Genomic DNA, 121764 nt, shown 5'->3' with positions numbered 1-121764 from the left:
TAGGCTTAATGGACAATATAAAAACTGACAAATCACCGGGCCCGGATGGCATCCACCCGAGAGTTCTCAAAGAACTCAAAGGTGAAATTGCTGATCTGCTAACTAAAATATGTAACTTGTTCCTTGGGTCCTCCTCCGTGCCTGAGGACTGGAAAGTGGCAAATGTAACGCCAATCTTCAAAAAGGGATCCAGAGGGGATCCCGGAAATTACAGGCCAGTTTGCTTGACTTCTGTCCCTGGAAAACTAGTAGAAAGTATTATTAAAGCTAGATTAACTAAGCACATAGAAGAACAAGCCTTGCTGAAGCAGAGCCAGCATGGCTTCTGCAAGGGAAAGTCCTGTCTCAGTAACCTATTAGAATTCTTTGAGAGTGTCAACAAGCATATAGATAGAGGTGATCCAGTGGACATAGTGTACTTAGACTTTCAAAAAGCGTTTGACAAGGTACCTCACCAAAGACTTCTGAGGAAGCTTAGCAGTCATGGAATAAGAGTCCTCTTGTGGATAAGGAATTGGTTAAGAAGTAGAAAGCAGAGAGTAGGAATAAACGGACAGTTCTCCCAATGGAGGGCTGTAGAAAGTGGAGTCCCTCAAGGATCGGTATTGGGACCTGTACTTTTCAACTTGTTCATTAATCACCTAGAATTAGGAGTGAGCAGTGAAGTGGCCAAGTTTGCTGATGACACTAAATTGTTCAGGGTTGTTAAAACAAAAAGGGATTGCGAAGAGCTCCAAAAAGACCTCTCCAAACTGAGTGAATGGGCGGAAAAATGGCAAATGCAATTCAATATAAACAAGTGTAAAATTATGCATATTGGAGCAAAAAATCTTAATTTCACATATACGCTCATGGGGTCTGAACTGGCGGTGGCCGACCAGGAGAGAGACCTCGGGGTTGTAGTGGACAGCACGATGAAAATGTCGACCCAGTGTGCGGCAGCTGTGAAAAAGGCAAATTCCATGCTAGGGATAATTAGGAAAGGTATTGAAAATAAAACAGCCGATATCATAATGCCGTTGTATAAATCTATGGTGCGGCCGCATTTGGAATACTGTGTACAGTTTTGGTCGCCTCATCTCAAAAAGGATATTATAGAGTTGGAAAAGGTTCAGAAGAGGGCAACCAGAATGATCAAGGGGATGGAGCGACTCCCTTACGAGGAAAGGTTGCAGCATTTGGGGCTTTTTAGTTAAGAGAAAAGGCGGGTCAGAGGAGACATGATAGAAGTGTATAAAATTATGCATGGCATTGAGAAAGTGGATAGAGAAAAGTTCTTCTCCCTCTCTCATAATACTAGAACTCGTGGACATTCAAAGAAGCTGAATGTTGGAAGATTCAGGACAGACAAAAGGAAGTACTTCTTTACTCAGCGCATAATTAAACTATGGAATTTGCTCCCACAAGATGCAGTAATGGCCACCAGCTTGGATGGCTTTAAAAGAAGATTAGACAAATTCATGGAGGACAGGGCTATCAATGGCTACTAGCCATGATGGCTGTGCTCTGCCACCCTAGTCAGAGGCAGCATGCTTCTGAAAACCAGTTGCCGGAAGCCTCAGGAGGGGAGAGTGTTCTTGCACTCGGGTCCTGCTTGCGGGCTTCCCCCAGGCACCTGGTTGGCCACTGTGAGAACAGGATGATGGACTAGATGGGCCACTGGCCTGATCCAGCAGGCTCTTCTTATGTTCTTATGTTCTTATGTTCTTATGTTCACAACTTGCCATTGTTGTTGTTGTTGTTGTTATTCCTTAATCATCAATGAGGACTCTCTGGAATTGGGGAAGGGAGCACTGTTCGGCTGCAATATCTTCTGCCTTCTTTTCTCTCCCATTCATCCATCAAACAGGAAAAGAGTTTTGATTAGGCTCAATTTATTGAAGATTTTCAAGCAGAGAAGCCCTCAAGGTAAGTTTGCTGCCTACCCACAGACACATTTAAAAAAATGTTTCCTCATTCATATACAAATAAGGCCATTCTCTTCCACCTTGTGGGGCACAAATGCTTGCATAAATGAAGCAGCAGCTCAGTTTTGATTGTAGAGAGGAATCTGTTTCATCAAAGGGGAAACTAAGAGGATACTGGAACTCATTCAGAATCATGGAACTTAAAGGCTGCAGCCTCGTGTCCACTGTGAGAGGTCTTTGCCTTTGCAATTGTTCTTCCAAGCAACCCTAAAAATGAGAATGAGAGCAACAAATGAAGAAGAAAAAAAGGGTCACATAGCTGTTGCATGGATTGCTAAGGTTAATATTATCTCCTTTAAAAGCTTCAGAAAATGTCCAGGTGAGCATCAGCACCAGCTGCCCACTCATCCTTTGTGTTCATTGTGTGTGTCCTTGACTGGGCCAGACTACTAAACATAGAATCAAATCCTGTCTTGCTCCTGGTGTCTCCTCCTCTGCAATCTATTTAAAACAAGAGGTGGTGATCTTCACCTGTTTTTCTGCTGATGATTAATGTTGGTAGTCAATGTTTCTTCCTAGTCAGCAAGAAAACTCAGACTGTCTCCTCCTTTCCCACATTCCAATTTATTTACCTATTACATTTATATCCCACCTTTTCTTCTAGGAGCTCAAGGTGGCCTACATGGTTATCTCCTTCTTTGCTTTATCCACAGCAGGCTGACAGACAACTCAGTGAGCTTCATGGCTAAGTTGGGATATGATCTCTGGCCTCTCAGATCCTACGCCAGCACTCTGCTCCTCTGATCCACATTTACTCAGTTGTCAAACTGTTTCTTTAAATCTCCACCTAGAGAGATATTAACCACTCCTAGTAGCCACCAGCCATCAAACGTTATTGCTGCACATTTAAGGAAGCATTTTTAGCCGCCATCAGTGCCTACTGAGGAAGCATCTTTACCTGCCAGCTATACAAAGCCTAGTAAAAGTCACCTTTCTCTGTACAGCCACAACAATTGAAGGCTCAGCTATTATTGAATCTTAAAAGAAGTGAGATGTTAGCAAGAAATGGACGCACCAGGCACTCATCCCTTGGGGGTCACAGACAACTCTCTTAGCACACTCAATATCATCCGAGACGTCGTCATTTGTGAAAGCTGTTGAAAAGTTTGTCAGAAAGCAAAGGAGATTATTTATGGGATTCCTAAAAAGGTTCTTTTCAACCTCCTAAAGCAAGCACTCCCCATTGCACAAAACACCACGTGTCAGAAAAAGAACATTAGACAGACAGCCACAGTGGCTGCCTCAGTATTGTGGGGGTAGTACCCAATGCCAGTCGTATTCAAAACAGACCTATTCAAAGTTACTAGGTATGGCAAACTTGGGGTCATTAATTTAAATGGTTCTACTTTGAGTAGGAAATAGTTGACCATGCCCCTGGACCTCCTTTCCCTAGAGGTCTATCAGACGCCACGCTTGAATACTTTGGGGGAGCATTTGAAGATTGTCCTGTCTGAGGTGGCCTTCAAGTGTTAGGGTGAGGGTAGAGAACCATTTTCAGCCTGATGGCTGCATTTCCTCACGGGCAACCTTCTGAGACTGCAGGCCAGGGACAGTTAGGGCCAGAGGCAAAAGTGGGTGGAGCAGAGGATGTGACTCTTTTCTACAGTCAGGTACTTTCCAGCCAGCCAGAAGCCAGAGGTTTCTCCCCACCCCCATATCATCCTCCATCCAGGCAAGTTCAAGGGCACATTAGCCAGGCAAAAGCACTCGGGGGGGGGCACAGAGCAGGGATAGTAAGACAAGGCATGGGCTCTTGAGGGAGAAACCCTGAGAGCTGGATTGATACTTATGGAGAGCCACGTGTGGCCCAAGATTCCCCACCCCTGTGGAAGGTTTGTGTGTGTGTGGTAGGGATGGAAAGATCTGTCAGTTTCAGTTCTCTCAGTTTCTCACTTTTCCAAACTTAAATTCAGTTCTCCCCATTTCTGCAGCAATTTGCTTTTTTTTTAATCCTCATGAAAATTCTCCAACCTTTTAGTGTGAATTTCTCCTAATAAACACATTTTTGTAAGCAGTTTTAACAAAGGTACACATTTTTTGCAAGCCATTTCTCGTTATCTAACACATTTTTGCACATTATTTTCACTCATATATTCATTTTTATGCACACTTTCCCCTCACATATGCATTTTAGTAAATATTGTTTAGTTGGCGAACTTCATCAGAAAATTCTTGTAAGTGCGAATTTTGAAAGATGGCTGTGTTTTGGTTCTCATACTGATTCAGAAAGTGTGAAGTTGATAAATTCTACTTAAAATGCAAACTGTATTGAAATTCTCACCCATCCTTAGTGTGTGGTAATTATAGTGAAAACAAGTGCAGAAGAAATATTATGGTTGTTTTTTCAAGACGTTTGAACCATGACCAGATATAGAAGAAATTATTTTTAAATGCACTACACATATAGTGTATAGTCTGTACAAGTGACTCATTATCAGTTGTGGTAAACATAACAGCACTAGTTATTTGAGCAATTAATTCACATCAGTCAAAGCATTCTGCCTCCCATCATGGATGGGTGAAAGCCTGAAAATTGTTGTTTTCTTGTGGTAATCAATCATGAAGGGCTAAAGAGCTTGCCTGAGAACCCATTTTCCTTAAGTGGGGAGGGGAAAAGAAATGCACTGCCTCCCCTCCTTTCCTTGGCCCAATCTTGGAGAAAGGGGAGAGGAAGAGGGAAGTGCATTGATGATTCTCTCCCATCTCAGTTCAAGACACAGATTTGGGACTTATCCACATGGGAGAATTACTTTGTATTAAAGATGTCATTTTTACCTCCATTTTCTATCTTCACTGTCTGCAGTAAGGGATCAATGCCAGCTGCAAACAGGGTGTTTTCAATTCACACTGAGGGGGAAGGATCAAGCTCGCAGTTTCCTGATGACCATGCCATCTAATTTAACATTTCTACTCTCTGATTACCTGGCAACTCATGCATGCTCAGTTTGTTCTACCGGTTAGTTTCATTTTAAAAAACAGCAACCCAGAAGTGCGATTATTTGTATTTTCACTGGTACAATACAGGTGAAGTACAAATCTTTGTTTGAGCAGTGTTATGCGTTTGCATGCAAGTTAGGGGGGGGAAAGAAAATAAAGGCACCGTTTGCAGCAACTAACAATGCCACCACAATGGGAGGGAGCAGCTGCAAGTTACTCTTCAGCCCTCAGGAAATGAAATGAAAGAAGGGAGGAGGGGAACAATTGACACACCCACCTAAAAGCATCGGAGCACAATGTCTGCAAGCACTAGAGATACGGAGTGAAGACATTTTTTCCTGCCCTTTTCGCATTATCAGAGGATTGGATTAGTAAGGATTTACAGGGGGAAAACTGTGTGATAGCTTCTGTTTGACAGTAATGTCATGTGAACCATGCAATTTAACAGGGGATGTAAGTAGCACCAGACACACAGTAAACTCCTGTGTAGACAAAGCCCTTAGAGACAAAGAGTAAGAAGCAATTATTCAGAATGACTTAACTGAGGACAGATAATTTTCCTTGCTTGCCTCTCCAGAGAGAGACAGTTGTTGCTAGGGATGGGGGAGAAATTCAGTTCGGTTCACATTTAATGTGAAATTACTTAATTCTCCCTTCCTGAAACAATATGAGAATTGAAACACAGCTGTCCTTCAGAATTCACACTTCTAATTTTGTGATGCAATTCTCCAAACAAATGAATACATTATGGGATAGTGTGCATGAAAAATACATATATTCATGAAAATAACATCCAAAAATGCATTATAAAATTGCATGCAAATCTATGTGTATTAGGGGAAATGTGCATTAAAAAGCTCATTCTCTTCTTTAAAAAAATCACAAGTTTGGGTAGAAATGTGGAGAATTGAATTAAGACCGGAAAAAGAGAAACTGAAATTGATAGTTTTGTCCATCCCTAGTTGTTGCTTCGGTGAACTTGTGACAAGCTGGGTCCACCAAGCAGGCTGGCCTTACCTTCTGCACTTCCAGCAGCAATGCCCTCCATGCTAGATGGTGAGTCAGGGAAGCAAGAGAGAAGCCTGAGGATGTTGGGTTGGACAAAGTGAGGCTCAACCTGTTCCTGCCCTATGCCCAGTAGAACGGAGAAATGACTGTGGTGTGTCATATGGGGCCACAATTTGGGATGTATCAGAGGGGGGACAAAATAAGAATGTAGTGAGGGAGGGGGGAATGAGAATCCTAAGTGAGTTTCTGGATTAGGGATGAGCGAACATATCAGTTTTGGTTTCTCTCAGTTTCTCATTTTTCCAATCCTAAATTCAGTTCTCCACATTTCCAGAATTCACTTTAAAAAACAACCTACAAGTCCTCATGAAAGTCCATCAGCATTTTAGGGTGAACTTCTTCTAATATACAAAAGTTTGTATGCATTTTTGCCTAATATACACATTTTTGCAAAGCAGTCCCTTAATATAATGCATTTTTCTGTTAATTTCACTAATATATGCATATATATGCATACTTTACCCTGCTATATGATTTTGTTTAGTATATTTATATTATTATTTTGAAAAACACAAAGTACTTGACAAATAGAAACAATCAGTGAGTCAAAAAAGAAATGACACAAACCCTCCCAACCCCAAACCCCATGAGACCACTGGAAATAATAGACAATAACAGCAAGAGTGACTATAGGAATCCACCTAAAAATTCAAATTGAAAAAAAGAATGAAAAACACAAACATAATAAAATAGCGTGAGAACACCTTTTGAATGTCAGAAAAGAGTCTCAACCCCTATCCCATTATTGAAGAAAAGCATGAGGTGCCTCCAACATGTATTGCCTTGTTTTTATGTAAGTCCCTGCTATATGCATTTTGTGGACATTACTTGGCCGGAGAACTGAATTTCAAAATTTGGAAAACGGAGAATTACAAAGGAGGGCTGTATTTCAGCTCATTGTTTTGGGTAGTATAAATGTTTTTAAATGTGAACTGAATCAAATTTGTTGGACTGTGCACCAGAGTTGGCCAAAGCCCAAAGTGAACTGGTCAGATGTGGCACAGCCAGGCTGAGACAGCCCTAGATGTCTGCAGGTAGGAATGGGCCACCCAGAGTGATCAGGGCTGCCAGAGGGGGGTGTCAGGCAGGAAGGCAGTAGAGGTTTGCTTCGCCATTTGGTGAGCACAGAATTCAATCCTGTTGAGCTGTGGGAGCTGCTCTGCAAGCCCCTTCCCCACAGGATTGAACCCTCATTGTGGACAGAAGGGGGGAAGGAGATGCCCCCTCCTGACTGCATGTGTAATTAGGATTTGGCCCTTAAGTTGATTCTCGGGTGGTCCCCAGGTTGGCCTAGGTTGGGAGGGGCAGGTGTGCACAGCTTTAGAGAATGCTAAGTGGAGGGAAAAGAACTGAAAACTTCCTTGAAAAAACGTAATCCATCCTATATCCTGATTGAACTGTGGAATACAGAAATGACCTGGGCAGTTGACATGATTGCTCCTGAGCACCCTCTCCTGTGTAGAGCTCATATGGCTCCATGGTATACCCCAGAGTTGAGAATGATGAAATAATATAGGAGACGGCTTGAGTGCAGATGGAGATGAACTTCTGGTGGATGCAATTACACACTGGTAAGTGCCTATGGTAAGCTGTATTTAGGGGTAGTGAGAGCAGCATAAAACCAATATTTTGCTGCCACTATCAAATCATCAGGCTGCCGCCCAGCGGAGCAATTCAGAATTGTCCGGGGGCTATTACACTCTGGCCCCAAGGACATGGTAGAACCATCTGAGGTCCACTCTAATGAATTTGCTAGGCACTTCCAGGATAAAATCTTTAGCATCCACCAGGACTTAGACTCCAGTGTTATAGCAGGTGAATCAAGCGAAGTATCCAGAGCACAGCCTTGTCCCGATTTCTTGGATGAGTTTCAGTTGGTACAGCTTGAGGACGTTGACAAGGTGCTTGGACAGGTTCCTGCAACCACTTCTGTGCTGGATCCTTGCCCTTCTTGGCTAATAAAAGCTAGCAGGGATGGAACAACCGGCTGGGTCAGGGAAGTGTTTAATGCCTCTTTGCGAGAGGGGGTGGTCCCTGGCTGCCTGAAACAGGCCGTAGTGAGACCACTTCTGAAGAGACCCTCCCTGGACCCAGAAAATCTTGATAACTATAGGCCGGTAGCAAATGTTCCATTCCTGGGCAAGGTCCTTGAATGAGTGGTGGCAGGTCAGCTCCAGACCCTCTTGGATGAGACCAATTATCTGGATCCATTTCAGTTGGGTTTTAGGCCTGGTTTCAGCATGGAAACAGCCTTGGTCGCCCTGTATGATGACCTTTGTCGGGAGAGAGACAGGGGGAGTGTGACTCTGTTGATTCTCCTTGATCTCTCAGTGGCTTTCAATACCATCGACCATGGTATCCTTCTGGGAAGACTGGCTGACTTGGGAGTGGGAGGTACTGCATGGTGGTGGTTCCGCTCCTACTTGGTGGGTCGGCTCCAGAAGGTGGTGCTTGGGGAACATTGCTCGGCACCCTGGACTCTCCAGTATGGGGTCTCACAGAGGTCAGTTCTGTCCCCCATGCTGTTCAACATCTACATGAAACCATTGGGTGCAGTCATCCGGAGCTTTGGAGTGCATTGCCATCAGTATGCTGATGACACACAGCTCTATTTCTCCTTTTCATCTTCTTCAGATGAGGCTGCCAATGTGCTGAACCGGTGCCTGGCTTCGACAATGGACTGGATGAGGGCTAATAAACTGAGGCTCAATCCATAGAAGACTGAGATGCTGCTAGTGGGTGGTTCTTCTGACCAGATGGTGGATGTGCAACCTGTCCTGGATGGGGTTGCACTCCCCATGAAGGAGCAGATTCAAAGTTTGGGGGTTCTTCTAGAACCATCTCTGTCACTTGAGGCTCAGGTAGCCTCGGTGGCATGGAGTGCCTTCTACCAACTTCGGTTGGTGGCCCAGCTATGCCCCTATCTGGACAGGGATAACGTGGCTTCAGTTGTTCATGCTCTGGTAAACTCCAAGTTAGATTACTGCAATGTGCTCTATGTGGGGCTGCGTTTGAAGATGGTTTGGAAGCTGCAGCTTGTGCAAAATGCAGCGGCCAGATTGGTAACAGGGACCAGACGGTTTGAACATATAAAACCAATTCTGGCCCGCTTGCATTGGCTGCCTGTATGTTTCTGAGCTCGATTCAAGGTGCTGGTTTTAACCTATAAAGCCTTACACGGCTTGGGACCACAATACCTGATGGAACGCCTCGCCCGACATGAACCCACCCATACACTACGTTCAACATCTAAGGTCCTCCTCTGGGTGCCTATTCCGAGGGAAGCTGGGAGTCTGGCAACAAGGGAGAGGGCCTTCTCAGTGGTGGCCCCCAGATTATGGAACAATCTCCCTGATGAGGTGCACCTGGCACGAACACTGCTATCTTTTTGGTGCCAGGTCAAGACTTTCCTCTTCTCTCAGACATTTTAGCATGTGTTTTTAAATTGCTTTTTAAAAATGTGTTTTTAGATTTGTATATTTGTTTTAAATGTTTTTAATTGTTGTAAACCGCCCAGAGAGCTTCGGCTATGGGGCTGTATACAAATGGAGTGAGTGAGTGAGTGAGTGAGTGAGTGAAGTGGACAATTGCAGAGGTCTTTTGCTAGTTATCCATATAGTATCAAGTTGCTTACCACTACAGGAGGTTCCGCAGCCATTAGATGTTGTGCCCTGTCCATTGTTGCACCACCAGCAGCTGTTTATTTGAAAAATCCCATAGTCACGGCTGCCATCCCAGTTGGCTGGCCCCATGGCTCTGCTGTTGTATCTACTTTCATGATATGCTGTACAGATCCCTGGAGCAAAGTGGACATGGAAAAGTCTGCAGTGTGGTTACACTGTGTACATTTTATTTAAAGGGCTGCAACATTTTAAAGCAGAATAATTTGAAGACATTCTTCCAACATTAATTGTAGCAAATGTGCCTAACTTCTTATTCTTTTCTTTTTAAAAGCCCCCCCTACTAAATAGAACTTTTAAAAAAAACCCACTGAATAGAACTTCCTAGTTTAGGGGTTTCCTGGCACTCCACATGGCCCAGACTTTTCATTGTTGCAATCTCACATTACTAGGGATTGGGAGAGAACCTTGGTTTGGTTTGCCCCTGCATAGAACTGCAGGAAAATGAAGATATTTATCCCTGTTTCTCTCCCTCTCTCCAAAGACCAATGAGAGTTGGAGCCTTTTACTGGTGTGTGTGTGTGTGTGTGTGTGTGTATGTGAGAGAGAGAGAGAGAGAGAGAGAGAGAGAGAGAGAGAAAGTGAATTGTTTCTTGTAAAGGTATGAAATGGCAGAGATGAAGAGAAAGGAATTGCAAACTCACAGTTGGCCAGGCTGTAGCCATGGTATCATCCAGCCCACACTGCTTAAAAGTCTGAGCCAGTTCACATTGCTGAAACACTTTGGCTTCATTCACTGCAAAGAGGAGGCAGAGGAGGGTGAGGGCCAGGACCTTCATCGCTGCGACTCCTTGGAGACCGTGGGGTACAATGCTCAGGTTCGCAGTGGCTTTTATAGCCAAAGTTCTGGGAGAAGTCCAGATGGTAAACATTGATTGTGTGTGTGTGTGTGTATGTGTGTGTGTGTGTGTAATAGTATAGTAATAGCAAAAAAAGAGTAATTCTTGGTTGACTAGTCATATAACAGCTTGCTGGGGTTTTTTCAAGACAAAAACTACACAGTACAACTTACAGAATAAGATTAAAATAGGAAGCAGATCAAAACATATACACATATAAAAAGAAAACAGTTTTAAAAATTTAATAATAAATGATTACCTAATAGGAAAGAGCATTACTCTTGCAGCAAGAAAAATCAGAGAGTCGTGTGACACTTTAAAGACTAAAGTGGAGCAGGGCCTTGGATTCTATTAGTGATCAGGTCGACTCAAGGGAGAGAGCACCCTTGACATTATCCTGGTCCCAGGCCATTGCTAAGGGCCTTCAGGTTAAAATCAGCACTGTGAATTGGGCTAAGAGAACAACTGGCGTGCCAGGGAAGTGGCTGTGTTCCTTGCACATGGCCAAGTTTGCACTTGCTACACTGTTTTGAATCAAACGAGCTAAGCGGAAGGCATGTCAAGCAAATCCTCATCATGACCATCTTCCATCTGGAAACCTATGTCCTCGCTGTAGGAGGCTGTGTGGATCCAGGATTGGCCTCCACAGTCACTTACGGACCCACTGTTAAAGACCTTATCTTGGAAGACAATCTTACTCGGCCATGAGTGATTGCCAATGATGAAAATGATGAATTTCAACTAAACATTCGTATGAAGGGAGCCCTGCAAAGGGGGGATATTTCAATAGTCTAATCTGGATGTTGTCAAGGCATGAGTGATACTGTGTCTATACCCTTTTCATCGCATGGATTCCTCCATGTTTTGTGTTCTGTTCAGATATTATTCACTAATAGGCAAAAAACCTTTGGTTTAAGAATGTACCTATAGCCAACAGATATTTCTATCAAACTTTGAAAAGCAGGGAAATTGGGCAGCTATAGTGAATTCACCAGGGGAGCAGGAGACCTGACTTCCTCTCTGAGATATTGTACTGCCCTACAAATTTGTCAAAATGCAAACACAATTTGGGTTGCTCTTTCACAGTCCAATCCACTTCCTGTGTGACTTGGAAGAATTTGGTAACATGTGCGTCTGAGCATATGGTGTTCAGTGGGATTTACTCCTGTGTAATTTATTTATTTATTTATTTAATTTAATTTATATACCGCCCTAAGCCAAAAAGGCTCTCTGGGCGGTGTACATAAGAGATAAAACAAGCACAATATATAAATACAATAAGTATAACAAAATCAAAAATCAAAACAAACAATAGCAAAGAACCAACAACATCAAAATACAACAATAATGAAAATACTGATAAAATACACTATAAAATACAATTTAAAATACACTTTAAAATGCCTGGGAGTATAAAAAGGTTTTCACCTGGCACCGAAAGGATAGCAGCATCGGCGCCAGGCATACCTCATCGGGGAGACTATTCCACAGTTCGGGGGCCACTACCGAAAAGGCCCTAGTTCTAGTCACAACCCTCCGGGCTTCTCGATGGGATGGCACCCGGAGGAGGGCCTTAGATGTTGAGCGCAGTGTACGGGTAGGTTCATATTGGAAGAGGCGTTCCACCAGGTATTGCGGTCCCATGCCATGTAGGGCTTTATAGGTCAAAACCAGCACTTTGAATTTAGCCCGGAAACAAATAGGAAGCCAGTGCAGACGAGCCAGAACAGGTGTTATATGAGCAGACCTTCTGGTCCACGTCAGTAATCTGGCCGCTGCATTCTGGACTAGCTGTAGTTTCTGAACTATCTTCAAGGGCAGCCCAACGTAGAGCGCATTGCAGTAGTCCAGCCTAGAAGTTACCAGAGCGTGAACAACTGAGGCGAGATCATCACTGTCCAGATAGGGACATAGCTGGGCTACCAGTCGAAGATGGTAGAAAGCATTCCATGCCACCGAGGCCACCTGGGTCTCGAGAGACAAGGAAGGATCGAAAAGAACTCCCAAGCTACGAACCTGTTCCTTCAAGGGGAGTGTAACCCCATCAAGAACAGGATGAACATCCTCCATCTGGGCAGTGAAGGCACTCACCAACAGCGTCTCGGTCTTGTCAGGATTGAGCTTCAGTTTGTTAGCCCCCATCCAGTCCATTATTGCGGCCAGGCAACGGTTTAGCACGTTAACAGCCTCACCTGAAGAGGATGAAAAGGAGAAATAGAGTGGCGTGTAATCAGCATACTGATGACAACGCACCCCAAAACCCCTGATGACCGCACCCAGCGGCTGCATGTAGATGTTAAAAAGCATGGGGGACAGTACCGATCCCTGTGGGACTCCACAATGGAGAGTCCAGGGTGTCAAGCAATGTTCCCCAAGCACTACCTTCTGGTGGCGACCCACCAAGTAGGAGCGGAGCCACTGCCAAGCAGTACCCCCAACTCCCAACCCCGTGAGTCTTCCCAGAAGGATACCATGGTCGATAGTATCAAAAGCAGCTGAGAGATCAAGGAGAATCAACAGAGTCACACTCCCCCTGTCCCTCTCCCGACAGAGGTCATCATACAGGGCGACCAAGGCTGTTTCAGTGCCGAAACTGGGCCTAAAACCAGATTGAAATGGATCAAGATAATCAGTGTCATCCAAGAGCCCCTGGAGCTGGCCGGCAACCACCCGCTCCAGGATCTTTCCCAGGAACGGAACATTCGCCACAGGTCTATAGTTGTTCAAGTTGTCTGGATCCAAGGAGGGTTTCTTCAGGAGTGGTCTCACCACCGCCTCTTTTAGGCAGTCAGGGACCACTCCCTCTCTTAAAGAGGCATTTATTACCTCCTTGGCCCAGCCGGCGGTTCCGGTCCTGCTAGCTTTCACCAGCCAAGAGGGGCAAGATCCAGTACAGACGTTGTCACCCGCACCAGTCCAAGGATCCTGTCAACATCCTCAAGCTGCACAGACTGAAACTCATCCAATAAATGAGGACAAGACCGTGATCTGGATACTTCATTATGTCCAACTGCTATAATATTGGAGTCTAAGTCCCGGCGAATGCATGCGATCTTATCTTGGAAGTGCTCGGCGAACTCATCACAGCGGGCTACAGATGAATCTATAATATCCCGAGGGCCAGAATGTAAAAGCCCTCGCACAATTTTAAAGAGCTCCGCTGGGCGGGAGAGTGATGACTTAATAGTATCAGCAAAATATCTCTTTTTTGCTGCCCTCACCGCTACTATATACTGCTTAGAACAAGCACTTACCAAGGTGTAATTGCATTCATCGGGAGTTCGCCTCCATCTGCACTCAAGCCTCCTCCTCTCTTGCTTCATCGCTCTCAGCTCCAAGGTATACCATGGAGCTGTATGAGCTCTGCATAGGAGGGGGCGCATGGGAGTGATCGTGTCAACCGCCCGGGTCATTTCCGTATTCCACAGTTCAACCAGGGCTTCGACAGGAGCGCCAGTCTTCTCAGTCGGAAACTTGGGATAGGTGAACCTGACCTGGGGGAGGGGCAAGGAGGGAAGGAGGGGGACAGGAATGGGAGGGGGAGGGGAGGTAATTGGGTGGGCACTGGGCAGAGGGGAAGCCCCTTTCCTTTCCAAAAGGAAAACATGGTGAACAGTATTTTTTTTCAGGGTTTCCCCCACATTTTTAATTCTACAGCAGGCACATGTAGCCTCCTACCCAAATTTAAACTAAAGCTGTCCCTGGCCACATCCACACCAGTCCTTTATTTCACTTTAGACAGTCATGGCTTCTCCCAAAGAATCATGGGAAGGGTAGTTAGTGAAGGGTGCTGAGAGTTGCTAGGAGATGCCCTTTTCCCCTCACAGAGCTTCAATTAGAGCAGCTGACTGTTAAACCACTCTGGCCACTGGAGCTCTGTCAGGGGAATAGGAGTCTCCTCTCAGCACCATTCACAAACTATACTTCCCAGGATTCTTTGGGGGAAGTGATGACTGTCTTAAGTGAAATCTGGGTGTGGTGTGGGTGTGGCTACCTGATTAGCCAACCCAAGCAGCTGTGAGTCTGGCTTTTAGAACACTGACAGTTGGTTCTTACTGAGCATGCCCGACATTATCATTGAGTTCAAGCCACAATTTCCTAAATTAATTAAAAATCAGCCAGGCATTTTTTTTAACTTTGAAACTGCAGAAGATGAAGGTCAGAGTACGGGGCAAGGTCAGTAATAGGATTACAGGTATTCTATGAACATGGCTGATTTTTAATTAATTTCAACAGATTACAGGAACTTTGACAGAAAAAAGTCCAAAAAGGGTCTGGTTTCTCTCTTTCTCTCTTTTTACAGTTTGAACTCTCTATTCTCTCTGGCTGTTTTGTGTATCGCCATGAAAATTTAGAGGGTTGTTAAGCAAGCTATACCATCTAGCCGTGAATGAGTTTTATAAACTGATGAGAAAAAAGTGTGCCTATGATCAGTCGGGTATAATTCTGACCACACTTCTTTCAAATTATAACATTGTAAGATGTATAAAAGTTGTGTTTTGGTTTGGTTCATTGTTTGAGCATTGCTTGATTTCAATCCAGTTTTAATTTTTTTAAATTATTTTGCTGAATTAGTGGCTTTCAAGTTAATATTGAAATTGCCACCCAAAATTATATTTCCTAATTTGAATTTGAAGAGCTTTTTGAAAAGACTTGCAAAAGAAATTTCTTGTCCTTTATTAGGGGCGTATATACAGCCAAAAGTGCATAGCTCCTTTCCATCTAGTAACCCAGCTACAAATATAAATCTACCTTCAGGGTCTCTTAGGATCTTTTTAACTTTAAAAGGAAAATTAGACGTAAAAATTATTGCCACACCTCATGCTTTGGATATTCCTCTGGCTAAATATTGATTTCCAAAATAGGCATGTTTTAATAGAGTCTCTGATTTTTTGGGATTATGAATTTCTTGTAGAAATAGAACAGAAGGATGCATTTGCTTAACATATGAAAGTATGCTCCTTAACATTTAGGGTCACTACTTTTGACAATGACCAATCCTTCAGAAGTGGCACTCCCATCAAAGACAGAATTAGAGCAATTTGCAGGGGTTTCTGGCCTACAAGTTAATCTAACAAAATTGGAAGCAATGTGCTTCCACTTATCTCCAGAGACTCAGCGCCAATTCTGAGCTGCTCTGGGCATTCGTTTGTGCCCAAAGCAGCTACAATACCTGGGAGTGCAAGTGCATAGAAGCCTTAACAAACTATTTATGGTTAATTACAAAACAATTTGGTATGCATTGAAAGCTGATATGAATAAGTGGGCTAAATTACAACTTTCACTATCAGCAAGGATCTCTGTAATAAAAATGACATTTTTACCTAAGTTAACCTTTTTATTTCATGCACTCCCTGTTCACATCTCAGAAAAACAATTAAAGATTTGGCAAAAAGAAATTGAACAATTTATTTTTAATAAACAATTACCTAGAATTAAAAAAAATTATTATACTGACAATCCAAACAAGGGGGTGGGGAATTCCACACTTAAAACACTATTTTGATGCCAACCAATTATATCATCTTATTTTTATAATATTGGATAATAAAACAAAAAGACGGGTTCACTAGAAAATATTTTAGTGAAAGGTATTCCATTAGGGGTAATACTCTTCAGAAAACCCTCAAAAACTTTGTTACAACAATTAAAAGAAAATCCATTCACTAATACTTTACTACAAAGCTGGCAAAGATAGGGAAATTATCTTTTATCTAAGACATCATCTATGACACCTCTCTTTTTTCACCCAAAATTTTATAATACCAATAGATACTTACCTTGGCAGCAATGGAGAGGGAAGGAGTGTTATTGTCTTTGTGATTTTTATGTTAATGGTTCCCCAATAACACTGCAGGCCTTTACAACAGCACTGGAAGGACAAAAACTTCAGTGGCTACACTGGAGACAGTTAGTAGTCTTTATACACCGTCCTAACATTAAAGAAGCAGGAAGAACAAGTTTATCCCCCTTTGAAAATATTATATTGGCAGCAGGAGACAGGGATAGGGGTATTGTGTCAAAAATTATCAACTTTTATTAGATAAAGAAGGAGAGAACTTATCTGGATTAAAGAGAGTATGGGAAGGTGACTGGCGAGTAGAAGGTGAGGAGGAAGAATGGAAAAAGTTTTGGAATAAACCTCTGGTGAAAACCTCTTCCAACCAAATAAAAGAAACCATGTTAAAAATAGCTCACAGATGGTATTTGACACCAATACATCTGTCTCGAATTAATCGGATACACTCCCCCAGATGTTGGAGAGGATGTATAATGGCTGGAACTTATCACCACATGTGGTGGGAATGTGCCTCAGTGCACACATTTTGGACTTTAATCTTTAATGAAATTGAAATAATCATCTCTAAACAAATAGACAGAACACCACAATTGGCAATGCTGAATCTATTTGAAGGAGCAAACAAAGGTATAATCTACAAAACTCTATTAGGCCATTTACTGATGGCCGCCAGAATTACTATAGCTACACATTGGAAAACATTACAAGGAGCTACAGTAGATTACTGGCATAGGAAAACATGGTACCTTGCTTTCATGGAAAAATTAATGATCAAATTGAGAGCATCCCAAGGTATCACCAAGAAAGACAATTTCTATGAAACTTGGTATCAAACCCCTCAGTGAGTCGGGGTGTGTGGAGCGCGCCAGTTCATCCAACACTTCTGGACTCAGTCCATTTCTGTAGAAGTACATCAAGGCTGGGTCATTGTACTCCGTCTCCTGAGACAAAACACGAAAAGCATTCGTGTATTGCCCTGCAGACCCCCTTCCCTGTCTCAGGGTCCCTAACTGGCGGGCAACCGTCTCCTTCCTCTGGGGGTCTCAGAACATGTCCCCCATCGCATTCTTGAAGGCGTCAAACTGGCGAATCAAATATGGGGTGGCCCATTTTGCCACTTCCCCTTCCAATAAACTGATGATGAACGCCACCTTCGCGTCATCAGTTGGGAACTCAGCTCTGCGCACTTGAATGTACAACTCACATTGGGCTAGAAACGTGGCAAACTGTTCACTCTGCCCCCCATATCGCACGGGGAGCCCCACTGGAGACTTCACAGGGGCTGCCGCCCCGGGAGGCGCAGCCTGGACTTGGGCGACCAAGGCATGGAGATTCTGGTTATCCACTTGCAAGGCTTGCGTTGCGGCTCTGAGGTTTTGGTTCTTGGCTTGTAGGGCTTGCGTAGTCACTTGGAGGTTCTGGATCTCGGCATACAAAGCTTCCATGGTGATAGGTACTCCCCCTCTTGCTCCGTTCTGGTCCATGTCATCCGCCATGGGAACAGGTTCGAGTAGGGATGGTGGTTGAGTCAATCTGTCCTGTCCAGAGCCAAAAGAATGAGGCTGGAGTGTGTGCGCAAGTAAATCTCATTTTATTAGAGTAATGGATACATCAAACGCATTGCGCTTCATAGGAAACCCTACGCTCACTCACTAGAGTCTCTAACTATAGTCTAGACATGCTCTGCAGCGTGTGAAGGAAGTTGACTCAATGACCCCCCACTGGGAGCGGCAGGCTTATATAGGAAATGTTTTCGAACGTAATCTCTGACTCCTTCGTAATTCCTGTCTTTGCCCTGTCCGTTTCTCGCAGTGACAGGAACGAGGAGACAGGGGACGTACATCCAACAGCTCATCTGAAGACACCTGCTCCCGAGCAACAGGCTTGAGGTCAAGGGGCGGTGCCACACTGGAATCCTCCTGGGAACTGCTTGGTAAAGGAGGAGCTGGCACTGTCTCTGAAGCTTCCCCCCACAAGTCCTCTGCATCAACTGGGGGTGGTGCGCTCGGCTCCTTGGATAGGGCATTACTCGTGGGAACTGGCTGGAGAGCAGGCTGCCCCCCCCCCCGCATGATCCTGCTCAGACACAACAATCCCCAACTCTGCTTGTTCTGGCTGCGGAGGTGCCTGAAACTCATGCCTCCCCCCTTCCTGTCCCTTCTGAGTTGGCTGCAGCACAACAACCCTTCCCTCTCCCCTCCCCCCTCCCCGCCACTCCTGCAAAGACCTGCTTGCTCTCCCTGTGTGTGTTTAAAAACAATAAACTCCAGTGTGTGTTTCAGGAAAAGGGAGAGGAGCGGTCACTTTTGCATAAAGGTAGAAAAGCATACCGTCGGTTTTGCGAGATATCAAGCCAACTAAAATGCAGTAATTATTGACATATAGGCACCTGGAGACACCCCCCCCCTCTGCCGGCCCTGCTCCATAGTGGTGAGCAGCAAGGAGCTCCATTACAGTCACTGGAAATTCAAACTTTCTTAATTACTAAAATAATTAATTGAATATGTCAGCAATAATAATAATAATAAATTTTATTTGTTAGTTGCCTATCTGTCTGAATTAACAGACACTCTAGGCGACTTACACAGCATAATAATAAAATACAATATACAATCTAAAAACACAATCATCAATTAATCTAACATCAGAACATCAATTAATATATCAAAAAGCTAATCCACCCCAAAATTCTTGTAGGCCTGCCTGAATAGCCAGGTCTTTAGAGCTCGGCGGAAACCCATCAGGGAGGAGGCATGTCGAAGATCATAAGAGAGGTCATATGGGGGCCACAACCGAGAACGCCCTCTCCCTGGTCCGCACCAGCCTCGCTGTTTTGACTGGTGGGACCGAGAGAAGGTCCTGTGTGGCTGATCTTGTGAGGCGGCCTAATTGGTGATACTGGAGGCGGTCCTTCAGATAAACTGGGCCGAAACCGTATAGGGTTTTAAAGGTCAACACCAACACCTTGAATTGGGCTCGGTAAACCACTGGTAGCCAGTGTAGATCTATTAACACTGGGGTGATATGATCCCGGTGACGGCTATGCTTAATTAAGCGTGCCGCCGCATTCTGTACCAGCTGCAGTTTCCGGACCGTTTTCAAGGGTAACCCCACATAGAGCGCATTACAGTAGTCTAAACGAGACGAGACCAGGGCATGTATCACCTATGGGAGTAGATGTACAGGAAGGTAGGGTCGCAGCCTCTGTATCAGATGTAATTGATACCAAGCCACCCGGCTCACTGCCGAAACCTGAGCCTCCATGGACAGCTGGGAGTCGAGAATGACCCCCAGGCTGCGGACCTGGTCCTTCAGGGGTAATTTCACCCCATTAAGCACCAAGTCTATGTCTCCCAACCTTCTTTTATCACCCACAAGCAACACCTCGGTCTTGTCGGGGTTTAGCTTCAGCCTGTTCTCGCCCATCCATCCACTCACGGACTCCAGGCACTTGGACATGGTCTGCACAGCCAACTCTGGTGAGGATTTAAAAGAGAGATAAAGCTGAGTGTCATCTGCATATTGGTGACACTGCAGCCCAAAACTCCTGATGATGGCTCCCAGCGGCTTCACATAGATGTTAAAAAGCATGGGGGAGAGGATAGAACCCTGTGGCACTCCACAGTTAAGAGGCCAAGGGTCTGAAGCCTCATCCCGCAATGCCACCCGTTGGTATCTGCCTGAGAGATAGGAATGGAACCACCATAAAACAGTGCCCCCCATTCCCAATCCCTTTAGGCGATTTAACAAGATACCGTGGTCAACGGTATCGAAGGCTGCTGAGAGGTCCAGGAGGACGAGGAAGGTATATTCTCCCCTATCCAACGCCCTCCTCATATCATCCACCAGAGCGACCAAGGCTGTTTCAGTTCCATGTCCAGTCCTGAAGCCCGATTGGAATGGATCTAAATAATCTGCTTCATCCAAGTGAGCCTGTAACTGTTTGGCCACCACCCGCTCTATCACCTTGCCCAAGAATGGTAAATTGGAGACTGGGAGAAAGTTGTTCAACTCTTGGGGATCCAAGGAGGACTTTTTCAAGATCGGCTTTATCACTGCCTCCTTGAGGGCTGATGGCATTGCACCCTCTTCCAAGGATGTATTTACCACCGCCTTGATCCCTTCGCCCAGTCTTTCTTTACAGCTCATAATGAGCCATGAAGGGCAAGGATCCAGCAGACAAGTGGTTGGTAATACAGTACAGAGCACCTTGTCCACTTTCTCAGCGAGGAGAGGCTGAAACCGATCCCACTGGACCAGTATGCAACTGGCTGACTCTGGTCCACTTCCTGTCTCCACGGCGTACGGAATCATGCTCTTCAGGCACTCGATTTTATCGGCAAAGTGTTTAGCAAATGTGTCACAGGAGGCTTTAGAATGCTCCATGGGTTCCTGAGCAACTGGACCAACCTGGCTTCGGACCACCTGGAACAACCTCCTGGGACAGCACTCTGCCGATGCAATAGAGGCAGCAAAGAAGTTCCTTTTCGTTGCCTTTGTTGCCACCTGGTAGGCTGCTATTGCTGCTCTAACCAGTGTCCAATCGTCTTCGGTGCAAGTATTTGCAGGATCAGCTGTATTTGCAAACGCAGTAATTAAGCAGCTGAGCTGATCCGTACTTCCAATATAGATAACAGCAGCATCAGAAACCAGTCCCCGGTGTTTGTTTTGTGGAGCTGGATAAAGAATTTGAACTGCACAGGCAGAGAAAAGGAAACAGATCTCCATTGGTCAGTACAGGGTCATATCTTTGTTGTTTTTTGGGGAGGGCGAGAGAGACATGTTGCAGCTGGCTAACAATAGAATCTGCTCTGTTTGAACTGCTTTACTGAGATGCAAGAGATGCTATTTTTAATGTAATGACAATTTTTTACTACATATGTGAAGTATGTTTTATAGGATGTGGTCTTTAAAAGTGTTTTGCCATATAATTTCTGTAAGTCTCAGACCACGATGTTATCTCCATGCTTATTGATTTTAGTTCATTTTAATATTTGTAGCTCCTGAGGAAGGATTACTCCGAAACGCATTGAGCCTTAAATAACCAACCAAGCACCAGAGCCTGCCTCTCTTTTTTCTGTCCATTACGTGGTGCTTTTCCCTTTTGTTTCTGCTTTTAATATCTAAGGCTGCGATCCAAACCCCACTTACCTGGGAGTAAGCCCCACTGAATCCAATAGGACTTCTGCGTAGACATAATTAGGTTTTGATTATAAGTCATTAATTGAAGTGTGAAGTTGAGTATATCATGCTCATTTGTTTCCTGAGAAATGTCTGTCTCCCGGCCTTTAACTGATTGAGGGAATTTTTGATTTAATTTTAAATCTTTGGTTAGCATTTGAGCTGGATTTTTATTTTTATTGGACGTTGTAGTTTTCCTTCCCATACCTATCTTTATCCAATAATATAGTTTAACTGTAGGTCTTTGTATCCTGGGAGGGCCTTACATAAGAACATAAGAACATAAGAAGAGCCTGCTGGATCAGGCCAGTGGCCCATCTAGTGCAGCATCCTGTTCTCACAGTGGCCAACCAGGTGCCTGGGGGAAGCCCACAAGCAGGACCCGAGTGCAAGAACACTCTCCCCTTGCTTGAGGTCCGCTACCCTTCAAGAATCACCCTTAGCATAATGCCTTTGGCAGCTGGTGCTGGCTATAATAAGAGATCCAAATTTTATTTATTTATTTATTTATTTGTATTAGATTTATATCCCGCCCTTCCTCCCAGTAGGAATAAAAAACATATATCTAACACTACACCTATAGGTTGAGGAACACGTCAAGGATGCCCGCTTTCCTTGTTACTTTCTGATATTTTTGTGAACCTTTGGCAATCTGTTTGAGAACTAATGAGAGGATCAATAGTATTAAATATGGGACTGAAGAAATAAAAATATTACTACCTTTGTCCCAACCAAAGATTCTTTGAGAGAAGTCTTCAGGGTTTTCAAAATATATGGCAAAGCCTCAGGCTACAAAATAAATATCTCTAAGTCTGAAATGTTTGCATACAACATCTCAAATGATTTACAAAATAAATGTTCAGGGCTAACTATACTTAAATGGAAGTCTTCTCCAGTAAGATACCTAGGCTTTTGGTTACACCTAGAATTTAATCAAAGGCATGTCCACAACTGCAATCTAATCTCTTTGCAATTGGAAAAAAACATAGAAGCTTGGGAAAAATGATCACTATTGTTTTATTAGTGCTTTCTTTGCTGAGAGAAGACAGAAACCTGCTTGCTATAACTAAAGCTTTATTAAGAGAATGCTTACAAGATCTACTGTGCTTACTCAGGCTCCTGCCACCTGACCTTTACTCTAGAGCTCAGCCTCCAGATCTCCATGGCAGTCTCCCTGCAGTTCCCCCTGCTGGGTGGAACTGCTACCTATTATAACATCCCCAATGTCATTATACAGCCACAAGAGTGGCTGTATACTATAGTCAGCAGGGATTTTTCACATTCCACAATGTTAAATGGAAAATATCCCCCATGCCATTCTGAGGCTTCCCATAAGCTCATTTCAAAACAAAACCTTACAAAATGTATAGTTCTGAACTCAGAAACGCTTGCTTAACAACCCTGTCAATTTTCATGGCGATACACAAAACAGTCAGAGAGAATCCGAGAGTTCAAAGTCTAAAAAGAGAGAAAAAAACGCAGAGCCCTTTTGGACTTTTTTCTGCAAGTTCTCATAATCTGTTGAAATTCATTAAAAATCAGCCATGTTCTCAGAGTACCTGTAATCCTAATACTGACCCTGCCCCATACTCTGACCTTCATCTACTGCAGTTTAAAAGTTTAAAAAATGCCTGGTTCATTTTTAATTAATTTAAGAAATTTTGGCTGGAAGCCTATTATAATGCGGGGCATGCTCAGTAAGGACCGTCAGTGTTCTAAAAGCCTCACAGCTGCTGGGCTTGGCTAATAAGAGGGCCACACCCACACCAGACTTGATTTCACTTGAGACAGTCATGGCTTCCCTCAAAGAATCCTGGGAAGTGTAGTTTGTGAAGGGTGCTGAGAGGAGACTCCTATTCCCCTGAGAGAATGGTTAACAGTCAGCCACTCTGATTGAAGGCCTGTGAGAGGAACAGGGTGTCTCCTAGCAACTCTCAGCACCCTTCACTAACTACACTTCCCAGGGTTCTTTGAGAGAAGCCATGATTGGCTTTGAGCCATGGCTTTGAGAGAAGCCATGATAAATTGTTTTAAATTGTTTTTAAAAGATGTGTTTTTAAATTTGCATATTTGTTTTTAATGTTTTTTGTTATTGTAAACCGCCCAGAGAGCTTTGGCTATGGGGCGGTATATAAATACACTAAATAAATAGATAAATAAATAATGATTGTCCAAAGTGTAATAGAGGCCTGGTGTGGATGTGGCCAGGGACAGCTTTGTTTTAAATTTGGGTGGGATGTAGGGTTGCCAGGTTCAGGGCCTGAGACTGATCCTGTATCTTTAGGAGAAGAGAAAGTCACCCAAGTGCCGGTGTTCTTGCAACATTGTAATGGGAAAAATCACAATGTAGAATTGTCCCTTCCCCCTGCCCAACTGTGAAAGATACAGAAGACGTCTTGGTTGGCAGGCTCAGCCTGGTCTGTTTTACCTATCCTAATCATGATTGCATAGGAGTATATCCGATTCAACTCAATAATCATACAAATGATCAGACCTGCCTTTTCCCTCCCTCCCCTTTCCTCTCCCTTTCCTCTCACTTTCTCCTCCCCTCTTCCTTCTTCCAGCTTCCCTGCCCACTACAGCCCTCCGTCCCTCCCCCCCAGTCAGTTTTACCTATCCTAAGCATGATTGCACGGGAGTAAATCCCACTGAACTCAATAAACTTGCAAACGACCACAGCTGTCCTTCTTCTCCCCTCCCCCTCCTCCCTTCCCCATCCCTTGTGGTCAGTTTCACCTATCCTAAGCATGATTGCCTGGTGTGTGTGTGTAAATCCCACTGAATTCAATAAGCATGCAAATGATCAATCCATTCTCAGCAAACTTGCACAGGATCCCATTTCTTACCTCCCGGATTAAAAAGCAGGGAAATTCACTAATAGGCAAAAAACCTTGCGGTTTATGTTACCAAATTCTTCCAAGCTACACAGCAAGTGGATTGGACTGTGAAAGACCAACCCAAATTGTGTTTGCATTTTGACAACTTTGTAGGGCAGTACAATATCTCAGAGAGGAGGTCAGGTCTCCTGCTCCCCTGGTGCATTCACTATAGCTGCCCAATTTCCCTGCTTTTTAAAGTTTGGTAGAAATATCTATGGGCTATAGGTACATTCTTAAACCGCAAGGTTTTTTGCGTATTAGTGAATATTTGTTATAAGAACATACAAACAATGTAAATATAACTTCTCAAACTAAACAATTAACTTGAAAGTAGCACTGGTTCTGAATGACTGATAATTAAACTGCCTATCAGTCATCTAATAAAAAAGCTGTGTATTGTGTAGGTGGTTTGATATGATTGCTGGTATGTGTGCTCTTGACAAGGTCACTGTTTGGTGTTGGTGATACAGTTACATGTGTCTCTTTAGTTTGTGGTTCATGGCCTGGAGTATGGTATGCATCTTCATGAGCGCATGGAATGATGGAATTATCCTGTATATACAGTAATCATCCCCCACATCTGCGGTGTCTTTAAGTCCCTGAAGACTCATTAGGCAAATGAACTTACAATTCCATCAATATGAGCGCCCATTGACTTCAACAATACAAGTCCGGGGATTTATTTGTCCCATGCATGTTCCTTTCGTCCAAGGACATGTCTTGAGGAAATAATTGGACATGTACAGAATCTCCAGTGTGCAGAGATGGTAGCTCTTTGAATTCCTGTCATAATAGCTTTTAGTTTCATTGCGTTTGTGTTGCAGCTGATCTGTGACTTTCATTGCAATTTTGGGTTTCAATAATGCAAGAGCTGTAGGTAGAAAGGATCGTGTGCATCTGGACATAAGTCTTTGCACTGGGCTGCTATTCATGCCAACAGTTGGAGTATTTCTCCACTCCAGGATAGCTTGCCATATGTTTTCTTTATTTCTTGCTGTTTTCTTTAATAGAGTTTTTGCAATTTTGATGGCTGATTCAGCTTTGCCATTAGACTGGCTGTTGTAGGAAGATGACATTATGTGGTGAAATTCTGTATCCCCCTGCTGGATGGAACTGCTACCTATTATAACAACTATCATGGCTGGGAAGAATTGCTGCCATAAATATGATCACATTGCCAAAGCTGATTTTTTCTTCTTCTTGACTTTCCCGCTTGAAGTTAACTGAATGACAACATAAAATCTTAAGATTTGTATTTGGGAATAAGCCCCAAAGAACTACAAATGAACATCTATAGCAGAAACCAAGTAAGGGAGGCCTTGGAGTACCAGACATCTATCGCTACTATCAAGCATCAAAACTGGCATTAATAATAGAGTAGTATATGTCTACTATGCAAATAAATATGGAACATCTCTATGAAATACAACTTTGGGAAATGCTCTAGTAGACAATATAGACAATATATCTTGAATCCAAATATTCTGCTCTCTACTAAGACAACATTAAAAGTTTGGAGTAAACTTTCTTCTCATGTAGCCCCTGCTCTCTCATCACTCACCTCTGTCCTTCAAAATGAGTTTGTAGATGAGAAACTACTTGGAACAGTTAATGCTTCTATAGGGAAAAACATAGTGAATATACAAGCATGGACTGAAAATAGACATATAATCTCCTTTTGTCAAGGTCAAGCATGCTTCTTCACACTGCACATAGTTAAAACTATGAAATTCGCTCCCACAAGAGACAGTGATAGTCACCAACTTTATTTAAAAGAAGATTAGACAAATTCATGGAGGATAAGACTATCAATGGATACTAGAAATAAATAAAATAAAAGCCAAGTGGACATATCCAACATGTAAGATCAAGTGGGAGAAAGACTTGACAACACTGAATTCTAATATGCAACAATATGCTGCTCCACGAGCTAGAGGGAGCCCCAGCTGACGAAGCGTCAAGGCGTGTTAAGCAGCAGAGCGAAAAGAGGGTAAGTAGCTCCCATTTATTTCATTCTTGAATTGAATTAAAACAGCTCAGAGCAATAAGTAATATGGGCAGCCTAAGGTCACACTGAGCTAGGAGCCAAATCCTGGAAGAACCTATATCTTAGGAGACAGATCCTAGGAGAAGGAAGCCTATAGAAAGCTAGTTTTCAACACCACCCAAGCAGGAAAGCTTCAGGGGACACTGTAAACAAGGCTAAATTCCAGTCGGAGAGAAGGTGGAAAAGGAAACTCTGGGAACGACTTCATTTTCTTGAGGCCAAGGTGGCTGACCTGGAAAAGCTGAGAGAGGCAGAGAGGTGTGTGGAGGAGGCCTTCAGGGACGTTATAGCTGTGTCCCACTCCAACGATGATAGCTCTCCTGCTATCATGGACAACAATGGTCTCGGGGAAGGAGAGCATCCAGCTGAGGAAGAGGGAAATGATCCCTTAGAAGGGACCCATTCCTTGGGGGATGAGCAGCTATCCTCTCGTGCTGAGGATATATCTCCAGGGGATGGAGGGATCCTTGTAGTGGGTGATTCGATCATTAGGAACATAGACAGTGGGGTGTGTGATGGGCGTGCAGACCGCAAGGTGTTTTGCCTGCCTGATGCGAAGGTTGCGGACATCGTCCATTGTTTAGATAGTTTGGTAGACAGTGCTGGGAAGGAGTCAGTGGTCGTGGTGCACGTTGGCACCAACAACATGGGGAAATGCAGCCGTGAGGTCCTGGAAGCAAAATTTAGGTTGCTAGGTAGGATGCTGAAAGCCAGGACCTCCAAGGTGGCTTTCTCTGAAATGTTACCGGTTCCACGCACAGGACCAGCCAGACAGGCACAGCTTTGCAGTCTCAATGCGTGGATGAAACAATGGTGTCGGGTGGAAGGGTTTGGATTTGTTAGGCACTGGGGAACATTTTGGGACAAGCTGGGCCTGTACAAAAGGGACAGGCTCCACTTGAACCAGAATGGAACCAGACTGCTGGCATTTAAAATTAAAAAGGTGGCAGAGCAGCTTTTAAACTGACTGAGGGGGGAAACCCAACAGGAGCTGAGGAAGGTCTGGTTTGGAGTCATAGAATCATAGAATCATAGAGTTGGAAGGGGCCTTGTAGGCCATCGAGTCCAACCCCCTGCTCACAGCAGGAAATCCACAGCTAGAGCATCTCCTGCAGATAGCTGTCCAGCCTCTGCTTGAAGACATCCAGCGAAGGGGATCCCACCACCTCCCGAGGCAGTCGGTTCCATTGCCGAACTGCCCTTACTGTCAAGAAGTTCCTTCTAATGTCCAGTCTGAATCTACGCTCCTGTAACTTAAAACCATTAGACCTAGTCCTACCCTCTGGGGCAGCAGAGAACAAATCTGTACCCTCCTCTATGTGACAGCCCTTCAGGTACTTAAAGAGTGCAATCATGTCACCCCTCAGCCTTCTCTTCACCAGACTGAACATGCCAAGTTCCTTCAACCTTTCCTCATAAGACTTGTTCTCCATACCGGCTATCATCCTCGTCGCCCTCTTCTGGACCTGCTCTAACTTGTCTATATCTTTCTTAAAATGAGGCACCCAGAACTGAACGCAGTATTCCAGATGAGGCCTGACTAATGCAGAATATAGTGGGACTATTACTTCCCTCGACCTGGAAACTATAGCTCTGTTTATGCAGCCCAAAACTGTGTTTGCCTTTTTTGCCACAGCATCACACTGCTGGGTCATGTTCAACTTGCGATCCACTACAATTCCAAGGTCCTTCTCACACGCACTACTGCTAAGCCGGGTATTTCCCATCCTGTACCCGTGCATTTTGTTTTTGTGGCCTAAATGCAGAATCCTGCATTTGTCTTTATTGAATGTCATTTTATTAATTTCAGCCCAATTTTCTAGTCTATCCAGGTCCCTTTGGATTTTATTCCTGTCTTCCATTGTGTTAGCTATCCCTCCCAGTTTCGTATCATCCGCAAACTTCAAAGTGGTAGGCCTAGAAGTAGGCATTGTGAGAGCAGGGGCACAGGATATAAATTCAGAAGGGCAAAATTACCACAGGCCTAACCACAAGTGCCAAAGACACTTGAAGAGAGACTCTGCTTACAAGTGCCTGTACGCTAATGCTAGGAGCCTCCGAACCAAGATGGGAAAACTGGAGTGCTTGGTCTTAGAGAAGAGCATTGATATAGTGAGCATAAGGGAGACCTGGTGGAATGGAGAAAACCAGTGGGATACGATTATCCCTGGATATAAACTATATCGGAAGGACAGGGAAGGACTTATTGGTGGCGGAGTCGCTCTATACATGAAAGAAGGCATTGAATCCAGCAAGATCAAAAACCCCAAAGACGCGGACTCCTCCACAGAATCGTTGTGGGTGGTGATACCATGCCCCAGGACGGATTTAATACTGGGAACGATCTATCGTCCCCCTGATCAAAATGCTCAGGGAGACCTTGAGATGAGATATGAAATTGAGGAAGCATCCAAACTAGGAAATGTGGTAGTAATGGGTGACTTCAACTACCCAGACATAGACTGGCCGCATATGATTCTGAGGAACTGAGACAAATAGCGGTAACGAGAGAGGAAGTTCTAGGCTTAATGGACAATATAAAAACTGACAAATCACCAGACCCAGATGGCATCCACCCGAAAGTTCTCAAAGAACTGAAATGTGAAATTGCTGATCTGCTAACTAAAATATGTAACTTATCCCTCAGGTCCTCCTCCGGTGCCTGAGGACTGGAAAGTGGCAAATGTAACACCAATATTCAAAACGGGATCCAGAGGGGATCCCGGAAATTACAGGCCAGTTAGCTTAACTTCTGTCCCTGGAAAACTGGTAGAAAGTATGATTAAAGCTAGATTAACTAAGCACATAGAAGAACAAGCCTTGCTGAAGCAGAGCCAGCATGGCTTCTGCAAGGGAAAGTCCTGTCTCAGTAACCTATTAGAATTCTTTGAGAGTGTCAACAAGCATATAGGTAGAGGTGATCCAGCGGACATAGTGTACTTAGACTTTCAAAAAGCGTTTGACAAGGTACCTCACCAAAGACTTCTGAGGAAGCTTAGCAGTCATGGAATAAGATGAGAGGTCCTCTTGTGGATAAGGAATTGGTTAAGAAGCAGAAAGCAGAGAGTAGGAATAAACGGACAGTTCTCCCAATGGAGGGCTGTAGAAAGTGGAGTCCCTCAAGGTTCAGTATTGGGACCTGTACTTTTCAACTTGTTCATTAATGACCTAGAATTAGGAGTGAGCAGTGAAGTGGCCAAGTTTGCTGACGACACTAAATTGTTCAGGGTTGTTAAAACAAAAAGGGATTGCGAAGAGCTCCAAAAAGACCTCTCCAAACTGAGTGAATGGGTGGAAAAATGGCAAATGCAATTCAATATAAACAAGTGTAAAATTATGCATATTGGAGCAAAAAATCTGAATTTCACATATACGCTCATGGGGTCTGAACTGGCAGTGACCGACCAGGAGAGAGACCTCGGGGTTGTAGTGGACAGCACGATGAAAATGTCGACCCAGTGTGCGGCAGCTGTGAAAAAGGCAAATTCCATGCTAGGGATAATTAGGAAAGGTATTGAAAATAAAACAGCTGATATCATAATGCCATTGTATAAATGTATGGTGCGGCCGCATTTGGAATACTGTGTACAGTTCTGGTCCCCTCATCTCAAAAAGGATATTATAGAGTTGGAAAAGGTTCAGAAGAGGGCAACCAGAATGATCAAGGGGATGGAGCGACTCCCTTACGAGGAAAGGTTGCAGCATTTGGGGCTTTTTAGTTAAGAGAAAAGGCGGGTCAGAGGAGATGTGATAGAAGTGTATAAAATTATCCATGGCATTGAGAAAGTGGATAGAGAAAAGTTTTTCTCCCTCTCTCATAATACTAGAACTCGTGGACATTCAAAGAAGCTGAATGTTGGAAGATTCAGGACAGACAAAAGGAAGTACTTCTTTACTCAGTGCATAGTTAAACTATGGAATTTGCTCCCACAAGATGCAGTAATGGCCACCAGCTTGGATGGCTTTAAAAGATGATTAGACAAATTCATGGAGGACAGGGCTATCAATGGCTACTAGCCATGATGGCTGTGCTCTGCCACCCTAGTCAGAGGCAGCATGCTTCTGAAAACCAGTTGCCGGAAGCCTCAGGAGGGGAGAGTGTTCTGCACTCGGGTCCTGCTTGCGGGCTTCCCCCAGGCACCTGGTTGGCCACTGTGAGAACAGGATACTGGACTAGATGGGCCACTGGCCTGATCCAGCAGGCTCTTCTTATGTTCTTATGTTCTTAATGAGAATGGGCTTGGTGATTTAATAATATTCCTAGAGTTCTGACACATTTTAAGCTTAAAAAGAATTTCTTTAAGATTATCTACTAGTGGTATCAAATTAACAAAAATATATAAAACAAATGTTTTCTGCTGGAGATATGGATCTTTAAGAGCAGACTATTTGCATATCTTCTGGCAATGTGATAAACTGCAAGAAGTTTGGAAGGAAGTTCTCAGAGTGATATATGAAAGTACTGGCTGCAGCTTGCCCTGTATTCAAAAAATGGTTGTTCTAAGGTTTGACCAGAAGCCTTTGAAGCAATTGCAACTCTTCTAACAACTATAAGAATATGCATCTCAAAAAGATGGAAGGTTGCAGCTCCTCCACAAGTAAAGGAATAGTTGGAAATGTCATGGCAAGTGATAACATCCAGCAAAATGACATATACAAAAAGAGAAGCTATTAACCAGTGAGATAAAAAGTTTGTAGAATACTGGGCTTTATTCTCACTTCCGGGAAGGGTGACTTCGCTTGTGCCTGCTTTTGAGACGGGCTCCCGCCTCAAAAGAAGCTTATTCAGATATAAATCAGTCAGAACGTTTTTTGTTTTGACTGATGAAATTTCTCCCGGGCAGGGAGAAACGTAGAGATCAACCTCAAAAGCCTGTTTTTGTTGGGAGGACTGGATTTCATTAATTTATGAGAAAAGGTCCAGCCAGCATTGCCGGACGGACTTCCGAACAAGCTCTATCTGTTTAATGCGATACGTTTATCTTTTCTTCAAAGAGAAAACAGACTAACAGGCAAGCACCCTTCTTTCTATTATTTTTTTTACTTGGTTTAAATTGTTGCAGCAAAAAGAGATTTGTCAATTTAATCAGCTTTGAAGAGCTTCTGGGTGAGCTATAACTCTTCTCTGTTATTCACGAAATTAACAGCTTATCTCTGTTTCTATTGCAAAAAGCTGTCCTGGAAGTGCATTCTAAAGATATACACAGAAGAGGGATTTCTATTCCGAGGAACATTATATTGTCTGGGACTATTCTCTTTTTGGTTTATTTTATTTTGACGAATCTGCTTCTTCACGACGCCGCTAACTGTTTTGATGCTGGGAACTAAATTTGTTTTGTATTCTTGAACATAGAGAGATAAGGCAGGCTGCTCTGTTTATACTGTGATGTCATCAAGCCTGGAATATTAACCCAATTGTTGCTGAAATAAGAAGTGGTTCTTCTTTATTTTTGTTTTGCTTTGTTTTCGTGGTTTTAAAAAATGGCAATCAAGAAAGTGGCTGAGAATCTGGAAGTAATTATGTTTCAGAAAATAATGGATGAGATTGAGATAACAAAACAAACCCTGCGACAGGGCAGTAAGGAGCTGAAAATTGAACTGAGCAAAATGACGCAGGAGCTTAAAGAAATAGGGGATCCTGTGAGAGAGGAGAATGAGATCAGAGATGAGAAAAGAAAAAATAAAGGGAAGATACAAGCCCTGGAGATTGGAACAAATGTGGAATTGGAAAAAGATCTGGAGTTTATGGATATTAGAAATAAAATCTACTGTTTGGAATTTAACGTTATCTCTGAAGAAATTAATGAAGATATTAGAGATAAAGTTATCAATGGCTTGGAGAATCTTCTGGACTGGAATGACGTGATGGAGCTTGATATAGAGAAAATCTATGGAATTAACAGCAGCCATGTGACAATGGAAAAACTCTCAAGAGATGAGCCAGTGCATTTTGTAAAAAAGAAGAACAGAGATATGACTTTACAACAATATTTCAGCAACTTATTCAGAATTGATGGCAAGAAAATATTTGGGATAGAGGAAATTCCCATCAGACTCTTATTATATGACTATGGCTACAACAGCAAGATTATTATGGAATACTGATAATGGAAGATTGGACACTGAAATTACTGGACTTAACAGGACTATTGAAGATGGAAGATGGAATTAATATGGATAATGGAATAATGGCTATTGAAATTATTGGACCTAACAGATTTTGATGAGATGGATTAATCGATATGTTTATTTGGACTATGGTTATGACAATAAGATTATTATTATTATTAACGAGATGGATTAATCGACATGTTTATTTGGAGAAAAATTGATAGATATATTTCTTAAAGAATTGAAACCTCTCTTTGACTTTTTGTGGAAAGAATAAAGTAATGTTTATGAGATTTGATGATTAATTAAGATAACTACTGGAGGAAAGTGATTTTATAATATAATTTAAGAGACAGGATTGTTATATATTGTAGACCTATAACTGATTTGATCTGCGACAAATGGGAAGTCAACATTTTATTTTTTTGTTTAATCATTTTTGTTTTGTTTTGTTTTTTGTCTTTGAATGTTTTATGATTTTGTTTTGTATGTTTTATGAAAATTTGAATAAAAATTATTGTAAAAAAAAAAAAAGAATACTGGGCTTTATTCCTGAGCTACTGGAACAAAAAAGTCGAAGTTGATGTTCACCCTTATGATTTATTCACTCCGACCTGATAAAGAAGCCCCTAACTCCTCACTCAATTCTTTCTTTCTTTCTTTCTTTCTTTCTTTCTTTCTTTCTTTCTTTCTTTCTTTCTTTCTTTCTTTCTTTCTTTCTTTCTTTCTTGTTCTTGGAAAAATACAATTGTAATAATATATTTTGATTAACAGTTTGAGATCATTTTCTCTCATTTTTTCCTTCAGTATATTTTTGAGTTTTCTATATAGGGATATCTATGTAAGTCTGATTCCTTGCCCTTTGGATGGAAAACACCAAAGTTACAGACAACAGAGTATTCTCTCTATCTCCACTGAAACCAGTGGAAAATGAATGAAACACTAATGGGATTCAAACAAATGGAAAATGAAGCAATGCCTCTTTAAGACAAAAATGAATGGAAAAATAAAAAGACACAATTCTTCTCCTTTGCTCATCCTTTGAAATTGTGCTCATAAATAGGCATCTCCACTGCTGACATTTATGCTAATGCTAACATCCAAGAGAGGGGCAATCAGCTAATGAGGTCAGCAGCACAGCATCCTAGTCCAATATTTGTGTTTGTCTCCCTTGCATGATGCACACTTGAAGTGGGATTCTGGTTTCACTGTTCACTACTATGGGCAGCTCAATGGGGAATCGGGAAGCAACAATGTAGCTGCAGCCCCTGGTGCCTCCCTCTCCACAATCACTGGCTCTTCTCCTCCCTTCTGGGCGGACCCGGAATCCCTACAGTGGTGGACCCAGAAGGGCTCTGGTGCTTAGCTAGGCAGGGGGTAAAGCCCTGAGGCTCCTCTGCCCTCTTCCTTCCCCCGCCATGGAGGGATGGCAAGGTTGGCTGCAGCTTAGTAGGGAGTTGGGAAGAGGCAATGTAGCTGCCGCCGTCACTGTTTTCCTCCCCAAACTCACCTGCTCTTCTCCCCATAAGTTTAATTAGGGTTTTTTAAACCCTAATTGAGCAGGATCCCCACCCCTGAACTTATTTGTGAGTGGCTCTGAGCTGGGGCGGGTGGTCCCCAGGTTGATCCAGGGTGGGTTAGCCTGATGCCTCCTCCAGATTGGAGCCACGGGGCAGAGGGGTGTGTGTGCCCAGCCCTAGTATCAACGCACACAACTGAATTGAATTGAGTTGAAACTTTATTTTTACCCCGCCCTTTTTCCAAACTGGAACTCAGGGCAGCTTACAAATAAAACTACATGTAGTTAAAAACATAGAAAAACATACAATTAAAATACAATTAAACTATGCACAACCTTAAAACTATAAAATGCACTTAAAAATCTAAAAACAACTTAAAATAATACAGATAATAATATAAAACAATAAAACAAGCCTTGTAAAGCCCAATCCTAAACACCTTCTATCCCAAAAGCCTGTTGGAATAAAAAAAGTCTTTACTTGCCGATGGAAGGATGGCAAGGAGGGGGCCATTTGTGCCTCCCTAGGAAGGGAGTTCCAGAACCTAGGAGCAGCCACCGAGAAGGCCCTATCTCACGTCCCAACCAATCGCACTTGCGAGGGTGTTGGGACTGAGAGAAGGGCCTCTCCTGAAGATCTCAGGGCCCAGGCAGGCTCGTATAGGGAGATACGGTCTGACAGATAGCCTGGACCTGGGCCGTATAGGGCTTTAAAGGTCAAAAACAGCACTTTGAATTGTGACCGGAAACAAACTAGCAGCCAGTGGAGCTGTTGTAACAAGGGAGTTGTATGGTCCCTGTATGGTCCCTATGCATAAAACCAACAAAGGAGGGAGCCCTTGCCCTGCTTTGGCATTGTAGTTTGATAAAATGCTTTGGCATTGTAGTGGCCTAAAATTGCCACTGGAGGAAGCCCTTGCCCCTCTTTGCATTGTAGTTGCATAGAATTGTCACAGGAGGGTGCCCTTGCCCTCATTTGATTGTAGTGGTACAAAATCACCACCAGAGGGGGCCCTTGCCATTCTTTGCATTGTAATTGCATGAAAGGGTAGATCTGGTGTCTGAAAAGACCATGCATTTCAAGGGGTATACCTGGAGTCCCACACGCCCGTAGATTTCAATGGGTAGACCTGGTGGCCAAAGAGCCAGTGATTTCCAATGGGTTGACCTGGAGGCTGGATACTCAATGCATTTCAATGGGTAGACCTCACCCTAACCTGGAAGCTAACCCTAACCCTAACCTGGAACTTAATTCTAACCCTTGACCTAACCCAGGAGTTAACTCTAACCCTAGTCCTAGCCCTAACCCTAACCTGGAAACTAACCCTAGCCCTGACCCTAACCCTAACCTTAACATTTTCCCTAGCCCTTACCTGGAACCTAACCCTACGCCTAACCCTAACCCTAAGTAGCCCTGACCCTTACACTAAGCTTAACCCTAAACCTAGCCCTAAACTGGAAGCTAACCATAGCCGTGACCCTACCCTAACCCTAACTTTAACCCTAACCGTAACCCTAACCATAACCCTAACCATAACCGTAGACCTAACACAGAAATTAACACTAATCCTAACCCTAACCCTAATCCTTGCCCTAACCCTAACCTTAGCCCTAGATTTACCCTAACCCTAGCCCTTACCCTAACCCTAATCCTTACCAAAACCTAAACCTAACGGTAAAGCTAAAGTGGAACCTAACCCTAATCCTAACTCTAGACCTAACTCAGAAATTAACACTAATCCTAATCCTAACCCTAATCCTTGCCCTAACCCTAACCCAAGCCCTATATTTACACGAACCCTAAACCTAACTCTAAACCTAACCTGGAACCTATCCCTAATCCTAACCCTAGACTTAACTCAGAAATTAACAATAATTGTAACCCTAACCTTATCCCTAATCCATGCCCTAACCCTAACTCTAACCCTAACCCAACCCTAAATGTAACCCTAAACCTAACCCAGAACTTAACACTAGCCCTAACCCTAACTCTATTTCAGAGAGGAAGGACGTGTTTTTCCAGAGCTCCTGTGAGATTCTCGGGTGAGCGCTCTGATGTTCCTGTATTAATGTATATATGGTAAGTGCTGTTTGTATAGAAGATACATGGTAAGTGGAATGAAAGAGGAGGGGGGAGTAAATGAGCAGTAGAATGCTGGATGATTGGCTGAGTGTTTGGATGGCTGAGAGTATAAATGGAAGGATGACAGTTGAATCTGGGTGGACGTTAGTGGGTTGTTTGAGAGGTGTTAGGGGGACATGAGTGGAGTTGGTGGAGTTGGTGTATGTCAGGAGAGTGTGGAGAAAGAGGGAGGTGGAGTTCGGATTAGTAATAAGTCAAATATCACAGTAATAGATGAAACCATAAGCTTGTAGATCATTATCAAAGTTATCTTGTTACTAATGTTATTTAATAAATACTATTTTGGTTTACCGAAGGCCTGATCCTTGGCTGGGGTTTCACAGACCAGAAGGGAGGGTAAGGTAATAACCAAGGCTGAAGGGAAACAGTAACAAATGGTGGCAGCGGTAAAGAGGAGAAGATAACATTATAAGTATCCAGAGCAACCCCGAGTTATGAGTTATCTGCATTGATACAAGGGGGTTGGGAACAGCATAGGCACGCAGTCACGAATGTAACCAGATAGAGAGACTCAGGCAAGGTCTCTGGGAACATTGGTTGTAGAACGTGACTGGTGGTGCTGCCTAGCAGGGGGATCTATTGAGATCTGTGCTAGAGCGGAGAGAGAAACCATAAAAAAGGACAGTCTGGACTGGTGGAGTCCCTGGTGGTGCCTAGTGAAAGGCAGTAGCCACGAGCAGGTAGGAACCTGACAGGGAGAGCCAGGGAAGGGCGTCACAAGCGCGTTTATTGCCCCCCTAGGGGGACTGCACTTCTTCAAGAATAACATCTAGGCATTGCTAAGACTGTGGGGATTCTTTTAAGACCACTTGTGTCTCTGGGAGACGCTTGGGGGGAACTATAGGTACCCCCCCAGGGAGGCCTAGCGAAGCCTAATAAGCCTAATAGCCTTTGGCTATAACTAACTATGACTGAATCCAACAAAGCACAGATACTGTCTGATACTATGTCAGCCATAGAAGATAAAGATTATATAGGAGAGACCTCCTATTCCTACTCCTACTCCTATTCCAAAGACTGTGAGAACCCAAGAGAGTGTCCTGCAATTGCCTGGGGATTTAGGACAAAGAGTGGAGGCTGGGGAGAATGAACAAAGAGTAGCAGGGATTTCTACAGGAATTGGGGGACTGAGTGGGGGACCGGCTGGCACCCTGTTTCTGAAACCCTCTGATGATTGCCTTCAGTCCCTTATGAAGGAGGAAAAAGCAAGCCTAATTATGTCAGAACAGTTTGGAAATCCACAACAGCAGCAGGGTGTGGTTGAGGCCTCCATAGCTGCCTGTTGTTTGCCTGCACCAGCTCTATTGGATACAAATGTAACAAATGCTGATTTGAACTGGAGACTACTTACAAAATCTGGCCTGGAGCAAGATGCTCCTACACAAATGTCTATGGAAATAGAAAGAGAGTTAATATCTGCTTGCTGAGGCAGCTGAAGCAAGAATGGTGGTAGGGAGCAGAGGTGCTTTCCTTGTGAGTGGGGAAAAACACCTCCCCTTTTCCCCTTCCCTGGCCTCACAAGTCCTACCCATGTCCCCCCCCCCCTCGACTGCTACAGTAGAGGCTTTTTTTGCTGCCTCCTTTAAATTACAAGGAGAGCAATTTCAGGGAGAAGAGAATAAAAGCAGCCAAAGAGATCCTCCCTCTCCCCTCTGGGACCAAAAGGGATCCTCCCTATTACATCCCCCCTCCCTGAAATCTGTAGAAACTAATCTTGCCAACCCTACCTGGTTAGCACCAGGAGAGAGTGGGAGGAGTGCAAACACCCAACTGGATTTTTCCATGAAACTGATAACTATAGTGCTACAGAGCAGATGGGCGATAGCCTAGTGGGAGGAAACCATGCTCAGATTCCAAAGCAAAAAACTTTAGAGGGGAAAGCGTAGATATCTCCAAGACAGCCAACTGAGCCAGGTTGGATTACCGCAGCGGTCATGAAGGTGATGACAACTTCCCAGAACGAAAGCCTAGCGCCTCCTACACCTCCTGGTCCTGGACTTCCTAATAGTCTAGTCAGTGAGCTCCTGACCACCACCCCTATGTGGTCAGAGGAAATGGAAGAAGAGCAATCGAGAGAGTGCTCTGAAGAACTTTTTCCAGTGCACCCCCTACAATCTGTATCAATTGTTGAGGACACTATAGCTGATTCATGGGTGCAGCCCCCTCCCCCAGAGCCGGCACCTGAATCCAAGTATATAATAGGTAATGAGGGAGATGGTATTACTAAGCAGCGACATACTGACCCTCTGGTCCTCGAGGATGTAAGCAATAACTTAGAGAGCTCACAAGTTTCACTGAATTCCAGTATTGAATGTAGTACAACTGATAGAGCTGAAGGAACTGGAAGTACTGAGAATGACACTGACAATCTAGATTGTGAGATGGAGGATTATGGTCTGGATGGACCACTCCCAGCCATTGGCAGACAAAGAGAAGCTCGTATCCTGGATCGCTGGAAGACTGATCTACAGTGTGACTGGGGGCACTATGACACCTGGCTCCTCGCTGACCCGGGAAACCGCTGGGACATGCTCAAATTATGGGGCTTCCTAACTGCCCATCTTGCAATACTACCTGCACCCACAGGCCCATGCTTAGCAAAACTAAGCCGTGATAAGATCCTTGATTGGCTAGATCGAGCGCACCCTACTGTACTTGCAGCGTTACAGGGTAACATCCAAGGAACGACAGACACATTGGCGATGCACAGATCAGTAACTTTGGGCATGGTGGAATGACTGCTTATCGGACGCCGTGCCCGCATTTCCACTCGAAACTTACCAGACTGGCTAGAACCGGCTGCAATGGAACGGATGGTCCAAGAATTAATCCGCATTTGGGAAGCACCTAACTATGCTTCCCGCTGCCCCCTCATATGGACTGAGACGGGCAGAATGACCTTGACCCCACAGTGACAGGACTATGTAGATTGGCTGTGGCGCCTCGTTGGGCACCTGAAATTTTGGCAGCAGAACGCACGACAGCAGAAGGCCACCACTCCGAGAGTAGGTCAAACGCTGACAACAGATATGACGGCGATGGTGACGGCCCCTCCGGTGAGTCCCTCGATCGACAGGACTACGTCCTTGGTGACCGGCAATCCTGGAATGAGACAACTCGGAGGAGCAGCGTAGGAGTCTGGTGGCAGAGCAGACAGCCGAGAGCGACGGACCGCAGCGACCAAGGTCGGACAGCAGACGGACATGCCCATGGACCTGAACTTGGGAATGATGGTCCAGATCTCTTGCCAGGGGGCGCCTTCGAAAGAAGGGCCCCCGCAAACGGGTGAGGAACGATCAGGGAGCTTTTCCCTTTCTCTCTCTTCACCTCTTTCTTCACCTCTATCCTCACGGCAGCAGCGAGCCCCTAATTCTCAGGGGAATTGTGGGCAGACGGGTGGGAGAGCTGGGGAGAAGCTGATTGATGTAATGCGGGAGGAGGTACAAGGGCCACTGGGAAAGTTGAGGAGACCAGTTGAACGGGTGGCAGAACGGGTGAGGGGGGAACCTCGGACTTCACCACGGCTGCCCTCTCCTGCTCTACCCTCTTCCCCCTTACAGTGTACTGATGCCGGGCATGCAGATATTGCACCCATGATAATATACCCAGACAGCGGATACCAATCTAGAAAATCAAACCAACAGCGCCTACAACAACAGGAGCGCACACAACAAATCCCTTTGGCCGCAGATCCTCACCTTCCTTTGCCATTGCAGCAACGACAACAACAACACTCAGTCGAGGTTGGTACCCGGGAACATCAAAATTCCCAGACTGTATTAAGGGTCGTAGACTCTGCCTCAAGGCCCCTTGGCCCTCCATCATCAATTACAGATGGAGGCGTTGGTACCAATCCGCCCGGAACCTGTACTGAGACCTTATCTAATACTATACAAGGACTGGGACAGAGACAGGATGTGGGAGGAGGACTAGTGGTGACTGATACTAGGAAGGAAGTACATGAAGGTGGCGAGAGATCATCGCCTGGAGTGGAAAATATAGGGGTTCAGGAGGAGATGCCCGGGAGAGGTCCTAGAGTTGTTTCCCAAAACCAACGATGACCTAGCAGAGAGCAGCAAAATGTTGGGGAACCGCAATTGTTATCTGGGAGGGAGGGAGAAGAACCTGCTGTGAGTGAGTTAGTGGGCCCACCCTCGGTAGATAGAACAAGTAATAATAACGCTGGTCAGAGAGCGCTGGAACCCGGTCGCACCTATGCAGCTGTGGCTGGGGGGGAGCTCGAATGGCACCGAGAACTACGCGGGGAGGCTTTGGTAACTCTGCCCACGGCACGGCATCAAACCAAAATTTTGGCTTTGGATTTGATTTGGAGGCGGAGATCCTTGAGGACGCCCGCTTTCTAGATGAATTCTACAGTAGGGTAACACGGCACCCAGATCCCAGGGAGCGCTGTGTAGTTCACTTGTGCTACGGGGGACCTGATCCCGCCTGTCTGACGCGGGACTATGTGATCCAAGAGGTGCTCCTCGGCCGCCTGGGGATGCAAAAAGATCAGTTCCTCGCAGTCATAACCCCCCCTGGACTGACGGAGGTTGACGTCTGTCTCGCTTCCGAATGCGAGTACCAAGCCTTCTGGGATCGCTGCCGAACGGCCCGTCGGCTTGGTGCCCGCTGTTTTGAGGATTTTGATGTCGTCCCTCTCTTTCGAGGTGAAAACAAGGTGGTAAACACTGGGTTTCGTACAACGGGGATCCCACCGGAAGATGTGGCGATCTGGTTACGGAGGCACTGCACGGTCCTCCTCGACCCTGAACGTTGCATGGATGAATATGGGATTTGGACCGGCGAGTACCGAGCAGTAATAGCCCTCCATCGAAGCGTAGAAGGAGGGCAAATACTTCATCTGCCCAAATATTTTTTTATGGGTCCAGACCGCGGAGTGACCCGCTACAGTGGCCAACCCCCGGCCTGTTTCCTCTGTGGCTCCTTCGCTCACTGCCGCCGAGATTGCCAATCGGCCCTCTGTGCGAAATGTGGGGTACGAGGACATGCAACGGCCGCCTGCCAACGGCCGGTCACCTGTAGCCTGTGTCGCAACGAGGGCCATGCGTACAGGTGGTGCCCACAGGCATGGCTCAATCAGCAAGACTCCCTACAGGAAGCGGTAGGGCGTGCCTGGGCGGCCCGGATGGCAGAGCGCCAAGAATCAGCCTCAGCCCCAGCCCCAGGCCCAGCAACCAGTAATGAGATGGGTGGGGAGGGTCGGGTAACACCACCACCACCGAAGGAAACCAGAAGGGGAGAAAGTCAACATGAGGAAGGGGTCGAAGAGCGCCCCTGGGAAACAGCGAGAGGAGTGCAGCGACGTAGTCGCAAGTCACCTCTGGTGGCTCGCCCGGAGTCACAGCTGCATCTGGGCAATCGCTTCCTAGTTCTACAAGGAAGTGTACATAACGAGGAATGGGACACGAGTATTGAGAGTATTCAGGGGGGCCCCCTCCGGAATAGGGGAAACACCAAATGCTCTCCAACCCGAAAGAGGTCAACCATCATTAGGCGCAGGAGTATTGGGCAAAGATGTGGTGCATGGGGAAGTGGCAAACAGTCGTCGCCGAGCTGCCAAGAGGCAGGTTTCGGAAGCGGTCAGACTGGGCACCTTGCTCCCGCGTAGCCCTCCAGGTGGAACCTCGGGAGGTATCCCAGGCAAACGTAGTAAAGGACTATCGGAGGAGGAGAGAGCATGTGTTCCGGTGCGATCCCTCCAAGGGGTATCTGTGGAGGAACTGCGCAGCTCCTTAATGAACGAACGTGTCAAGCTGGATATTCTAGGCCAGCATGAGGAACTCTGCCATCAAGGTTGCCTCGAGCGACCGACCGAAGACCGCCTGGCAGAGCTGATGGCAGTTCAAGCTCATTGCGTGGAACGCCGGTGGCGCATTCAGGCAGTTGAGGATCAGCTTGAGCAGGCAGAGAAAGCGGAAAGGGATCAGGGTAACATTCAGAGTAACGTTCAGCAAGGGGAAGGTGGCATGGATGAGAACATGGATGAGAGCACCCTAGCGGAAACTACGGCTGAGATTATCCAAACGGATACTACCGATAGGCCGGCTGGGGAGAAAGCCACCTTAGGGGCTGTTGGGGCACCGGCGGCACTGGCTGTGCCTCCCCCGGAACCGCCAGATGATCTCTCATCTCGGCGAACGCCGGGGGTGGCTACGGTGGCCGTCGCCGACGTGCCAGCAGCCAAGGCAATCAGTAGGCCTGCACCTACTGCGCTCGGGGCGCAGGAGGGACAGGAAAGCAGAGATTAACCTCTCTCGAGGCTGCTGGCATAGAGCAAGAAAACGGGGGTCCGGAATTGCTCTAATGGAGTTGCTCCGAGTTCTCACCGGGAACGTGCGTGGACTCCGCTCCTGGGAACGCCGCGCAGAGATTCTAGGAACTCTCCAACAGCTTGGGCCACAGCTGATTGTCCTGCAGGAGACGTGGTTCACCTCTGAACGCGAGCGCAGTCACACGCAACGCCTCTGGAGCGTGGGCCAGTCTTTCTGGAGCTACGTGCCGGGAGAACGGTCAGGGGTCGGAGTGCTCTTCAGAGAGCCACCCTCAGGTATGACTTGGCACGTAGATAGGGTCCTGGAGGCAGTTCCCGGGCGGCTGCTGGTTGTGGATTTTGCTCTGCTGCCAGCGGCTGACCGGAGTTTGGAGAGCCCAGGAGGCGCCTTCTGCCTCTGTGGGGTCTATGCACCAACAGGGAGAGAGGGGCGGAGACAAATGTGGCCCTGCCTCTTTCTTCAGAGCCATATGCAACACCAATTGTTGATCGCCGGAGACTTTAATAATCGAGCCCGTCCAGAAGACCGCACAGTACCAGCGGGCAGAGTACTGCCATCTCTAACGGTGGAAGAGAAGAGGCTGTCAGCCGGCCTAGCGGAGCGTGGCCTGCGAGACGCAGCGCTCCAAACCCCCAATGAGCTAGCTTTCTGTTCACCAGGGTGTGGGAGACCCTTTAGCGATGGCGAGCGATACGCAGTAGCTCGGGGAACCGGGGCGCCAGCGCACTTCACGTTCTACCACCCGCGCGTGGCCAGCCGTGTTGACCGCATTTGGGCATCGGCGGCGTGGGGGGTGGAGCGCTGCCGTGTCCTTGCCTCCGACTGGTCCGATCACGCTATGCTAGAAGTGGATTTCAGTCTTGCTGACAAACGGTCAGCTGGAACAAGGAAGCGGGTCGGAACTCGTGGCCGCCCGCTCTGGCGGCTAAATCCTGCCACCCTCGATAAGAGTGAGGAATTACGCCTGCAATTAGAAGGCATGGTAGCTGTCTGGGCCCTCCAGGTCGAGGCCGGAGATCCCCTGAACAGAGACCTTTGGGACAGCTGACAGTGTCTGAAAAGACTGCTGTCGGAACGCTGCCACGATTTTTCACGGCAGACAGCTTGTCGTGAGGTGCGTGGCTATCAAGACGCTATCTTACCCTCCTACGCTGCCACCGGTGGCACGATGAGGGGATTCCTTTTCCACCGGAGGAACTTCTTGAGGCACAGGAAACGATCGCGGCCTATCACCAGGGGGAGTGGAAGCGGACGACGCGACACCGTGTCTGCCGCAGCCGCGGCCCAATGGTCAAAGCCGGAGAGTGGGAACGGTCCCATCTAGCACAGTCGACCACCGCTGCACCGGTGTCTTGCACGGGCCTTCGCGATACACCGGAGGATACTATTCAGAGCACTTCGGAAGGAATGCTGGCAGTGATGGAGCGTCACTGGCGTGAGGTTTTTGCCCAAAAACCCATCCCTGAAGAGGAAGTTCAAACCTTCCTTAACAGAGTAGAGACGCAAGTCGGCTGGGGGCTGGGGCTAACGAATGAACAGAAGACGATGCTAGAAACCCCGGTCACGGCAGAAGAGGTACGGGTGGCAATCGGCCGAGGGCGGGCGCGTTCCGCCCCTGGGCCGGATGGGCTACCCTGGCGCTTTTACCAGTGTTATGTGGCGCTCCTAGCCGGACCGCTTGCAAGGCTGTTTAATTCACTGCTGCTCCGAGATAACGGCCTCAGGGACTTCTCGCAGGTGCTATTAATCTTCTTTCCAAAAAAAGGAGACCTCTCCCACCCTACCAACTGGTGCCCCATCGCAATCGCCAACGTCAACAACTGCATCCTAGCCAGAGTTCTTAACGCCCGCCTCGCAGCTGTTGCCGACTGCCTGGTACGCCCGTGTCAGACCAGCGCGGTCCTGGGCCGGCGGATGACAGACTCGCTGTGCCTCCTGCGGGAAGTGTTTGCGACTGCGGCGAGGGTGCTGGGGCTCGGGAGAGGGGCAGAAGAAGGGGCGAGCTGTGCCGCGAGTCGCGGCAGTGGAAGGGGCCTTTTTCTCCTCCAATTAGATCAGGAGAAAGCTTTTGACAACATCCACCACGACTATCTCTGGGAAACGCTCTACCGAAAAGGGATCCCTGTCCACTTCGTCTCCCATCTACGATGGCTCTACCGGGAGGCAACCGTCATCCCACAATTGAATGGCTGGCAAGGGACGGCGCTGCCAGTATGCTCAGGAGTGCGGCAAGGGTGCCCGCTAAGCGCGCTCCTTTACGTGCTGGCACTTGACCCCGCTCTGGCACTGATTGAGGCGTCGGGGTTGGTAGGCTTCTCGGTATGGCCACCGATACCCCGCTCACTGTCAAGCGTAGCCTGCCAGGGGATGGCGTCGGGATCCACCCAGGAAGGGCCGCGGGAAGGGCCAACAGTAACAACAGGGCCAACAGTAACAATGGAGGTTTGGGCGGGGATGGTAACGCATGCGGACAACGTCACCGTCCTCATTTGGAACCGCACTGAGGTGCATAGCGTCTTAGAGGCCCTCCGTGCCTACGGGCGCAGCTCAGGTGCAAAAGTTAATCTGCACAAGAGCTTTGCCATAGGGTGGATCCGTGAGGAAGCCGGCGAGCTGCCCCAACTGACCACGCAACCTCTCGCAGCCATCCTAGTGGATGAAGCGATTGAGGCAACCGAACGAGCTGCCGGTCAGAGCAGATTCGGTAGTAGAGGATGTCTCCATATTGGGAATTCAATTCTCACTGGCCCAAGGGGGAAGCGGCCCAAGAGAGTTGGAGCGCTGGGTACAGGCCGTCGAGACTCGCTTGGAAGTGTGGCGACTGGGCACTTTTCAAAAAGTCGCCTTCTTAAAGACCTATCTGTACGCTATCGCCATGGCTCAATCCTGACAAGACTGAGATGCTGTTGGTGGATGGTTTCTCTGATCGGATGATGGATATATTCCCTGTCCTGGATGGGGTTACACTCCCCCTAAAGGAGCAGGTTCGTAGCTTGGGAGTCGTTCTAGACTCTTCCCTTTCACTTGAGGCTCAAGTAGCCTCGGTGGCTCGGAATGCGTTCTACCAACTCCGGTTGGTAGCCCAGCTACGCCCGTATCTGAGTACGGAGGACCTTACATCAGTTGTACATGCTCTGGTAACCTCACGTTTGGATTACTGCAATGAGCTCTACGTTGGGCTGCCTCTGAAGACAGTCCGGAAGCTACAGCTAGTGCAAAATGCGGCGGCCAGACTGTTGACAAGGACCAAACGGTCCGAGCATATAACACCTGTTCTGGCCCGCTTGCACTGGCTACCAATATGCTTCCGGGCCAGATTCAAAGTGCTGGTACTAACTTATAAAGCCCTGCATGGCGTGGGACCACGATACTTGTCAGAACGCCTCTCCCGCTATGAACCGGCCCATACACTACGTTCTGCTACGAAGGCCCTCCTCCGGGTTCCAACTCACACTGAGGCCCGGAGGGTTGTGACAAGATCTAGGGCCTTCTCAGTGGTGGCCCCCGAATTGTGGAATAGTGTCCCCGAGGAGGTCCGCTTGGCGCCGACATTGTCATCTTTTCGGCGCCAAGTTAAAACCTTCCTCTTTCCCAAAGCATTTTAACCATACTTTTTAACTTATTATAACTTAATTGGATTTTTGCACTGTATTGTTTTTCTTATTGTATTTATTGTACTTTTTTGCTGTTCACCGCCCAGAGAGCTATCGCTAGTCGGGCGGGATATAAGCCTAATAAATAAATAAATAAATGGCGCTGGCCAGAGTTTACCCTATCCCGGAAGTCATACTCCGGTGAGTAGATCGCTCGGTGCTTCACTTCATCTGGGGGACGGTCCATTTCCCTCAGAGCCGAGCGGTAGCCTCCCGCCCGCGCGAACAAAGTGGCCTGGCGTTACCAGCGCTGGGTCCAGCCTGCCTAGCAGAGTTTCTTGCCCAAAATTTTGGCACCTGGCGGGATTGGGAGGAAGCCACGGGAGCGGCTGCCCGGGTGGGAGGAACGCTGCCGCCACCGCCGCCAGCCTGGGTAGCAGCTTTTGCTTCGGGATGGCGAGACACACCATGGGCGGAGAAGTGGTGGGAAAAAGACCAGCTAGCCTTTCGCATGTTGCCCGCCTGGCGAGCGACCGTGTCGGCCTACCTTATTCCGGTACTCTCAGCAGTGAAGCAATGGGTAGCCCACGCCCCATGGGTCAGGAACAACTTGCTCTCTGGCTGCCATTTGCGCCATCATCTGTACTGGCGCATGGTGGAGGAGAGCCTATTTTGCATTGAGGCAGAACGTTGGGCCGCCCGAACCGACCTGTCCCCGTATCTAAGAGAGAGCCGGTACCCAATCCCCCTTTTTCGGGAACGACGAATTCCAATCCGCATGTGGGATATTCGTTGGCGCTGGTATCATCAGCTGGCGGATGTAGCGGCGGCCCGCCAGTGGCTGTCGGAGGAAGCCCAACTATGCAAATGGCTCAGGTGCGTCGCTGAGTGCCAAGCGGTGGGGATGGCGCCGGTAGGCGGGGAACCTCGAGAGACCATACAACATGTGGTGTCCACCTGCCCCACCTCCCGGTACGTGTGGGAAGGGCTGGCTCAAGTGCTGCGCTGGCCGAGCCTGGCTCGTCAGAACTGGGAAGCGGTGATCTCTGGGGAAGAGCAAGAGGGGCTTCGGGGTCCTGAGTGGCCAAGGGGTGCCTGAGGCCGAGAGTGTTGGCCCATTCCGCTCTCCACCCTCCGCCTCATCAATCTCACTGTTCTGGGGGCCCTAGGGGGGGCGCGCCGCTGGGAGCAGATTACAAAGAAGGAAAGCATGCCGGAAGGCACGGTACGCTATATCATAGCCTCTCTGCAGCGATTGGCAGGCTACAAACGGGGGCGGATGTCATCGGGGTGCTGGAAGCATCTGTGGCCCTGTGACCCCCCACCCATCACTTGAAACGTAGTCTTTAAACCGCTTAGCCTTTCAATCGCCTGGCCCCACTTCTATGTATGGTATGGTATAAATTTGTATATGATTTTGCAATTTCTGTTGTATTTATCTTTGTATTTATCTTTGTATTTATCTTTGTATTTATCTTTGTATTTATCTTTGTATTTATCTTTGTATTTATCTTTGTTCTTGGATTTTAATTGGTTGTTATCCCGGTTCCTGGATTGTGATACTGGACTCTGATACTGGACTTTGGACCCTGATGCGGGATTCTGATACTGATACTGGACTCTGGACTATGGCCTCTAGCCATTGGATTCTGGACTCTGGACTCTGGATGCTTTTGGATTCTGGATTCTTGATATTTTTCCTGTATTTTTGAATTTGTTTTGTTTTGTTTTATATCGCCGAAGTAATGGCTGCGTAATTTCTTTCTTGTAGTATGGTTTCTATTCAATAAAAATATTTCATACCTAAAATATTTCATACCTAACTGTAACCCAGAACTTAAAGTGGAAAGTAACAATAACCCAGAACCTAGCCCTAACCATAATATTAGCCCTAGCCCTAACCCTAATCCTAACATTAAGATATAGCCATAGCCCTAACCATCACCCTAACCTGGAAGCTAACCCTAATCTTAACCTGGAACCTAACTCTAATGCGAGACCTACCCCAGAATTGAACCCTAATCCTAACAAGAATGCTAACCTGGATGTTAACCCTAATCCTAACCTGGAATGTAATTCTAACACTCGGTGTAACCCAAAAATTAACACTGACCCTGACCCTAACTCTAACCCTAAATCTTAACCTAACCTGGAATATCACCCTAACCTGTAACCAAAAGCGAAGCAGAAGCTGGAACCGAACTCTAACCCTAGACCTAACTCAGAAATTAATCCGAAACCTAACCCTAACCCTAACATGGAACCTAACCCTAACTCTACCCTAACGCTAGCACTAACACTAAACCTAACATTAACTCTAGCCCTATACATAACCCACACCCTAACCTGAAAGCTCACCCTAACCCTAACCGTAACCCTAACCCTCACTCAGAAATTAATCCAAACCTTAACTCTAACCCTAACATGGAACCTAACCCTAACTCTAACCTGGAACCAAACTGTAACTCTAGAAATAGCTCAGAAATTAACCCTAACCCTAACTCTACCCTAACGCTAGCCTAACACTAACCCTAAAATTAGCCCTAACCCTACACATAACCCTCACCCTAACCTGGAAGCTAACCCTAATCTTAACCCTAACCCAAACATGGAAGTTAACTTTAACCCTAGCCTAGCCCTAACCCTAATCCTAACCCAAAACCAAAACCAAAGCCGAACCTAGAACCAAACTCTAACCCTGGACCTAACTCAGAAATTAATCCAAACCCTACCCCAAACCCTAACATGGAACCTAACCCTAACTCTAAGCTGGAACCAAACTATAACCCTAGAAATAACTCAGAAATCAACCCTAACCCTAACTCTAACCCTAGCCCTAGCACTAACCCTAACATTAACCCTAGCCCTACACATAACCCTCACCCTAACCTGAAAGCTAACCCTAATCCTAATCAGAAACCTAATTGTAACCCTAGACCTAACCCAGAATTTAACCCTAACCTTAACCCTAACCCTAACCAAATGCAGAATTTAATGTGGAAACTAACAGTAACCCAGAATATAACCCTAATCCTAGCCCTAGCCCTAGCCCTAACCCTAACCCTAACCCCAGCCCTAACCTTACCCAAACCCCAACCTGAAACCTAACCCTAAACCTAACCAGAGACCAATCCCAGTATTTAACCCTATTCCTAATGCTAACCTGGAATTTAACCCTAACCCTAATCTGGAACTTAACCCTCAACCTAACCCAGAATTTAACCCTAATCCTAACCTTAACCCTAGCCATAACCCTAACCCTAACCCTGACTTTAACCCTAGCCCTAACACAAACCCTAACATGGAAGCTAACCCTATCCCTAATCTGGAACCCAATTCTAACTCTTGACCTAACCCAGAATTTAACCCTAACCCTAACCCTAATCCTGACCCTACACTTAACCCTACCCGTACCCTAACCGCAGCGCTTGGAAGATTACTTTTACAAAGTAATAAATTACAGTTACAGTTACATGGCCCAAAAATGTAGTAATTACCGTTACAATTACAATTGCTCTGAAAGTAACTGATTACTTTACTTTTTCTCAAAAGTAATCACTACAGTTACATTGCAGTAACTTTTTTTTAAAAAATGCCTACAAGGTGCTGGCCTTGGCTGCTGCACATCTAAGTAGCCCAAAACAACATTAAAAGTAAACACACACATACAGAGAGTAGAATAATTCATTTTATCCATGATAGCAATGGTGGTCTCTCCGCTGGTAAGGGAGGTGGGGAGGGAGGCAGAGGCCACTACTCAGATCTTTGCACATCAAACGAAGTGCAACCCCCCTCCCCCAGCCAGCAAGCATAATCTCTCTCACTTAATCACCTCCCGGACCCTGCCTTGCCACCAATTTAGGGACACTCACCCAAGCAAACATTTTCCCCTGAGATGCAAAAGAGCTAAAATACTGCAAATGCAGCACAGTAGCCAGAGAGGGTGGTGGAGGCCACTTTGTGTGCCAAGTGCAAACACACACATGTCATCTTTCACCTCCACAGTTCTTTATCTCCATTCTGCTGTTGCCTCCTTCTCCTCCTTTATCCATGTTCTTGCCCTCTGGCTCCTTTTTTCCTCCACTCCATTTTTTTAAACAGTTGTTTTCTCCACTCCACCCTGTCTCACTCTCCATCTTCTTCCTTGTCACCTCCTACCCACCCACAGAACATGATGATAATGAAAGTTAAAGAGGAAAGCACAAAAGCAGGACTACAGCTGAATGTCAAGAAGACTAAAATAATGACAACAGAAGATTTATGTAACTTTAAAGTTGACAATGAGGACATTGAACTTGTCAAGGATTATCAATACCTCGGCACAGTCATTAACCAAAATGGAGACAATAGTCAAGAAATCAGAAGAAGGCTAGGACTGGGGAAGGCAGCTATGAGATAACTAGAAAAGGTCCTCAAATGCAAAGATGTATCACTGAACACCAAAGTCAGGATCATTCAGTCCATGGTATTCCCGATCTCTATGTATGGATGTGAAAGTTGGACAGTGAAAAAAGCTGATAAGAGAAAAATCAACTCATTTGAAATGTGGTGTTGGAGGAGAGTTTTGCGCATACCATGGACTGCGAAAAAGACAAATAACTGAGTGTTAGAACAAATTAAACCAGAACTGTCACTAGAAGCTAAAATGATGAAACTGAGGTTATCATACTTTGGACACATCATGAGAAGACCTGATTCACTAGAAAAGACAATAATGCTGGGAAAAACAGAAGATAGTAGAAAAAGAGGAAGGCCAAACAAGAGATGGATTGATTCCATAAAGGAAGTCACAGACCTAAACTTACAAGATCTGAACAGGGTGGTTCATGACAAATTCTCTTGGAGGTCGCTGATTCATAGGGTTGCCATAAATCATAATCGACTTGAAGGTATATAACAACAACAATTGAAATCAGAACAGAAAGCTTCTGATCACCCCATTGCTGCCTCAGAGGAGGAGAGGGGGAGAATCTAACCTCATTCTTGTCATGATAAACCATAGTTCTTTGTGCCATCTAAACACAGCCACTCACTTCACCATCATACTTCCCACAGTATGAATTCCCAGCAAGCCTTAAACTTTCACTCCCCTCCCTTTATAACAACCTCCATCCCATTCTTTCTGCCAAGTCTGAAGTAGGGGGCAGGAGCAGAGAAGAATCTGGTTTTTAAGTCTGTTGTTTTTTAGGAGGAAAATAATAGCTTTTCTAATGGTAATTTTCTTTAGTTATTTTGGGTTCCAGTTTTATTCCTCTTATGCAACCTGTGCATTCTTGGTGTGTGTTGTTTAATATTTGGGGCACAGGGGCGACTGATTACAAGTGGCAGGGGATTCAGCTGAGCATTAGCCAATGGGGCAGCATCTGCTGGTTCAGCTATTGAATGTTAGGAGACCAGCTGCTGCCACCAAGAATAAAGCAGGAACAGTTTCCCCAGTTGCTTTTAATCTATCTCAGCAGGAACCACACGGACAAATTGTATGTTGCCTTGAATTGGTCAGCATTATTTATAAGGAAATTATTTCCCAAAGTTAGGATTGTTAGGATGGAAATTGTGTGTAAAACAGTATAGTTCTATGAACTGTGCCAATTTGGACAGGACAAAGAGGGAAGCAAATAAGAATGTATGGAGGGAGGGAGAGAGATTTTAGGCTGGAAATCTGTTAAACTGGTAGATTTAAGAGTGGTAGCACTCATCTATTGGAGGAGGTACATGTAAGTGCCCCTTTGCAGACATTTCAGAGAGCATGCAGATATCAGAGGCAGGGCTGGTGTTAAGAACATAAGAGCAGCCCTGCTAGACCAAGCCAAGGACCCATCTAGTTCAGCTTCCTCTTCTCACAGTGGCCAACAAGTTGCCTGTGGGAAGGCAGCAAGCAGAACATGAACACTACAGCATTCTCTCCTCCAACAATTCCCAACAACTAGTATTCAAAGGCATACTGCCTCTGACAGTAGAGGTACAACATTAGCCATCATGGCTACTAGCCACTGATAGTGTTGATGGTGTTGTGTGTAACACTGGGGATGGAATAGGCAGCATTTGTTGTACATGTGAATGATGCCTGAAAAGAGCAGTTGGGTCAGGAGGAAGACAACCAAGCTCAAGGCAGGCTCTTTCCTATAGCAGAAAGATCACTGTAGATGTGGGAAATCACCAGCAGTATGTGAAAGTGTCCAAGAAGGCCATAAGATGGGAAACAGCAGGACATTCCCACTCTTGGAAATGCTGTCTATAACAGGAGTTGCTAACTACCCCCAGTCATGGGCAACACACACGCACACACTGCAGCCACACACATGTGCCACACAGGCATTCACACTGCCAGCAATTAGGTTTGAAAAAAAAGGGAAGGCCTTGGTAGGTGACAATGGAGTGCCCACAGGTGCCACATTGACACCTCCTATTCTATGGTAATAAAGAGATAACAGAATGAATAGGCTGCCATGGAAATTTGGTTTGCACTTACCTCTCCCTGCAGAGGGTGCAATGCAATTTCTTTGGTGCAGCTCCTCAATGGGCAAAGTTGTGTTAGGGAGTCATCTTGGCTGGCTTTAGTTGCTACAACAGAAAGAAGCCCTGTTTGGGTATTCCTTGTTATCATGTTGAACATGGGAGCAAGGAGTGGGGCCATGGCGAATAGTCCATCCCCAATGTTCTGCACTTTCTCCCTCAACATCCACATGTATATCACGAATGTCTGTAATAATCCACAACCCAAATCGTTCATGATTCCAGGGAACCCTTTGTGTGTACAACTGTACATGTGAAGGCCCTCTTGCTACCAATGGTTGCGCTGAATGTGCAGATGTCAGGGGAGAGATGTAATACTGGAGGCACAGCTGCTCTGTGTGGTCATGCTCCTTGCTCCCATGCAGTTCAACACAAGAGGGAAGAACACCTAAACATCACACCATGTTCTAACTAGAAATCAGTCAAGTATATAAAATTGGGAGCTCACTAATATGAACCCTCCCTTGCTTGAATAAAAGAGCGCAATTCACAATTCCCCTTCAAGCTGGCTCTCACTCCAGCTCCACTGTTCCTGTTATCTCTCCCCACATTCTCCAATATGTGCGTTTGAGGAAGGGAGAAGCGAGATTCAATTCAGTTTGAATTTAAAGGCAAATTTACTTAATTTGAACTTTCCCCACAGGCACCAGTTGGCCACTGTTGCAGCAGGATGCTGGATGAGATGGACCTTTGGCCTGATCCAGCATGACTCTTCTGAAGTTCTTATGGGAACCATCCCCCCCACCTGCTGTCCCCTTCCCAGGGCAAGGCTTTTTGTGATTTCTTTTCTTTTGTTTTTAGTTTTGGAAGGTGTAGCAGGGAAAGAAAAATAATGGCTAATTTGGTATTTTGAGTGTCCATGTTAAACACTTGAAAAGTTCCTTGAGTGATTGATATGAATCATTCAAGAAGCACTTGAACACCTGGAAATCCAATCTATTTTCAGGTTGAGAAGGAGGGATTGGCAACATCCCTAATTATGATAGTCCCCTCCATGCTGCTCTTAATAGCTGGCATAATATTGTCCTGTTCCTTTAATAAGTAACTATTTAATTCCATCTGCCTCTTTATTTCCGTCCCACTGCAACGATATGTTTTGGCTGTTACAGCAACCAGTTATTATGCACTCTTGTTCAAGAATACATGAATTTTAAAAAATGGGAAACTTGATTTAAATCCATATTTAACTTTTAACTCATTTTATCTTGTTTGTTTCTTTAAATAATGCTTTTAAATCAGTGATTTAAATCACCTTGGTTGAAAGCAGGCGGAGGGGTGGCAGGACATGCAGGGGGGCAGGACGAGTGGGGGAGGCAATGGGACAAGCAGAGGGGGCAGCGGGATGAGCGGGGGAGGCAGCAGGATGAGCAGAGGGGGTGGCAGGACAAGCAGGGGAGGCAACAGGACGAGTGGGGGAGGCAACGGGACAAGTGGGGGCAGTGGGACGAGCGGAGGAGACAATGGGATGAGCAGAGGGGGTGGGATGAGTGGAGGGGGTGGCGGGATGAGCACTAACGCTAACGCTAACCTGAGCTGCCTTGGTTTCCAACTTTACCTCACAGGGTTGTTGGAAATATTCCATATACGCACATGCTGGAGATGTAAAAGTACATACACCCCATGTAATAGTTCATTGTCAAAACCAGTTGGCCATTGCAGAACTTTTTTTAAAAAAATATCTATTCGTTTCCTGGCAAAAAAAGCAGTGACACCTAAGTAAGCCCTGCCTTGCTGCTTAAAAAAAAAAGGATTGGAGGGGGAAAGAAAGATTTACAACACAATCCTTTTCTATGTTCACTCAAAAGTCCCACTGATTTTTAGCACAATCCTAATCATGTCTACTCAAAAGTAAGTCCTACTTAATTCAATTAGGTTGGCTCCCAGGTATGTGGAATTAGCATTGAAGCTTTACTCTCAGAAAAATTTCATATTGGGAAGGTTTTCAAAACAGGTTATGAATAACACAAATAAGGTGCCCTCTTCCACAGTCCTGTAAAATTTGAACTTTCTTTGAAGCATGTACACTTTTTAAAACCTCTGTTCAAAAATTATTTGAAATATAAAAAGTGTAATATACCATTTTTGCTCATAATTAAAAAAAACTTACATGTACACTTTTATGCCTACCAAGATCCTTCTGTGATCATCTGTTGAAGTGCAATCCTATGTATGTTTACTCAGAAGCAAGTCCCAATCCTGTACAGAGATAGTACTCTTGATGCTGCTGAAAGTTAGATATTTACTGAATTCCTGATGTGAAAGGAAACAGGAAAAGGAAACTGTTCTCAGAACCTGAAATGAGGTTTAGCTCTTACTATTGTCAAGCACAACCCTGACTTCTTATTGGCTAAAAACCTGAAAGGGCAGGGATTAGAGCAGAATTTAGAGCAATGAACAGAAATTGTGGGGGGCGCTGACGTTTTGGTGTATATCTCGGGAACCAAACCACCTAGAAACTAACTTTTTTTAAATGAAAGCTGAAAGTCCGGAGATTAAGGTGAGTCACCCGGAGAGGACCCCTAAAAACCAGAGTCTCTGGCCAAAAGCCTAATGTACACTCAGTCGCCATGTGTCTTGGACCACTTCATTCATAAGAGGAGACAAGAAAGAATCAGCATAAACAAGCAAGTGAAATATATATCCTTGGCTTAATGGGCAAAATGGAATCAGAATAGAACAGCCTGGAAAATAATGAGGGATCAGGAAAGACAACAGAGAGGAGTGGAATGATTTTCAAAAAGAGAAAAAATAGCTTATATAGAATGTTACCAGTTGATAGTTTAATCATACATGTCATTTCATCTCCCTGTCTCCATGATTTCAGCTGAACCCATTCAAAACACTTTATCTCACCATTTCACGTGTTCATGTGCAGCTCATATGGATTGCATTCCTGCCCACAAGGCCCAAAGTGTTTCTGAGTGGGTTGGGGTGGGGAAGGTGTTGTGAAAAATTAACACTCTGAGTTTAGCAGTTATAAGTCTTTATTAACCAGTGCATTGGGGATATTCCAACAGGCCATCATAGGACTGAGGAACTCTCCAAGAAAAAGTTAACACACATATTTATACACATTTTTCAGGCCTTAGACTTGAGCATGTGCACAAAGCATTGCTCTTGTGGAAAGTTACAGAAAGTTACAGAACATCACCCCATTCTTTATCTCCCTTCACTGCCCCCATAGCTGCTGCAGTTTCCCTCCTCCCTGCCTTGAGACTGTCTGTTAAGATAACAGTTTCTAAAAAGGGTCTTGAAAGGGAACTGGGGCCTAGTTTTTTCTTTTTTCTTTATGTTGGTTAACACAAGTTTTATGCTGAACATACATAATTCTAAATTATTTCTAAATCCACATCAAACTGAGCATGGACAAGGGGGAAAGAACAGTGTTGATGTGTAAAGCTTTGTGCTACACCATAATCTCTGTGCCCAAATAGACTGCTGCCTTCATTTGTACGGTGAGGTGAATACCTATGACAACTTGCATTCGTCGGGACTTAGACTCCAATATTATAGCAGTTGGATTCAATGAAGCATCCAGACCACGGTCTTGTCCTCATTTATTGGATGAGTTTCAGTTGGTGCAGCTTGAGGATGTTGACAAGATCCTTGAACTGGTGCGGGCGACCACGTCTGTGCTGGATCCTTGCCCCTCTTGGCTGGTGAAAGCTGGCAGGACCGGAACCGCCGGCTGCGCCAAGGAGGTAATCAATGCCTCTTTGCGAGAGGGTGTGGTCCCTGACTGCCTAAAAGCGGCGGTAGTGAGACCGCTCCTGAAGAAACCCTCCTTGGACCCAGATAACTTGAACAACTATAGACCTGTGGTGAATGTTCTGTTCCTGGGCAAGGTTCTGGAACGGGTGGTGGCCGGCCAGCTCCAGGGACTCTTGGATGACACTGATTATCTTGATCCGTTTCAATCCGGTTTTAGGCCTGGGTTTGGTACCGAAACAGCCTTGGTCGCCCTGTATGATGAACTTTGTCGGGAGAGGGACAGGGGGAGTGTGACCCTGTTGATTCTCCTTGATCTCTCAGCTGCTTTTGATACCATCAACCATGGTATCCTTCTGGGAAGGCTCACGGAGTTGGGAGTTGGGGGTATTGCTTGGCAGTGGATCCGCTCCTACTTGGTGGGTCGTCAACAGAAGGTAGTGCTTGAGGAACACTGCTCGACACCCTGGACTCTCCATTGTGGAGTCCCACAGGGATCGGTACTGTCCCCCATGCTTTTCAACATCTATATGAAGCCGCTGGGTGCGGTCATCAGGAGTTTTGGAGTGCGTTGTCACCAGTACGCTGATGACACGCAACTCTATTTCTCCTTTGCATCTTCCTCAGGTGAGGCTGTTAACGTACTAAACCATTGCCTGGCCGCGATAATGGATTGGATGGGAGCTAACAGACTGAAACTTAATCCAGAGAAGACCGAGACGCTGTTAGTGAGTGCCTTCTCTGCCCAGATGGTGGATGTTCACCCTGTTCTGGATGGGGTTACACTCCCCTTGAAAGAACAGGTTCGTAGCTTGGGAGTTCTTTTCGACCCTTCCTTGTCTCTTGAGGCTCAGGTAGCCTCAGTGGCATGGAATGCTTTCTACCATCTCCGATTGGTAGCCCAGCTACGTCCCTATCTGGACAGTGACGACCTCGCCTCAGTCGTTCATGCTCTGGTAACTTCTAGATTGGACTACTGCAATGCGCTCTACGTTGGGCTGCCCTTGAAGATAGTTCGGAAACTACAGTTAGTCCAGAATGCAGCGGCCAGATTGTTGACGCGGACCAGAAGGTCCGCTCATATAACACCTGTTTTGGCCCGTCTGCACTGGCTTCCTATTTGTTTCCGGGCTAAATTCAAAGTGCTGGTTTTGACCTATAAAGCCTTACACGGCATGGGACCGCAATACCTGGTGGAGCGCCTCTCCCAATATGAAACTACCCGTACACTGCGCTCAACATCTAAGGCCCTCCTCCAAGTACCATCCCATCAAGAAGCTCGGAGGATGGTGACTAGAAATAGGGCCTTTTCGGTTGTGGCTCCCGAACTGTGGAATGGTCTCCCCGATGAGGTGCGCCTGGCGCCGACGCTGCTATCTTTTCGGCGCCAGGTGAAAACCTTTTTATACTCCCAGGCATTTTAAAGTGTATTTTTACAGTATTTTATTACTATGTTGTATTCTGGATGTTGTTTGGTTCTCGTATTGTTTGTGTGTTTTTGTTTTTTTGAGTTATTATATTTATTGTATTTATAGATTGTGCCTGCTTTTACCTTTTATGTACACCACCCAGAGAGCCTTCGGGCTTAGGGCGGTATATAAATTAAATTAAATAAATAAATAAATAAACTGTGGGAAATTACCACAATGCCCATATCACAACAATGGGCCAAGCATTGAATAATTTACCATCACTTGTGTGGATTTTTGATCCAGTCGGATGTGGTGGCGGCAAAATTCTCCTTTTCATTTGGGATACACAAAGCTGCTCCAGGATTTCACCTAAGGCAACATTATGAGGTGGATTCTAAGGATTCCAGCTTAGGCACACCTGAGGTTAGTGAGGTTAGTATTTCCTTCCTTCTGAACAAAATATGCTGCAAGGCTGTTTCAAGGTTATTTGATCCAAGGGGAAGGGAATAGTCAGGGCTGGCTCCAAAGGGTGGCCAGGTGGGGCCTTGGCCGAGGGCCCCTGGGGCTGCAGGGGCCCCTGAGGGGCCCCTCCGCTCCCCTTCCGCAATTCGGGGCAGGATTGCTGCCATAGATTGCAGCACAGGAGCTCCAGAGCCCCCATCTTTCCCTCGCTCAGCCTACCTTTCTCGGCTGTGTTGTGCAGCTGTGGACACAGCATGCACAGCGCTGCCCTTAACCAAGATGGTGGCTGAGGTTTCCCTAAGGGACTGAAGCCTCTGCCGCCATCTTGGCTGATGGCACACTTGCGTGCTATGTGCTCACATCTCTGCCATCAGCGGCAGAGGCTTGAGCTTCTTAGGGAAACCTCAGCCGCCATCTTGGTTAAGGGTAGTACAATACAGCAGAGAAAGGTAGGTTGAGCAAGGGAATGGCAGGGGCTCCGAAGCTCCCACACTGTGATCCACAGCAGCGATCCTGCCGCAAATCACAGAAGGAAAGCGCCAGGGCCCAGGGCAGACTTGTGCCCAATGGCCCCAGCATGCCTGGGGTTGGCCCTGGGAATAGTTCTCCTTACTCATTTCAGCTATCTACTTCATAATCAGATACAGTACCTCATAGTGCAGGGGTTGGTCCAGCCCTCAGGCCTATATTAGGCCCAGCAAAGGTCTCAACATGGCCCACAAAGCTGTTTTCCCCAACCCATGCCCACTTGCCCCACATCTGGGGAAAAATCAAAGGAAAAATCAGGAGCTTAAAGTGGCTCCCAAGTGTCCTAGTTGAGGCACTGGCAGTGCCTATCAGCTGATCAGTTCCAACAGTGAGTTCCACTGGGATTGACTGCTCATAAGGACAGCTCATCTTCAAATGGGCTCACTCACTGGAGGTTACTGCAAGCCCATTTGAAGTGATCCCATGATACGATGACATCACAGTTGGCCAGGGGTGGAGTGGGGGATTTAATGATTCAGCCCACTGACCGGATCCAATTCTCCACCTCTGTAATAGTGGAATGAGTGAAACGGTAGGGGAGACATATTAACCAAACATTCATGATTACTGTTGAGAAAAGATCCTCTTTCGCAAGAGGTGTCTGAGGGCCCCTTTAACATCTTTATTCCTGAGGCTGTAGATGTAAGGGTTAGACATTGGAGTGATGACGGTGTACATGACAGCAAAGACTGCTCCTCTCTGGGCTGAGTAACTGGATGCAGGTTGGAAGTAGACACCAATGATGGCCCCATAGAGGAGAACCACCATGGTGAGATGGGAGCCACAGGTAGAGAAAGCTTTGCGCCTTCCCGAGGAAGAGAACTTCATTACAGCTGCCACAATACGGGCGTAAGTGAGGATGATGAAGACAAAAGGTCCAAGGACGATGAGTCCACCTTCAAAGAAGATGGCTCTTTCATTGATGCTGGTGTCTGAGCAGGAGAGTTGTAGCAAAGGCTCATGGTCACAGAAATAATGGGCCAAGTGGTTGTCACCATGGTAACTGAGACGCAGGAGGAGGCCGGCATGGAGCATGGAGTGGAGAGTAGAAACAATCCAGCAGCCAGCCACCAAGTGTCCACAGACTTTCTGGTTCATTATCGTAGCATAGTGGAGTGGATTGCAAATGGCAACATAGCGATCCAGAGCCATGACACTCACCATGAGGAGGTCAGTCACACCAAACACATAGAAGAAGAAGAACTGAGCCATACAAGAGTAAAAAGGGATAGTCTTGGAAGAGGAGATTATGTGAGCCAGCGTCTGGGGCACTGTGACTGAGATGAAGCCCACGTCCACCACTGAGAGGCTACGCAGCAGGAAGTACATGGGAGTCTGGAGTCGAGCATCCAGAGTGATGAGAATGATCATCATGAAGTTGCCCAGAAGTCCTGCCCCATACATCAGCAGAAAGATGATGAAGAAAAGGGGCTGTTGTTCAGGTTGGAACGAAAACCCCAGAAGGACAAACTCAATAACATCTGTGCCATTCTCACAGTCCATGAGACCTGCAGAGAGAACCTAATCATACAGTTGGAATAAATCAAAAGATCTCATAATATAACTTACGGTCACAAGTCAAGACCATCTAGAAGTGGGGAGAAAGGTTTAATTTGTTGACATTTCAGATTTTGAGATTTGGATTTTGCGTCTGAAATCTGATGTCAGCATTTGAATTTTTTTTTGTTATGTTCCTTCAAGTCGATTACAACTTATGGCGACCCTATCAATCAGTGACTTCCAATAGTATCTGTCATGAACCACCCTGTTCAAATTTGAAATTTTACTGCAGTATAAAAGTTTATTGCTGTGCTGTGGTGGTGTTTGATTTTATGAGTTAACAAGAACCAAACATTAAAAAAACTGCCAGCTTGCAAATACTGCCAGATGCTAAATAGTGTTGTACCAGCTGTGAAATATAATCCAGTACTAAATAATGCTGTGTATCAATTATCAGTGTCGAACATCAAGGGTGATATCTGATGCTGTTGTCAAGCTTGCTCTGTGGATTCCCTTTTGTGGACATGGGACTTCTTCTTCCTCTTCTTTTGTGGGTAGCCCCACCCCACACCAAATCTACTCTGGAAGTTGGAGATCAATATTTAAAGCTGATTGTTTGCTTAGACAAATAGCTACTATTGGTATTTAATATTCCCCTGATGGAGGGCTGTATCCCCCAAATGTTGGGATTTGATTATTTGTCATTTTATATACAGTATATTTTATGTGAGCTTATTATTATATTATTATTATTATTCCGAGCTTGGAAAAGTTACTTTTTTGAACTACAACGCCCATCAGCCCAATCCAGTGGCCATGCTGGCTGGGGCTGATGGGAGTTGTAGTTCAAAAAAGTAACTTTTCCAAGCTCTGATTCCTCAATAGGCAAAAAACCTAAAATACCAAATTCTTCCAAGCTTCATGGGAAATGGATTGGACTGTGAACAACCAACCCAAATTATGTTTGCATTTTTACAAATGTGTAGGGCAGTACAATATCTCAGACAGGAGGTCAGGTCTCCTGCTCCTGTGGTGCATTCACTGTAGCTGCCCAATTTCCCTGCTTTTTAAAGTTTGATAGAAATATCTATTGGTATAGTTACATTCTTAAACTACAAGGGTTTTGTGTTTTTTTGGCCTATTAGTGAATTTCTCTGCTTTTTAATCCAGGAGGTAAGAAATGAGATTCTGTGAAAGTTTGCTGAGAATGGATTGATCATTTGGTGCTAATTGAGTTCAGTGGGATTTACTCCCTTTCAATCATGCTTAAGATAGGTGAAACTGACCATGGGGGCAGGGGGAGGGGAGAAGGAGAAAGGGCAGGGGTAATGGAGAAAGGAGGTAGGTTTGATTATTTGCATGCTTATTGAGTTCAGTGGAATTTACTCCTGTGCAATCATGCTTAGGGTAGGTGAAACTGACCACGGGAGAGGAGGAGGGAAAGAAGGGAGTGAGCAGGGGAGGAGGAAGAAGGAAGAAGGGAGGGCAAGAAGAAGGGAGGAGGAGGGGAGAGGACACAGGAAGGAAGGGGGAGGGGAGGGAGGGGAGGGGGAGGAAGGAAAGAGAGGGAAGGAAAGAGAGGGAAGGAAAGAGAGGGATGGGGAGGGGAAGGGCAGGTCTTATCATTTGCATGCTTATTGAGTTCAATGAGATTTACACCCATGCAATCATGCTTAGGATAGGTAAAACCAGTGGTGTGCTGGAGCCGGCTTGTACCGGCTCGCAAGAGCCGACTGTTACATTTTCAGGAATTTTGCCAGCCGGTTGTTTGTGGAAATCTGTTTCCGAGCACAATTCAAAGTGCTGGTTTTAACCTATAAAGCCCTATATGGCTTAGGTCCAGGCTATCTGTTAGATCGTGTCTCCCTCTATGACCCTGTCTGAGCTTTGAGATCATCTGGTGAGGCCCTACAGCCTATTCCATCTGTCTCACAAGTTTGCTTTGTAAAAACACAGAATAGGGCCTTTTCAGTGGCTGCCCCTAGACTGTGGAATTCCCTCCCTAGCGAGGTTCGACTGGCTGCCTCACTTTCATCCTTTCGTGCCCAGGTGAAGACTATTTTATTTAGACGGGCTTTTAACTAATATAGTCATATTTTTTAACTTATTGTTGATTTAATCCATTTTAACTGTTTCAAATTGTATATTACTTGTTTAACTGATTATGGTTTTTATCTGTAAGCCGCCCTGAGTTCTTTGGAAATAGGGCGGGGTATAAATATTTTAAATAAATAAATAAATACAGAGCACAGTTTGTGAGCCCCTGATGTATAGGTTGCGCTGTAAGGGTAACACCACTCTCGGCCTCTTTCGAAGCACGCACTTGCCGGCTGTTGACCTGACACGCATGCATGCAGGCACACAGACGCACGCACGCGCTCTCTCTTGTGGGCGCGCGGAGAAGGATGGGTGGGGGGAGGAGGAGGAAGTGAGCAGTATTTGTGATGCCCTCGTGGTAGAACGGCTGAGCGGTGGCGGCCGCGTGCGCGGAACAGTGTCTCTCTCTGTGAGAGAAAAGGCGGGGAGAGAGAAAAGGAGACAATGGGGAAGGAGGCGCTGCCACCGAATGAAGAGCCACTCCGTGCCTGCAGAGAAGCTAAAGGGCAAAGTCCGGGTTTTGGTCGTTGAGAGGCGGCACCAGCGATCTAATTTCCCACTTTACCGCCCTTCCCTTCTTACAATCCACTGGGAACTGCACGCAGAAGCCCTATCTCCTTAATGTATAGTTTCTACCCGCATCTGGCCATTTCCACCTTGTGAGGAAGAGACACAGCTCTCATTTTATCCTTCTTTACCCCTTCCCACCAAAGAACTCCCTCTTCCTTGATTCCCCAACCCCCTTTCCTGTCTTTGGAAGCAACACCGTGCCCGGTACAGATCTTGCCCACCCCGCCCCCTCCAATTCTCGGCTCAGCCTAGCCATGCCTTGCGGTGATTACTCAGTGTTTGCCTACCCCCTTCTCCGCATCCTCACTAGTACTTCTGGACGATCCCCATCATAACTCCTTTGCTTCTAAGCAACCCTGTGGGTTACTAGCTTGTATGGAAACAGACTGCCCCTTTCCTATGCCTTTAGACATTGTGTCTTGGGTTAGGAGGAAGTGCCGCTGGGCAACATTTGGTTTTTTGGGAAACCACTGAAGTGTCTCCAATAAGGATAGACTTATTTGTAGGTATCTGGGATGGAAGGAGGAGGGGAATCGAGGAGTTCCTCTTGGTTGAAAGGGGTGGTGGTGTAGAGATGAAGGCATGGGAAACAGGTGCAATTTTTTTATTTCATCCACCCTAAGTAACCAGTACAAGAATCACCTGGTTTCTCCAAACCCGTTTGAAAGCTAACCTGTAAAAAAGTGGTGCATTTGTCCACAATTCTTTTCACAAAATGAGCTCCTAAGTTTTAAAAGGGGAAGGAAGCTTTGCTTTCATAGAATGTAACAAAATATTGGCAGAATGGTTTTGAATATGCTCTTAAAATAAATATTATGAGCAAGTTTCATAATCAGGATGCAAGTTCTACTGGAAAAACTCAGCAGATTTCTCATTAAAACTTTTTTAAAATGAAAAGAGGGTCGGAGAGTTTTAAAAAAACATTCAGGCCACACCCCTGTCAGGTTGTTGTCACATTCTTTTCAGCTGGCCAGTCTATATGCTTGAGTCAGGAATTAAAGGTGATGTGGCAAAATGTTTTGATAGGTAGATTGTTCTCTCCTGGTCAAAACAAGGTGTTACTCTTAGCTTATTGGATGGAGGCTGATCATGTGCCCCTTCCAAAGGAAAATTATTACATTTACACTTGCTTTTGGCTCCTGGTGGTCTTTGGTCATTAACAAAAGCCCAGTTATAAATAATAGATTTGTTTTTAGTTTTAAAAAGTTACTATCTAGATGGAATGCTTTCAGACTTATTTTCTAGGATGCTGAGTTCACTTGAAAAGAAACATGTTCCTATCCACATGATTTGTGTAGTAGTAAAGTTTACATTGTATGTAATACTAAGCCTTCCATGGGCTTCTGATAAAATACAAATGTATGTGATTGATCTCTTTTAAAAAAAAATTGGCACTAATATTGTTGGAAGTGGCTTATTTGAGGGAAGCAGTCTGCCAGTTTAGAACTTTTTTTACACATGATCATAGGATTAATTAGAGGGTTGTTAAGCAAGCGTTTCTGAGTTCAGAACTATACGTTTTGTAAGGTTTTGTTTTGAAATGAGCTTATGGGAAGCATCAGAATACCATGCGGGGGTATTTTCCATTTAACATTGCGGAATGTGAAAAATCCATGCTGGCTATCGTATACAGCCACTCTTGTGGCTGTATAATAACATGTTTGTGTATAATTTTACATTTACATTTTCTCCAGCCCTCCTTATTTTGTGACAGGTTAGAGTTGTGCAGTCATGTTGTTAGCAGCTGTGAACATAAGAGTTGAAAATATAGTTGTCTTAGATCAGCTATTCAAACCTCTTGTGATACAACTCACTCCAAATCTGTTTCAGATAATAGGACTGGTACAACTAGAAAAATAACCTGTCAAATTGTCTGGCCAGGGCTCTGTCATTTGAGGACTTATTTTACTACATGTAGTTCTAAAATATCTGCATTTCTGATTTGGACATTGGAATCTTCAGGTTCCTTGGATGGCTTCTCAAAATAATCCCATTGTTCATTACTATGGAGCTTGATTTAAGTTTTGTCTTTAATGCAGTATAATGCCTTTAATTCCTCTCTTTAGGCACCTTCTACATTTGAATCAACATACTGTATACCTTATTCTGAGTGCAGGGAGAGCATCTGTTGTGGTTGTTGGGTATGCTATGGAAGTAATTCTGGTGACCTAGCTACCTTTGTACCATGTGGTACTTTGTGCATATTTGAACCATTAAAAAAAAAGTTTTGCTTTGGCAACACAGAAATTGTTTCCTGGAGGAAGTCTTGTAGGAGAGTGTCAAATTGAGCTTCTGTTTACCTGAACCATGCTGTGACTTTCTTTCCATTAGTGTCAGAGTAGAAAAGCACTTAAACTGGCATTAACACACAAACTCATTCACTTGCACTGTCTCTCGGTTTTCATTTTTATGAGAGCCAGTGTGGTGTAGTGGTTAAGGTGTTGGACTACGACCTGGGAGACCAGGGTTTGAATCCCCACACAGCCATGAAGCTCACTGGGTGACCTTGGGCCAGTCACTGCCTCTCAGCCTCAGAGGGAGGCAATGGTAAACCCCCTCTGAATACCGCTTACCATGAAAACCCTATTCGTAGGGTCGCCATAAGTCGGAATCGACTTGAAGTCAGTCCATCATCATCATCATGCTGTGCAACTCATAACCTTCACATCCCTTGGTGATATAATTGCCTGTGCTACAGGCAAGCATCATATATCCAGTTAAAGGGACATATGTTGTGAAAATGAACATATGTAATGAAAAGTTTAGTATAGCTGAAGTGATCCAGATAGGTATTAGAAAAGTTTTTCAAAGGAGATTTTACAATTACATTAAATAACAACCAAATTATAAAATTAACAATATAGTGATCCAGATTGCATGTCACGGTAAGCCATGATTAATGGTTGACCATGATTGTACCTAAATGGTCTGAACTAGGCATCATGGCTTGTTTCATTCCTAAAAAAATATGATCTGTAGCAAGATTTGTTCTTGACTTACTGATTGTGGTCTGTTGGAGTGAAACAGACAATGATCCCTGGTTCAAATGTATGGTGAGGCCAGGGATTGTTCTTTGTTTCCTCTACATGCTAGCAGGGAGGACTGAAAGACTCCTCTTAGGTGTGAGCAGTGTAAACCATTAACCATGGTTTGCTGTGATGTGTGATCTGGGGTAGTATTTTTCAAGTGTTCAGAGAGTCTTACAACAATATGAAAAGGCTAAAAGCATAATTATCTGTATACCCCGGAGCTGAGAGTGATGAAGCAAGAGAGAAGGAGGCTGGAGTGCAGATGGAGACGAACTCCAGACGGATGCAATTATGCTTTGGTAAGTGCCTCCACTAAGTTGCATATAAAAGCGGTAAGGGCGGCGAAGAAGTCCCACTTCGCTGCCTCTATCAGGACATCTCTCTGCCACCCAGCAGAGCTTTTTAGGGTTGTATGAGGACTCTTACATTCTGGTCCTCAAGATACCATTGAAACATCCGAAGCTCGTTGTAACGACATTGCAGGGCACTTCCAAAATAAAATCGCATGCATCCGTAGGGACCTAGACTCTGATGTTATGACAGATGAATCCATTGAAGTGTCCAGAACACGGTCTTGTCTTCCATTATTGGATGAGTTTCAGTTGGTGCAGCTTGAGGAAGTGGACAAGGTGCTTGGAATGGTGCGGGCGACCACGTCTGCTCTAGATCCTTGTCCATCTTGGCTAGTGAAGGCTAGCAGGACTGGTACCACCGGCTGGGCCAAGGAAGTGATAAATGCCTCCTTGAGTGAGGGAGTAGTCCCTAGTAGCCTCAAGGAGGCAGTAGTGAGACCTCTTCTAAAGAAACCTTCCTTAGACCCAGATAACTTGAACAATTATAGACCGGTGGCGAATGTCCCCTTTTTGGGCAAGGTTCTGGAGCGGGTGGTTGCCGGTCAGCTCTAGGTGCTCTTGGATGAGACCAATTATCTGGATCCGTTTCAATCCGGTTTTAGGCCTGGTTTTGGCACTGAAACAGCCTTGGTCGCCCTGTACGATGACCTCTGTCGGGAGAGGGACAGAGGGAGTGTGACTCTGTTGATTCTCCTTGATCTCTCAGCGGCGTTTGATACCATCGACCATGGTATCCTTCTGGGGAGACTCGCGGAGTTGGGAGTTGGAGGCACTGCTTGGCAGTGGTTCCGCTCCTACTTGGCGGATCATCGCCAGAAGGTAGTACTTGGGGAACATTGCTCGACACCTTGGAATCTCCATTGTGGAGTCGCTCAGGGGTCAGTTTTGTCCCCCATGCTTTTCAACATCTACATGCAGCCTCTGGGTGCCGTCATCAGGAGTTTTGGAGTGCGTTGCCACCAGTACGCTGATGACACGCAGCTCTATTTCTCCTTTTCATCTTCTGCAGGTGAGTCTGTGGATGTGCTGAACCATTGCCTGACCGCGATAATGGACTGGATGAGAGCTAATAAACTGAGACTCAATCCAGACAAGACTGAGACACTGTTGGTAAATGCCTTCCCTGCCCAGATGGTGGATGCTTACCCTGTTCTAGATGGGGTTACACTCCCCTTGAAGGAACAGGTTCGTAGTCTGGGGGTTCTTTTCGATCCTTCCTTGTCTCTTGAGGCGCAAGTGGCCTCGGTGGCAAGGAACGCGTTCTACCACCTTTGGCTGGTAGCCCAGCTATGCCCCTATCTGGACAGGGATGACCTCGCCTCAGTTGTTCATGCTCTGGTAACTTCTAGGCTGGATTACTGTAATGCGCTCTATGTAGGGCTGCCCTTGAAGACAGTTCGGAAGCTCCAGCTAGTGCAAAACGCAGCAGCCAGACTGCTGACGAGGACCAGCCGGTCAGCGCATATAACACCTGTTCTGGCCCGTTTGCACTGGCTACCTATCTGTTTCCGAGCCAGATTCAAGGTGCTGGTTTTGACCTATAAAGCCTTACACGGCGTGGGACCGCAATATCTTGTGGAATGCCTCTCCCGCTATGAACCTACCTGGTCACTTTGCTCAGCATCTAAGGCCCTCCTCTGGGTACCAACCCATCGGGAAGCCCGGAGGACAGTTACTAGATCTAGGGTCTTTTCTGTAGTGGCCCCTGAACTGTGGAACAGCCTCCCCGAAGAAGTACGCCTGGCGCCTACACTTCTATCTTTCCGGCGCCAGGTTAAGACCTGGCTATGCTCCCAGGCATTTTAAGCGTTTAATGTTATAATTTTAAAATTTTTACTTTCTTTTGTTGCTGCTTGTGTTCATTGTTTGTAGGCTGATTTTATTGTGATATTTTGTATTTTAACTTTTTTGTACACCGCCCAGAGAGCTACTTGCTATGGGCGGTTTATAAATGAAACAAACAAATAAATAAATAAATATTGTAGATGGGCTGATACTGAGGGTGGCTTGCCTAATTTTTCTTAATAAGTTCACATATGAAATGAGTATATGGTTTGATGCTACTAGTGATAGGAAGTACATTCGACTTAGAATAATAACTAGATAACTTATCTGGATTCCTTTTAAGGGGATCACTTCTGCAATATACAGTTTGTAGGAGCCAGCATTTTGTATCGTTATCTCCAAACATTCAGTCATGGATTTGCTTGTGAGAATTATTCTGTGACTGAAATTATTGTGTGACTGGAAAATGCAATGTGTGAATTATATCAGTATGGAGCAGAAAATGACAGTCCAAGCTAAGACTGTGCTAAGTGAGACTGTGTTTCTAAAGCCCATACTAAAATTCAAGATTTAAAAAAATGAAAAAAATTGTATCATTTAAGTGAAAATTTAAAACATGGAATTGATTTGAACGATTTTGGGGATTTTGTAGATAATAATGTAGAATCAAACAATGTTCCAATCCCTGCAAGTATACAAAAAGCTAAAAAGATAGTTAGCACTATTGCAATCAGTAGTGCTGAAGCTGAAAGATTGGGATGCAACTCCATTTGTCAAATCATGGCTACGTATACAAGAGTTTGGCAAAAATCAACGAAAGCATTCTGTGAGAATCAATTGGCCATATGGAATTTACAATAAAGAGTATTGTATATTTTATTATTATTTGTAAATTATGTGCTACACATCCTTTATATCAGTAAAATTATAATAAACTTATGTACGTGTATATATGCATACTTCCCCCCCCCGCAGAGTCGGTTGTTAAACATTTACCAGCACACCACTGGGTAAAACTGACCGTGGGGGAGGAGAAGGGGGGAGGGGAGAGGAGAGGGAAGGAGGAAGGGAGAGGATATGGGATTGGAAGGGGAGGGGCTAAGGAAGGGGGAAGGAAGGCACAAGAGGGAAGAGATAGGAGGGAGGAGATAGGAGTTGGATTGTTTGCATTCTTTTTGAGTTCAGTGGGATTTCCTCCTGTACAATCATGTTTACGATAGGTAAAATTGACCATAGAGGAGGAGAAGGAGGGGAGGGGAGGGGGAAGGGGGAGAGAAGGGGAGGGGATTGGGTGGGTGGGTGGGCACTGGGCAGAGGGAAAGCCCCTTTCCTTTCCAAAAGGAAAACATTGTGAACAGTATCATCCTTTATCAGGGTTTCCCCCAATTTTTTATTTTACAGCAGGCACATGTAGTCTCCCACCCAAATTTAAATCAAAACTGTCCCTGGCCACATCCACACCAGAGCTTTATTTCACTTTAGACAGTCATGGCTTCCCCAAAAGAATCCTGGAAAGTGTAGTTTGTGAAGAGTGCTAAGAGTTGCTAGGAGACACCCTATTCCCCTCACAGAGCTACAATCTCCACAGAATTCTCTGGGAAGAGGGGCTGACTGTTAAACCACTTTGGCCACTGGAGCTCTGTTAGGGGAATAAGAGTTTCCTAACAACTCTCAGCATCCTTCACAAACTATACTTCCCAGGATTCTTTGGGGGAAGCCATGACTGCCTAAAGTGAAATAAAGCTCTGGCGTGGGTGTGCCCCCTGGTTAGCGAAGCCAAACAGCTGTGAGTCTGGCTTTTTGAGCACTGACAGTTGGTTCTTACTGAGCATGCCCACTCTTATCATTGATTCCAATGGTAGATTTCTTAAATTAATTAAAAATCAGTCATGCATTTGTTTTAACATTTAAACTACAGAAGATGAAGTTTAGAGTATGGGGCAAGGTCAGTCATAGGATTGCAGGTACTCTGTGAACATGGCTGATTTTTAATTAATTTCAACAAACTGTGAGACCACTGACAGAAAAAAGTCCAACAAAGGTCTGGATTTTTTCTCTTGTTTTGCACTTTGAACTCTCGATTCTCTCTGAGTGGTTTGTGTATTGCCATGAAAGCTTAGAGGGTTGCTAAGCATGTGTTTCTGAGTTCAGGACTATATGTTTTGGAAGGTTTTGTTTTGAAATGAGCTTATGGAAAGCAGCAGAATGGCATCGGAGGTATTTTCAATTTAACATTACAGAATGGAAAAAATTCATGCTGGCTATATTATACAGCCACTCTTGTGGCTATATAATTTTGCAGCTGGTGGCACCTCTCTCTTTTTTGACTTTTGCATGGCAATAATCAAATCATGCAAAATACTCATCACTGTTGTACATTGACTGTCAAATATGAAGAATCAAATAAAATATTATTTATTTGTTTATATAATGAATTTATATGCTGCTGTTAAAAATATACTATCTTCTTGTCCATTTCTGACAGACACACTGCAAATAGGCCAGTCTCCTTTGAAGAGTATCTGTAGATTCCTAGTACAGCTTGACCTGATACACCTGTTTTCCTGAGGCCAAGCACAAATTAGAATACTTATGCAAGCTATGCATCCATACGTGCTCGTAAGGATGATCTTGCCCTTAATACCAGGGCTAGGTGATGTGTCTTTTGTGGAATCTGCAGAGCCTCCCAGTGATACCTTAGCTCAAATCATCATCATTATCATCATCATCTGTTGGGTTAGGGAAATAGACCAGATCATCAAAATATCTTTTGCTGTCAAGAACTATTACTTTAATTGGCAGCTTATACTTTAGCATTACCGCTTTAGTTGAATCGTATATTGCCAGTTGCTTTTGCCACCATGGCTGTTGTAACAACTAATTTTGGTTGACCTACCTCTCGTCCATTATAAGAGTCTGTAAAACAGAGGTGGGGAATAGTCTTCCAGATATTGTTGGACTATAACTCCCATCATCCCTGACCATTGGGGCTGATGGGAGTTGTAGACCAACATCTGAAGGGCCGTGCGTTTCCCATGCCTGGTAAGAGATTTGACTTTTGTTATCAATGACTTTATGACTATGAATAATTGAAAATGTTGATGTCATATGTATGTATTATATAATTTTGAAATTAATAAAAATAATTGAAAAAAATCAATGATTTTATGTGTTGCATTTTTGCATTTCTGTTTTGGCTTATAACCAGTATGGAAATAAAATAGAACTGAACTTCATTATTGAACTGATGCTATTCTTTAAAGTATATTAAAGGTGTTATATAAATTAATAATACTAATAGCAATACCAAATACTTTTAAATACTTTATATTGCAGTGATGGCGATGATGATATTCTAAAAAGACACTGAGTGATGGATATACTGTTATAGTCTTGGGGGGGATCCTAATAGTAATAAGAACTGTAAAAGAGCCTCACACAGCACAATCCTGTGCACATCTACTCAGAAGAAAACCCCATTGAGGTTAGCACATATTGTTCACAGCCTTAACTGGACTGTTGGAATCAACCATTTCTGAGAATGATACATCATTGGGTCATTAGACTGAGAGAGCAGTGCCCTCAGTGACTGTATCACCACTTGCTAAATTGTATATAAAATAACCATCCTAGATTAGATACTACTGCCCCAGAGGGTAGGACTAGGTCTAATGGTTTTCAGTTGCAGGAGCGTAGATTCAGATTGGACATTAGAAGGAACTTCTTGACAGTAAGGGCAGTTCGGCAATGGAACCGACTGCCTAGGGAGGTGGTGGGATCCCCTTCGCTGGATGTCTTCAAGCAGAGGCTGGAGGATGCTCTAGCTGTGGATTTCCTGCTGTGAGCAGGGGGTTGGACTCGATGGCCTACAAGGCCCCTGCCAACTCTATGATTCTATGATTTTTTCATGTCACTTGACATCATTGAAATACAATACTTTTCAACAGAAGCAGTCCCCTCATCCATCTGTGAGTTAAAGGTTATAGTGTGAGTCACCCCCCCAATGCGGAATGTACACTGTCTTACTGTTATACAGACACCAATTTGTTCATTGTAAAACTACTACACCCTTCAAGACTAATTTGTTTGTAATTTAGTAAGGGAGTTGTTAGGAGATCCCTCCCAGAACTACAATTCCCAGCACAAACCATAGTTCCCAGAATTCTTTGGGGGAAGCCATGACTGTTAAAGTGGTATAAGAATGCTTTAAATGTATACTGTGGGTGTAGTTAAAAAATAATTTCTAGGAATAATTCTTACCTAGCAAAAAATCATCTTACCTATTTCCTGCTTCATATAGACACCTTACACACATATATTTCATTACACACAGAGATGTGCAAATGTTTTTGCAGCTTGTTGAGAAGGAGGCCTGAGTATGTTAACAAGAGAACTACCCTGTTCTCATCACAAGTGCATTCTTTTCACGCCCTGCCTGCTTGCCTGCCCCAATATTTGAGAGATGCCAGAACTGGAAATCCCTTATTCCAATAAACTTGTTGAGATTACTGAGGAAAAGGCGCTCTGCACATGCTCATATTATTCATACTTCGTATTCCAAAACTAAGGTTCCAGAATTTTACTTTTTCATGGCTCAAAATAATTTCTGCTTCTTGGAAAAGCTAACGGGCAAAGAGGTGAATGTGTGGGAGGATAATAATAACAATAATAATATCCCATCTTCCTTACAAGGTGCTCAAGGCAGTGTACATTATTCTCACCCCAAACCCCACCCCATCCCGATTTGATCCTCACAACAACTATGTGAAATTGGTTAGGCTGGAAGATGAGTTCAAGATCATTCAGTGAGTGTCATGGTTAAGGGCACAATCCAACTTGTATTTAGACCAGGCTGAGGGGAGTTGGATATAGTGGACCCCCAGCTGAGCTGGTAGGCTCCTGACAGAAATCCCTCACCCTGGCTCAGCCCCAGCAGAGCTGGGACCCTGCCAGTTCAGCCAGGGGTCCACCAGGGAAGCTCAGCCCAGCGGAAGGGAGCCAGCAGAAGCCAGTGGAAGGCCTGAAAAAGGGGCATTCTGGGGGGGGGGTGTTGGAGGAGGGTCTAGGGGGGACTTAGGCAACATCCTACTCAAGCTCAGAGTGCTCCTACAGGTCCCAATCCAGGCCAAAGTTACACTGTGAAAAAGTGTAACTTTTAATTAAGAAATTAATTACAATGGAAGTCAATGGAGAGCGCTTACTTCCCGGTAGGAGTATTTGTGAGAGCCAGCTTTTACTTTCTGGTCCCCATGCGCAGCTCCCAGCTGAGCCTGCTTTCAGCCGGCCCGATGATTCCTGAACGCGAAATGGATGCTGCGGACCTTTACGCCAGCACCCCTTCCACCAGCTGCCCATGAGTTGGATTGCTCTGTAAGTTAGAATTTGGAGCTAGATCTCCCCAGTCCAAGACCAACACTCTAACCACTATGCCACACTGGCTCTCCAGAAGGAAGATGAAGACCCTGGAAGATGTGGGGGGGGGGAGAGAGAAACAGATTGACTTCAAAAAGAAAAGAGAGCTAGACATTGGGTTCTAAGGAAGGTGTGTAAAAGACGGAGAAACTATAGGAAGGAAAAAAAGAGGAAGCAGCCTGGCCCCTCCCTCTTCTATTAGTCCCTCTCCACTCAAGCATTCAGAAATGGCTGAAGGCTAGGGATGGCCAAAAACATTTTGCTGCCCAAGACAGAATAGCAAAACTCTCTCTTCTCAAGTCATAGTGCAAAGTCAGTCAAGTCATTTTGGCACCTGGGGCAGATAATCCCAGAGGTACCTCTTCCCCTCCCTGTCGGTAAAACTGCAATAAAAATAAATTAAATTACTAACAGAATTTGCTGTGGACACATGAATTTAAGACTGGGAAAATGAGGAACTGAGAGAAAAGAAAATGACAGATTGTTCCATCCCTAGCCCTCTCAGAAACTCCAAAATCAGCTGCCTGAGAAGGCCACCGCAATGGTAGGTCCAACAACGCTGCAGAGTGCTGCAAGTCAAGCTAGATGGGGGGCCATGGGAAAGGCTGAAGCAGATATAACTACTGCTAGGCTAAAAAGGAAAAAAGCAGGCACTAAAAGGGAGGATGCTCTCAAGTCCTGTCCTGCACACACCAGCACATCAGAAGAGACACCACCAGCACATTGCTACCGGCCCTATTTAGCAAAACAGGTGCCCTTTTCAAAAGCACTGACAATGACTTCCTTGCACACTTGAAGATATGGATTGTACACAGTCGTACATGGAGACCCACAAGCCTCACAGGTTTGATCTCTAGCCTGCATCCTCAAAAGTGGGTCAGGAGGAGGAGCACCAGGCTGGGGTGGGGGGAAATCGGACACTTTCTGGAAGTTTTAGAATGACAGGAGTCTGGGAGTGTGCCATTGCTCCTGCAGAAGAAGCAGTTGCTGGGGTTCTCCACTCTGTGTCTATCTCAGAAAGCTTAAGTGGAGAAACTCTGCCAACCAAGCAGAGGAGTGAGGGGCAAAAGGGGTGAAAATAGCACTGGGAACGTATGGAATAGCATTACATAGGAACATAGAGCGCTGCCTTCTACTGAGTCAGACCATTCCCTACACTGACTGACTCTCCAGGATGTCAGAGAGGAGTCTTTTCCCAGCCCTAGCTGGAGACTGAACCTGAGTCCTTCTGAATGTCAAGCATGTGCTGTACCAATGACACCCCCCCCGTGCAGTCCATTGCTACCTGCTGTAAAAACGATTCCTGTCAAAAATGATCTAATATATATATTCGCTCCAATTCATATGGCCAAACTAGTCAGGACGATGGGGCAGACATTTTTAGTTTTGATCTCCTATGTGCCCTAAAATAAAGGGTGAAGGCAGTGGGTGGGAGATCAAATCTTGTCACAAAAGAGTTTTGTGGATGAGAGCTGAACCCCTCCTCTCTCACCTCCCCCCTGCTGTGGTCCCAAGCATTTTTCTTCCTAGGATTGGCTCACTTCCTGACAGTGCGCAACTGGCTGAAGAGAAAAATGCTCAAGGTGATGGAGTGTGGGGGGTCAAAAGAGGGAAAGAGCTAGGTGCCAGGTCCTCTCCCCTGCACACACACACACACACCTTTTTGTTTTATGTATATAAAAAGTAGACCTCCACAACCTGCCTTTATATGTGTGGGGCAGAATCACAAATAAAGATATGTGACTTTCCTTGTGTCATTTCGTCGAGTGATTTTCATGTGCAACAGAGTGAGGTGCAACACTGTGTGTATGAGAATCATCGCATGCTTAACTTGCCAAACATATAGATGTTGGTGGAGTTGGGGCATCCCAGAATCAGGTTTGAAGGGGAGCAAAGGGCGAGATCAAAATCAGAAGTGTGAGGCTTCACTGAAATATATTCTGATCTGAAATATATTCTTTCCCGCGGACACGCACATGTATAACCCACAAGCACACAATAGCATTTTCACGCCCACCTTTCACCTTGCCATCAGAGGACTTTCATGCTTCTCTTTGCCCTGGGCTAGGGAATTCAGTTTCCTCCCAGCCCACTTCCATCTGGACAGACAAGGCCTCTGAGAGCTTGTTGCTGATACTACATGAAAGTTAAATAGCAGTAATGAGGGCAGAGAATCTTGCTGCTCACTCCTTACCTGTATCCAGATGCTCCTAACTTTGCACCAAAAATGGATCTTCTGGCATAGAATCAGAGGACCAGGCTCAGTGGGACACTGTCAAAGCCAGGCACGGCTGATCTGTCTGGGTGTCCGGAAGATGCAATGAGAAACCAGGTGGTTTCCATTTAAGAATCAGCACTGCAAGTCCCTGGGGATATTTCACAGACAGCTTGCATAGCTCCTGGGATGCTGCTATCTAACTCCAGCACAAACTTGACTTAAGGGGTCAACTACATGAGCATTCTTCTCTTTCCAATGGAGCCAATGGTTATCATGCAGGACATCCCAGTTCCATCCTCTAGAATAGGAAGAGTTCAAGAGAAGGGTTGGGTGTGTGAAGGAGGAATTGCTATGAGTCAGGACCTCTCTGAGAAGACAAATTGGGGGACTGGCTGGAGGCTAAAGCAGTAGAGAAGCAAAACCCTCTGGGTTAGAATCATGGAACTGGGAAGTACGTGGAGATAATCTAGTCAATCCCAATATCCTAAAGCAGGATTCCCCCGTGGTTCTTTAGCCATGTGGGTAAGGAATTATGTGCATACTATCAATTCCTTCTCATTTTGTGTGGTAAACATGACAAGCCATCCAATATATATACACCATCAACAAGGTATATACATCATATACCAGACTTCCTCCAGCCCGATGCCATCAGTTGGGGCTGATGGGAGTTGTTATCCAAAATATTTGGAGAGCACTAGGTTGGGGAATGCTGCCATATATTACATGGCAGGGGTTGTTAAACTGTGAGCCTCCAGATGTTGTTGGACTACAACTCCCATGATCCTTGACCATTGGCCACACTGGCTGGGACTGATGGGATTTGAAGTCCAACAACATCTGGAAGGCACTAGGTCAAGGACAAATGGAAAATCTGTGTGTGCGTGTGTGCGCATGCATTTTCACATTCAATTTAAGATTATTTCCCTTCAAATATATTTATTAGCTCTTATCTTTCATCTCAGCTTTCTCTATTCTCCTTTACCTTGATCTTGGCATTCTTCTGTTTCTTGTTCAGCTCCCCATTTCTTCCTCTGTTTTATATCTTTGTGCTTCTCCTCTTATTGCCACTTATCCATGGCACTTTCTACCAAATGAAAATCATTCAATTAATTGGCTTCCTCTTTTTCTTTCTTTTTTAAAAAAATGCTTTAAGACTCATTTATTTCAGCCAGATGGTATCTAATCTTTGTGGACCTCCTCCCGCCTCCCATCCTCTTCAAGCTTTCAATTGTACTTAATTTTTGAAATTAGACTGTGGGCCAGCTAGATGCCTATGAGAAGCCTGCAAGCAGGGCTGGAGTGCAACAGTGCTCTCTGCACTTGTGATTCCCAGTAACTGGCACTTAGAGGCATACTGCCACTGATAGTTGAGGCCTGTAGCCATTGATAGCCCTACCCTTTTATTGCTTTTATTGCACCCACTCCTCACAGCAACACAACTCACTTCACCTCAAGAAGTTGAATCACCCCTACGCCCGGAGGGCATTGCTTGAATTACAGGAGGGCAGGCAGACCTGGGCTGACCCCCTGATCTTGAGTGCTTCCTCTTCATCTACTATTTTTATTAGAAGTCTGGGGGGGGGACGTTTCATCTAAAATTTGCAGGGAGGACAATCAAGGGGAAGGGCTTGGGGGTATTCCTTAAGGCCCCTGTACGTCCCCTATCTCCACACAAATAATTTAAGCACTGCCTGAAGAGATATCTGATTTAATTACTGGTTTTCAAACTCTGTTCCCAGGTAACTCTGGTATTCCTCAGAAAGTTAGGGGTTCAAGGTCCTCAACAGGGAGATCAATAACACCAAATCAGGTTCCCTGGAAGACAACTTGCAGAGCAGCACTAAACTGCAAGGACTGCTGGACTTGTGATAGCTCCTCAGTTCAACCCTGCGGCCGTGCCTCATTAGGGTGCCTTCTGCACTGAGGATCAGGTTATGTGACAGATGTGCATGGCTTCTTCAGCAGGTGCTTATACCGAAGTCTTCATTCTTTTCAGACTTGGGATCCACCTTTAACCCACTTTTTTTTTTAACATATATTTGTAGCGGAGCTTTTGTGACATACCTTAGATCAGGTTGTGACCCATGAATATGTCCCAATGTACTTCATTCATTTTTCATTCTTTGGCAATCACTCGTGGCCGAGTAAGATTGTCTTCCAAGATAAGGTCTTTAATGGTGGGTCCATAAGTGACTGTGGAGGCCAATTCTGGATCCACACAGCCTCCAACAGTGAGGACATAGGTTTCCAGATGGAAGATGGTCATGATGAGGATTTGCTTGACGTGCTTTCCACTTAGCTCGTTCGTCCCTTTCGCCCTGTACTCGTGCTTCTTCAAAGTCCATAGCACCAAGATAAGGTCTTTAATGGTGGGTCCATAAGTGACTGTGGAGGCCAATTCTGGATCCACACAGCCTCCAACAGTGAGGACATAGGTTTCCAGATGGAAGATGGTCATGATGAGGATTTGCTTGACGTGCTTTCCACTTAGCTCGTTCGTCCCTTTCGCCCTGTACTCGTGCTTCTTCAAAGTCCATAGCACCTTTGATAATGGCCAACCTCCAATTGGTACACTCATGGGCCAAGGCTTCCCAGTTCTCGATGCTTATGTTACATTTTTTTAGATTAGCTTTGAGAACATCTTTAAACCTCTTTTGCTGTCCACCAATATTCCGTTTTCCATCCTTAAGTTGGGAGTAAAGTACCAGGGTGATTACGAGTGCCGATGACTGCTGGACAGATCACCGATTAATTCGATCCACTATGGCCATTAATATTGTTCCTCAACGTAGGCTCCATGGAAGAAAACCAAGTCGTAAAATGAACATCCATACCCTTCAAGATCCTATTAAGCGAGTTTGCTTTCAAACAACTCTCAAGAAACATCTACCTATGGAACTCCCTGAAAACATTGAGGAACACTGGATTAAACCCAATGTTCTAGGGAGTAATGGAAACAGTGGCGCTATTAAGGCAGAACTCTGAAGCAAACGTCCAGGGCTTCACTCAGTAGAATGAGCAGGAGTGCCCTCAAATGCAGCAGGGCTAGCTCACCATGTGTTGAAGTAAGTAAAGTAAATACATTATCAAGGGAGGGGGGCTAAGACCATTAACACTAGAGTCTAAGGGCCCCTCCAGACTGGTGTTTTATTGCAGGTGTATTCTACAATGTGTTCTTGACACAATAATAGTGCAACAGTGGTGGAGTTATTCTGCTTGATTTGTTGTTCTGTGATGCTTTCCCAATTCTACCATAGTGGTCTGGAGGGGCAACAAAAGTGTGACCACCCAAAAAAACATTTTTGGTATGGAAAGTTATGGCATTTCAGCAGGAAATTACAGGACGTGACCTAATTGGAAATGAAGCAGAATGACCACCCCAGAACATTTGCAGGTAGAAACAGTACCGCAAGCATGACTGTGTATGACAACCCCAATAGCATCATGAGCAGAAATCATTATGAATGCCCAATAAAAAGGATGCCTTAAGGAGACATAAAATTACCTAAATGCACCAGTGAGTGCTAACACATATCAGTTTGGCAGGGCATTTGATCAGTATAGGGTAGTTGCGTGCTTGGCTGATGAGATCCGCTGGATAGAGTACTTTCTTTCTTTCTTTCTTTCTTTCTTTCTTTCTTTCTTTCTTTCTTTCTTTCTTTCTTTCTTTCTTTCTTTCTTTCTTTCTTTCTTTCTTTCTTTCTTTGATTTGATTTGATTTGATTTGATTTATATCCTGCCCTTCCTCCCAGCAGGAGCCCAGGGTGGCAAACAAAAGCACTAAAGACTTTAAAACATCATAAAAACAAACTTTAAAACACATTAAAACAAAACATCTTTAAAAACGTTTCTTTAAAAAAAGCTTTCAAAACAACTTTTAAGATTAAAAACACTTTTAAAAAGAAGGTTTAAGAACATATTCAAAAACAATTCCAACACAGACGCAGACTGGGATAAGTCTCAACTTAAACGGCTTAAATGCCTATATCTATATTTGTGTAAGTCTGTCGTCATACTGTAGTTTGTGTGGCCACCCACAGATAATGCTGTGAACTACAGTGTGATGAATGGCTGGTGGCACTATTGGCCGCCCTCCTCCTCCCTGGCTGGTCTGGCAAAAGGGGAAGGTCTATGTCTTTCTCCCCTTTTGTCCCCCCCCCTTTCTGCTGCTGCCAGCAAATGGGGAGGAACAAAGGAGAGAAAGTCTTTCTCCCCTACATGCCACTGTCACTACTTCTGCTGTCACGGACACCTCTAGCAGGGAGGGAAGGGGAGCAGTGGGGGGATGGCAAGGTCTGGACTGGAGGGTGGTAGGTGAGGTTGGTGACTGAAGTGAGCAGGGGCACAGCCAAGAGAGAGAGAGAGAGAGTCTAATATTTACATCCATGGGCTTAACTGAATGTTGTTAAATTCATTTGCTTCAACCATGTATGGTCTTTCTGCTTTCTGTGTGTCCACTTTAATCTCACTTTGCAAAACAAATTGCTCCCCACTCACTACTTTCATTGTGGGCTTCATGCACTTGACAAAATGCGTTCCAGCCCATGAAAACCTGTTCTGCTGTAAGAGGCCATGGAGTTTCTGCTGCTGCTGCTTGCTGTTTTTGTAGGAAGAAACTAAGCATGACTAACTCGGGAGAATTGGGGTGTAAGGCTGTGATTTTAATCTGATAGAATGGACACAATCCAGCCAATGATAAGATCTTTTTAGTCTTCTTGGTATTTGGCATGGCCTGTTAAATTGCTGTCCTGGAAATCTATGGGAGTGAGATAAGCTTAACTTTGGCTGGAAGTCAGTTTTTGATATTCTTTAGTTTAGATCAGGGGTAGCCAATGTGGTAAACCCCAGATATTGCTGGACTCCCAGTTCCCATCAGCCAACATAGCTAACAGGGATGATAGGAGTTTCCAACAACATCTGGAGGTCACCATGTTGAATATTCTAGGTATAAGTGAATTTAGATCAGGGGTTCCCAAACTGTAGTCCAAGCTTCATTCAGGTAGCCCACAGTGTGTCTATAAAAATACAATTAAAAATAATACAGCACCTAACACAGTACATTACAATTGCTACATGAAGAAGACCATTTTTTAAGTGGTCTGCCAAGACCCTCAGCAATTTTCAAGTGGTCTACAGGGGAAAAACTGATTTAGATTGTTGTTATGTGCTGCCTTCTAGAAAATTGCCTTCTATTAAGTCAGATCATTGCTCCATGAAGTTCACTACTATCTTCATTGACTGGGAGCAGCTCTCTAGGATTTAAGAATGGAGTCTTTCCTCCTTGTACCTGGAGTTGCCAGTAATTGAACCTTGGACCTCTTGGGGGAAAGTATGGGCTCTACCACTGAGCTACAACTGCTCCTTCACCCTGTTCTCAAGCTACAAGTGAAATCCAAATATTTAAACTAGTGAATGAATGAATAAATGATGAACTGGGCTCCATTAATCACTTTAGCCATCCACTTCTGAATCAGATACATTACCTGATAGTAGACAGAGTGGGAATGGGGATTCCTATTACATATGAACACAGGAAGCTGCCTTATATTGAGTCAGACCATTAGTCCATCTAGCTCAGTATTGTCTACACTGACTGGCAGCAGGTCTCCAGGGTTTCAGACAGGAGACAGTCCCAGCCCTACCTGGAGATGCCAGGGATTGAACCTGGGACCTTCCGCATGCAAGGCAGGTACTCTTCCATTGAGCTATGGCCTTTCTCCTATTAAGCAATCGCTCACTATACTACTGAGAAAAGACCCTTTTTCCAAGGAGATCTCTCAGGGCCTCTTTGACATCTTTATTCCTGAGGCTGTAGATGTAGGGATTGGACATTGGGGTGATGACAGTGTACACAACAGCAAAGACAGCCCCTCGCTGGGATGAGTAGCTAGATGTGGGCAAGAAGTAGACACCAATGATGGTCCCATAGAAAAGTGTCACCATGGTGAGATGGGAGCCACAGGTAGAGAAAGCTTTGCACCTCCCTGAGGAAGAAAATTTCATCACAGCTGCCACAATACGGGCATAAGTGAGGATAATGAAGACAAAAGGTCCAAGGATAACAATTACACCTTCAAAGAAGATGACTGCTTCATTGATACTGATATCAGAGCAGGACAGCTGTAGTAGGGGCTGATGGTCACAGAAGTAATGGGCCAGATGATTGTCTCCATGGTAACTGAGACGCAGGAGGAGGCTGGCATGGAGCATGGAGTGGAGAGTAGAAACAATCCAGCAGCCAGCCACCAAATTTCCACAGATCTTTTGGTTCATTACCGTAGTGTAGTGGAGAGGATTGCAAATGGCAACATAGCGATCCAGAGCCATAACGCTCACAATGAGGAGGTCAGTCACACCAAACACATAGAAGAAGAAGAACTGAGCCATACAAGAGTAAAAAGGGATAGTCTTGGAAGAGGAGATTATGTGAGCCAGCATCTGGGGCACTGTGACTGAGATGAAGCCCACGTCCACCATCGAGAGGCTACGCAGCAGGAAGTACATGGGAGTCTGGAGTCGGGTGTTGTGAGTGATGAGAATGATCATCATGATGTTGCCCAGAAGTCCCACCACATACATCAGCAGAAAGATAATGAAGAAGAGGAGCTGTTTTTCAGGCTGGGAAGAAAAACCCAGAAGAACAAACTCAGCAATGTCTGTGCCGTTCTCACAGTCCATGAGACCTGCAGAGAGAACCTAATCATATAGCTGGAATGAACCAAAGTGCTGTATAGCATAACCTCCTGCTTAAAGTAAGGCCATCGAACATAACATGGAAAGGGAAGTTTGGAAACTTTTTAATTTTTAAAATTTCACATATTGAAATGAAGATTTTGTATCTGAAAGTTGACCTCAGCATGTGTATACTTTACTGGACAATGTTTTTGTTTTCATAGAATCATAGAATCATAGAGTTGGAAGGGGCCTTGTAGGCCATCGAGTCCAACCCCCTGCTCACAGCAGGAAATCCACAGCTAGAGCATCTCCCGCAGATAGCTGTCCAGCCTCTGCTTGAAGACATCCAGCAAAGGGGATCCCACCACCTCCCTAAGCAGTCGGTTCCATTGCCAAACTGCCCTTACTGTCAAGAAGTTCCTTCTAATGTCCAATCTGAATCTACGCTCCTGCAACTTAAAACCATTAGACCTAATCCTACCCTCTGGGGCAGCAGAGAACAAATCTGTACCCTCCTCTATGGGACAGCCTTAAAGAGTGCAATCATGTCACCCCTCAGCCTTCTCTTCACCAGACTGAACATGCCAAGTTCCTTCAACCTTTCCTCATAAGACTTGTTCTCCATACCGGCCATCATCCTCGTCGCCCTCTTTTGAACCCGCTCCAACTTGTCTATATCTTTCTTAAAATGAGGCGCCCAGAACTGAACGCAGTATTCCAGATGAGGCATGACTAATGCAGAATATAGTGGGACTATTACTTCCCTCGACCTGGAAACTATAGCTCTGTTTATGCAGCCCAAAACCGCGTTTGCCTTTTTTGCTGCAGCATCACACTGCTGGGTCATGTTCAACTTGCGATCCACTACAATTCCAAGGTCCTTCTCACACGCACTACTGCTAAGCCGGGTATTTCCCATCCTGTACCCATGCATTTTGTTTTTGTGGCCTAAATGCAGAATCCTGCATTTGTCTTTATTGAATGTCATTTTATTAATTTCAGCCCAATTTTCTAGTGTATCCAGGTCCCTTTGGGTTTTATTCCTGTCTTCCATTGTGTTAGCTATCCCTCCCAGTTTCGTATCATCCGCAAACTTCATAAGGCTTCCCTCCACCCCATCATCTAAGTCATTGATAAAAATGTTGAAGAGTATCGGCCCCAGGACAGAACCCTGTGGCACTCCACTCGAAACCTCCTTCCAGTCCGAAGCAGAGCCACCGACGACCACTCTTTGAGTACGGTTTTCCAACCAGTTGTGAATCCACCTGACAGTATTTCCATGTAGTCCGCATTTGACCAGTTTGCTAATCAAAAGGTCGTGGGGGACTTTGTCAAACGCTTTGCTGAAATCTAGATAGATGACATCTACAGCATTTCCACCATCTACTAAGCTAGTGACCCGATCAAAAAAAAAGAGATGAGATTAGTTTTATGGTTCTGCCAGGTAACAAATATGAAAGACCATAACAAACTGTCACCTATCAAATACTGTAAAATCCTTCATGTACCACCTACCATTTTCATACTGTCCAACTATATATTTTTCTAAGTGTCACACTGTAGCTTGCTTAGCCACAGACAGGTGGTGCTGCAAACTACGATGTGATGACCTGGCTTCCTGCATTGATTGCACTGCCTAGGGAGGAGCAATGGACAAGGCAGGGTGAATGGAGACAAAAGACCAAGCCATGCTGGGCTCAAGCAGTCCAGTTCATAGGAGGCCTCAGTGCAACTACCTCAAGGCCTCCCTTTCCTCCAGGCCATGTGGTGGGGTGATGGGGTGGTGAGAAAGGAAGGAGGGAAAGCAGGGAGGTGAGAATAGGCATTGAGCAAGAGAACAAGTGAGTGACTAGAGAGCGGGAGAGTGAGTGGAGAAAGCAGGCAGTGGCAGGTGGCAGCCTGGAAGAGTCACAGAGTGACAGACCAGGGCAGCTCCCCAGCAAGTGTCCTGCTTTTCTGCAGCCACCACCACCACCTACCTCACCAATGAGAGGGTGAGGAGGATGCAAGTGGTAGGAGAGTAGGATGTTTGCTGCAGAGCTGTCCAGGCCTATGCTGCCTGTCCTTATTGTGCAGCTTGCCTCACCCACCTCCCTTCCTCCTCTGCTTCCCTTCTCCACAAGAGAAGATTAGAGGGGAGATGCCTTGGCAACCTGGGGGAGGGGGCCAGTGTGAGGAGAGGGAGGTGGCAGTGGCCACACAGCAATATCTAGAGCCACTGGGCGATTTGGTGTGGTGGGTGCCTGGGGTTCCCATTCCTGGCATTAGGTGGTGGGGTTGGCATGTGAAGTGCATAGGGTCAGAACCTTAAAAAAGGTAAAGGTGTCCCCGCACTTGTAGTGCGAGTCATTTCCGACTCTTAGGGTGACATCTTGCGACGTTTACTAGGCAGACCATATATATGGGGTGGGATTGCCAGTTCCGTCCCCGGCCGGGTACTCATTTTAATAATACTCATTTTAATACTCATTTTAATAATAATAATAATAATAATAATAATAATAATAATAATAATAAAATACTGCCAACTTCTGTAAATACTGCAACATACAAAGAGTCAAATATTACCACCTTATAAATATTGCATGTGTACCATCAAATATAAAATATTTTTTCTCATTCAGTTTAAATATTATTAAAAGCCACATGATCATATCCTTCTAAACTCAAACACATGTACAGCCCATTGCCAGCGGTTCTGCTGACATTCATATGAAATTCATATAACTGTTCTTATAATGTAACCTAGATGCTGTAAGATGAGTAGCAACAAAGTGGATCATGTTCAAAAGAGGAATTGAAATGTGGCTTGAGCCCTCAGTATAAAATACTTTGTGTTGTCTTTAAAAGCAAAAGAAAAGGCTCTGATGGGTCACCTTAAACCAGGGATGGAGGACTTGTTGCCTCCAAGTGTTCTTGGATTCCAACACCCCACTTGCCCCAGTCAGCATAGCTAATGGTCAGGGATGATGGGAGTTGTCCTCCAACAACATCTGAAGGGCCACAGGATAGCCACCCCTGCCCTCTAGTTTTGTTGTATAATTTGCTATGGCCAGTCACGTTCATATTTCAACACACCTGTTCATTTTTTGGTTGCATTTTGACAGTTTCCTTAGGCTGGAACTAGAAGTGATGACAAACAACACATGCCAAGCATGTGCTATAATGTCATAACTTTGTGCATTTTTCTATGATTAAAACCATACATTTCCATATCCACATTACAGGGGAGATAATGCGGAAAATGGCACAGGGTAGTCATTAATGCACTTTGAACACAGAAAGCTGCTTTATACTGAGTCGAGCCATTGGTTTACTTTGCCCAGTCTTCTCTACTCTGACTGGCAGCAGCTGTCCAAGGTCTCAGGCTGCGATCTTTCCCAGGCTTGCAAACTCAGATTCTTTTGTGGGAGATGGCAGAGGTAGAACCCAGCCTGCCAAGCAAGGGCTGTACTGCTGAGCTATGGTGCTCACCTACTGAGGCAAGTACTTTGCGAAGGCAGGTACAAGTTCTAGCTGGCCAGAATGGAGGCATAAGAGAAGGAAATGTGATATACAGTTCAGAAGGAGAGAACAGTAACAGCACCATCTCTCAGTTTCTAATTTACTTGTTTGAAATATTTATAGGCTGCCTTTCTGGACAAAGTCCTCCCTTGAGCCAGAAAACAATAATATAAACCTAAAATTACAGTAATGCAACATTATATTAACCGCCTTAACATTCAGAAATACAAAGGTCACTTCCAGACAACCTGTTATTCAGCATTCATTTTGATTTGTTTGGGGAGAAGATAGATGGCATTGCATAAACAAATCTTATCCCAAATTTCCAGTGCATTTTCCTGTCATTTTCCTTATTGCAAAAAGTTCAGTCTTTGGGGGAAGTGGGTTTATTTTGCAAGATCTCCCAATCAACTCTAATTGCACAACCTCAATTTGCCGGTATGGGATTGAATCTTGCCCAAAAATAGTGGCAGCCTGGAAGCACCCAGAAAGAAACAAGAGTACTTTAAAATATGATTCAGCCAGTATAAAACAACTTTAAAAAAACACTAGATGTGGTTTTGATGAGGGAAGAGCACAATGTAGAGGTCTTTCTCCTTTCCAAAACAAATGCCATCCATGCCATTAGGATCTTCTATAGCTAGACAGAGAACTTAGGAAAATGGACTTTTGTTTTACTCTAAAGAACCCAATAGCCCACATGCGTCTCCCACATTATGGAGCATGACTAAATGTTGGTCTGCAGCAAAGCATGCATGGGACAAAGATCTGAAAAACTAGTGAGACTTTAGCATTCAACATGTAAGAGCTGCCTGAGGTTTTCAGTTCACTTCTTGGTGCTCCATGACAAGGGAAATGATGGGAAATCCTCTTCATTGGAATCAGCTGTTTTGGGGGCTGATACATCATTGGGCAAATAAGTTAGCTCACACATCCATATTTGTCATCCAATGGCTGAAATATGACATGAGGGCTTGCACGTATTAAAGCACCATCACTGATTAGACCATCACACACAGAGCTTTCCTATCTCCCAGCATCATTCATAGTTACACAATAGGCATAATCTTTCCATTCCCATGCATGAAAAGGCTCCCTATGTAGACATTCTGTTGAGTCCTCTCCTCCCCTTTCTCACCTTTTTCTAGTTGCACTGACATTGTTCTTGTTGTTGTTATGTGTCTTCAAGTCTATTATGACTTATGGCAATCCTATGAATCAGCAACCTCCAGTAGCATGCAGAGCTTGGAAAAGTTACTTTTTTGAACTACTACTCCCATCAGCCCCAGCCAGCATGGCCACTGGATTGGGCTGATGGGAGTTGTAGTTCAAAAAAGTAACTTTTCCAAGCTCTGCGTTATAAACCACCCTGTTCAGATATTGTAAATTCAGGTCTGTGGCTTCCTTTATGGAATCAATCTGTCTCTCGTTTGGTCTTCCTCTTTTTCTATTCCCTTCTGTTTTCCCCAGCATTATTGTCTTTTGCCAACACACCAAGGAAGACTCGTGACACATGCATGGTTGAAATATTTATTAAAATATAACACATAATCAATCAAATTCCAATCCGCCAATTAATAATCTCAAATCCTTCGGGCAGGTGAGGCTCAACCTATCTATGAGAGTCTAGACCCTCCAAACCAGGAGGCAAGTCAGTCACATCGTACTGCAACTCCCCAGACAAGGATGTGGGAAAACTTCTCCCTCCTTGCAATCGGAGTCAGGTTTGTGGTTCCAACCTCCGTATCCTGGCCCCACTGTACAGGTGTTCACCATGATGCGCAAGCCGGTCCCACGTGGACACCCCCCGGATCCACACCAGGCATTACACCTTGATGTTTCACCAGGGGGTGCCCTTTACCCAAATGCCTCATCCACCTCCATTTTTAACCCCAATTACCTCACCTGCCCGAATCCAACGCCAGCCAAACCGGAATCACCACAACCCACCCAGAACAAGCCAAATGAATCAAACCCAAGCAGTATGGAGTAGGCAAAACCAAAGAGATTCTGAAATCAGAATCTCCAAAAAAAAATTCCTACTCAGCCCCCGCAGGCGACTAGCTGAGCCCATACTGACAAGGGAGGGGTGGGTGGGTGCCGCAAGGCAAAAAAGGCACGTTCTTAAAGCGGAGCAGGCTATATATAGCTGCTCAAAACCCTTACCCCATTGGTCAAGATACTCCACCTGACCTCTTACACAATTTCTGGAACCTTCCCGAGCCTTCCTAGAAATAGGGTGTAGGCAAACCCGCCCTTACCAAATGGGCAGGACCATCATTCTAGTGAATCATGTCTTCTCCTTATGTGTCCAAGGTATGATAACCTCAGTTTCATCATTTCAGCTTCTAATGATAGTTCTGGTTTAATTTGTTCTAACACCCAAATATTGGTCTTTTTTGCAGTCCATGGTATCCGCAAAGCTCTCTGCCAACACAACATTTCAAATGAGTTGATTTTTCTCTCATCCACTTTTTTCACTGTCCAACTTTCACATCCATACATAGAGATTGGGAATACCATGGTATGAATGATCCTGACTTTGGTGTTCAGTGATACATCTTTGCATTTGAGGACCTTTTCTAGTTCTCTCATAGCTGCCCTTGCCAGTCCTAGCCTTTTTCTAATTTCTTGACTATTGTCTCCATTTTGGTTAATGACTGTGCCGAGGTATTGATAATCCTTGACAAGTTTAATGTCCTCATTGTCAGCTTTAAAGCTCCATAAATCTTCTGTTGTCCCAGCCATTACCCAACCCCTCCATGCCTTAATATATGAGCATCCAATGGTTCACTCCTCATCAGGGTCCCTGTAGACAAGTTGCTGCATCAAGGGCAATGAGTAGATCTGAGGAGAAGCAAGGTGTTGGATGCCTCCTGTAGGTGAAATGTGTAAGGACCTTCCTTTCCTTGTCATGAGTAGCTTCATAGCAGTGCATCTGGCCCAGTAACAGCATCCTTGACTGAGGACTGGCAATCAAAAAATTGTCTGTGAGGATGGAACCCCTCCATGTTCATATGTGGGAAGGAGGGCAAAAAAACCTTTTAATGGAAGTGGTTGGCATACTTGGGGACAAAATTTGTGTTTGTGTTTTAATGAGAAATGGCGCTAATTTGCACTTCTCAAACCAATATGCACACTGAAGTAAGCTATCCATCATTACCACCTCTCTGAATTTTGCAGTGCAGTTGTCCAACCTACCGATGTGTACAAGATGCAAAGAGTGCATCAAAAAGCATATATTAGTGAAAACAGCATACAAAAATGCATTATATTAGGGGGAAAGGCTTGTAAAAATGTGTAGATCAGTCAAAAACTACATACAAAAATGTGTATATTAGGAAAAATTCACCCCTTATTTTTTTATTTATTTATTAGATTTATATCCCACCCTTTCTCCAAGTAGGAGCCCAATGCTGAACAATTTTCTTGAAGATTTATTTTTAAAAAATAATAATCTCAAATTCTTGCAGAAATGTATTGAACTGAATTTAAGGTTAAGAAAAATGAGAAAGTGAGAGAAACCAAAACTGGCATATTCAGCCAATCCTGAGTTAAAGCCCATCCTTGACTCCTGGACAAAGGTGGTCTAGTTACATTTCTAATACAGATCCTGCACGGACCCATCTGGAGGCTTTGCAACGTACAAACTTTTCCTCAAACACACACTGCATATTACAATGAAGGGTATTATACTAGTAAAAGGTGAATAGCAATTATCTCACTATGTGAGTTTGTCTCTCTGTGTGTATGGCATTTGTCTCATATGTTAGGAATGAAACAGTAGAAATGAAACAAAATTTTGGAAAAATTCAGAAACTCATTGAAAATATAAGCGTCAAAATACTGAGTTTGGTTCTTACTCAGCTTATAAATATTATATTTGTTTCAATGTGATTATGGATTATTATGAGTGAGTCATATATGTATTTGTAGTTTACTAAGAAGGAGGAAGTTCTTTACAGTTGAGACTATTTAAAATAATGTACTGATATATTTATTAAGGTTTGTACATTTATTGAATGTTTAGATGCAATGTAAGTAGGATGAGTTTTGATAGTGTAATGTTGGCTGTGTTGAAATAATAAAAAATGAAAATAAATGCTATATTTGCTTCTGCAGCCCAGAGTATCACCCTTTGTACTACCTTCTAGTGTAGGGATGGGGAACTGAATGCTGTCTAGATTCCAACAAGCTTTTTAAGTAGAGACCTTTCTCAGTCTGCATCTGTACTTGAATTGTTTTTAAGATGTTTTATTGCTTGTTGTTTGCCTCCCTAGATTCCTCTGGGAGGGAGAGTGGAACAGAAATTATCATCATCATCATCTGTTTTTAATTATTATTTTAAAACTGTTGTGACCTGCCCTGGGACCTTTGGGTGAAGGGCAAGTAATAAATTGTAACCACCACCACAACAGAAGTTGTTGGACTACAACTTCCATCACCCCAAACATTGATCGTGCTGGCTGGATCTGATGGGAGCTGGCATCCCAACATTTGGAGAGCCACAGATTCCTCATTCCTGGATAGATCCTGTTCCAGTTCACTCCACCTACCCACTCAGCCTCGCAAACTGCGCACACAATTTCAGAATCCTCCAGACCCCTAGTTCCTAGCACAAATGCTCTTGGCATCATTGCTGCTATTTCTGGTGTAGCACCTGGGTGATTTAAGTGTAAGCCTGCAAAATTCATGACACACTTCGAAGTCCTTCTTTGGAATATATTCAAGATTAAATTGCCCCAAAAAATCATTTAAAAGCATTTGTTGTAATTCTATGGAATAACGTAACATTTTCAGATGGCATACATTATTTTTTGCAGCCTGATAATGCCATAGAAAACCAAGAATATAATTGTTGTCAAAGAGGGAACTGACAGGTTCAGGGACCACAGGACACATATGAATGAAGTACAGAAAGTATGAATGACTGAGTGGCGAAAAGTGAATAGCAGGCAATCATTTATCCTTGTGCATGTTACCACACAGACGACTGGAAGCCTAGGAGCCAGATCCAGCCCCTCTTTGGGGTGGGGAGCCATCTTCTAAAATATGGGACTGCCACTATCACATCTAGCAAGATGCTGTATCTGATCACAAAGTTACATGAATATTGAGTTGGATGGACTATTGGCCTGACCCAGAGAGACAAGCTGTGTGGTTCTTGTGATTCTCTTTCAGGCATGAGTGTCCAGGGTATCCCAGGGGGGCAGGGATGTATTTGTTTCCCCAAGGATATTTTCTGCATTCTGACATAGATGTGACTACAATATCCATGGTAGCCTATGTACTGCCTAAGTGTGCTCTTGTATCCTGGTTATTCAACCGGGCTCACCATTCCATGAAATTTGTAGAGGTAGGATCTCTGGTTGGAATGAGAGATGAGCACTATCAGCACACACACACACCCAATATCAAGTGATTAATCATCCTGATGCAGTGTTGGGACTTGGGATTCAGAGAATGGAGTTTGTGAAGGAAGTGTATGCTTGCAATGCCAAATACAGCTGGCGAGCTTTGCAAGTTTCTTGAGAATAGGTGTGTCTGTCGGCACTTCAAGACTGAATTCCACCCCAAAATAGGGATAATTATATACCGGCAAATTCAAGTTGCACAATTATAGTCGATTGGGAGGTCTTGCACAACAAACCCACTGCCCCCAAAGACCAGACTTTTTGCAATAAAGTGATGGGGAAATGCACTGGGAAGTGTAGGATAACAATTGCTTGAGTAATATCATCTAACCTCAGAAGCAGATCAGAATGAATGTTCATTAAATAGCCAATATTGTCTGATCTCCCTGCAAACAAAACAGGATGAATCCTCAATAAAATAAACAGGTCATCTAGAAATAACCTGTTAGTAGGGATGAGCAAGAAATCCGATTCAGTTCACATTTCAAGCCAAAATGATCAAATTCGCACTTTCTGAAACAATATGAGAACCGAAACACAACCATCTGTCAGAATTCACACTCATTCAAATTTTGCAATGCAGTTTGCCAACCAACCAAAGTTTACAAAAATGCATATATTAGGGGAAAGTGTGCATAAAGATGAATGTATCAGTGAAAATCCTCCATGGCACAGAGTGGTAAGTGGCGGTAACACAGCCAAAGCTCTGCTCACGGCCGGAGTTCGATTCCAACGGAAGGAGGAAGTCGAATCTTGGGTAAAAGGGGTCAAGGTCCACTCAGCCTTCCATCCATCCGTGGTTGGTAAAATGAGTACCCGGCATATGCTGGGGGGTAAAGAAAGACCGGGGAAGGAACTGGCAATCCCACCCCATATATACGGTCTGCCTAGCAAACGTCGCAAGACGTCACCCTAAGAGTCGAAACGACTTCACTATAAGTGCGGGGACACCTTTACCTTTATCAGTGAAAATAACATACAAAAATGCATTACGTGATGAGAAATTGCTTGCAAAAATGTGTACATTACTCAGAACTGTCTACAAAAGTGTGTTTATTAGGAGAAATTCGCACTAAAATGCTGGAGAATGTTCATGGGGAGTTTTTTTTAAAAAAAATCATAAATTTAAGATTGGAAAAATGAGAAACTGAGAGAACCAAAATTGACAGATCTTTCTATCCCTACTTGTTACTCTGCTACAATGCAAACAACAGATGTTGCTTCCAGATGGGTGTTTATTATGGGATTGGTTTATTGTGGGATCAGTGCTCCTCATGCAAGTTTTTTTGTCCAGTCCACACAACATCATCACCATCAAAATGCCAGCCCATCTTTTTAAAATTTAACTCTTTCCAGGCTTTTTTTTTTTTTAAAAAATGGTTGAACAACCCATTGTGATATTTCAGTTACCCATTTGCAAGATAATCCCTCATCTGGAAATACCCAAAGAGGTGGAAGGTCGAACTTTAAAGACTAACCAGTTTACTGTGTTGGTGGGAGAAAATGGGCAGTGCAAGACACAATAACAAACTTAGAATGCCCAAACCACAACACATATGCACACATAGAAAGTTCTCTACTGCCTGATCTATTTTGTACCTGACATTCCCCTGTATATGTCCACATTTTGCATCCTTGTGCATATACAGACATAACACACCCATAGACTTTTCACTCATAGATACACAGACACAGATTTCTGTGGATTATTGTGCCTACAGAAATGAAGACATTTGCACACAAGAGCATTTTCACTCCCAGCTTTTGTGCCAGGCTGATCTTGCATCAGCAGGACTGCCTTGCCTTGCTCTGGGGCTAGGCAAGTCAGTCCCACCACAAATGCATACCCTGTAGCATCCAGCTAGCAAAGGCCTTAAAGATGCCCGGCACATGGTTGTTGACACAGTGTGTAAAAGTTAAAGAGGCATCAGAGATTGTAGCAAGCCTCAATCAAGATAGTAGCTAAATCCACCCCTGCCTACCTCTGTCTGGATGCCCTTAACCTTCACCAATGCGATCCTTTGACACTGAATCAAAGCACTGGGTGCTTTGGTTTGGGTGTTTCAAAGTTCCAACAAGAAGCAGGAGGGATCTCATTAAAGGATTTGCACTGAGAATCCCAAGAGATATCACACAAGGCACTTGAATAGCTCCTGGGATGCTGCTCTATAATTCTAAAAAGAAAACTTAAGGGTCACATCCTATATATCAATTTATATTTTCACTCTTTTCCCAGCTTTTTTTTTTTTTGTCATAAACTGGATTGTACCACATGATATCAGGCCATCACACATTACAATCCAGACCACAACTGAGACAAAAGCAAGGGGATAAAGCACAAGCTGAGCAGATAACTCAAGGAAGCAAATCAAGCCCCAGATCACAGGTCAAGTCAAACAAGTGCAGCATATGGTCAAGGAATTAAACATGTAGAAAATATTTACCCATTTCACCGATCAGCTAAATTTAGTCCATGGCTCACCTTGGCCAATGAAGAGATCACCATCATCTGCATGATTTCTTTGACGGGGGGGGGGGCTGGCATGGTGCTCTGCCCCAGATACCAGGATGTGAGCAGGAAGACAGTGAGCCAAAGAGCATTCAGAGTAAATTTCCTATGAATTTGTGGGTGAAAACTACTGCCCAGCGGTTTGAGGGGGGATAAAGTCTTAAAAGATTAGGAGATGGGAAACTTACCAGAAGCCAATTAGTGACTGTGGGTGCCTCCAGACTGTCACTTTTTTGCAGGAGGGTGATTCAAGTGCATTCCAGGACTTAGATTTGTGCAATTACAGTGGATTACAGTAATCTGTTGCCCTGGTGCAACAAATCCACTTCTTTAAAAAAAAGGTGGTTTTCTTTGTGATTCAGAAAGTGATGTGGAAATGCACTGAAAGGTGTGCAGAGCAATGATGGTGGGAAAATAGAAGAAAAAAACTGAGGCACCTCCACTTGTCTCCTGCGACACACCCTCCCCCCATCTCACTCATTCAGTCATTTATTTATTTATTTCCCATGCTTTCAACATAAATTTATGCTCTCAGGGTAGCTAACCAAATAGTAAGAAACAACAGATGTATAATGATGATGATGATGATGCATACAAACCAACTCACAACAAACTAAAACAGTAACAGGCCATTCAAATAAACAGTAAAGCCAAAACCTCTAGACTGTCAATATTTTCGGGCGGGATTCAATCACATAGTGGCAAATTCAAGTTGGGCAATTAGAGTTGATTGGGAGGTCTTGTGCAACAAACCCACTCCCCCCCAAAAGATCAGACTTTTTGCAATAACAAAAGTGACAGGGAACATGCACTGGGAAATGCAAGATAACACTTCCTTGGTACAGCAGCATCAAACCTCCCTGCAAACAAATCTGAACGAATGCTTATTAGATAGCCAATGTCATGTACTTAGGGCTATGCACAGACCCTCCCCAATTCACCCCATAGCTCCAATCCACCATCACCCCCAACTGGGCCAATCCACCCTGTGGCAACCCAGGGACCAGCCATCCTGCCTGTATCCAGCCTCAGATTAATTTGAGGGGGCAGGGCTAATGTTTCATTCAGGCTTTTTCAACTGTGGTTAGGAACATAGGGAGCTGCCTTATATAAAATCAGACCATTGGTCTGTCTATCTACACTGACTGGCAGAGGCTCCCCAGGGTATCAGGAGGGAGTCTCTGTCTATGGAGAGATGCCAGGGAGTGAACCTAGACTGTCTGCATGCAAGGCAGGAGCTCTGCCACTGAGCTACAGCCCTTCCCTTCTCTGTGGCTGGTGATTTACGGATGGGATTTCACGGGGTTTCATTTGACTGACCTTGCTTTTAAAGGGGGTGGGGAATTGGGCTAGAACCTGATGTCCCTCACAGGCCTACCCACCTGTCAGTCATGTGACATCACCATGATGCCAGATGAAGTGTTGCCCTTTGCAGCAGACCAGCTTGAACTCAATTGTTCCGCCCACCTCCCTCCCTGCTTTCAGCAGCTTCTGGAATCAGCTGCACTCAGGAATTCTGATCAAGAGCTAAACCCAGAGGATCCTGCCTTTGGTGCCAAATTCAAAAGACCCAAATGCAAGCCACATTTGCCAAGAAACAATTGGATGTGCCCTTTAAGGCTGTCAGTTCTTCTTTTGTAGCCACACCTTTATCTGCCCACGTAGGCCAGGTAGGTGTGATTTGGGAGAAATGGTGTCATGGGCTAAATTAGGACCCCTGCCAGGCCAAATCTAACTCACAGGTTCAATCTTTATTTACAGTCAACTGACCACAAATATAAAGCATAATACTGGGAATTATAAAATAAGACTACATAGTAACACAGGATACAACAAGCAACAAACTGGGTTATGTAAACAACTCAAATTATTTGATTACAGTTGACAATCATACAGGGTCTAGTCAGGATGGCCAAGTTCAGGAATTTTGCGACTTGCTCAGTAATTGCCTTATCCTAACCCTCAAGTAAAGCAATCAAAAGGGACTCAAAAGAACGGCCTGGAAAAGACTGCATAATAGAAACTTGTTGTTTCTTGGATGATGATGATGATGATGATAACTCACAGGTTGAAGGATCCTCACCACTGATCTATATGAAGCTATTGGGTGAAGTCATGCAGAGGTTTAAGCTGAGATACCATCAGTATGTTGATGACACCCAGCTCTATCTCTCTCTTTCTTCAAATATTAATAAGGTGGTCATTTACACATCACCAAAAGATGGCAAAAGACAGTGCTGATCTGCATAAAAGTTACACTTTAACAGATTCAAACTTAGAAATAGTTACTATTATTTAAATAGAAGTGCAATGAATCTCACCACCTGTAGTCAGGTAACCTGTGTGTTCCTGCTCAGTCTGCTGTCCAGGTGCTAATCATTGATGGGTTCTTTATCTTTGAGGACTTCAAATAAAGGATGCCTTCCAATAGAGGGGTGTCTTTGTAAAGTAGGACACAGGGTCACCTAGGGAGGGGGTGGGAATTCTGAAGTTTCTGAACTAGTATCTGGATTCAGTGAAAGACTAGATATGGGTGAACAAACTGAGACTTAATCCAGAATTAATCCAAACTCTGTGACCTAGAGTAAGGTTTCTAGCACTTTTTGGATGAGGTTGCACTCCTTCCTAGGAAGCAGGCTAGTTGCTTGCAGGTGCTCCTGGATCCAGCACTGCTTGGGGATGCTGAGGTAGTAGCAGTTGTGGGACAACATCACTTTTTAAACAGTTTTGGCTGTTGGTGTGCCACCTCTGACCTTTTCCTGGAAAAGACAGACTTGGCCACATGAAGGTTGGACTACAATAATGCCCTGAACGTGAAGTGCCTTGAAGAGTGGTTGGTTTGAAATGTAGCTGGCAGGAGATTAACCTGAGTTAGGCCGCATTCACACTACACAATTATTCCACTATTATTCCACTGTAAACAGTCATGGGTCCCCCAAAAATCCTGGGAAGTATAGTCTGTAAAGGGTGCTGATAGTTGTTAGGATGTTCCTATTCCCCTCACAGAACTACAAGTTCTTTGCGAGAAGGGATTAACTGTGAAACCACTTTAGGAATTGTTGCTCTGTAAGGGGAAGAGGGGTCTCAGCTAGGGTTACCAGGTCTCTGGTTTTCAGCCAGTCTCTGGTTTTTTGGGGGGCCCTCCGGCTCGTGCCCTTTAATATCTGGTCTCAGCTTCAATTAGAAAAAAAATTAAGTTTCTAGGTGGTCTGGTTCCCGAGATATACACCAAAATCTCAACCGCCCCCCGAGCGACTGTTAAATCTGTTTTACAGATGTTTAGAACAGCTCCTAGCTCTAACTACAACTCCCATCAACCCAATCCAGTGGCCATTCTGGCTGGGGCTTATGGGAGTTGTAGTTTAAAAAACTAATTTGTTCAAACTCTGGCTCTAATCCCACCCTTTCCGGATTGTAGCCAATAAATGAAGCCAGGTTGTGACTTCTTGATCTAGGCATGCCTAAACTTAATTTCAATGTCAGAAAATGGAGGCTTCCAGATTTTGCAGTTTGTGTAAGTAATATGGCTTAAAGTTTTTTTTTTCTCCTCTGTGAAAGAGTCAGACCCTGGGCTATGAAATATGAAAGTATTTAATCCAATACTACATTAGGACTTACTTTTGAGTAGACATGGTTAGGGGTGTATTTTTACACCTCTCTCTGTATGTGTGTCCTTTCCAACAACCCTGTGAGGTAGGGTTGGTGATTGGAAACCAAGGCAGCTCACAATAAGAAATAAATCACTTTAAAAACCAATAACCATAAAACAAGTATAAACAGTTGCAAAACAGCTTAAAGCGGCATGATTCTGAATTTTGGGTTGAGTGAATGAAGTTTATTTATTTATTTATTTTTATTTATTTATTATTTGATTTATATCCCACCCGTCCTCCCAGTAGGAGCTCAGGGCGGCAAACAAAAGCACTAAAAACACTTTAAAAATCATAAAAACAGACTTTAAAATATATTAAAACAAAACTTCTTTAAAAACGTTTCTTAAAGCTTTAAAAACATTTTTTTAAAAGAATAGGTTTAAAAACATATTAAAAAGCAATTCTAACACAGACACAGACTGGGATAAGGTCTCAACTTAAAAGGCTTGTTAAAAGAATGAGTTCCTTATCACTTCAGGGTACAGTTTTCCCTGGTTGAGTAAGCCCCACTGAATACATTGGGACTTGCTTCTGAGTAAACAAACATAGGATTGCACTATAAATATATTCACAGGTTGTATAAATAATAAACATATTTGATAGTCATGCTTATATAAATATTTTGTCATACTGTGTCCCAATAAGTATCCGATTTCACACTATGGTTGTACAATACTTCCTTTACATTTTAAGTATGCCTTGGGGTGGTCATGGTTCTCCATTGTTTTCATCCTGAGGGGCAGGTAGGCTGAGAGATGGTGAGTATGGTCACCCACTACACTGTATAGCTCATTTCCATTTTGAAAAATTAATTAAAACAATTTACATGCAGGCAAAATTCATTAAGTAGATTCACACAATACGTTTAAAGCACATCCAACTCGCATTTAAAGCGCACGACGTCCCCTAAAGAATCCTGGGATGTGCCATTTCCCCCTCACAGTTATAGTTCTCACCACTCTTAACAAACTGCAGTTCCCATGATTCTGTGGTGGGATTCATGTCCTTCAAATGGGTGTTGAATGTGCCTTAAATGAATGGTGTGGATCTGCCCTAGGTATGATGTGCACTCAAGAGTGAATTGAAAAGAACAATTTTAAAAGATACTTCTTACTCTTACTCATTTCTCAGACCTCTTTCTGAAGTGAAGGGTCAAATCTGTAAAGAAGTTTGGAGCAGCCACATTAAAAGATAAGGGCAGGGCATTCCAGGCAGGGGGTTGCCAACCCTGCTTGGATATGGATATCTTTGTAGAGGAACCCTAGTCAAGGTTTACCAATAGCACAATCCAAACTATATCTACTAGAAGTCAGTCCTGTTGAGTTCTATGGGGCTTAGTCCCTTAGTCAGTGTGTTTAGAATTGCAGTCTTCAGGAGCATCCATCTTTACTCCCCAAAGCTCCCATCTACCATCTCCACAACACTAAGCTCCTTTGTCCCTACAGTGACCTTCTGATGACTGGCCTGGCCTGAAGGCACTTAACCCTTCTTGCTGAAAGCAAGTAGGCTAGATTAAATGTTCACTACCCAGGCTCCATCTTTTAGCTAAGATTTCTATCTTAATTTCCAATCAGATTTTTTTTAATTGTATGCTCCAAGCAACTGTGATTGATGCTTAATGTATCATGCTTAATGACATCACTAGGGCCTGCCTCATGACATCACTAGGGCCCGCCCCATGACATCACTAGGGCCCGCCCCTCAACTCTCAGGTTTTGAGTTGCTTCTGACCTGGCAACCTTAGTCTCAGCCCCCTTCACAAATTACACTTCCCAGGATTCTTTGGGGAGAAGCCATAACTGTTTAAAGTGAAATAATAGTGGAATAAATGCATTGTGTGAATGTTGCCTTAGTCACACAGAACATGTAACTGCTATATTGTTTTAGCTGACTTGGTTGCTGGTCCCTAAGGCCAACTCAAGGACTTGATTACTTCAAGGATCAAGTCCTCTCATATGCCCCTGCACACTTAGACCAACATCAGTGGCCCTGCACTATTCCCTCTGCATACCACCATCTGAAGTTTTGTGGGTAGGGTCTTTTGGTCACCTCACCCCCCTTGTGAGATGCCCTCAACAGGGCTCATTTGTACTCATATTTCAGAGAATGGCTAAGGGTGGCAATGCATTCTGGGGTGCTTCAAGATGTCAATGAATTAGAAGTACCCAATTGTGGCTGTTTGGCTTTAAGCTGGAAGTCAAATAGCCACTCTACTTTCAGACTTCTGAAATCCAAATCACATACTGTAACCAAGTGGGCAGTCTCCCTTTCCTCAGACCCAAATTTTGGGACGCCTTTTCCATTGGGACTACTGAGTGGGGGGTTTAAATACTCTCACCCCTTTACTGCACTCCTGATCATGATTCCTCCACCCCTACTTGAAATTTCAGTTGAAGGAGGGAGAAGAAAAGAAATGGATACAAAGAATGCTATTTGGAAAGGAAAGGGTTAACATGGTTCAGTTGACTCTTGGAGAGGAGAGATGGACCATAAATAGCTATATGGGTCATAACTGGCAAAAACACCCTACTGCTGTGTGATGATGAGTCATGCAAACCTGGGGAAATTGCACAGCTACTCCATTGTGTTAAAAATCACCTTTTCTGAACAGGGTGAGGGGTAGGGGAGAAGTTAAACAGGGAAAACATGGGAGGAGTGTGTGATGTCAAACTGTTTTTTTCTTGAAAGTAGGTGAACAAAGTGTGGCTAGTCCACAGTATATGTAGAAGCAGCCCCGATTGTGGATGATGCGTCTTTTAGCAACCCTAGTTTTCTGGTGTGTACTGTTTGTTTTTAAGTTGTTTGCATTTTAATGACTTTTTTAACCACCTTGAATATCTTTTGTCTGATACAAAAGCAGGATCAGCACGACCACCAGCAGCACCATCAATATGTTCCTGGAAAAGACATTATGCCTCTTCTTGGTTCTTCCTCAGAACATCTCTGATCTTGCCAAGAAGTCTCAACACAGATGCTTTTATGTTGTGGTTCCTCAGGCTATAAATGAAGGGGTTCAGCATAGGTATGACCACTGCATACAGGAGAGATGCGATGGTGCCTTTCTGGGCTGAGTAAGCAGAGGCAGGCTGGAAATAGAGGCAGCTGATGGTGCCGTAGAATAAGACCACTACAGCCAAATGGGAGCCGCAGGTGGAGAAGGTTTTCCACTTCCTAGTAGTGGATGGGATTTTCATGATAGCACAGAATATATGGATGTAGGAGATGAGGATGAGAACAAAGGGTCCTAGAATATCCACCACACCCTCTGTCTGTGCCAGAATCTTTATGAGCCTTGTGTCAGAGCAGGACAGCTCCAAAAGAGGATAGACATCACAGAAGAGATAGGGGATCTCCCAAGAGGCGCAGAAAGAAAGGTGTGATACCAGAAGCGTGTAGAGCAAGGAGTGGAGAGTGGAAATGATCCAGGACCCGGATGCCAGTAAGAGGCAGCACTTGTGGCTCATCACAGTGGTGTAGTGCAGTGGGTGACAGATGGCCACATAGCGGTCATAAGCCATGCAGGCCAGGATGAAGTTATCAATGTTGCCAAATGTCAAGAAGAAATACATCTGGATCAAGCACCCATTGAAGGAGATGGTCTTGGTTTGCGACAACAAATCTGACAGTATCTTGGGAACAGTGGTGGAAGCAAAAATGGCATCCGCCAGAGAGAGGTGGCTGAGGAAGAAGTACATTGGAGTGTGATGGAGGTGGTCATCAAAGCAGATAAGCAGGATGATCAGAAGGTTTCCTAGTAGGGTCAACAGGTAGACAAAGAGAAAAAGCAAGAAGAGGAGACTTTGGTGTTCAGGTAGGGCAGAGATACCCAAAAGGACCATTTCAGGGTTGCTTGTATGGTTCTTGCTTGGCATTTTACAGTCGTAAAAGGGAGAGACAGAGAGAGGAGGGTGCAGTAGTCTAATTGGTGTTGCAACCTTCCAACTTGTCCACTTGAGGAGAAGAAGTCTTAATTTTGGTTGGAACTTGTTTCTCTGCAGATCCCCCTTTGAAGAACGTGGCAGCTAAGCACAGAAACACACACAAATTGAAACAAGGCTACAGTTCACATATACCAGCAGCAACATGTGCAATCTGCTTCCTTGAGATATGATTTCATTTGTTTAATACATTTATATCTCACTTTTTTTCATCATGGAATTTGTGCAGAGGATTTCCAGATGGTCTTTCGCCTAAGCCACTGTTCTCCAACCTGATGCCCTTCAGTTGTTACTGGACTCCATAAGTCAATGCCCCATTATGCCATCACATCAGGGCTCCTTCCTTCCTGTTCATTTCCTTATATTCCTGGCTTTCCCCCACTTCAGAACAATTGGAATATTCTATTTGATAAAAATAATTTACATTGAAGTTTTATTTATTTATTTATTCTTTTATTTATATCCTGCCCTTCCTCCCAGCAGAAACCCAGGGTGGCTGGGATTGTTGGGTAAGGGATTGAAAATAAAACTGCCAACATCATAACACAGCTATACAAATTTGTGGTGTTGGAATACTATGTACAGTTCTGGTCCCCTCACCTCGGAAAGGATATTGTAGAGCTGGAAAAGGTTCAGAAAAGGGCAACCAAAATTATCAAAGGGATGGAGCAACTTCCTTTTGAGGAAAGGCTACAACATTTGGGACTTTTTAGTTTAGAGAAAAGGTGAATAAGGGGAACATGATAGAGGTATATAACATTTTGGACAATATCGACTATGGATTTTATTTCTCTGTGTCTCATAATACCAGAAATGAAGCAGAATATTGGAAGATTCAGGATGGACAAAAGGAAGCTCATCTTCATGCAGCACACATAAGCTATGGAATTTGCTCTCACAGGATCTAATAATGGTTACCACCAACTTCAATGACTTTGAAAGAGGATTAGACAAATTCATGGAGGAATTTGATTTAATATCAATACCTATTAGCCATAATAGTTATGTTCTACCTCCACTGTTGGAGGCATCATGCATTTGAATACCAGTTCCTGGGTATAGCGATTCAGGACAGCTCTGTTGTGTTCATGTCCTACTTGTGGACTTCCCATAGAGATCTGGTTGGCTACTGTGAGAACAGGGTGCTGGAGAACACAGTGAGAACAGCATAGGATTATACTGTAAATGTTCTAGATCAGGGGTTCCCAAAATGTGGTCCATGGACCACCAGTGGTCTGTGAGATTCATTCAGGTGGTCCTTGACATGTCTGTAAAAATTAAATTAAAAATCATAGAGCAACTAGCATAGCACATTACAACTCCTAACATACAGAAAAATCATTAAGTGGTCTGCCAAACACCTCAGAAATTTTCAAGTGGTCCATGGGGGGGAAAGTTTGGGAACCACTGGCACAGTTATTAGGAAGAAGGATTCTAGCCTAGCCTTCCCCTTAATATGCTAGTTTTCAATGTATTAGGAAACATTTTCTAATGGGGAGCATTCCATCTTGTAAGCCCCCATTTGCATCTGTAGTGGTACTACTTGTGAGAAGTAGGCCTAAGTATCTGTTAAAATCTAATCTGGTCAACTGCAGTTGCTAAATGATTCAAAGCATTGCACCACACAAAGTCATATCAGGAGAATGGGGTTCACCTCACCCGCTTGGTTATCCTTTCTTTGCCTGGTCCTTAACAGGAATTCTTTTTAACCCCAACCAGGACAGGTGAATACATCTGTCTCCTGACTAAGCAAACCACTCACCAACAGGTTTTTCAAGTGTGGCATCCTAGCTGGGGAATGCCCTTCTCAGGGAGGTACATCTGGCACCAATCTTGTTATCTTTGAGGTGATAGGCTAAAACTTTTTTTTAATTCACTAAAGAGACCTTGAATATTGTTGCTGGCTAGTTCACCTGGGGGGCATTCAGACTGTCACTATTTTGTGGAAAGAATTCAAGTGCATCCTGGAACTTTAGGTTTGTACATTTAAAGTGAGTTAAAGGGCACTGTCGTGCTAGCACAACAAAGGCCGTGTGATAAGAATCAGACTTTGTGGTTTGGAAAGTGATGGGGTAAATGCATTGAAAAGGTCATCTGTTGGAGTGCCAAATGTAATTTATATGCTGTATTTTAAAGTGGATTTCACCAGTTCAGGATCACATCGTGCATCTGATGAAGTGGACCATGGTCCACAAAAGCTTACGCTATAATAAATTTTGTAGTCATTAAATTGCCGCAAGATTCTTTGTTGTTTTTGTTGCAACAGACTAATACAGTTATGGGGAAGGTCCATAGCTCAGTGGTAAGAGCATCTGCTTTGTATGCAGAAGGTCCCTGGTTCAATCCCCAACATCTCTAGGTATGGCTGTAAAAGTTTCCTGTCTGAAACTCTTGAGAACTGCTACCAGCCAGTGTAGACAATACTGAGCTAGATGGACAAATGGTCTGATTCAGTTTAAGGGAGTTTCCTATGTACCCCTCTGGAATTTGTATTTCTAATTCCTGTAAACTGCCTTAGAATCTCCTTTTGGTGAAAGGTGCTATAGAAATATTTGAATGAATATTCCATCTCCATGCTGTCTGGATTTGGCTTCCATCTTCCTGCGTCATCCAGCCACCTCACTGGTCTCCAGCTCCCATTAGCCTCAGCCGCCATGGCCAATAATGAGGGAGTTGTAGTCTAACAACATCTAGAGGGCCACAGATTCCAGCATCACCCTGATTTACAGTAGATGTGATCCATGCAGGTTATATGGCCCTTAAATAAAGTGGCTGGGACTCACCTGATCAGAAGCAGCTAGTTCCACAAAACAGGAATCTGTGGGTGGTGGAAAACACGTTAAATCCAGTCTAGAAAAAAAACATCACAGCTAGCTTGGAAACTAACCCAGAGATATTCTTTCCTGCAGGTTCCAGGAGATCTCTGTTATTTGGATAATAGACAGAATTATTGCAAAGAGTAAGGTTACAGTTATTTTAAACCAACACAACGCTTCTTCCATATTGGATGTCCACAACACTTTATAATTCTGAATGGAGAATATATTTCATTTCAAGGAGGCTGTGTAATCTCCAAAGAGCAAAGAGGCCTCTTAACAATTGAAAGTTAGGTAGTCTACAGCAATGAACATGTCCTTGCTCATAAGGATCTGTAAGAAATCACTACTATTTCACCTGGCTAGGGAATTGTCCCCAAGAGCATTGAAGGCGGTGAGGAACTGTTCTAGGGGGAGCTTGTTAACTGAAGCTTTGTGCTGATGGTATCATCAGTGTATGTCTTGATAGGTGTTACATCCATATCACCTTGATAATCAGAACAGATAAGGCTAAAACTATGTGTCCCCTAGTGGAGCAAAGTAGTGAGATCATAAGCCTTCAGGAATTAGCTTGCAGGAGTTTCTTTCACAATGTTTTTGTGAACATCTTTTCATTCACACATTTATAGGATGATAGAGAATGTAAAGGATAAGTAAGATGCATGTATTTATTTATTTATTCAACTTATTAGTCACTTATCTGGCTGAATTGTCAGCCACTCTAAGTGACGTACAAAGCAGAACATGTAAACATCAAAACATTAAGAGACTAACAATAAAAACTAACAATAACATAAAAGCAACAATTTACAGTTGTAAATTCTCTGAATGCATGTAATGGAATGAAGGTAGCAACCAGCTGTCTTTCTGCTTGCTTCCAGTTGCAAATTAAGATACAAGTACCTATGAAAGTTCTAATAACATGCTTTGGTATTTCTCAGGAGTGAACTTTTCTAGAGTGCCTCCATACTGTCAGTATTTTGCTGGAGGAATTCAAGTGCATCCTGGGAAATTTAGGTTTGTCCAATGAAAGTGAATTAAAACATTCTGTGATCCTAGCCCAACAAATCCACTACAGTAAAAACAACATCAGTCTTCTGGTTAGGAAAGTGATAGGGAAATTAACTGAACAGTGTGGGATGAATGAATTAACAATCAGTGAGAAGGCACATTAACTCCGTGGCGCAGAGTGGTAAGTGGGGGTAACGCAGCCAAAGCTCTGCTCACGGCCAGAGTTCGATTCCAACGGAAGGAGGAAGTCGAATCTCCAGTAAAAGGGGTCGAGGTCTACTCAGCCTTCCATCCATCCGTGGTCGGTAAAATGAGTACCCAGCATATGCTGGGGGGTAAAGAAAGGCCAGAGAAGGAACTGGCAATCCCACCCCATATATACGGTCTAGCAAACGTCGCAAGATGTCACCCTAAGAGTCGGAAACAACTTGCGCTACAAGTGTGGGGACACCTTTACCTTTTTAAGTAAATCAAGCTGAATGCTCATTGTTGCATAACCTCCCCACAAATGAAACAGATGTTCAGTAAAGACCAGATAGAGTCTAGCTTCTGCATCAACTTTGTGCAAGTGAATCAGGATGAGTGCTCACTGAATAGGTCATCTTGAGGAACCCTGGGTTGAAAGCACTCAACTGAGAACTTTCGGATGGGATTTTGGGAAAACTTCAAAGCACAAGAGGGGGCAAAATTGTCTCCCACTTTTGCAGTCAGGACCAAAATGGATGGTGGTGGTGGTGCAAGCTGCAGAGCTGCCATTTCTGGCTTCAGCAGGCAGAACAATGAGATTTGGGGTAGGAGGAGATTTGAGGAAGGTGCAGGGCACATGTGATAAGGCACATGATGCAGCCACCTTGCTGAAGCTAAAGTGGGCTGAATCTGTTCAGTGACTAGAAAACTGGCTATAGCCTAATGAGGAAAGTGTCTACTTTGCATGCAGATGATCCTAGGTTCAATCCCTGACATTTCCAGGTAGGACTAGGAAAGACCCCTGTCTGGAGTCCTGGAGAGCTGCTGCCAGTCAGTGTATCAGTAATGAGCTAGAGGGACCGATTGGTCTGACAGTATAAGGCAGCTTCCTGTGTTCTATATAGAACTCATTCATTCCTGGATCTCAGGATATGGTTTTTTGAAACTTCCTGCCATTAAGATTGGCATCCACAATGACAGAGCCCTCAGGATACCATTCAATATGTTTGTAAATCTAAAGGGCTCCTCCTGAGTAACTTTGATCCCTTCATCTGATACCAGATCTTTTAGTGTATCCAGATTTGAATGATACCATGGAATCAGGTTACTAAGCATACTTTGTGCATGGGATATGAATTCATTATGAAACAGATATAAGAGGGGACAACCCTGGAGAAATTTTATTTTTATATTTATACAAAATAGTTAGTATGGTATGAACTGATGACACTTTTTCTGCTGTTTAATTCCAGTGTTGTTCTTGATACCACAACATTTCCTTTTGTTGCCTTACTTGTGTCAAATTTTCAAATATTTAATTAGGATCCTGACCCATCCATTTCTTGATAGCTGCTAATTTTGCTGCATGGTAGCAATCCATTATATTGGGGAGTCTCATTCATCCTTGTTTCATTGACCTATATAAAACAGCAGCTGCTATTCATGGAGGGTTTTTGTTCCATATAAAATCCAATATGATTTTGTTCCATGTTTTCAGAATATTTAACAGGCTTTGAGGTATATTGATAAACAAAAGCAGAAGCTTAGGCAATGTATTCATTTTTTCTATTGCTATCTTCTGCATCCAGGAAAGTGGTAGCATGAAACATAATATTATGTCACTCTCTATTTCTTAAAATAAATTGTCAAAATTGATTTTAATTTATTGTGATTAAAGTTTGTGTACTCCAAAATCCTAAATATGTGACTGGTTTAAATAAATATAGTATCCTCATCTGAGATTATGACTCTTTTTTCTATTGTTTGTCTAAGCCTAGCCCTATCCACTCAGATGTTTTTACATTTATACCAGGATTTTGGGCCATATTCTTTTAATATCAATTTTAAATTTTTACAAGATATTTGTGGATTTGTTAATATTAAGGCTACATCATCCACATATAATAAGATCTTCACCTGGATTACTCCATATTTAATCTCCAGGATTCCTGGGTTTTCTTTAAGGCAAATAAAAGTGGTGGCAGTGGACAGCCATGTCTTCCACCCCATTGTAGTTGAAATTTGCTGGAGAGTTCACCACTGACCAAAACTTGTGCTGTTGGTTGACCATATAACAACTGAATCCACTTCCTAAAGTTTGGTCCTATATTAAATCCATTTATAACTTCAAACAGATAGGGCCATTCAACCCTATCAAAAGCTTTTTCAGTATCTAGGAATAATAAAGCTGCTTTTGGTTTTTTTATCTTGGATTTTCTTAATTATGTTAATTAATATTTTAATATTTGTGGACAATCTGTTTTTTTTATAAAGCCAATTTGATCTACATGAATATAGTTTATTAATATTTTATTTAGTCTTTCAACTATAGTAGCTATCCACATTTTTGAATCTTGATTTAATAGGGATATTTGATTCTGGGGTAGTTAAGTCTTTACAAGTTTAGCCATATTCCAAGAATCTGGAAGTTTTCCTAATCTTATAGATTCATTAATGGTCTATAATAATGGCAACATCAACTCATCAAGAAAGGTTTTATAATATTCAGCTGGGAGTCTGTCTAACCCAGGTGCTTTTCCATTTTTTAGTTTCTTGGTTGTGTGTTTTAGATCAGATAGAGTAAATGGTGCATCTAGCTTTTCACAATCTTCTCTAGTAAATTTTGCTATTCTTCGTTTTCTTAAGAAATCACATTATTCCGGTCTGGTTTATCTGAGGTGTACAATCATTCATAATATTTTTTAATTGGTTTGTTATGGATGTTGCATTAGTTGCTTCCAAATTATCATATTTTATTCAAGGTATAAGACTCTTTTTTTCCTTAGCTATCATTTAGCTAATCGTTTTGATGGTTTATTGCTACATTCAAAATTCTTTTGCTTTGATAGATCAAAGATGCTTGAAGCTAGCTAGAGCTTCTAATTGATGTTTTATGTTTCATACTGATTCATTAATTTGGGGCAGAGGAATTTATTCATGTTGCTGTTCTAATCTTTCTATCTCTGTTTTAAATTTGTACTCCTGTTCAAATGCTTTAGAATTTGTTTTATGAATACACCTCTGATATAGGCCTTGGTGGCATCCCACATGGAAAACCAGTCTACATTTGGTGTAATATTATAATGAAAGAATTCTCCTGCTAATTGCTTGAATAATTCCTTTATATTGGTTCTAACAGTCAGAGATTTAACTTGGAGCCCCTTGTCAGCTTAAGGCAGGCTGTTCCAGTCAGCCAAAGCTGCACATAATACTTCTTGGTACCAAGCCATAGATGGAGAATTATCCCATACCTGAGGCTGAAGGGCACTAAGCATATGCATCATGGAACAGACCCCGTGGGGACTATGATATGTACACACAGAGACTTTGAAATGCACAGGGGTTATTTTTTCACAGTGCACTTTTGTACACAGCAGTTTGCAATTGTACCCACCTTCACATGATAATATCATCTAAAGTGGCAGATACTATCTGTATTGTTTGTACACACAGGTGGGCATGTTTTCAAACTCCCCTCCCTTCAATTAGCATTTCCACAGACCATTTATTTATTTTTTTATGCTGTCTTTGAAAAAGGAGGGTCTGGAAACTGGTGTGTTGATATGCAGGAATATATATCAGTATTAGGGTTGCCAGGTCTCCGGTTTTCTGCCAGAGTCTCCGGCAAAAGGGGGCCGTCTCCAGCCTCTGGCTATACTTTATTTAAACAGGTGGATCTCCGGCTTTTAATTGCCCCCCTCAGCCACGCATGCATGATTGACACACGCATACGTTGGGCAAGAGCTGGCTGTCTTCTTGCCCTTTGTCAGTCAGGCAGGCCGCAGGGACTGCACGAGACAGGAGGACTTGAGCAGCCGCCGCCCCTGCAGGGACCCCCCCCAGCAGCAGCCCCTGCCCGCTAGCGAGCGGCACACAGCAGCAGCTGCAGCAACAGCCACTGCCCAGTGCCCACACACAACTGCAGGTGAGGGTGCTGGACATGGAGCCCACAGCCACCTGGCTGAGCGAGGGCAGCCTCCTGGCCCATGTCTGCCATAATGTGGGCTCCGTCCAGCCGCTGCCCCTTCAGGGACCCCCCCCAGCAGCAGCCCCCGCAGGAGCGGTTGCTAGAAGATGGCATCCGAGCGGCCTGGCAGCCCCTGAGCCGTGAAGAGGTGGTGGCAGCAAGGCTGGGCCAGCTCCTTCTTAGGCACCCGGAGCCAGTTCCCCTGCTCCGGAAAGGACGGCAGGCATCTTCACCCCTCCTGCTGTGGGTGCCGTGGCTGGGCGGCAGCAGCCGAGATGGGCCCCCCCAGCCAGAGACTGCTGAGCCCCATCATGGCCGCTGCCACCCAGTGGCACCCACAGCAGGAGGGGTGAAGCTGCCAGCCATCCTTTCCAGAGCAGGGGAACCGGCTCCGGGCCTAAGTAGGAGCCGGCCCTGGCCGGCCTCCACTCCTGCTGAGGCTGGCAGGCCGCTCGGACGCCGTCTCCTAGCAACCGCTGCCGAGACAGGGCCCATGCGGCCTGGCAGCCTGAGCAGGAGAGAGAGAAAGAGAGAGAGGCTGGAGAGAGAGAGAGAAAGAGAGAGGCTGAAGAGAGAGAGAAAGAGAGGCTGGAGAGAGAGAGAGAGAGAGAGAAAGAGAGAGGCTGGAGAGAGAGAGAAAGAGAGGCTGGAGAGAGAGAGAGAGAGAAAGAGAGAGAGGCTGGAGAGAGAGAGAGAAAGAGAGAGAGGCTGGAGAGAGAGAGAGAAAGAGAGAGAGGCTGGAGAGAGAGAGAGAAAGAGAGAGAGGCTGGAGAGAGAGAGAGAAAGAGAGAGAGGCTGGAGAGAGAGAGAGAAAGAGAGAGAGGCTGTAATTATTATTACAAAGGAAAGAAGCTCAAACCGTTTTGCAGAAGAGGGGAGGGGATGCAACTCCTCCCAAACGCAAGTTCCCTTTCGGGGCCAAATACATCCGAGCATGCTCAAGAGAATACAGACATGCTCAGTAGCATCACCTGAAGCCTTTTCCTTCTCTCGACCCTCCTTGCATTTTGCCCTCACTTAGAAGCAGATCCTTCGGACCTGGTGCCTTTCTTTACTTGCGAGGCAAGGAGAGGCCTGTTTTTGACAAGGGCAAAGTGACGTGTTACAACCCTACAAGGCTAAAATATGCGGGGGGAAAGTGTGTGGGCATTTCTATGTACGTGTACATGCATGCATAATATGTGTGTGTGTGTCTCCGTGTGTATTTGTAACAGCTGTCCTTATTTCTTGTTTAAAAGTTGTCCCTAGTGACAGATGCAGGTGTAGGCAGGGTTTGAGTACCCGTCTTAATTGTCTGCAAGAATACTGAGGAAAAATAGGAGTGATTGTTATTCTGGATTAAAAAAACAACTTTTTATCACCCCACTTCTGAGTATCATAGAAAAGGCAGTGGGGTGCAGCGGTTAGTGTTGAATGGCAGTTCAGATCCCTGGTTCAAATCTGTTCAGCCACAAAGCTCACTGGGTGATTTTAATCCAGTCACTCTCCCTCAGCCTAATCTACCTCACAAGGTGGTAGTGAGGAGAAAAGCAAAGGTGAGGGAGTGTACAGGATATATATTATAATCTTTAAAAACATTATTTATGCAGCACCATCAGTGAATGTGGCACCTTATCGGATTTCCTAGGGGAAAAATAGGTCCCTGCTCCTTTGCAGCATACCATAGGACAAACATAGGAAGCTGCCTTATACTAAGTCAGACCATTGGGCCACCTACCTCAGAATTGTCTATGCTGACCGGCAGCAGCTTTCCAGGGTTTCAGGCAGAAGTCCTTCCCAGCTCTACCTGCAGATGCTTGGGACTGAACCTGGGACCTTTTGCTTGTGCTTTTACCTCTGAGCTATAGTGAATATGGGAAAATGTAGTTCTATGTGCTGAAAACATTGTTATTTTGAGGAAAGAGGATCAAGGGCCTATACTTTGGCAAAGGATCTTGAAAAAGATTAAGTTTTTGAGGAGTATTTGAAAGGAGATAGGCGACACATATTTATGGGTGTAATACAATTGACAGACCTTACATGGTTGTTGTAAAGATTTCTGAGATATTATTGTTGTTATTGTTATTATTAACATTAGTTGCTTTCCTTGCAAAGCAACCCAAAGCAACTTACAACAATAAGATTTAAACCAATTATAACAAGCAAACCCATTAAAACAACCAGCAAAAAACAAATCAGTACAAATAAAGATAGGACTTGCAGGGCATGCTACATTAAGAGGCCACTGCTACCTAAAGCCCTTCAAATTAAGGGACAAAAGCCCAGGTAAAAAGAAGATACTAAATGAGAAGTGCTTTGAAAATCCTACGGTGCTAAGTAAAAGCTGTTGTTAGTATTATAGAAATACACAGGACAAATCTTTAGTAGTTTTCATTTCAAACAAGTTTAATAAAAATTGTCAATAGAAAAAAAACCCCACTTAATATTACATTTTGCCAGTCTAATTCAGCATTGCTATTGTGTAAATAATGAAAGAGTAATTTAATGAAAGCACCTCATCCCTTCTCCCCCGCCTTCCAAATTCATTTGAAACTTTGCATCTTGATTTAAGTAAGCTTTTAATGAAGCTTAAGCACTTACCAAGTACATTACAGAAAATTTACTCAACAACCTACCGCTTCCATACATTCAAATTAAGTCATTATTTCAGCATGTTTCTAATTTTTCCAATGTGAATCTCCTAGAGAGAGGGCTGCATAACCTCAGGGGGGGGGGCAGAGAGAGCGATGGGCTGCATAACCTCAGAGAGAGGGGGGGCGGCTGTGTGCTGCACAGTTCTCAGCGCTGATGTGCCTGTCCCTCCACCTTTATCTTGCTGTAGATAGCCGGGACAAGGACCAGAACATCCAAGAAGCACGCACAGCAGGATCTTGGTAGGCATGCCTTTATGGAATCATATGGCTTCCTTTATGGAATCAATCCATGTCTTGTTTGGCCTTCCTCTTTTTCTACTTCCTTCTGTTTTTCCCAGCATTATTGCCTTTTCTAGTGAATCATGACTTCTCATTATGTGTCCAAAGTATGATAACCTCAGTTTCATCATTTTAGCTTCTAGTGATAGTTCTGGTTTAATTTGTTCTGAGACCCAATTATTTGTCTGTTTTGCCTAGAATGCCCTCCCTTGTCCTTAATATGGCTGCAACAATATCTACTCAAAAGTAAGTCCTATTGAGTTCTATGGGGCTTAGTTCCTTAATAAGCATGTTTACAGTTGCTGCCTTCAGGGGCATCCATCTGTGCTCCCATCTAACATCTCTGCAACACTAAGCTCCTTTCTTCCCATAATGGCCTGGCCTGAGGGCACGTAAACCCTTCTTGCCAGAAGCAAGAAAGCTATATTAAATGTTCCCTAAAGGTGTTGAACTGTGACCTGGGAGACCAGGGTTTGAATCCCCACACAGCCATGAAGCTCACTGGGTGACCTTGGGCCAGTCCCTGCCTCTCAGACTCAGAGGAAGGCAATAGTAAACCACCTCTGAATACTGCTTACCATGAAGACCCTATCTGGGATCAACTAGAAGGCAGTCCATTTCCATTTTGCATCACCATAAGCTTGTGAGAAAGAATGACCTTGTCACTTCAGATGGACCTAGGAACACCCTATTTTAGGTAAGATTTCTATTTTAATCTCCAGAGAATTTTTTTTTGAATGGTATGCTCCAAGCAACTGTGGTTGATACAATGTATCATGTTTAATGATGTCACTAGGGCCCACCCCGTGACGTCACTAGGGCCCGCCCCGTGATGTCACTAGGACCTGCCCCGTGTCATCACTAGGGCCCGCCCCCATTTTCTCAGGTTTTTGAATGGTTCCAACCTGGCAACCCTAATCAGTATACAGAAGCAGCTAAGTTACTGTACTGCTTTCTGTTTTGCCTATTTCATTCATAGACCAGTTAAACCTGATGAGGGGAACTGTCACAGCCCTGCAACGTCAGTAGGTCTGCCCCAATAGGAGGTGACATGAGAAAGAGCTCTATGTGTACACATGTAGGCAGCAAGCACTTGAGAAGTGCATTCTTGGCACAAAACAGATTATAACTGTTCCAGCAGCGTGTGCTTTATATCAACAAATAGTGTGGGACAAGGATGACATGTGTACAGCACCCCAAAAAGATGCTTGCATCAAGCACTGAATGCACAGTAGCACACAGTATGCACATGCCCCACGAAAGTTCAGTTATGTGACTTCCTTCTCCGGCCCTCTATCTGTGTAGTTAGAGTGTTGCTCTGTGGAGAGGGAGCTATGGATTTTATTCCTGTTTTAGGGCCTAGTGCTGGCTGCGGGCTACACCCATGGAGCTATCCACAAGTGTAGGGAGGGCCTCTGGGATGAACATGCCCCTTCCTCTTGAGCAAAGTTCTTTTCTGTCAGCAGAGAAGCATCTTGCACTCCACATTATTTATTATTTAAAATATTTATTCATTTATTATACGTATTTCTATACCATCTTGTAATTCATTTCACAAGAGTGGTTTCCAATATTTCAGTAAAAAACCCACAGTTTAACTAAAATAACTATAAATCAACAACTGATAAAGCAGTACAACTCAGGCATCATAAAACAATAGCAAAGACCATAAATCAGGGGTGGGGAATCCAGGGCCCTCCAGACATTGTTGGATGACTAGTCCCATCAACCCCAGCCACCATAGTTGATGGTCAGGCATTGTGGGTTTTGTGGTCAAGCAACATCTGGAGGGCCACTGGTTCCCCACTTGTGCCATAAAACGTTTAGCAGTCATACACCATGGAGGCCAAGAGGAAGTTATAAGTGGTGCAAAAGGCCACAAAGAAATACAACTGGGCCAGGAAGCCACTATAGGTGTGTGTCCAGGTAGCAAGATGTGGTGGAGATGGTGCCCAGATCAGCCAATGACAGATGGCTGAGGAAGAATTACATGGGGACATGGAAGAGCTTGCTGTGGGGGAAGATCAGCAAGAAGATTAAGAAGTTCCCCAGCAGGCCAAGGGAGTACTTAGAAAGGAAGGTGGAATCTGGAAGTCTGGAAAGGAGGAGAGACCCAGGAGGATGAATCCAGCAAAGTCTCAAGAAAACAAAGAGGGTTTTGCCTGGGGTGAAAATAAAACAAAGTTGGCACCAGATGAACGTCTCTGATAAAATTATTCCATTAATGGGTGCCACCACTAGTGCCACCCTGTTTCTGGTAGCTACCCACCTCATGTCAGGTGATGGGGGCAAACACAGAAGGCCCTCCAATGAAGAACAAGGTATAGGACAGTTTAAGGAGAGAGGTGCAGTCCTTCAAATAGAATGGTCCTCCTAACAATAATATTAAAACTTCATAAAAAAATAAAATTATAAAAATACTGCGGCTAGACAGCCTCCCAAAAGGCAGGCTTTGTCTTGTGGAGGCTGCATTGGATGGGATCCAGCCTTCCCACATACACACACACTGTTTGCCACGTGTAGTGTTCTTTCCCACTGAGTTATCAGGCTGCTCGTGTGACCTACCCCATTCACATGGTTGTATCATTCACATATAGCCCACAACTACCACAGAAAAGTGGCTGCCACATATCTGTGATTGTGTTAGAAGGTCACTAGATTGTGGGTACTAATGGCAGTTGAAGCATGTCATGCGGTAAGTACCACTCTGAATTGCTTCAGTACTACTTACTATTCATTGCCTTCTTTTTCATGCAGTTAACTCTTTTAGGGATTATTTTGTGACAATCACAGGTCCTCCAAGCTTCTTCTCTTCAGAAACCAAACCTTCAGGAACCTCCTTGCGGCCCTTTGCATCTCACCGTTCCTCAGGCAGTATATGAAAGGATTGAGCATAGGAGTGACCACAGTGTAGAGTATAGATGCTACTTTCAATCTGGAGCCAGAGTAGGTGGACGATGGGCGGATGTAGGTGCCTATCAGAGTGCCATAGAACAAGGCCACTGTGGTGAGGTGCGCACTGCATGTCGAGAAGGCCTTGTACTTCCTAGAACTTGATGGGACCTTCAAAACCTTGGATACAATGAAGACATAGGAGAGGAGGATGAGTAGGAGGGGTCCAAGAAGAGCTGTGGTACCTTCACCAACAAGCAGCATTTCCACAGCTGAGGTGTCTGAGCAGGAGAGCTTGAGTAAAGGATGAAGGTCACAAAAGTAATGGGGGATCTTCCCAGAGCCACAGAAGGAAAAACTAGATACTACCAATACATACAACAAGCTGTGAATGTGACCCAGCAACCAAGACCCAGCAGCCAACAGCAGACAACACTTGTAGCTCATGATTGTAGTGTAACGTAGAGGGTAGCAGATGGCCACATAGCGATCATACGCCATGGAGGCCAAGAGGAAGTTATCAGTGGTGCAAAAGACCACAAAGAAATACAGCTGGGCCAGGCAGCCACCATAGGTGTGTGTCTGCGATATCAAGGTCTGTAGCATTTTAGGCACTGTGGTGGAGATGGTTCCCAAATCAGCCAATGACAGGTGACTGAGGAAGAAGTACATAGGGGCATGGAACAGTCTGGTGTTGGTGATGATCAGCAAGAAGATCAAGAGGTTCCCCAGCAGGGCAAGGAAGTACATAGAAAGGAAGGTGGAGAAGAGGAGTCCCTGGAAGTCTGGAGAGGAGGAGAGACCCTGGAGGATGAATCCAGCAAAGTCAGTTTCATTCTCTGGCTCCTTTTCCATAGCTCAGCTGAGAATGAGAAGACATTCTTGTTCACACTTGAAACCTTTATTTCATCTAGATACAAAGGTGACAGAACCATGTGGAAAAGAGAAGAAATGCATTTGTTTCTTAACTTATAGCATTTGATACTCCAAACTTCATTTTCCAAAAAAACCTTCCAGTGCAACTTATGCTCAAAAACTGATGAATAAAAAAAATGCTTAGCACATTACAGAGTGATTTCTAAAACACACCCAAACAGCACAAGAATGCCTGTATTCTTAAGAAGAGTTAAAAGATATATTAAAAGTCCTGGGGATATTAAAAATATTTTCATCTGGTACTGAAGGGACATAAGAACAAAGAAACATAGAATGCTGCCTTAAAACAGATCAATGTGCAAACAACAAAGTAGCAGACCAAAAACAACACAGCAATATATATATATTGTGTATACAATAAATGAATGCAAGAAGTATTAAGCCTGCAAAACTGTAAAATTATACAAGAAATACAAGAAATTATAAAACATTGTACAATAAAGTTTGTAAATGCACAAAATAAACATTTAAGTTATATATGGAATAAATACTGGATTGAACTGCTGCCAGCCTTAACTTCTCACACTACATAATATAAATAATGAATTAACAAACAGATAGAAGGAAAGCTATGGTCCAAATAATAATCAAGATGAAAAACATTTTTTTATCAGGGGATAATCATCCCTAAAATTGTGAAGTAAAAAACCAGAAAATATAAAGAGTAATTATGAAGCCAATATAAAATAAACCTGTGGGAAACATTCTTACCAATCATCAGTCCCTAGAGAAGTACTGAAAAAATCATCAGGCTGCAGTTCGATCCAGTAGAATTATCTGAGGAAGAACAGAAATGTAAATAAAATCTGGAGTATATGTTATATCTATTCTACTGGCACAAAGAAACTGATTTTTTATGGTTTTATGCCATGTTTCATGTATAAATTATACATTGATATTGCGTATTTACAAGCTTTATATATATATATATATATATTTAATTGTACAGTTTTGCGCGTTTAATACTTTTTGCATTCAATTATTGTATACCATATTTATATATAGGTCGTGCTGTTCAGTGAAGCAAGCTATGAGACTCACAGACAGGGATTTTTAGTGAGAGAAGGAAACCTGCAATAAACGGGTTAAGCAGAGCAGAACAGAGCGCCAGGTTTGCCAAGGTCAGCAGCTGGTGGGCAAGTAGATAAGCAGGAACTTGCAGAAGCTCTGTGTGGGGGGAAAGGAGTTTTGGAGAGAGAGAACTGTGTTTAGTATTTTGTCAGTAAAGACTCTTACAAGAAACTTGCCTGGCCTGGCTCATTTACTGATCTATGCGTCCCTAGAATTTCTTCTTTGTATGATCTCTATACGCATACACCGACAGGGGTTATGGGCCCAGCTTATCATACAAAGTAAGGAGTTCGAGTGACGTTGCTGCAGAGAAAAGAAAGTGCAAGAAAGAGGCAAGTAAGAGTGGACAACATGGCTGTAAACTTGTTATCCGGGATGCCGATGGAGAGACTGAATGCTGTAAACTACTCCAGCTGGAAATGGAGAATGAGAGCAGTTCTGATTAAAGAAGATTTGAATGATGTCGTAGAAAACCCCCCTCCGGCAGCTCCTTCAGCAGCGTGGACGAAGAAAGATGAGAAAGCGAAGGCTTTTATTACTCTGGGGCTGTCTGATTCTCAACTGTTGCTGGTGAGTAATGAGCCGACAGCTAATCAAATGTGGGAGAAGCTAAGGGCCGCTCATGTGCAGCAAACCGCAGGGAGCCGGCTGTGTTTAGCACGGAAACTTTATCAGATGTGTTTTACAGATGAAGTGACTATGACAGAGCATCTGGCTGAATTTCGTAGATTATTTGCTGAACTTCAAGAAAGAGGAGTGCATCATAGTGACATTCAGATGGTCTATATACTGTTATCTTCATTTGATCGAAAATGGGATGTCATGGTCTCGAGCTTAGAAACTTTACCAGACGGAAATTTAAATTTGGACTTTGTAGAACAAAAACTTCAACAAGAATGGAATAGGAGACAAGAGAGTAAGAAGACTGAATTAAAAGAGACTGAGGCTGTACAACAACATCAATATCAAAGAAACAGGCAAGAGAATAAAATATGTTATTTTTGTGGGTCCCGAGGACATATACAGAGACATTGTTTAAGTAAGAAGAGAAATAACAGAGACTTTGGACGTCAGAGAACAAGCGTGAACTTTATTACTAAGGAGGACAATAAACTGAAATGGAAATGTAAATAGATACTGTAAGGAAACATGTACTGAAGTGTATTGAAATGAAAAGTTAAGATTGTATAAATGTATATGTAGTTATATGAACATGTAGTTTTGTAATCTGTGAGTCTCAGGTGGGGGCTGTTGTTCAGTGAAGCAAGCTATGAGACTCACAGACAGGGATTTTTAGTGAGAGAAGGAAACCTGCAATAAACGGGTTAAGCAGAGCAGAACAGAGCGCCAGGTTTGCCAAGGTCAGCAGCTGGTGGGCAAGTAGATAAGCAGGAACTTGCAGAAGCTCTGTGTGGGGGAAAAGGAGTTTTGGAGAGAGAGAACTGTGTTTAGTATTTTGTCAGTAAAGACTCTTACAAGAAACTTGCCTGGCCTGGCTCATTTACTGATCTATGCGTCCCTAGAATTTCTTCTTTGTATGATCTCTATACGCACACACCGACAGGTCGCTGTGTTGTTTTTGGTCTGCCTCTTTGCTTGTTTTTTGCATGTTTCTTGGAGAGACCTTCTCTTTTGGTTTTCCACTTATAATAGATCAAACCATTTGTCCATCTAGCTCAGCACTGTTGACACTGACTGGCAGCAGCTCTCCAGGATTTCAGAACAGGAGTCATTTTCAGCCCTATGTAGAGATGCTGGTGAGTGAACTTGGTGCCTTTCACATGCAAAGCAGTTGCTTTACCACTGAGCAGAGGTCCTTCTCCTAAAGCAGGGGTGGGGAACCTGTGGACCTCTGGAACTTGTTGGACTCCATCAGCTGCCACCAGCATGGCCAATGGTCAGGGATGATGGGAACTGGAGTTCAGCAACATCTGGAAGGCACCAGGTTCCCCATCCCTGCCCTAAAGATATGACAGCAGGCAATCCTTTCTGGGAAGAGCATTCCACAGATAGAGGATGCCCACTGAAAAGCTCTGTTCTTCAAATGTTACACGGCAAACCTCTGAAGGGGAGGGTGCATGGAGAAGGCCTCAGAAGATGACCTCAGCATTCAGACAAGTTCACAGGGAAGCAGATTTTCCTTTAGAAACCTACATCCTAAGCCTAAGTCTTTGAAGATTAAAGCCAGCACTTTGAAACAGACCGGCAGGCAGTGAAATTGTTTGTGGCAGGTGTGGGGGATCTCAGGCTCAGGTGCTGAATGTGGCCCTCCAGACCTCTCCATTCAGACCTCAGGATTCTTGCAACACCCCTTCCAATGCCACACACACCCATCTCCCCAGGCTACACTCTTCACTGGCACTGCTCCATGCCTTCCTTTGGTGCTTTTGCTTGACTTTCCTTGCACTGAATAATGCATCTTGCTTGCCTGGATGAAGAACGGAGAGAGATGTGTGTGTAGAAATCTCTGACTTGTGCACAGCCAGAATATAGCCAACTGTACAAAGGTCAGAGGGCCAGTCTTTCCTTTGCCCACTTTTCTGTATCGCAAAATTAACTGGGAAAGCAACAGGGAAAATGCACTGGAATGTTTGGGATAAAGTTTGCTTGATGCAACACCATGTAACCCCCCCACAAACAAATCAGAATGAATGCTCCATAAAGAGGTCATCTAAAAGTAGGGATGGGGGAGAAATTCAGTTCAGCTTGCACTGAAGACAAATCTATTGAATTTGCACTTTCTGAAACACAGCCATCCTTCAAAATTTGCACTGATCCAAATTTTGCATATTAGGAGAAATTCATACTAAAATGTTGATGATCATTTATAAGGATTTTTTTTTTTAATCAAACTCCTGCAGAAATTCCCTAAGAGGAAAGATTGTAGCATTTGGGGCTTTTCCGTTTAGAGAAAAGGCAAGACAGAGGTGAGACGATAGAAGTGTATAAAGTTATGCATGGTGTGGAGAAAGTGGATAGATAAAAGCTTTTCTCCCTCTCTCATTAACACTAGAACCTGTGGACATCAAATGAAGCTGAATGTTGCAAAGATTTAGGCCAGACAAAAGAAAGTACTTCGTCACAAAACACCTAGTTAAAACTCTAGAATTTGCTCCCACAACAGGCAGTGATGCCCACCAACTTGAATGGCTTTAAAGGGGGATTAGACAAATTTATGGAGGAAAAGGCTATCAAGGGCTACTAGTCATGATGGCTATGCTCTGCATCCATGGTCAGAAGCAGCATGCTTCCAAACACCAGTTGCTGGAAACCACAGGAGGGGAGAATGCTCTCTGCATTCAGGTCCTGCTTGTGGGTTTCCCATGGGCAACTGGTTGGCCACTATGAGAAAAGGATGCTGGACTAGATGGTCTGATCCAGCAGGCTCTTCTTATATTCTTATGTTCTTAGAAATGTGGAGAATTAAATTTAAGAATGGGGAAACAAGAGAACTGAAACTGACCCCTCCATCCCTATCTGAAAGCACCCTAAATGACTTGATATCATGCAGGAACTTTCCTAGTGTTTCTCCAAAGTTTCAAGGAAGTAGGGACTCCAGACAGAATAAAAAAATAAGGTCTGTGTGTAGGACGGTCACATGGGGAAATGCTGCATAACCTTTCACTGACAGCAAGGCAGCGAGAAGGCTGGCATTGGTGCAGTGCAAACACACCAGGAGTGTTTCTCTGGGAGTGATTCCCAGAGAATCCTGGAAATTGCAGTTTGTTAAGGTTGCTGGGAATTTCTAGCTGTGTGATCAGAAAGTCACAGTTCCCATGATTCTTTGGGGGAACCCATGCGATTTAAATATGCATTGGGTGTGCTTTAAATTTATGGAATGGATCTGCGCTTGCACCACTCTGGCATCTCCACTGCCTCACCTTTTCCCTTCTCCCTCTTGGTAAACAACCACCACCCACCTGTGGGAAGCCAGTGCAATGGCTCCGCTCCTCCCAGTAAGGATGGGTGAGAATTTTGATTCAGTTCACATTTCAAGCAGAATTTATCAAATTTGCACTTTCTGAAACAATATGAGAAGCGAAACACAGCCATCCTTCAAAATTTGCATTTGTTAGAGTTTTGGGATGCAGTTCACCAACTTAGCAATATTTACAAAAATGCATCCATTAGGTGAAAGTGTGCATAAAAATGAATATATGTGAAAATAACATGCAAGAAGGCATGATGTGATAAGCAATGGCTTGCAAAAATGTGTACCTTTGTCAAAACTGCCTACAAAAATGTGTTCATTTGGAGAAATTCGCACTAAAATGGTGGAGAATTTTCATGAGGATTTTTTTAAAAAAAAAAAAACCTCACAGATTCTTGCAGAAATGTAGAGAACTGAATTTAACATTAGAAAAGTGAGAAACTGAGAGAGCTGAAATTGACAGATCTTTCCATCCCTACCTCCCAGCAAGCTACTTCTGCTTCCCTTGCCACATGTGTAGTAGGAAAGATATTGGGCCCTTCTATATTTCCCCCTCCCACAGGTTAAGTGGCCTCTTTTTGCCAGCTCTTTTTCCAGTTAGATGCAGCCACCTCAGCCTGTGTTGAGCAGCAGCAGCAGCAGCAGCAACAACAACAATGGGGAATTCTCGTTTGTCAATGGAACACACCTGAAAGCTAG

The 121764-nt window shown here is 44.3% G+C and overlaps 4 protein-coding genes, 1 long non-coding RNA gene and 1 pseudogene across 5 annotated transcripts; 1 reads left to right on the top strand and 5 right to left on the bottom strand.

Annotated features, from left to right (window-relative positions):
* Nucleotides 1-2107: 2107 nt before the first annotated feature.
* Nucleotides 2108-10455, bottom strand: LOC133382028 (lysozyme C, milk isozyme-like; annotated as a pseudogene).
* Nucleotides 10456-20965: 10510 nt separating this feature from the next.
* Nucleotides 20966-53726, top strand: LOC133382029 (uncharacterized). The gene is made up of 3 exons (XR_009761772.1): nucleotides 20966-21021; nucleotides 36029-36108; nucleotides 53217-53726. It is a non-coding gene; the product is annotated as an uncharacterized LOC133382029 (long non-coding RNA).
* A 5487-nt stretch (nucleotides 53727-59213) lies between these two features.
* On the bottom strand, nucleotides 59214-60186 carry LOC133382027 (olfactory receptor 1B1-like). Its single transcript, XM_061621681.1, has one exon. It carries the CDS (start codon nucleotides 60184-60186, stop codon nucleotides 59248-59250), a length of 939 nt encoding a protein of 312 aa, XP_061477665.1. The 3' UTR covers nucleotides 59214-59247.
* Nucleotides 60187-81392: 21206 nt separating this feature from the next.
* LOC133382026 (olfactory receptor 1B1-like) lies at nucleotides 81393-82328 on the bottom strand. The gene has a single exon (XM_061621680.1). The coding sequence runs from the start codon at nucleotides 82326-82328 to the stop codon at nucleotides 81393-81395; it is 936 nt and encodes a 311-aa protein (XP_061477664.1).
* Nucleotides 82329-100314: 17986 nt separating this feature from the next.
* On the bottom strand, nucleotides 100315-101277 carry LOC133382057 (olfactory receptor 1361-like). Its single transcript, XM_061621715.1, has one exon. The coding sequence runs from the start codon at nucleotides 101275-101277 to the stop codon at nucleotides 100315-100317; it is 963 nt and encodes a 320-aa protein (XP_061477699.1).
* Nucleotides 101278-115022: 13745 nt separating this feature from the next.
* Nucleotides 115023-116807, bottom strand: LOC133379314 (olfactory receptor 1E16-like). The gene is made up of 2 exons (XM_061614342.1): nucleotides 116775-116807; nucleotides 115023-116037 (listed from the first exon to the last, which is right to left on the bottom strand). The coding sequence occupies exon 2, from the start codon at nucleotides 115980-115982 to the stop codon at nucleotides 115023-115025; it is 960 nt and encodes a 319-aa protein (XP_061470326.1). The 5' UTR covers nucleotides 115983-116037; nucleotides 116775-116807.
* Between the last annotated feature and the right edge of the window lie 4957 nt (nucleotides 116808-121764).

This window comes from Rhineura floridana, chromosome 3, assembly GCF_030035675.1.
Source record: "Rhineura floridana isolate rRhiFlo1 chromosome 3, rRhiFlo1.hap2, whole genome shotgun sequence".
Taxonomy (NCBI): domain Eukaryota; kingdom Metazoa; phylum Chordata; class Lepidosauria; order Squamata; family Rhineuridae; genus Rhineura; species Rhineura floridana.
The sequence above is the reverse complement of the archived record's forward strand: the minus strand, read 5'-3'. Positions and strand labels throughout refer to the sequence as shown.

What these genes read in the sequence shown, in the direction of transcription:
- LOC133382026 (XM_061621680.1), bottom strand. Translation starts at nt 82,328, where the DNA reads ATGGACTGTGAGAACGGCACAGACATTGCTGAGTTTGTTCTTCTGGGT.
- LOC133382027 (XM_061621681.1), bottom strand. Translation starts at nt 60,186, where the DNA reads ATGGACTGTGAGAATGGCACAGATGTTATTGAGTTTGTCCTTCTGGGG.
- LOC133382057 (XM_061621715.1), bottom strand. Translation starts at nt 101,277, where the DNA reads ATGCCAAGCAAGAACCATACAAGCAACCCTGAAATGGTCCTTTTGGGT.
- LOC133379314 (XM_061614342.1), bottom strand. Translation starts at nt 115,982, where the DNA reads ATGGAAAAGGAGCCAGAGAATGAAACTGACTTTGCTGGATTCATCCTC.